This window comes from Capricornis sumatraensis, chromosome 2 (assembly GCF_032405125.1).
Source record: "Capricornis sumatraensis isolate serow.1 chromosome 2, serow.2, whole genome shotgun sequence".
Taxonomy (NCBI): Eukaryota; Metazoa; Chordata; class Mammalia; order Artiodactyla; family Bovidae; genus Capricornis; species Capricornis sumatraensis.
In genome coordinates, this window is record NC_091070.1 from 89,028,079 (window position 1) to 89,149,974 (window position 121,896).

A 121,896-nucleotide genomic window follows, 5' to 3' on the forward strand; every position below is an offset into this window, starting at 1 on the left:
CCACCAGAAGCTTGACTCTAAGCCAGGCCACATGCTCTCTGTGTATTAGAGGCCCCAGTAACCAAGGGCACATGTTTCACTTTCCCCCTTCCTTCTACTCCCTCCCTCAAATTTATCTAGAACCTCTATTTTGAGTGCACTGTGCATTCAAAGAAAAAGATGCAGTTCAGATTTCCAGGAATTGACAGTGTCACGGAAGAAACAGACACATAAATTGACAATTCTAGTCTAAGGGGATATGTGCAGTGCAGAAAGGTGTTCAGACTATGGAAGCATTAGAGGAGGACTGTCTGGCTAGAAGGAGAGCTGTAGAGGTGGGAGGCAACATAAATGATAAAGAAGATAATTGAAGAATGGTGGATACAGATTCATAAAAGCTAAATACAAATTAACCAGATAAATAAATTGGATAAGGAGGAATGGGCACCCCAAGCAGAGTGAAGAACATGAACCTAGGCAGCAGGAAAGAGCACTGCTGCTGCTGCTGCTGCTGTCACTTCAGTCGTGTCCGACTCTGTGTGACCCCATAGATGGAAGCCCACCAGGCTCCCCCGTCCCTGGGATTCTCCAGGCAAGAGTACTGGAGTGGGTTGCCATTTCCTTCTCCAGTGCATGAAAGTGAAAAGTGAAAGTGAAGTCGCTCAGTCGTGTCCGACTCTTGGCGACCCCATGGACTGCAGCCTACCAGGCTCTTCCATCCATGGGATTTTCCAGGTAAGAGTACTGGAGTGAGATGCCATTGCCTTCTCCAGGAAAGACCACAGTGACTGCCAAATTCACCATAATTAGTTCCAAACTGCTGAATCACAAAGTGCAGGGCAAGAGGTGGGAAGATAGACAAAATGGATTGGCAAGGACTGAACTAAGAAAGTCCATTTGTGGGAGGCTAAGTAGCCTAGACTAGTGGTTCTCAGTGTGGTCCATGGTCCTGCAGTATCAACATCACCTGGAAATTTATTAACATGTAAATTCTCAGGTCCTATCCTGGACCTTATTCAGTTCAGTTCATTTTAGTCGCTCAGTTGTGTCTGACTCTTTGTAACCCCATAAATTGCAGCAAGCCAGGCCTCCCTGTCCATCACCATCTCCCGGAGTTCACTCAGACTCATGTCCATTGAGTCGGTGAGGCCATCCAGCCATCTCATCCTCTGTCATCCCCTTCTCCTCCTGCCCCCAATCCCTCCCAGCATCAGGGTATTTTCCAATGAGTCAACTCTTTGCATGAGGTGGCCAAAGTACTGGAGTTTCAGCTTTAGCATCATTCCTTCCAAAGAACACCCAGGGCTGATCTCCTTTAGAATGGACTGGTTGGATCTCCTTGCAGTCCAAGGGACTCTCAAGAGTCTTCTCCAACACCACAGTTCAAAAGCATCAATTCTTCGGTGCTCAGCTTCCTTTACAGTCCAACTCTCGAATCCATACATGACCACTGGAAAAACCATAGCCTTGACTAAAGGGACCTTTTGTTGTTCAATCACTAAGGCATGTCCTACTCTTTGTGACCCCATGGACTGCAGCATGCCAGACTTCTTTGTCTTTCACCATCTCTCAGTTTGCTCAAACTCACATCTACTGAGTTGGTGATGCCATCCACCCATCTCATCCTCTGTTGCCCCCTTCCCCTCCTGCCCTCAATCTTTCCCAGCATCAGGGTCTTTTCCAATGAGTCAGCTCTTCGCATGAGGTGGCCAAAGTATTGGAGCTTCAGCATCAGTCCTTCTAATGAATATTCAGGGTTGATTTCCTTTAGGATTGACTGGTTTGATCTCATTGCTGTCTGAATTAGAAACTCTGGAGGTGGGTCCAGCAACTGATGTTTCTGCAGGTTATTCTGATGTACTCTATAGTTTGAAAAACATTCACTTAGACTTTATCCTATAATAGGAAGGGAACTTTAGAAGAGTGAGATGCACTGATGCATTTTTTAAGTTTATATATATTGGAGTGGCACGAGTGGTAAAGAACCCGCCTGCCAATGCAGGAGATGTAAGAGACATGGCTTCAATCCTGGATCAGGAAAATACTTTGAAGGAGGAAATGGCAACCCAAGTATTCTAGCCTGGAGAATCCCATGGCCAGAGAAGCTTGGTGGGCTACAGTCCATAGTGTCGCAAGGAGTCAGACATGACTAAAGTGACTTAGTACACATACTACTGCTACTACTAAGTCGCTTCAGTCGTGTCCGACTCTGTGCGACCCCATAGACGGCAGCCCACCATGCTCCCCCGTCCCTGGGATTCTCCAGGCAAGAACACTGGAGTGGGTTGCCATTTCCTTCTCCAATGCATGAGAGTGAAAAGTGAAAGTGAAGTCCCTCAGTTGTGTCCGACTCTTAGTGACCCCATGGACTGTAGCCTACCAGGCTCCTGCATCCATGGGATTTTCCAGGCAAGAGTACTGGAGTGGGGTGCCATTGCCTTCTCCACATAGTTGATTTTAAATGTTGTTACTTTCAGTACAGCAAAGTGATTCAGTTATTCACACATATAGCTATTCTTCAAATTCTTTTTCCATTTAGGTTATTATAGAATATTGAGTAGAGTCCCTTGTGCTATACAGTAGGTCCTTGTTGGTTATCTATTTTAAATACAGTAGTGTGATTTTGTTAATCCCAAACTCCTAATTTATCCCTTCCCCCCACCTTTCCCCCTTGGTAACCATAAATTTGTTTTCTAATTCTGTGAGTTTGTTTCTGTTTTGTAAATAAATTCATTTGTATCATTTTTTTGATTCCTCATATAAGCTGTATCATGATATTTGTCTTTTTCTGTTTGACTTAATTTACTTAGTACGACAAATGGCATCATTTAATCCTTTTTATGGCTAAGTAATATTCCAGTGTGTACATCTTCTTTATCTGTTGATGAACATTTAGGTTGCTTGCATGTCTTGGCTATTATAAGAAATGAACTTTGGAGTGTAGGTATCTTTTCAAATCATGGTTTTCTCTGGATCTATGCCCAGGAGTGGGATTGCTGGATCATATGCTAGTTCTATACTTAGTTTTCTAAGCAACCTCCATACTGTTCTCTGTAATAGCTGTACCCGTCTACATGGCCACCAATAGCATAGGTGTGTTCCCTTTTCTCCACACCCTCTCCAGATTTATTGTTTGTAGCCTTTTTATGATGGCCATTCTGATAGGTGTGAGGTGATATCTCAGTGTAGTTTCATTTTGCATTTCTCTAACAACCCATTTTTTGATTGTTTTATATATATATATATATATATATACACACACACTGAAATATTTTATTTATACACTGAACTATTTAGTAAAAAATTTCAGATACCAGATACATAAGCTCTTTGTATATTTTGGAGATTGTTTCCTTGTCAGTCATAATTTTGCATATATTTCCTCCCATTCTGTGCATGTTTATGGTTTCCTTTGCTGTGCAAAAGCTTTTAAGTTTAGGTCCCATTTGTTTATTTTTGTTTTTATTTCATCACTCTAGGAGGTGGATCCAAAAAGACAATGCTGTGATTTGTGTCAGAGAGTATTCTGCCTATGTTTTCCTCTAAGAATTTTATAGCACCTGGACTTACATTTCGATCTTTAATCCATTTGGAGTTTATTTTTGTGCATGGTGTTAAAGAATGTTCTTATTGTATTCTTTTATATGTAGCTGTCCAGGTTTCCCAGCTCCACTTATTGAAGAGACTATCTTTTCTCCATTGTATGTTCTTGCCTCCTCTTTTGCGGATTCATTGACCACAGGTGTGTGGTTTGTTTCTCGGCTTTCTATCCTGTTCCATTGATCAGTGTTTTTATTTTTGTGTGAGTACCATACTGTTGTGATTACACAGATGCATTTTAAGACTCTGCTCAGGTTGCTACTTCCCCACAAAATCCCCACCCCCATCAATAGCAAAACCACCATGATGACCTTCTAGCTCAGAGAAATCTTAAGACTTCATGGTTTGCTGGCCCAGGCAATATTGGATAGCAGGACCCCAGCCCACCCATCAGATGTTTCTGGAAGCCCATTTCCATTACAAGGTGCATCTTCTTCTATTAATCCTACCCAAACAATGTGAGTAAATACAGAGGATTCTGACATCACTTCTAGCTAGTTCTAGTTAAAGATCAAATTCCTTCAGGCCTACCACTGAGTTCTGCAACCACAATGCTGTCAACACGTCAGCCCACCACTTCACAGGCTTTTACTCCTCCTCACACTTTCCACTGATGCTTCAGAACTTGGTGGACATCAGTCCAGCTTTTCCTTCTTTCCTTCCCAAGTTCCTGCACACAATAACTCAGAGAATCCAGCCCTTCCCTGGTCCTGTGGCCACATCTTGATTTAGTCTTTCCACTGATCCTGTAAAAAACAAATCCTTATGTTTCATGATTTTTAGAGATTGTTGCTCTAATGAACAGCCTCTCAAGAAGATGGACTTGCATGTGAAAAGCAAAGTTAATTATATCTTTTGTGTGTGCTAAGTCGCTTCAGTCATATCTGACTCTTTGCAACCCCATGGATTGTAGCCCACTAGGCTCTTCTGTCCATAGTATTCTCCAGGCAAAAATACTAGAGCGGGTTGCCATGCCCTCCTCCAGGGGGTCTTCCTGACCCAGGGATCGAACCCACGTCTCTTAGGTCTCCTGCATTGATAGGCAGGTTCTTTATCACTAGTACCACCTGGGAAGCCAGATGTTTATAAAACTATGGAGCTGGATATAGCAGCGGTATTTTTCACAGAGCTAGAACAAATAATTTCACAATTTGTATGGAAATACAAAAAACCTCGAATAGCCAAAGCAATCTTGAGAAAGAAGAATGGAACTGGAGGAATCAACCTGCCTGACTTCAGGCTCTACTACAAAGCCACAGTCATCAAGACAGTATGGTACTGGCACAAAGACAGAAACATAGATCAATGGAACAAAATAGAAAGCCCAGAGATAAATCCACGCAACTTTGGACACCTTATCTTTGACAAAGGAGGCAAGAATATACAATGGATTACAAATCTCTTTAACAAGTGGTGCTGGGAAAACTGGTCAACCACTTGTAAAAGAATGAAACTAGAACACTTTCTAACACCATACACAAAAATAAACGCAAAATGGATTAAAGATCTAAACGTAAGACCAGAAACTATAAAACTCCTAGAGGAAAACATAGGCAAAACACTCTCCGACATAAATCACAGCAGGATCCTCTATGAACCACCTCCCAGAATACTGGAAATAAAAGCAAAAATAAACAAATGGGATCTAATTAAAAGTCAAAGCTTCTGCACAACAAAGGAAACTATAAGCAAGGTGAAAAGACAGTCTTTGGAATGGGATAAAATAATAGCAAATGAAGCAACTGACAAACAACTAATCTCAAAAATATACAAGCAACTCCTGCAGCTCAATTCCAGAAAAATAAACAACCCAATCAAAAAATGGACCAAAGAACTAAATAGACATTTCTCCAAAGAAGACATACAGATGGCTAACAAACACATGAAAAGATGCTCAACATCACTCATCAGAGAAATGCAAATCAAAACCACAATGAGGTACCATTTCACACCAGTCAGAATGGCTGCGATCCAAAAGTCTACAAGCAATAAATGCTGGAGAGGATGTGGAGAAAATGGAACCCTCTTACACTGTTGGTGGGAATGCAAACTAGTACAGCCACTATGGAGAACAGTGTGGAGATTCCTTAAAAAAATGGAAATAGAACTGCCTTATGACCCAGCAATCCCACTGCTGGGCATAAACACCGAGGAAACCAGAATTGAAAGAGACACGTGTACCCCAATGTTAATTGCAGCACTGTTTATAATAGCCAGGACATGGAAGCAACCTAGATGTCCCACCAGATGAATGGATAAGAAAGCTGTGGTACATATACACAATGGAGTATTACTCAGCAATTAAAAAGAATTCATTTGAATCCATTCTAATGAGGTGGATGAAACTAGAGCTGATTATACAGAGTGAAGCCAGAAAGAAAAACACCAATACAGTATACTAACACATATATATGGAATTTAGAAAGATGGTAACGATAACCCTGTATGCGAGACAGAAAAAGAGACACAGATATACAGAACAGTCTTTTGGACTCTATGGGAGAGGGAGAGGGTGGGATGATTTGGGAGAATGGCATTGAAACATGTATAATATCATATAAGAAATGAATCACCAGTCTAGGTTCGATGCAGGATACAGGATGCTTGGGGCTGGTGCACTGGGATGACCCAGAGGGATGGTACAGGGAGGGAGGTGGAAGGGGGGTTCAGGATGGGGAACACGTGTATACCTGTGGCGGATTCATGTTGCTGTATGGCAAAACCAATACAGTATTGTAAAGTAAAATTAAAAAAAAAAATTATAACTATATACCTCTCACTACAAAAAAAAAAAAAATGAAACTATGGAGCTAGATAGAATATAGCTACTGGGAAAGGATATGTCCTGAAAAATCTTTATCATAAAGATAATATCTTCACAGCCTACAAAAATATACATATGGCACATTTTGGGATATTCCCCTGTCATCAGTCAAAAATTACACTGAAATATTTAGTAAAACATTTCAGATACCAGATACATGTAAACTTTTGAGAAACTGGTTCATCCTAACTTGTAACCATGTAATTTTCAAGCTCTATTTTTAGCAGTGGAATATTTTCTAAGCACATTTACACTGTCTTCCAACATATAAGATAAAAGTGGAACCATTCTGGTTGAAGCTCAGAAAGGAACAGCATGTCTCCTCTCAGCGCTTTACTCGTTCCCTTTGCTGGTCTCTGAGATGCCTCCATAGGCCCCCTGATTCAGAACCATTGATCTAACTTATTCTCAGCAGCCATGAATAGTTCCACTTCATTATTAAGGGTGAGGGTAGCTATATTAGCCAGAATTCTCCAGAGAAATAGGGCCAACAGGATGTGTATGTGTCTGTATTCTAATTCACTCTGTGTGTGTGTGTGTGTGTGTGTGTGTAATGTACAATGCATACAGAGGGAGAAAGAAAGGGGAGAGAGATTTCTTTAAAGGAATTTGCTCATGTGATTGCGAGTGGCAATCACTGAAATTCAGTCCCTGAAATCTGCAGATTAGGCCAGCAGGCTGGAATTTCCAAAGTTTGCAGTCTGGAGTCTGAATGCAGTCTGGAGGAAGGACTTCTTCTTTCTCCAGGGACTTCAGTCTTTGCTTTTAAGGAGTTCAACTGGTTGTCTGAAGCCCATTCACGCGATGGAGAGCAGACTGCTTTAGTCTACTGATTTAAATAATAATACCTTCACAGCAATACCGTCACAGTCTGGTGTTTGACCAAACAACTGGCAGCATAATCTAGCTAATTTGGCAAATACATTAACCATCACCAGAGCTGAAACAGATTGTAGCATCTGATTTTCCTAGATGCTACAGCAGTAAGAAAGAGCTGGGTGACCAGAGATGAAAAACAAACATCTTGAAGTGCAAATATGGCCAAAAATGGTTCTTTGAAATGAATAATGTAAATAGAGGTCTAGCAAGGACTGTATTGGGAAAAGCAGGGAAAAGCAGGCCTAATTTTGATGAATTTGCTCTACAAATTCATATTTGTACAAATTATAGAGTAGAAATTAGTCACTAAAATGCTGCAAAAAACTGAAAACTTTTCATTAAAGATGTACTGACATTTGAGGTTATTACACCAGCAGTCTGGCGTTTCATGTATAACTGTGACCTATTTCTCAGCAACTGGTTCTTGTTACCAAGGATGTTAATGAAGGAAATGAAATTTTTGCCTGCTGAAAACTGAGATCATACTTCTTCCCCAAAGGAGTATTAGTTCTTCAATCTAAAAGAAAATAGTTCAGAAAGGAGAGGCTGAATCATAACCAATATAGATTGTTCATGTATTTAATCACTCAACAAGATTTTGGATCAAAGAAAGCTGTAATCTCTTGCACTTCACAGTTCAGGTCTCAAAATGCAACCCACCCACCACCTCACCCTATCCCCCCCCCTCCCACCCCACCAAACCCATTGCCAACCTGGACTACAGAAAGTATTATGCTGGTAATATAATCTCATCAATTAGCCAGAGCTGTTGGATCAGGGCAGCCATTTTTATATCTACAACCTGGAGGTAATATGGCACAAAATCTCTGGCCCACAGAGAAGATGGTGACTAAATGACAAATCTAATTTTCCCTTTGACAAAGTATTGAATCCTAAAAAGAAAGTCAATTAAAAGCAGCTGGTAAGGGGAGCAAAGACTGAAAATCACGGAGACAAGCCAGAGGATAGGAATACAGAGATGACCAAGGCACAGAACACCATTTCACAATCTAGTAGAGGTGTTTGACAAGTAAAAGAGAAATACAGTACCACATGAGAAACACTGGCATCACAAGGTACACCCAGAGTGTAACATCACGTTACACTATGGGAACACAGAGAAGGGACACTGAGGTGACTAAGGATGGCTTTCTGGAGGGCTCCTTGGGCTTGCACTATTCAGGGGTGACATGGGTCCCCAAAGATAGAACTGGATCTTGAGGAATAGAAATCTTCTAGTTCTCAAATTACGATGTGATCGCCATGGAGCCCAGACATCTGTTGTTGGCTGTCTTTACATGACTTCTGGTTCTGTTGCTCTTACTTGGTCCCCATGAGGCCCTAGATGCCTCTTTTCCTTACTCTTTTCCCCTGTATATTTAAAGTAAGACTCTCTTATTTGAGACAATCAAGAGAGTCAGTATGACTTGTAACCTGAAGACCAAACATGCCACTTTTGGTTAACTTGTATAAAGCTTTGGAAGTTGAGGCCAAAACACCTAAAAGCCAGAGGTTTGGTTCATGATAAATCATAGTGTCCTTAAAATTCAAATTTCTCAAATGCAAAAAAAAAGACATACTTCATTTAATTTTTATTATAAAGCCTGAAAGATTTTACTTACACTATTGTGACTGAAGTATACAGTCAAATCAAGGGTATTTATAGCCTCCTTTCTAATTAGGGATTGGAAACCATAAATTCCAAGAATCAAAATGAATGGCTTAATTTGTTCAAACGATTTTTTAAGTGTTAAAGTCATCCACAGAACACTGAATCAAAATGAAAATTAAACACACACATGCACTTTATGAAAATAAGAATTAGATATATATTTTCAAACCTGTTTTTAATTGACATTTTCTTTGGCTCAACCTCTTCGTTCTAGTTGGATTTCCTTAGTTGTCAGACTGCTAATAGGATATAAAAGAAACAAAACAGACAACTACTGGAAAATGGACAGAAATTTATTCCCATTTATAGATTAATTGGGCCATTAATTACAGTAATTTTACCCACAGTAGTGTTAGTGGCACTATTGGTTGTGCAAAATTATTTGTGAATGGTATCTTACAAGAGATAAAATTACTGAGTTAAAAATTTTAAAAATTCATTCTTTCTAATTTTGAGGGCTCAGTTACCACACAGAGTATAACATACATAATGCAAATATATGCAAATTAGAATTGACTTGAAAAGGCTGAACTTAAAATATCAATAAAGTTTTGCTTTCAGCACAAAATTAGAAATAAAGTAAATCTATTTTTTCATCTTGAAGAGTTATAATTTTAAGTTGGAGGAGGGATGAATAAATTACCAAATGTGTTTATGTCACTGACATATGCCTTGGCCACGTTCACTAGTAAACATTGTTTGTCAGTCCTATGGGAGCAACTGGATATGAAATATGCAAGTTTTGAATTCTGCCAAGTCTTCAGGAACACATTACTCATAAAGTAAAATTGTGCTTTCTCTGCTCTAGTCATACGCCTGTACCATTCATATCAATTAAGTTTCTTTAGTTTCTGACTGGCATCTGAATCCTAAGAGGCACAAAACAAAGTCATGAATTTAAGTTTCAGGCTGTTAAGTTGTGATGGTTAATTTTATGTCCCAACTTGACTAGGCTAACGGGGATGCCCAGATAGCTGGTAAAACATTTTATCTGGATGTGTCTGTAAGAGTGTCTCCAGAAGAGGTTAGCAGCTGAATTGGTGAACTGAGTAAAGCAAGTGGTCCTCCCCAGTGTGGGTGGGCACCATCCAATTTGTTGAGAGTCTGAATAGATTAAAAAAAAAAAAGGTGGAGGAAGAACACTCTCTCTTCCTGAGTGAAGACTTTCATCTTCTCCTGGCCTCATGCATTGGTATTCCTGTTTCTAAGGCTTTTGGACTCAGGTTGAGATTTATCCCATCAGCTCCCCTATTCTTAGACCTTTGCATGTGGACAACTGTCCTGATTCTCCAGCCCATAGATTGCAGATCAAGGGACTTCTGGGCTTCCACAACTGCTTAAACAATTCCTATAGCAAATCTACTCTTCAGTAGATAGATAGATCGATCCTATTGATTCTGTGTCTCTGGAGAATCCTGATACATAAGTGATGCTTAGAAAATCTGAAATGTATAGCTAATTGTATAAAGTCATCTTCTAAGCTTTTAGTTCATTAAATTTTGCCATTTTTACATTATGAAATCCTTTGACAGTCTAAAGAAGGATTATCAATCTATCCCTCAGAAAAACACCTATGTCCATCTGTACACTCCCTTGTGCCTACATGTATCATAGACCTGAAGTAAAGAACCTCGTTTGCTACACAGTAATTATAGAAAGGAGGTCCACAGGAGCAAGTACGCACACTCTACCACAGCCACCGCTGCCACAGCTCAGCAGTTTGTAGCATACCACATTCATGTATATGTTGCATATGGTCCTGAGTTCAAATTACTTCTCAGTATTTTCCCTTCAACCCTCTGAAAGGCCCTGGGATTTCTATTTGTATTCAAGATCAAAGAATTTTAGACCATTAGACTAAAGATGAAACAAGATGCCTGGTGTGACAAATACTTACAAATATTATTTTTGGTAACCATTAGAAAACAGAAATGACAAGCAAAACAAGATAAAACCAGAAACAGAACAAACTACTCAGAGTGCTAAATTTCATATAATAAAAGTAAAGCATGAATGAGCTAATTATGGGGATTTTTTTCTCTTAAAATAGTTTCTTAAATCAGTTTCTATCAGAAACACACAGGCATACACACACACACACACATACACACACACACACACACACAGATACATATACAAGCATACATAGTCAAGCTCTGAAATTGCATAAACATATCCATAGTGTATGAATTTTCATTTAGAATGCAATTCTTCATTTTTTAAGTTACAAAATGGTTTATTTAACTGAAATTTTTTTATTCAACTGCCTACCATATGTATATATGAAATGATTTTCCATTCAGAAAATATAAATAGTGAGTTGAAATTATCATCAAAATAAGAGAAACCTCTATTTTAAAAAAAGACTCTTAAAAACTACGAAAATCATTATTTTCTCTAGTAGGCAAAAAGCTAAAGACCATTCTCAAGGGGAACAACAACCATTCAAAGACCTTGAACTATCAGATTTCCAGTTCTGTTAGTGGGGATGAAAAACAGCCATTTGATGAAGTTAAGATTAGAGCAAGTGTTAACAAAATAAAGTCAGCTACATATTTTTTAAAAATTCTGATACCATTAAGGGAGCAAGGGAATTACTAGAAATAACTCTGAAATTCTTTCCCACCAATACTGAATTTAAATTCTTTTTACAGCATCTGTCTGTTAATAACTATGAGAAGGAAGAGTGAAACAAACAAACAAAAAAAACAAGTTCCTATATGATAAGTATTGCTTTGTTTCTGGTTCCACTATGAACAAATATATATATATTTAATTTTATGTAATTGGGCTTCCCTGGTGGCTCAGTGGTAGAGTCTGCCTGCCAATGCAGGAGACATCGGCTCAATCCCTGATCTGGGAAGATACCACATGCCACGGGGCAACTAAGTCCATGCACCACAACTATTGAGCCTGTGCTCCAGAGCCCGGGAACCACAACTACTGAGCCCGTGAGCTGCAACTTCTGAAGCCCATGTGCCCTAGAGACCCGTGCTTAGCAAGAAGAGGATGCTACCTCTTCTACCACAGGGAGCTGTGCACTGCAGCTAGCGTAGCCCCAGATGGCTGTAACTAGAGAAAAGTCCACACAGCAAAGAAGACCTAGCAGAGACAGAAATAAATACAATTATAAAAATAAATTATAAAAGAATTTTTAATGTTCTCGAAGTTAAATACTGTATCTTAAATGTTTATAATAATTGCATTTGAGGTGATTTCTAGAGACTTAAAAGAACAATCATGAAGTTTATGGGTTTTGCATTTACCTTTAGAAAGGCAAATAATCTGTGTTCTTATAAGAAAATGACTGCTGTGAATTCTTGGGTTCCTGTTCATGATATACAAGATTACTTTGTCTTAGGAAAAACAAATTATGATCAGACGGTTTTTGAAGCAGAGCTCAATCAAATTCCTTTCATGGACTGTGGGAAGTGATTTAGGATGTATCAAAACATTCAGTCTGAAGACATTTTAGGGACTAGTTGTGTCTTTAATGTTTTCCTGAAGCCAAGCTCAGATTTATCTAAGACATAAGAGGCGTGAGAGGCCTAACTTGAGTCTTGGCACATGAAAAGGCCTCTGGAAAAGAAATGGAAAGAAGACATAGCCTCTGAGGAAACCTGGATAACTATGAAATAATGACTGGATGTGACAACCTCTATGCTGGGGCTTCCCTGATAGCTCAGTTGGTAAAGAATCTGCCTGGAATGCAGGAGAGCCTGGTTCAACTTCTGGGTTGGGAAGATCCCCTGGAGAAGGGATAGGCTACCCATTCCAGTATTCTTGGGCTTCCCTTGTGACTCAGCTGGTAAAGAATCTGCCTGCAATGCAGGAGACCTGGGTTCAGTCCCTGGGTTGGGAAGAACTACTGGAGAAAGGAAAGGTTACCCACTCCAGTATTCTGGCCTGGAGAATTCAATGGACTGTATAGTCAATGGGGTCCCAAAGAATCAGACACGACTGAACGACTTTCTCTTTCTTTCTTTCTCTATGAAAGGGGGCTTTATTGGAGGGAATGCAACAATCCAGTGCATAGATTATCAATGATTAAAAATAATAAAATAAACTTCTAGAATTCCTTTATAGCTGTGAAAAAAATACATTTGATGAAATACCTTATAATCACTTGCAAGCAGAAAGTGCTTGCGGGATACGTAAAAGATGGCATTATCTGAAACAAAAATTCTCAACCAACAGGTGATAAGTAGCAACTGAGGAAATTTTCTCAATTTTATTCTCTACAAAATCCATTTTTAAATCTTGCCTCAGGCTGCAATTTTGTCTTCTGAATAATAAAAATTTGGAAAGTCCCAGTGTCAACTCTCCAAGAAGAAATTTCATGGTCACAGCTCTGTGGTTTTCTTTGACGACAAAAACACAGGAAGGCAACGTTACATTCCATCCGCATCACAGAATGGAGTGAAGGTTGCATTTCCTAGGCCTTCTTTTCTTATCCTAGAATCTATTCTCCTTCTCTTGTGGGTTCTTCTTTGTGCTGATATTTATTATAGACAGTGTTTGATAGAAAACTGTAATTCACACGTTCCAATTCCTTCTCCCACACACTCACTATGCATCTTAAGTAATATCCTTTACTTCCTTGAACCATAGTTTCATCATTTTTAATACAAAATTGGAAATACCTACCACTCAGGTGTTCCTTCCTAGTGCTTCACTGTAATTCATCTTCTAAAACATGCAGTATCTTTTCCCCATATAAATACCTAGGAATTACTTCGGTTTGAAGGCAACTATTTTTTCAATTATTCGTTTTCAATTTTCCAACTTATCATGGATTTTTTTCCACTGTGGCTTTTGAAAAGATACAAGGAAACATCTTACTATTTCTTTTGTCTCATGTCCCCATATTTCTTATTTCTTTATTCATAGAAACAAATATCACATGCATACTAACTAACCTGTCTGTCCTCTTCCCCCACCATCCTATAAAATGTTACCAATCTGAAGATTTCCGTCTTCACTGACTGTCACTCCATCTTCACTGTTGAAAATTCTTTGAAGGAAAATTGCTCTAAGATGTATCTTTTTACCATCGATCCACACCCATCTGCATGCATTCCCACAATCCCTGCTGCTTACCTACTTCTTCCACCTGACTTGTGATCTATGGGGAAATCTGTTGACCTACAGTCAGCATTTCTAGCTTGAGTTCTGGTTCCATCCTTCAAGGGCTCTAGAAAAGCCCTCTTAAGCAGGAGTTCCCAACTGGGTTCACTATCAGCATCGTTCAGGCAGCTTTTTAACTGTTAAATCAGAGTCTTGGAGGCTGAGTGGGAAAGTAAACACAGGAGTCTATTTTATGAAAAGCTCCTGTAGGTGATGCAAATGAAGACTTAAGTTTGAGATTTATTTGCCAGAACCTCTCAATTATTTTCCTAGCTTATAAAATGCCAAGTCTTATTTTATGGTGATATTATGAAGGTTAAACAGGCAATATATGGGAAAGAGTGATATAAATTAGAAAACTGAATATAATTATGAGTCAATATTTTGTGGGGTTTAGAGAGGAATAAGTTCATTATTAATCACTTTGGCAGCAAGCATCATACACAGAACATTAGAAAAGATCAGTACTGATGATCTTCTGACATTCTCACAGTATAAAATCTCAGGGTGGACCAGAATACTACTTTAAAAATGCATAAAGAGGGTTTCTTTTTTTAAATTTATTTATGTTTAGTGGGAGGATAATTGATTTACAAAATTGTGTATGATTTCACCATATATCAATATGGATCAGCCATAAGTAAATGTATATCGCCTCCCTCTTGAACCTCCCTTCCCCTTCCCACCCCATTTTACCCCTCTAGGTTGTCACAGAGTGCTGAATTTGAGCTCCCTGTGTCATAGAGCAGATTTCCACTGGCTATCTAATTTTACATTTGGTTATGTAAATGTTTCAGTGTTACTATCTCAATTCATCATACCTTCTCCTCTCAGTGTATCTTCCCCACACCTGCCAGGGCCACAAGCCTCTGCATCTCCACTGCTGCACTACAGACAGGTTCACCAGTACCATCTTTCCAGATTCCATATCTGTGTGTTAATACATGGTATTTGCTTTTCTGACTTACTTAACTCTGTATAGTAGGCTCTAGGTTCATCCACTTTATTAGAACTGAGTCAAATGTGTTCCTTTTTATGGCTGAGTAATGTTCCATTGAGAAAAGGGAACCCCTTTGCACTGTTGGTGGGAATGCAAATTGATACAGCCTCTATGGAGAAGAGCATGAAGATTCTTTAAAAACTAGGAATAAAGTTATCATATGACCCAACAATTGCACTACTGGGCACATACCCTGCAGCTGCTGCTGCTGCTGCTAAGTCACTTCAGTCATGTCCAACTCTGTGTGACCCCATAGACGGCAGCCCAACAGGCTCCCCCGTCCCTGGGATTCTCCAGGCAAGAACACTGGAGTGGGTTGCCATTTCTTTCTCCAATGCGTGAAAATGAAAAATGAAAGTGAAGTCACTCAGTCGTGTCTGACTCTTTCCGACCCCATGGACTGTAGCCTACCAGGCTCCTCCATCCATGGGATTTTCCAGGCAAGAGTATTGGAGTGGGGTGCCATCGCCTTCTCTGATATACCCTGAGGAAACCATAATTGAAAAAGACACATATACCCCATTGTTCATCACAGCACTGTGGTATGTATACACATAAAGGGGTTTTAAAACCAGTAAATGAATGCTTTTACTGCAATTTAAAGTTTAAAAAAAAATCTAAAAATAAAATTCATTCTTTCTGACTTGAAATATATTGATTTCATTGTAAGAATTTGCTTCCCAAAGTCCTGGTCTTCTAAGAAACTAGAGAAATACCGGAACACTTTGAAGCCAAAATAAAGAAAGAAAATTGATGTGCAAATATTGGTCTCTGTTCTCCCCATACTTTCGTCATTTCCTGGAATTGTAATAACTGAGATGCCAAGACAGGTTTACTAACTCACTCTCCATTTTGTGCATTTTTTATTGCAAGGGAGTAAATTGTACTCTAATAGCCTGGAAAAATTACTGTAGGAAATGACTTTGGCCCTAGAGAGTTTCTAATTCATTATAATTTCCAGGATAAAACATTCACCTACAACTTTTAAATCCTCAGAGGGTTTAATCTTCTTAGGCTAATGCAAGCAAACAGACTGGCAGAAAGGAACAACTACTCTAAAATAATTTTAACTATCTTTTCAGGAAGACCATGGGGCTTTGCACTCAACCCATCACTGATGTTTTAACTTTTCCCTTTCATTAAAATATAAATATTTAAAGTTTACTTTTTCACTCTTAGAGGGGAAAATCACCTAATAAGCTTGTGACTTAAATCTACAACCTATGATCCAGAGTTCAAGCTCATTAGTTCAACGTCAATTTGTAGTATCTGGCTCCTGTTCCTCTCTGGCCTCCTAGACTCCGTTTCACCAAATACCCTTCTCTCTGTATGGAACTCCTTCTCCTGTTTCACGCAACAGTTGTATAATGAGCTGGCTTATGCTGAAATGACCTGGTGTGTGCAGCTGAAAAAATACCATGGACATCCTGTCATCACATGCTCTTTCATCTCCTTGGAAATTCCCTTAGCAATCTCTGCTTATACTCAAAATTCAGCTCAAGTATCATCTCCCCTAGAAAGCTGTCTGGCCCTTAGCTTGTTTAGCTGCCCTGGATCTCCTGGGATTCCCTATCATCCTAGGCACCCCTCGGCCCTAGCACTCATAAGGCAACAGGTGAAAATGGTTTCCATATCTCCCACACACACTGGATGCTAAGGTCTTTCAGGTAAAGGACAATGCCTGATTTCATTTTATATCCATAGTATTTGGCTTAGGGTCTGGCACTTATGGGCACCACAGATGGTTGAATGAATGAATAATGTAATCTAAAGATATGTTGCATGAAACTTCAGAATCGTGCCATGTGCAAGTATTGCAATTATGCATATTTTCTAATTTTTTGTGTAGCCAGCTTTTGTTTTTTTAGGTGGGAGGAGGTGAAGTCCACTTCTCTGATAAGCAAGTAGGCAATCCAGTCACCTTGGATGATTCAGAATGTCATTTGAATGCTTCTTACTTGTTAAGCAACTGTAAGCCTGGATCCTCTGGCTACAGAAAAGAGCACATGAAGTCCACTCCCCCTGGGTAGGCAAAATTCAAGAAAGGGTGGGCTTATTTGCATAAGGATACCTTATGCAAATAAGACTTTGAGAGGTCTTCCCAGTGGGCCAGAGTGACCCTCAACCATGCTCAGGAGCAGGGAAGACGGGAAGGAAGAGTCCCCAGAACAAACCTTGAGGGTAGAAAGTTATGATAATTTTTGGCTAAATGCGCGACTGAGCTGATAGAGAACAGCAACTGAGAGCCTGGGTCTCAAGAGACGGCAGCTGTCAGAACTGCCTCAACCCTGACTCAGGGGGCACTGGCACCCTGGGCAAATAGCTATGTACGAACCAAGGGAGCTGGTCATTAGGAGATGTAACAATTGCGGGGGTCCAGGCTGGGAAATAGATGGGGAAACAGTGGAAACAGCGTCAGACTTTATCTTTTTGGGCTCCAAAGTCACTGCAGATGGTGACTGCAGCCATGAAATTAAAAGACGCTTACTCCTTGGAAGGAAAGTTATGACCAACCTAGATAGCATATTCAAAAGCAGAGACATTACTTTGCCAACAAAGGTCCGTCTAGTCAAGGCTATGGTTTTTCCAGTGGTCATGTATGGATGCGAGAGTTGGACTGAAGAAAGCTGAGTGCCGAAGAATTGATGCTTTTGAACTGTGGTGTTGGAGAAGACTCTTGAGAGTCCCTTGGACTGCAAGGAGATCCAACCAGTCTATTCTAAAGATCAGCCCTGGGTGTTCTTTGGAAGGAATGATGCTAAAACTGAAACTCCAGTACTTTGGCCACCTCATGCGAAGAGTTGACTCATTGGAAAAGACTCTGATGCTGGGAGGGATTGGGGGCAGGAGGAAAAGGGGACGACAGAGGATGAGATGGCTGGATGCCATCACCGACTCAATGGACGTGAGTTTGAGGGAACTCCTGGAGATGGTGATGGACAGGGAGGCCTGGCGTGGTGCGATTCATGGGGTTGCAAACAGTCGGACACGACTGAGCGACTGAACTGAACTGAACTGAATTGAGGCCTTTCCTTTGGAGAAGGCGATGGCACCGCACTCCAGTACTCTTGCTTGGCAAATCCCTAGGACATAGGAGCCTGGTAGGCTGCAGTCCACGGGGTCGCGAAGAGTCGGACATGACTGAGCGACTTCATTTTTACTTTTCACTTTCATGCACTGGAGAAGGAAATGGCAACCCACTCCAGTGTTCTTGTCTGGAGAATCCCAGGGATGGGGGAGCCTGGTAGGCTGCTGTCTATGGGGTCACACAGAGTCAGACATGACTGAAGCGACTTAGCAGTAGCAGCAGCAGCAGGCCTTCCCTTGGTATGGAGCTTCTCACTGGAGAGCTTGTGGGTCATCTTCACTGCTATGACTCGGGTGTGTCTTCAGACCAGCACTAACAAGAAGAAAAAAAGCAGCAGACCAGTTATAATCCACCCCCTCATCTCCCACTTTCCCTCCTTGTGCCAGAGACTATGAATTGGTTGCACTATTTTCCATTGCTGTTTCCCAATATAGAGATTGGGAAACCGAATACATGACTTACTTCCCAGCTGTTTTGTAGGTAGGAGTAGCTGTGTGGTCCAGCTCTGGTCCAAGCATGATACACAAACAGAAGTCTCCCAGGACTTCTGATTATGCCTTTGGTTTTCCATATAAAATGGGGAAAGACCTATCTGGTACCACCCTCCCTCCTTTCGTCCTGCCTTAAATACATTGCTGGCCACTTGAGCCTCAGCAAGCACCTTGCAGAGAAGGGGAAACAAACCATTTCAATATGGATAGCAAAGCGAAAAACAGAACCTAGTGCTACCATGGAACTGCTTTATCTGCAGACTTCTCATCAGGTAAAACAAAACCCTACATATTTAAGCTACTGTCAAGTTATCTGTTACGTGCAGTTAAAGCGTTCTTAGTTGATACGACACTCACACCCCCAGTAGTATTCATCAGACACTAGCACAAGCAATACCTAGACATACGGGGGATGCTGCCCTTAACAGGACATCTGGATGTATGCTACTCAGTACAGAATGATGCTCTTAGGCATGGAACTCTGGGATGCCTGGGGAGACATTGTAGGTATAATTATGCTAATTTTTAAAGTTCAGGTTGGAAGAGCAAACTCCAATTCTAAGGCAAATATGGAGTACATTTATGATCAAATGATTCTTCTACAACCTCTATTTCCAGACCTCTGTGTGAACACTAAATATGGATTTAACCAGAGAGTGAAAGAAACATTTTTCTAATGTTATATATGGAAAGGAAAAGTAAATTGAATGAGAAGCCTGTTCTAACATAGGCATCTCAAAGTCTAAAAATGAGAACTGAAATATTTAGGTCAAATATAAACCAAATTATTAGTAGTGGTTAACACTTGGCTCTGTAATTAGAGTCAGAGGGAAGTGAGACAACTATTGTGCTTTTTTAGATTTCTGTATTCTTTGAATTTTTGTTACAAGAATGTATTACTTTGCTAACAGGAAAAAGTTTCTGATAAATAAAACCACCACTAAGAAGGTTTTTATCAAATGCTCTCTATGCATTCTCCCATTTAATCCACAACACTATGTGATGAGCAGTATGTTCAATAAAGAAACTAAGATGTAAAAACTTTAAGTAACTTCACAACACCATACAGCTAGCTATTGAAAGAATAAGGACTTGAAGACTCTTCAGTCCAAATCAGCCCATACTCTAAGTACAGGGCAATACCGCCTCTCCCAGATGTTTTTGGATATGTAGATATTCTTAGCTCTTTTTACCAAGCCTGAATAAGAAACATATTACAACATAGGCATCTCAAAAACTAAAAATAAGAAGTGAAATATTTAGGTCAAATACAAAGCCAATTATTATAATAACAACTGACTCTTTTTAAGGAAACTGTCTTCCAATAACTTCCTCCCCTCTCTCCTTCCCCAGAGTATAATTATCTTTAGAAACAAGAATGATCCTACCTTGTTTTAGTGTCTCATTAGGAATTACTATTCACACTTGTCAAGACCATCTAAAGCTGATGCATACTTAGAGTTCCACTCTGGTAACTTTGGGAAAGGGATTTAAATGCATTGGTTATTCTTAGAATAAGAACTATGTACTCAGGAGGAGTTTCATGGCACCAAGAACTGGTAGCAGGTTATGTTGTTTCTCTAGCCAGGAAATATGTTTAAATGTGCGGAAAATTAGTTTTTCAGAAACAGACTTCGTAACTATTATAAACTATCTACGTAAGAAACAGAAAATTAGGACTGCACCTAAGGTCAGAGGAAATGAGTACTTTATTTGATTAAAAGGCTGACATGAAATTTCACCTACTACTAGTCAGAACGGCTGTCTGGAATATTTCACAAGACTCCAGATTCTGCATCTGTTTTTTTAATAGCTCTTGAGGCCTATAAAAGAACTCGACCCTGGGTTATCCAAACTAAGTCTTGGATGATCTCAGTTAAAAAAAAAAAGGGGGCATATTTAAAAAGACTATGAAATTACAACCTACAACCATAAAGTGTGAGAACATGGAACAACTCTAAGTGGGAGAGATATCTGAATTCTCTTCTTATTCAACAATCCAGCAATAGGCCATTTTAGTATTATTTTTATGTATTATATGTATTGACTTTTCAGTGCAAAAAGAAGTATTGCAGTATTTTTTCAGTGCAAAAAAAAAAAAAAGACAGAAAAGCCTTTATAAGGTATCATGCCACTAAATGAACATGAAAAAAGACTCAGGTTTAACTCCAAGTATTGCCATTAATAAACTGTATGACTCCCAGATTTTCATCTAAAGCTTAGACTTGCATACTCATTCCCTCAACTCTACATAACCTAGTTACCATTTGGTCTTTCTTTCCCCCCTAGATTAACTGCGTTGTGGTCAGAGGGCATGTTCTGTATGATTTTAGTCCTTTAACAATTATTGAGACTTGCTTTATGGCTCAGCACATGTCAGTTTTTTTAAATGTTCCATGTTTGCTCAAAAGGAATGAATATTCTGTGGTCAAGCAAAGTAAGATTAAGTTTATTAAATGATAATTGATAACTTGTGAACGATTAACCTTGTGTCATATAGTTTAAAACTGCTATTCAGTTCAGTTCAGTCACTCAGTTGTGTCTGACTCTTTGTGACCCCAGGGACTGCAGCACACCAGGCTTCCCTGTCCATCACCAACTCCTGAAGCTTGCTCAAACCCATGTCCATTGAGTCGGTGACACCATCCAACTATCTCATCCTCTGTCGTCCCCATCTCCTCCTGTCTTCAATCTTTCCCAGCATCAGGGTCTTTTCCAATGAGTCGGTTCGTCACATTAGGTGGCCAAAGTATTGGAGTTTCAGGTTCACCCTCAGTCTTTCCAATGAAGATTCAAGACTTGTTTCCTTTAGGATTCACTGATTTGATCCCCCTGCCGTCCAAGGGACTCTCGAGAGTCTTCTCCAACACCACAGTTCAAAAGCATCAATTCTTCAGCGTTCAGCTTTCTTTATGGCCCAGCTCTCACATCCATAGATGACTACTGGAAAAACCATAGCTTTGACTAGATGGATCTTTGTTGGCAAAGTAATGTCTCTGCTTTTTAATATGCTGTCTAGGTTGGTCATAGGTTTTCTTCCAAGGAGCAAGTCTTTTAATTTCATGGCTGCAGTCACCATCTGCAGTGATTTTGGAGCCCAAGATAAAAAAGTCTCTCACTGTTTCCATTGTTTCCTCATCCATTTGCCATGAAGTGATGGGACCAGATGCCATGATCTTAGTTTTCTGAATGTTGAGTTTTAAGCCAACTTTTTCACTCTCTTCTTTCACTTTCATCAAGAGGCTCTTTAGTTCTTCTTTGCTTTCTGCCGTAAAGGTGGTGTCATCTGCATATCTGAGGTTATTGATATTTCTCCCGGCAATCTTGACTCCAGCTGTGCTTCATCCAGCCTGGCATTTCACATGATGTACTCTGTATATAAGTTAAATGAGCAGGGTAACAATATACAGCCTTGACATACTCCTTTCCTGATTTGGAACCAGTCTGTTGTTCCATGTCCAGTTCTAACTTGTTTCTTGACCTGCATACAGATTTCTCAGGAGACAGGTCAGGTGGTCTCGTATTCCCCTCTTTTTCAGAATTTTCCAGAGTTTGTTGTGATCCACATAGTCAAAGACTTTGGCATAGTCAGTAAACCTGGTAATCTGGCAAAGGGACTGAGAACCCCCAGGGAATTTGACTTTGGAGGCCAGTGGAAATTGATTACAGAAGTTACACAGGACTGGGGAAACACAGTTTTGGAGGGCACAAACAAAACCTTGTGCACACCAGGACCAAGGAGAAAGAAGCAGTGACCCCACAAGAGACTGATTCAGACTTGCCTGTGAGTGTCCAGGAGTCTCTGGTGGAGGCGTAGGTCGGCAGTGGCCTGCTACAGAGTCGGGGGCACTGATTGCAGCAGTGGGTGCCTGCCATCTTTTGAAGGTCACCACTATCTTCATTACCTCAACCATAGTTTGGTCTCAGGTCAAACAAGAGGGAGAGAACACAGCCCTGCCCATCAATAGAAAATTGGATTAAAGATTTATTGAGCATGGCCCCGCCTATAAGAACAAGACCCAGTTTCCCTCACAGTCAGTCTCTCCTATCTGGAAGTTTCTATAAGCCTCTTATCCTTATTAGTCATTGGGCAGACAGAATGAAAACCATAGTCACAGAAAACTAATCAAACTGATCACATGGACCACAGCTTTGTCTAACTAAATGAAACTGTGAGCCATGCCCTGCAGGGGCAAGATGGATGGGTCACATTGGAGAGTTCTGAAAAAATGTGGTCCACTGGAGAAGGCACTGGCAAACCCCTTCAGTATTCTTGCCTTGAGAACCCCATGAACAGTATGAAAACTCTTATTAGGTGACCACGAATTTACAAGTGTTACAAATTGAACATTTTATTATTATGAAGTGATCTTTTATCTTCAATAATGCTTTTTGCCTTAATGTCTTTCTTATCTGATATTAAGGCTGTCTAATCTGACCAACTTTTTCTTACCTAGAAATCAAATGGCATATCTTTTTCTGTCCTTTTACCTTTCTGTATATTTAACTTGTGTCTTTTATAAACTTTGTGTAGTTGACTTTTTGATCCCACCTGATGCTTTTAATTGAAATATTTGAACTGTTCTCACTTGTTTACTAGCATTTGTTTAAATTGCTCTTATTTTGTGCTATTTATCCCACCTGTTCTATTTTCATTTATTTTCCTTTCTTGCTGTTGTTTTTGTTACCTACATTTTTTCCTTCTCACCGTGTGAAAGTTTTCTATCCTTTTAGGTGATACCCTAAAAATTACAAAATGCATACTTACCGCCTGTCATAAGCTAAGATTAATCAATAACCATCTCCATTTCCCAGGGAACTTAAGAGTACATTCTCTCTATTGACTCCTCTCACTACTTATACATTGTTGTTGTTAATATGTTAATTCCATCATGTTTTCTTTAAAATTTTGCATTTATGGGTGTTTTATGCTCTCATTCAGATTCACCCATGTGTTTACCACTTTGCTCCTTTATATCTTTTGTCTGCTGTGCCCTCCCATCTGGGATCTCTTTCCTTCCACATGAAATAAATATCCAGAATCTCCTTATTTTTCTTGATGGCCACTCAGTTCTGAACTGTGTTTATCTTTTCCTTCTTTCAAAAAAAAATTTCACTGGATATAAATTCTGGGTTAGCAAATATTTTTCTTGCAGCCTTTAGAAAATATCGTGCCACAGCCTTTGATTCAGCTGTTGTCCAGCTTCCAATAGTGTGCATGTAATTGGTCTTTTTCTTTGACGTCTTTTAAGATTCTCTTTGCCTTGATGTTCTGTAGTTTCACTGTGTGTCTAGTGTGGATTTCTTTTTATTTAATCCACTTAGAAATTTATAAACTTCTGAATTTGTGAATTGGTATCTTTCATCATCCTGGAAAATCCTCAGTAATTATCTCCATATTTGGTATCTCTGCCCCCATTCTCCCTCTTCTCCTTGTGGAACACCTATTAATTATTAACAGATGTTAATCTTTCTCTCTCCATCACCCTGGACTTTTAATCTCTTTTCTGTATGTTTCATCTTTTTATCTCTCTGTGGTATATTTTGGGTAACTTTCATCATCTATCTTCTAGATATCACTTTCTTTTCAGCTGTGTCTAATTTAAATTTTTAATCTTAGTTATTGTATTTTTATTTCTAAAAGTTCTCTGTTGGTTCAAGTCCACTCTGGTGACTTTATTGTTGCCTGTTTTCTGCAGATATGTTCAAGCTTGGCTTTTGCTGTTCCAGTAAATCCTTTAACACATTCATCATAGTCAAAAGTCTCTGCCTCACAATTTCCAAAACCTGGGTCATTTCTGAGTTTAGTTGTGTCATTTGTTTCATCTCTTGACTATGAATTTTTTTTTTTAAGTCTTAGAATTTTTGACTGAATGCCACACATCTTGTGGAGAACAGTTGAGAAAGATAAATAATATTTATACATGGCCACTAGTGTGAGGGACTGAGTGAGTCAAGTCAGTGAAAAGGGGCTTGGCTTTTATTATTTTTACCTTTGGTGTAATACAGCCCATGTACCTTCAGGGATGGGCTGAAGTCATCTTGCACTTGGGGTCAGACCTGGGTGCCAGAGGATCTGTTCTTCTTCTCCACCCTCAGCTTTGAGCCAGTCCTGCTTACCTGCGTCACCCCACAGTCTCAAGCTCCCCCAGTGGTGAACTGCACGTCTCCCATAGATAGCAGATCTCCACTTGGTGTGGGTGCAGTATCCTGGGTCGAAGAGGTTTTCTCCCTCTCCCCAGGGGCCAACTCCTTCCCCGGCGGCAGTGGGTCTGTGCCTGGGCCCTGGAGGCAGGAAGGTATGCTCTCTCCAGCAGTGGTTAATGTTTTTTACTCGAAAAAGAGAAAGTCTGAGGAAGTGGTCAGTGTTTCACCTCTGTCACCCAAGAACATCAGATCAACCACTGCCTGAATGCCTGTGTCTTAGAGGGATATCTTCTCACCAGACTCCTGCCCCAGTACTTCTCATAGCACGCAGGAGAAGCTGGTGGAAAGGAGCTCCCAGGAGAATGTGAACTACCGTCATGTCAAAACTCCCACTTCAGTTCAGTTCAGTCGCTCAGTCGTGTCTGACTCTTCACAACCCCATGGACCTCAGCACGCCAGGCCTCCCTGTCTATCACCAACTCCTAGGGCTTGCTCAAACTCATCTCCATTGAGTCAGTGATGCCATCCAACCTTCTCATCCTCTGTTGTCCCCTTCTCCTCCTGCCCTCAATCCTTCCCAGCATCAGGGTCTTTTCCAACGAGTCAGCTTTTCACATCAGGTGGCCAAAGTATTGGAGTTTCAGCCTCAACATCAGTTCTTCCAATAAACACTCAGGACTGATCTCCTTTAGGATGGACTGGCTGATCTCCTTGCAGTCCAAGGGACTCGCAAGAGTCTTCTCCAACACCACAGTTCAAAAGCATCAATTCTTCAACGCTCAGCTCTCTTTATAGTCCAACTCTCACATCCATACATGACTGCTGGAAAAACCATAGCCTTGACTAGAAAGACCTTTGCTGGCAAAGTAATGTCTCTGCTTTTTAATATGTCTCTATGTTGGTCATAACTTTCCTTCCAGGGTGTAAGCGTCTCTTAATTTCATGGCTGCAGTCACAATCTGCAGTAATTCTGGAGCCCCCGAAAATAAAAGTCTGTCACTGTTTCCATTGTTTCCCTATCCATTTGCCATGAAGTGATGGGACGGGATGCCCATGATCTTAGTTTTCTGAATGTTGAGCTTTAAGCCAACTTTTTCACTCTCCTCTTTCACTTTCATCAAGAGGCTCTTTAGTTCTTCTTCACTTTTTGCCATAAGGGTGGTGTCATCTGCATATCTGAGGTTATTCACATTTCTCCCAGCAATCTTGATTCCAGCTTGTGCTTCCTCCAGCCCAGCGTTTCTCATGATGTACTCTGCACATAAGCTAAATAAGCAGGGTGAGAGGATATAGCCTTGAAGTACTCCTTTTCCTATTTGGAACCAGTCTCTTGTTCCATGCCCAGTTCTAACTGTAGCTTCCTGACCTGCATACAGGTTTCTCAAGAGGCAGGTCAGGTGGTCTGGTATTCCCATCTCTTTCAGAATTTTCCATAGTTCATTGTGATCCACACAAAGGCTTTGGCATATAATAAATAAATAGTCTATATATATATAAATATATAGTCTATATATATATAGAGTCAATAAAGCAGAAATTGATGTTTTTCTGGAACTCTCTTGCTTTTTTAATGATCCAGCAGATGTTGGCAATTTGATCTCTGGTTCCTCTACCTTTTCTAAAACCAGGTTGAACATCTGGAAGTTCATGGTTCACGTATTTATTGCTGAAGCCTGGCTTGGAGAATTTGGAGCATTACTTTACTAGTGTGTGAGATGAGTACAATTGTGTGGTAGTTTGAACATTCTTTGGCATTGCCTTTCTTCAGGACTGGAATGAAAACTGGCCTTTTCCAGTCCTGTGGCCACTGCTGAGTTTTCCAATTTGCTGGCATATTGAGTGCAGCACTTTCAGAGCATCATCTTTCAGGATTTGAAATAGCTCAACCGGAATTCCATCACCTCCACTAGCTTTGTTCGTAGTGATGCTTCCTAAGACCCACTTGACTTCACATTCCAGGATGTCTGGCTCTAGGTGAGTGATCATACCTTGACTATCTGCATCATGAAGATCTTTTTTGTACACTTCTTCTGTGTATTCTTGCCACCTCTTCTTAATATCTTCTACTTCTGTTAGGTCCATACCATGTCTGTCCTTTATTGAGCCCATCTTTGCATGATGTTCCCTTGGTATCTCTGATTTTCTTGAAGAGATCTCTAGTCTTTCCCATTCTATTGTTTTCCTCTATTTCTTTGCAAGATCACTGAGGAAGGCTTTCTTATCCCCAAGAAAAAGAAATGCAAAAAAGCAAAATGGCTGTCTGAGGAGGCCTTACAAATAGCTGTGAACAGAAGAGAAGCGGAAAGCAAAGGAGAAAAGGAAAGATATAAGCATCTGAATGCAGAGTTCCAAAGAATAGCAAGGAGAGATAAGCTCCCACTTACTCTAAGCTAATATTCAGTCCATACTTGCTCCTAAATTCTTCAAAAGTTTAGCTTATTTTCATTGGGAGATACTTTTTCATGGGTCTCTCATGTTTGTGCATGATCTATGGAGAGGCACTGACTGCCTCTGTTCTGTCTCAACCACCTTCTCAGCTGGGGTAAAAAGAGATAGTATCTTCCTTTGGAGAGAGACACACTTGATTACTGTCTACTGTAATGAAGATGTCTCCTTCCAGAGCAAAGGACAAGCATGCTTAATACTCATTATAAAATATTTAGGTTCCTGGAGCTGAGAGTACCTCCCTGAAATGCAACCCACTGCATGTATAGGTGTCACCTGGCCCTTTTCTCATTGCCCTGCGGGACTGGGGATCAGGGAACCAGCACAGATACTGACACTGATTGATACTATTAGGTTAAGTAATGAAGTCCCTTGTCTCTGATACAAGAAACTGTGGCAAGCTAACTTATAATTTCCAGGCAGGGACACATCTTAGACCTTTCTAAGTGTCTTTACTGGCAGCCTCCTATTCTCTGCCAAAGGTGAAACAGTTCCTCTATTCTGTACTTTAAGAGGCCTGTCATTCTGGAATTCAGTTCCTTTGGCTGCCTTCTCTGATGTGTAATAGAAAAGTTTTGATTTTTGTTTTCTTATTAAGATGGGAGGAACATTCTCTTGCAGCTTTCGACATCTTAAATGGAAGCACAACTCCCAAGGTATACCTAGTTGATTATTTTCTATTACCAACGATAGACACGTACAGATCTTTGAATATAATGTTCTGCTTATGCATGTTTAGTTAGTTTTTAAAAGAAGCATAAGTTTGGGTAATGAACTCCAGGAAATGTGAAATGAATGAAATATTTCATCATAAGGGCTGGACCAAGGATGTTTCTTCCAGCATAGGTGAGTCAGGAGAGGGTAAAATAATTTGATTCATGAGGAATGAAATGTTACTCAGAAAGTACATATGCACTGACCAACTCTTACAGAGATTCAGGGAGATACATAGGAAAATTCCAACACTTGAAGGTAGAGAGAGAATGTCTGAAACTCTCACATATCAACAGGAGGATGTGACAGAAACACCTGAAAAGGATAAAAGGCTAGGTAGAAGCACAGCAAGTGGTTTTTTGAGGATTCATAGATTTTCTCTTTGCTGCTTTTTTCCCTCTCCACACTCACGATCCCTGTTCTTAGCAAACAGAATCTAGATTTCTTCTGTAAGGCTCACCTCTTCTGTACTGTGGAAATCTGGTTAGGGCTGCCAGTTAGTCTTCCCCTAACCAACATTCCCAGGAGTCCCTGAAACATGAAAGACAGGAAAACAGCTGGAGAGAGAGACAGAAAAATTACTCAGCTGGTTAGTTCCTGCTATACAGATCCCCAAACAGCTTTTGTTTGTATTTTTTCAAAGCATAGCTTAACTCTATGAATTACCAATATTCTTACTTTGCTTAAGTTAATCAAAGCTAAATTTCTGTTGCTTGCAACCAAAGAAATCCAACTGATACAGGGAAGTGGTCCAATAGACAGCATGATAGAGGCCACAGGAAGCTTTTAAAGGTAGCCTGAAATCCAGATACTTTATTTAAAATTATTAAAAACACATACTAATAACTGTCAAAATTTCTGGCTATGGTACAATGACTAATTGATTTCAAGTTTTTATGTGCTTGCAGTTAATGGTTAGGCTGGTGACATTTCACTAATACAAGCTATATTTGGAGTTCACTCTCATATCTCCCACATAAGAAATAAAAAACAAATGAGAATGAACTGAAATAATACAGATTACATGTCATAAGAAAAACATCTACGAAGGGTGCTGGGAGGAACAAATGATCTATGTTACAATGAAATATACAGTTGACCCTTGAATAATGTGGGGTTTAGGGGAGCCAACCCCTGAACAAACAGCTTTTTTACAGTTAGCCCTCCATATCCATGGTTCCACATCTGCAGAGTCAATCAACCACGGATGCGATAGTACTGTAGAAAGTATTCAGTGAAAGAAATCTACATGTAAGTAGAACGGCGCAGTTCAAATCTGGGTTGGTCTAAGGGGCAACTATATATATATGGGAATTATATATATATATTGTATGTAATACATATTATTATATATAAGATAATCATTATATAACATATATAATATATATTATATATATCTTACTCTGCATTCTTTTTATGGTTATTTCATTACTTTTAAAATATAAGGGAATCTAACAGTTTGCCACAGATTAGTTTAACTCAAACTTGGGCTTATTGACATTTGGGCAGGATAATTCTTTGTTTGGGGCGGGAGGAGCTATCCAATGCATTGTAAGATGCTTATCAGCATCCCTGGCTTCTACTTAGCCCCACTATATGCCAGTAATGCCCCTAGTAATGATGATCTAAAATGCCTCTTGACATTACCAAATGTCCCCCTGGGGGCAAAACTCTCCCCTGATTAAGAAACACTGGTTTTATAGAAAGAGACTCAGACTTAGAGAATGAACTTACGGTTGTTAGGGAGTTTAGGATGGACACGTACACACTGCTATATTTAAAATAAATAACCAAGAAAGACCAACTGTACAGCATGGGGAACTCTGCTCAAAACTGTGTGGCAGACTGGATGGGAATCAGTTTGGGGGAGAATGGATACATGAATATGTATGGCTTCACCGGTGTCACCAGCCATACGTGGCAGCTGAGCACTTGAAATGTAGCTACTCTGAAGTGAGATGTGTAGTAAGCGTAAAATATGCACTGGATTTTGAAGACTTGATATAAAAAAAGAATGTAAAATAAGTCACAATTTTTATGTTAACTGAACTATTTTGGGGTGGTATACTTAAATTGGGTGAAATAAAATTAATTTCACCAGCTCGGTTTTATATGACTGTGGCTACAGAAAATTCTAAATTACATATATTGCACATTATATTTCATTGAACAGCCCTGATCTAGAAACTTGAAATGACTCAGTATTACTTTTTAGTGAAATAAATTCTCAAGTCTATCAGATAAGCCAAAAAGACTTTGGGAAGCTTTTCACAGCCCTATAAAATTAGCTCACTTTTGAGTATCATAATTCTTGATTATCATGCCTGAGCGGTTTTTTGGTTTCTTCAAACCAACTACTTCTGCTCGAATGCTTCATCTTCAATGTTCCAATCGATTCCTCTGTGGTGGCAGATTTATCGTCAGGCTGTTCTTTATCACTTTCATGCACGTCAGTTTCTTTTATACACTCGGGAACTTTCTGAGCAAGATGCTCAGATGCTGCCGCATCCATCATACTCAGAAAATCATAGGCAGGCAGAGGAGGCTTCCATTCCTGAGCAGGTAAAACTTCTGCAAGGAAGGTAGGATCAAGGGTTAAAGAGGAGCAGATATAAAATCTCATCACATGAATATACTAGAAAACGTTTTATTTTGAAAAATATATTTATAGGAGTGAAGGCCTTATCAGTTTTCTTTATCTATGGGAAAGCTGCATTTTATTATCATCATTGTCTAAGAAACTTGATACATTTGTCAGTACTAGACATTTTCATTTACAGGCTGTGCTATAAAGATAGGTATTAATAGGCAAAAAACATAAAGGTCCATAATCTCGCTGCCTGTTAACCCATACTGAGGGTTAAAAAATAGCAATATGTGTAATGAGATTACATACAGCCAGGGACAAGTTAAAATGAAGTCTCTTGCTTCCCTCCCTACCCCTGTCTTTATCCCCAAAGTACTGTAACTATCGATCATTCCAGATAAAAATTTTGGACCATATATTTTAATACATGTAAATGTATATATACATTTACATTTAGAACAGTTTTGGACCATATATATATATATATAAAATTTAGCAAAATATTTCTTATATTTTAAAGCACTTTCTGTTTTGGAAGATTGCTATGGAATCAACTGTACTATAAACAGGCAGTGGCTAGAAGCACTTAGGAGGGCTTCATGGCAGTGAGTCTTAACATTATTTTAAAATATTGGTCATTAAAAGAAGAAAAAGGATTTAAGCTGATAACATATATATGGGATAAATAGACTAGCTTTACTCCATTTAGTAAACAGATTTCACACAATTTCAGAGTTTAGATGCCTATTCAAAATACTACTTGAGAAATTACATAAGGAAAGGTGCAAACTAAACATTTAAAAATTAAATTCCAATGAAAGAATCTATATACTTCTGTATGAAAAGAAAGTAAAGCTCATAAAGTAAAAACCCAAGCATCTCTCATTAATCAAATAAAAGCTTAGGACATTCATACAAACTCTAATTTAGGATTAAAACACAAACAAAAACCTGCATCAGTACATATGTATATCTATACTCATTGATATGATTTCTTCACTCAGGCTCAAGTATATGAAATCCGTGGTACATCAGCAAGGTATTACATTTAAGTTACCCTATAATTGATGTTTCAAATTACAGTGTTGCCCAGATAACAGACTCAGATATAGTCGACTGTCAGTGTCAATAGTGACAAACGGGTAAAATAGTTTCTTGAATATAACGAATAGGTAAGAAGAAACATAACTGTCCTGTGCAATATGCAGATGGAGTATCTTTAAGAGAAGTCCAATTTAAAGCACAGCAAAGATTTAGCAATATTTATTTTCATGGTAAGCACTGCAGCCGAGTGGTCTGAGACAATGACAAAATGCCTGAAACTGCACATTCTAATTCTGCTCATTATTTCCTCAGGAACTCTACAAAGATCTTAAATAAAACTGTACTCTCCTCACATATGGGCGAGAAAGACACTTATCAAATTAATATTGATAATAATAATAATGACTAACATTGATTGAGGCTTTACTATATATCAGGAATTATGTATTTAATCCTTACAACCTCATGAGGTAAGTAAAATTATTATCCCAACTTTATATATGAGAAAACCAAGTCCTAGAAAGGTCAGAGAACTTGACCAAAATTAAGGGCAAATGTCAAATAAGAACAGCCAGTGGTCACAATTTCACGGAAATTAAGATGTGCAGCAAGCAAGGTGAGGTGGAGACCAGTGGCACGGTGTTACAGACGGGCTCTCCTAAGGATAGCTGCAACATTCGTGTCTCAGACCTGCCTCCCAGGATGTAGTGAGAGCAGGTCCTGGCAGCACGGAGGATGGGCTGCCAGACAGAAAGCTCCTGCGTGGACCTTGGCTTCTTCCCTGCTGCAGAGGCTGCAGGAATAACTTAAGATCAGGAGCAGTGATACAGAGAAATGATGGAAACCAGAGGCACCACCATCATTGCAATGGAAGAAATACTAGTCTCTCAGGAAACTCAGAAGAATAATTCTGATCCTTGGTAATGGTTTGAGTTGAGAAATCAAAGCCCCTAAGGAGGCCCCTTGTAGGAAAGGATCTCTATACGAAGAATAGTAAATACTGTAGGTTTCACACTTTAAACGTATGTCTCTGCATACTTCATTTTAATTTTTGAAATAACTGTAACATAGAGTAGGGACTATCGGGAGGAAACAAGGGGAAAAAAACCACACAGTAGTCAAGGAGGCTGGGTCAGAAGTTCAGGTTTGTCTCTGAACATCACATGACCTTTTTAAAAGCTACTCAGTGGAGAGGTACTCTGGCCTGACTTACATATCCTATCTGATGTAGGCAGAGTCCATGAGGCCTCTGTGTCACAGCAACTGCAAAATGACAGCACTCAGAAGCTTCTATAAAATAGCAATGCAGACGGAGAATGCAGCTTATCTGAAGAGTTCAAGAGCTGCACCTGAAAGGTCCCCTCTGCTGTGTGGCTAGAATGAAGAGGCCATCAATGAATGATAACAACCACAGAAAGGCTTCTTTCAGATTATGACAAACCAAATAGTCAAATGTAGTTACTTTTTTACATTTGTAAATGCTAAAACTAAGACACCGTCTCAGAAAACTAAGACTTAAAAATACCGTCCAAGAGGACCAAGAATAGCCAAAATAATCTTGCATACAAAGAACAAGGTTGGAGGAATCAAATTTACCAATTTGAAAACCTATTTCTAAGATATTGTATTCAAGACAGTGGGGTAACTGCATAAGACATCTGTACAGTTGATAGAAAAACATGTACATGAATGTTCATAGCAGCATTATTTATAATAGCAAGAAATGGAGACAGTATAAATGTACATCAACTGATGAATGGAAAAACAAAATGGGATATAGCCATCCAATGGAATATTATTCATCCATAAAAAGGAAGGAATCACTGATTCATGCTACAACACTGATGATCCTTAAAAACCTACACTGAGTGAAAGAAGCCAGACACGAAAGGCCACATGTTGTATGACTCCTTTTATATGAAATGTCTAGACTAGACAAATCCAGAAAGACAGAAGATAAATCAGTGGTTAGGGAGTGAAAAGAGGGGAGAATGGAGAGTGACTGTGAATGGCTACAGGGTTTCTTTTGGGGGTGATGAAAATATTTTAAAATTCAGTAGTGGTAATGGTTGTGAACGGTACAACCTTGCGAATGTAACAACGACAACAAAAACAACAACAAAAAACCAAAACATATTGAATTGTACACTTTAAAAGAGTGTACTTTATGGTATGTGAATTGTATTTCAATATCCAAATATCTATAGACTATTTAGACATAAGGGAAGGGAAAGGGAAGGGAAGGGAAAGTCGCTCAGTCGTGTCCGACTCTTTGCGACCCCATGGACTGTAGCCTACCAGGCTTCTCAGTCCATGGGATTTTCCAGGCAAGAGTCCTGGAGTGGGTTGCCATTTCCTTCTCCAGGGGATCTTCCCGACCCAGGGATCGAACCCAGGTCTCCTGCATTGTAGGCAGACACTTTACCCACTGAGCCACCAGGGAAGCATTTAGTTAAAACTGCCTAATTTAACAAAAATGAAATGGATAGACCTCCTGGGAAGAACAAGTATGTTGCAATGATTGACAAATACTTTCAAGAATATGATTAAATATACATAAACATACATAGTGATAGATTCACAAAATGCAAGCTGAGAGACAGCATAACACTGAATTGGAGTTTATATACCAGAATTGTGTGTGTGCATGTACACATATTCACGTGTTCACATACACACATACACAAACTCATTTCAGAACTCAGTCATGAACAGCATCAAAATGTTATTATAAAATAGTTCATTTGGTTTCCAATAACAAAACCTTTATAAGGGCCTTAGGAAACTTCATAACATCACTATTTCCTCAACAGACTGATGACCTAGGTTATTACATGTTAACTAGATTACAGCAACAGGATTATTGCCACAACTGTACATAAACTAACAAACACATCTATGCCACAAGTACAAACCCACAGAGGTTTTAGAAAAATAGCAACTATGGCATGCCATGTCTTGGGCTTCCCTTGTGGCTCAGACGGTAAAGCATCTGCCTGCAATGCAAGAGACCCAGGTTTGATCCCTGGGTTGGGAAGATCCCCTGGAGAAGAGAATGGCAATGCACTCCAGTATTCTTGCCTAGAGAATTCCCTAGACAGAGGAGCCTGGTGGGCTATAGTCCATGGGGTCGCAAAGAGTTGGACACCACTGAACGACTACACTTTCACTTTCATGGCATGTCACAAAACCAGCATTGTGAATTCTGGGCCAAGATCTAAATTCTGGCTCTGGAGTACAACAGAGCCATGCTGAAATCCAAGTTTCCTCATTTACTGGTTAATTATATGACTTTGAACTAGCTCTACAGGTATGTCCTATGACTCCTGTGAGAACACAGGAGATAATACATGTGAAGCATGTAACTTTGTGCACGTTACCTACAGAGCATTCAATAAATGTTTAGCTATTATTAAATTTAATATAACAGCACTCATTTTCTGTGGGTAAGAAAATCTACCATAGAGCAGACTGTATGGACAACGCTGTCAGCATATTAATATTTAGAATATTTACAAACATTATAATTCAACTCATTCTGGCATTCATCAGCTATAATTCAAGTTTAAAAATCCATGAAACAAAATGTAAAATTGTACACATTAAAACAGGAAACTTACTGATAGGACTTTCTAGTCCTGCTTCTAATTTCTTCAGCCACAATAAAAGGTTCTGTTTAGTGACAGCCTGGTCTGAAGGAAATGCAAACACGTGGCCACCTGAATGCAGATTCACCACAACAAGAAGAGGAAGGGGAGGCAGGGTACCAAAATATGCCCTTAAGACTCCTCTTCCCACTGGCGTCTTCTTCCTAGAAAAGAGAGCAACTGAACACGTTAATGAATATTTCTTTCTATAGCAAAATAACAAGAACCTCTTTGTAAGACATTAACCTTTAAATACAGCACCATACCAGGAAGCTTATTTTATGGAAACAAGTCCTAAAAATCAAGAGGTCTATAACTACGTTACTAGTAATCAGAGTCGTAAAACGTTTCTTTTAACATGAGGTATGTACTGTGGATCTCTTAGGAGAAAAAAGGCAGCATGAGAGTTTTAATAAAATAAACAGACATAGTTCACAGGCTCATCAATTTTGTCCTGCTATAATCAATATATATTCCTTTCAAAGTATAGTCAAGTATCTGATCATGTCAGCTCAAAATTAAATGGCCCAGTCACTTCAGTTGCTCAGTGGTGTCCGACTCTTTACGACCCCATGAATTGCAGCACGCCAGGACTCCCTGTCCATCACCAACTCCCGGAGTTCACTCAGACTCACGTCCATCGAGTTGGTGATGCCATACAGCCATCTCATTCTCTGTCGTCCCCTTCTCCTGCCCCCAATCCCTCCCAGCATCAGAGTCTTTGCCAATGAATCAATTCTTGGCATGAGGTGGCCAAAGTACTGGAGCTTCAGCTTTAGCATCAGTCCTTCCAAAGAAATCCCAGGGCTCATCTCCTTCAGAATGGATTGGTTGGATCTCCCTACAGTCCAAGGGACTCTCAAGAGTCTTCTCCAACACCACAGTTCAAAAGCATCAATTCTTCGGCACTCAGTTTTCTTCACAGTCCAACTCTCACATCCATACATGACTACTGGAAAAACCATAGCCTTGACTAGACGGACCTTAGTCAGCAAAGTAATGTCTCTGCTTTTGAATATGCTATCTAGGTTGGTCATAACTTTCCTTCCAAGGAGTAAGCGTCTTTTAATTTCATGGCTGCAGTCGCCATCTGCAGTGATTTTGGGGCCCAAAAAAACAAAGTCTGACACTGTTTCTACTGTTTCCCCATCTATTTCCCATGAAGTGATGGGACTGGATGCCGTGATCTTCATTTTCTGAATGTTGAGCTTTAAGTCAACTTTTTCACTCTCCTCTTTCACTTTCATCAAGAGGCTTTTTAGTTCCTCTTCACTTTCTGCCATAAAGGTGGTGTCATCTGCATATCTGAGGTTATTGATATTTCTCCCAGAAATCTTGATTCCAGCTTGTGCTTCTTCCAGCCCAGCGTTTCTCATGATGTACTCTGCATAGAAGTTAAATAAGCAGGGTGACAATATACAGCCTTGACATACTCCTTTTCCTACTTGGAACCAGTCTGTTGTTCCATGTCCAGTTCTGTTGCTTCCTGACCTGCATACAGGTTTCTCAAGAGTCAGGTCAGGTGGTCTGGTATTCCCATCTCTTTCAGAATTTTCCACAGTCTATTGTGATCCACACAGTCAAAGGCTTTGGCATAGTCAATAAAGCAGAAATTGATGTTTTTCTGGAACTCTCTTGCTTTTTCCATGATCCAGCGGATGTTGGCAATTTGATCTCTGGTTCCTCTGCCTTTTCTAAAACCAGCTTGAACTTCTGGAAGTTCATGCTTCACGTACTGCTGAAGCCTGGCTTGGAGAATTTTGAGCATTACTTTACTAGCATGTGAGATGAGTGCAATTGTGCGGTAGTTTGAGCATTCTTTGGGATTGCCTTTCTTTGGGATTGGAATGAAAACTGACCTTTTCCAGTCCTGTGGCCACTGCTGAGTTTTCCAAATTTGCTGGCATATTGAGTGCAGCACTTTCACAGCATCATCTTTCAGGATTTGAAATAGCTCAACTGGAATTCCATCACCTCCACTAGCTTTGTTCATAGTGATGCTTCCTAAGGTCCACTTGACTTCACATTCCAGTATGTCTGGCTGTACATGAGTGATCACACCATCGTGATTATCTGGGTTGTGAAGATGTTTTTTGTACAGTTCTTCCGTGTATTCTTGCCACCTCTTCTTAATATCTTCTGCTTCTGTTAGGTCCATACCATTTCTGTCCTTTATCAAGCCCATCTTTGCATGAAATGTCCCCTTGGTATCTCTAATTTTCTTGAAGAGAGCTCTAGGCTTTCCCATTCTGTTGTTTTCCTCTATTTCTTTGCATTGTTCGCTGAGGAAGGCTTTCTTATCTCTTCTTGCGATTCTTTGGAACTCTGCACTCAGAGGCTTATATCTTTTCTCCTTTGCTTTTCGCTTCTCTTCTTTTCACAGCTATTTGTAAGGCCTCCCCAGATAGCCATTTTGCTTGTTTGCATTTCTTTTCCATGGGGATGGTCTTGATCCCTGTCTCCTGTACAATGTCACGAACCTCTGTCCATAGCTCATCAGGTACTCTACAAACTATAAATGGCTACAAACTATAAAATAAGAAGATACTTAAAGAGACAGACAGAGAAAAATAAATGCTACACAGAGTAACACTAATAAGTGGAATCCTAAAAAAAAAAAGTCAGACTCAAAAACAGAGTAGAAAAGTTGCCAGGGACTACAGGGTGGGGCAAATAAGGTGAGACTGGTGAACGGAAACAGACTTCTCAGTTGCAAGATGAATAAGATCTAAGGATTAAATGTATAACACAGTGACTATAGTTGATAATACTGTGCTGTATCATTGAAATTTGCTACATGAGCAGATCTTAAATGTTCTCACTCCACCCCATCCCAAAATTTACATTTATAAAACAAATATATGAGGTGATGGATGTGTTAATTAACTAGATGAAAGAGTTTTTTCACAATGCATACATACATATATGTTTAAATTATCTCAATGTACATTTTAAATATCTCACAAATTTGTCAATTATGCGTGAATAAAGCTGAAAAAAAAACTCACAGCAAAAAAAAGAGAATTATTGTAAAAGAGAATTCAATCTAAAACAAGATCATCTCAGACCATCTGAGGCAGTTGAGTTACTAAAATATCATGATGACTTATATATTGGTTTCATAACATTAACTCCAAAGGTAGTTTCATTCCCTAATGAAAACTTAATAGTATTTATTACTTTCTTTACTTTTTACATATTAAAAAATAAAAACTATACCTACAGATTTAACCAACAAGGAGTAACTGAATCCAAGTATTTCTTTTTTGCCAGCCTCAGTATTGTTTTTTCATGCTGAAGATCTATGCCACCATCACTAAATAAGATAAGTAATGGTTTCTGAAGTCGTAAATAAGTGGGAAGATTTTCCACAGTGATCTCTGGCTGTTTAAAAACAAATCAAGAAAAAATGGAAATTATAATACATAAAATAGAAAATAATGTTCAAATCACTCTTGCATGTTAGTTTGTAAAATGTATTTCAAACAAATTTTCATTTAAGTGGAGATTTTACTATATTGATTAACAAGTATGAATCTCAGGAGTGTTTTTTATTTAAACTCATCTTGTTTTAATAATGAATTAGTTATTTTCAAAATAAAACTACTAATAGAATTTGGAAATAAAGGAGCTCCTTGTTTTTAAGCATGTAGCATTTCTAGTAATTTCTTATGTTAAAATCTAGATCAAACTAGTCAACACACATATGACAAGTATTTTTCCTCTAGCATAAAAGTTTTTTAAAAATATATAAGCTAAGCTTTAAAGATATAATCTTTTAACATCTATGATTACTTAAAAATTAATAAATCTTAGTTTGTTTCAAAATTGAGTTTTTAGCATAATTAAAGTAATCCAATAATATGCTAAAACAAATTTTAAAGGCTCTTATTTTGGAGAGGGTAAAAATAAAGAAAAAGTAGTAAGAAATAAATCTTACTCTTCTTATTAAAAGAGAACATTAAAAAAATATATTTGTAGAAGACAATTAGTTTAGGCTGTTATTAACAAGAATTGAAAAGAGTAAGAAATAAAGTTAAAATACTTAGGATTAAAAACAGCAGTGACTTAAGAGTATTAAAGGCTTCTACCATTTTCCATTTTTAGTATCACATCTATTAATTCATCTTCTGGATACACTTGTGAGCTGGATTAAATCTTCCTACATCAGAAAACAAATCCCCAGCTGACAGGTGAGGAAACCAAGGATGCGAAGTTGACTTGCTGAAGTCACACAGCTAAGCAGGAGGAAGAGTTAAATGAAACTAGCACCCAGGGATTTTGTTTACCAGTAAGCCATCTCACTGGGTCACACCAGAAATCCAAATGAACAATTTTTTTTTATCGGAGAAGGCAATGGCACCCCACTCCAGTACTCTTGCCTGGCAAGTCCCATGGACAGAGAAGCCTGGTAGGCTGCAGTCCATGGGGTCGCTAAGAGTCAGACATGACTGAGCGACTTCACTCTCCCTTTTCACTTTCATGCACTGGAGAAGGAAATGGCAACCCACTCTAGTGTTCTTGCCTGGAGAATCCCAGGGACGGGGGGCGCCTGGTGGGCTGCCGTCTCTGGGGTCTCACAGAGTCAGACATGACTGAAGCGACTTAGCAGCAGTAGCACCCAGGGATTTTGTTTACCAGTATGCCATTTCACTGTATCACACTAGAAATCCAAATGAACAATTTTTTTATGGTGCCATCCACCTCCAATTCACCCTCAAACACCAAACTCTGGCACATACTTCTTCCTACTTAGTTCTCAAAGCCACTTTCCTCTGCCAGTTTTCCTTTTTCTTTGAATTCTTTCTCTTCGACCACTCAAAATCCTCTTCTCACACCTTCCTCTTTCATGATTTAAATCTTAGGTCCCCTTTTCTCCAAACTCCCCCATGTTGTCTTATGTTAACTATCGTCATTTCTCTTCTACTTGAGTTATGTGCCCTTCCTAAAACTGACAGATCTTATCAAACCAGCAGAACAGATTTGATGGATATGGTGTGATGGAGCCATCACAGCTCAATTCAAAAATTTATTGAGAATTTTAAGATCTTATGCTGGGTGGGTGCATGCATGTGAGTTCAGTCGCTTGGTTGTGTCCGACTCTTTGTGATCCCATGGACCATAGCCTGTCAGGCTCCTCTGTCCACGGGATTTTCCAGGCAAGAATACTGGAGCAGACTGCCAGGGGAGATCTTCCTGACACAAGGATCAAACCCGTGTCTCCTGCATTGGCAGGCAGATTCTTTACCAGTGTACCACCTGGGAAGCCCCTTATGCTGGGTACTGAATCAAAAAGAAGTAAGATGCTTACTCTGCCCTCAAGGGTTCATAGTTTAGAGGAGGAGACAAGTGTGCAAACTACTGTGATCCAAGAAAAAATTTTAATGTATGACAGTAAGAAGACCCCAGTGGCTCAGTGGCAAAGAATCAGCCTGAAATGCAGGAGACACAGTTTGATCCCTGGGTTGGGAAGTTCCCCTGAAGGAGGGCATGGCAACCCACTCCAGTATTCTTGCCTATATAATCCCAAGGACAGAGGAGCCTGGTGGGCTACAGTCCGTAGGGTTGTAAAGAGTCCAACACGACTGAAGTGACTGAGCATAAATAAGGAAGCCTACTGCCTCTAAATTAAAACTAAAAAACAAGGTAGGGGAGCTCATGGGTGATTTTAGGAAGTGATATTTGACCTGGGCCTTGGATAAGGAAAAAGAGCTTGACAGACTGAAGTGTGTGCTAGAGTGCGGATTCCAGATACAGGGAGCAGAGCGGTGAATGAGAGTGCAGACAGGTGTTAGGCATACAGAGTATCTGGGGAACAGTGATAGTGAAGTGTCCCAGACTCAGGCAGGCCAGAAGCAAATATGGCTGTAAGACCATGTGGGAAAACGACTAGAGAGGTTTTCTAGCCCCCAGGAATACTGAGAAGATTTTGTACCAAACAAGTCACATGGTCAGGCCTGTTTTAGAAGACTGACTAGAGTATGAATTTGTGGAGAGATAGGCCAGTAGTGGCAGGCACTGCTCTCTCTTGTCAGGAAAGAAAGACTAAGAGTTATGCGAGTTTAGTTAAGGTTAGAAACTCAAAAGTTAGGGCTCATCAGCTGGTATAATGACCCATATAAGTTATGGGTATAGATACTAAGTCTCGCAAAGAATGAATGTAGCAAAAGAGGAAAAAATGGTTGAAGATGTAATTCTAGAGTGGCAAGACGGCTGAAGGTATACCTGGAGAGGACGGAACTGCAAAAGCCCAAAGAAGAGAGAATCTTAAAAAGGAATGGCACATTCAAGGGTTTTGATGGCTACTCAAGAGGCTACTCAGAGAAAAAGAAAAGGTCATCAAATGTGGTTACTGGAAGATGACTGTTGGCTATTTGAGTATATGAGACTATAATTATGTGTGTTCCCATATTCTTATTTATAATAAAAGCACAAAAATGAACTCAATGTATTTGAGAAAAGTGCTAAACATATTACCCAACAAATAGTTCTAAGTGTGACAGCCTTAAATATACTATTGCTTAATTGTAATAACTACATAGTTAATTAGCATGTAATTAGCTATGATCTGGGGCTTCCCTGATGAGACTGATGGTAAAGAATCTGCCTTCAATGCAGGAAACCCAGGTTCAATTCCTGGGTTGAGAAGATCCCCGGAGAATGGAATGGTTACCCACTCCAGTGTTCTTGCCGGAGAGTTACAATATTCTTGCCTGAAAAACTACAGAGGAGCCTGGTTGCGGGGGGGCGGGTGGGGCGGGGTTATGAAGAGTCAGACACAACTGAGTGACTACCACTTTCACTTTCAAAGATATTCAAGACACACTGTCAAGTAGACAACTGTATACAGGAGCCTGGAGAGCAGGCCCAAGGTCTGTGCTGGCCATATGAATTTGTGAGCCATTACATAGATGGTATACATGTCATTCTCTGGGCTTCCCAGGTGGCGCTAGTGGTAAAGAACCTGCCTGCCTATCAGGAGACATAAGAGATGCAGGTTCAATTCCTGGGTTGGGAAGATCCCCTGGAGGAGGGCATGGCAACCCAGTCCAGTATTCTTGCCTGCAAAATCCCATGGACAGAGGAACCTGGTGGGCTACATACAATCCATGAGGTCATAAAGAGTTGGACATGACTGAGCAACTAACATTTAACTAACTATAAGCATTATTTACCTGGACTAATTTGTCATCAGGTTCATTAAACTAAAGTTTGATGTTATATAAAAAATGTTTATCATCTGGTCATCCTATGCTCTTTTCTAACCAGAGGGAGTCTTTCTAGTACCTAAGGGCCGGCCAGAAGATAGCTTACTCCTAGCTAGCTACTGTATACAGTAAAGTATGTATACAGTATACAGTATATTGGATACAGTACAGCTGTATACAGCTGTCGACTTAAAAGCTCTAACACAAAGCAGCATTAGGAAATTTAACAACAGCACTCATGGAATTTTTTTAAGTTTCAGTTCAGTTCAGTCACTCAGTCATGTCCGACTCTTTGCAACCACATGAATTGCAGCACGCCAGGCCTCCCTGTCCATCACCAACTCCCGGAGTTCACTCAGACTCACGTCCATCGAGTCGGTGATGCCATCCAGCCATCTCATCCTCGGTCGTCCCCTTCTCCTCCTGCCACCAATCCCTCCCAGCATTAGAGTCTTTGCCAATGAGTCAACTCTTCGCATGAGGTGGCCAAAGTACTGGAGCTTCAGCTTTAGCATCAGTCCTTCCAAAGAAATCCCAGGGTTGATCTCCTTCAGAACGGACTGGTTGGATCTCCTTGCAGTCCAAGGGACTCTCAAGAGTCTTCTCCAACACCACAGTTCAAAAGCATCAATTCTTCAGCACTCAGCCTTCTTCACAGTCCAACTCTCACATCCATACATGACCACAGGAAAAACTATAGCCTTGACTAGACGGACCTTAGTCGGCAAAATAATGTCTCTGCTTTTGAATATACTATCTAGCTCGGTCATAACTTTTCTTCCAAGGAGTAAGCGTCTTTTAATTTCATGGCTGCAGTCACCATCTGCAGTGATTTTGGAGCCCCCCAAAATAAAGTCTGACACTGTTTCTACTGTTTCCCCATCTATTTCCCATGAAGTGATGAGACCGGATGCCATGATATTCATTTTCTGAATGTTGAGCTTTAAGCCAACTTTTTCACTCTCCTCTTTCACTTTCATCAAGAGGCTTTTTAGCTCCTCTTCACTTTCTGCCATAAAGGTGGTGTCATCTGCATATCTGAGGTTATTCATATTTCTCCCGGCAATCTTGATTCCAGTTTGTGTTTCTTCCAGTTCAGTGTTTCTCATGATGTACTCTGCATAGAAGTCAAATAAGCAGGGTGACAATATACAGCCTTGACTGCTCCTTTTCCTATTTGGAACCAGTCTGTTGTTCTATGTCCAGTTCTAACTGTTGCTTCCTGACCTGCATACAGATTTCTCAAAGGCAGGTTAGGTGGTCTGGTATTCCCATCTCTTTCAGAATTTTCCACAGTTTATTGTGATCCACACAGTCAAAGGCTTTGGCATAGTCAATAAAGCAGAAACAGATGCTTTTCTGGAACTCTCTTGCTTTTTCCATGATCCAGCAGATGTTGGCAATTTGATCTCTGGTTCCTCTGTCTTTTCTAAAACCAGCTTGAACATCAGGGAGTTCACGGTTCATGTATTGCTGAAGCCTGGCTTGGAGAATTTTGAACATTACTTTACTAGCATGTGAGATGAGTGCAATTGCGCGGTAGTTGGAGCATTCTTTTGGATTGCCTTTCTTTGGAATTGGAATGAAAACTGACCTTTTCCAGTCTTGTGGCCACTGCTGAGTTTTCCAAATTTGTTGGCATATTGAGTGCAGCACTTTCACAGCATCATCTTTCAGGATTTGAAACAGCTCAACTGGAATTCCATCACCTCCACTAGCTTTGTTCGTAGTGATGCTTTCTAAGGCCCACTTGACTTCACATTCCAGGATGTCTGGCTCTAGATTAGTGATCACATCATCATGATTAACTGGGTCGTGAAGATCTTTTCTGTACAGTTCTTCCATGTATTCTTGCCACTTCTTCTTAATATCTTCTGCTTCTGTTAGGTCCAGGCCATTTCTGTCCTTTATCGAGCCCATCTTTGCATGAAATGTTCCCTTGGTATCTCTAATTTTCTTGAAGAGATCTCTAGTCTTTCCCATTCTGTTCTTTTCCTCTATTTCTTTGCATTGATCGTTGAAGAAGGATTTCTTATCTCTTCTTGCTATTCTCTGGAACTCTGCATTCAGATGCTTATATCTTTCCTTTTCTCCTTTGCTTTTCGCCTCTCTTCTTTTCACAGCTATTTGTAAGGCCTCCCCAGACAGCCATTTTGCTTTTTTGCATTTCTTTTTCTTGGGGATGGCCTTGATCCCTGTCTTCTGTACAATGTCACGAACCTCATTCCATAGTTCATCAGGCACTCTATCTATCAGATCTAGGCCCTTAAATCTATTTCTCACTTCCACTGTATAATCATAAGGGATTTGATTTAGGTCATACCTGAATGGTCTAGCGGTTTTCCCTACTTTCTTCCATTTAAGTCTGAATTTGGTAATAAGGAGTTCATGATCTGAGCCACAGTCAGCTCCTGGTCTTTTCTTTGTTGACTGTATAGAGCTTCTCCATCTTTTGCTGCAGAGAATATAATCAGTCTGACTTCGGTGTTGACCATCTGGTGATGTCCATGTGTAGAGTCTTCTCTTGTGTTGTTGGAAGAGGGTGTTTGCTCTGACCAGTGCATTTTCTGGGCAAAACTCTATTAGTCTTTGCCCTGCTTCATTCCGCATTCCAAGGCCAAATTTGCCTGTTATTCCAGGTGTTTTTTGACTTCCTACTTTTGCATTCCAGTCCCCTATAATGAAAAGGACATCTTTTTTGGGTGTTAGTTCTAAAAGGTCTTGTAGGTCTTCATAAAACCATTCAACTTCAGTTTCTTCAGCATTACTGGTTGGGGCATAGACTTGGATAACTGTGATATTGAATGGTTGCCTTGGAGACGAACAGAGATCATTCTGCCGTTTTTGAGACTGCATCCAAGTACTGCATTTCGGACTCTCTTGTTGACCATGATGGCAACTCCATTTCTTCTGAGGGATTCCTGCCCGCAATAGTAGATATAATGGTCATCTGAGTTAAATTCACCCATTCCAGTTCAGTTTAGTTCGCTGATTCCTAGAATGTCAACGTTCATCCTTGCCATCTCTTGTTTGATCACTTCCAATTTGCCTTGATTCATGGACCTGACATTCCAGGTTCCTATGCAATATTGCTCTTTACAGGATTGGATCTTGCTTCTATCACCAGTCACATCCACAACTGGGTATCGTTTTTGCTTTGGCTCCATCCCTTCATTCTTTCTGGAGTTATTTCTCCACTGATCTCCAAAAGCATATTTTGGGAAAATATATCCCTAAATTTAAGCTTGGTTAAGAAGTTATGATTTATTCTAATTTTCCTCTTTATAAATTTCTATATTATCTGGGAAAAAAAGCTAACATAAAAATTTTAAAAACATTACACTACTGATGTGCTACAGACACAGTCATTTAATAAAGTCATTAAAGACAAAAATGTAACTTTAATAAATAATTTAGAAAACTGCATCCTAAAAATTTTAATGACTTGATTAATTATAAACTGTAACTTTAATTAGGGAAGGGGAGTTAGTGGTACTGAGGCCACAAAATGACTTAAAGAACACATTCTTTAGCCTAAAATGTAATATTGTTTAGATCATCATGACAAAAGACGACAACAAGAGGATATTCATTCAGTATTTATAGTTGATAATACTGCTCCCATGTCACTTTAGAAATGTAGAAAAGCATCAATTTATAATATTCTAGCTGTGTTTAATATTAATGTAAAACAATCAAAATCAAGAAATGCAGGTTACATCTGTTGTGCCTTTAAATCCACTATTATACAAAGCAGGCATCAGAAAAGGACTTTGATAAAACATATTTTTCTCTACAACAGTGTAAGCAATACTAGCTAACATTTGCTGAGTGTTTACCAGGGGCTGCCGTCTATGGGGTCAGAGTCAGACACGACTGAAGCGACTTAGCAGCAGCAGCAAACACCGTACACAGAGCACTGAACACCCATTCTTGTTCAGCCCTTACAATAACCATTTTACGCATGTGGAGAGATGCTTACATACAGCCAGCAAGGAGGCAAGCGAGGACTGGAAGCCTAGCATGCTGCCCTCTGGAATCCAAACTTGCTTCATGCCAAGTTTCAGCCCAGATGGAGTACTTCAACTGGCCATTAGCCACAAGCATCTCAGCAAGAAAAATAATCCAAAGACATGTAAACTTTTGGCAGTGGATTAAAGAAGCTGTATGCATGATGGGTGAATAATAAAACAGAGCAACCCATTGAATCTAGAGCTCATCAAACATCATGCTCTGTGCCAACAAAAGATGGAAAACCATGCATTAAAACACACACAGTTTTAACTGCTCTAGATTTTGTTTCAAACATCCTTATTATATACTCACAAATGTTTCCAGTGATGCATTTGTTATTATTTGAACTATGTCTTGCACATGGACGTTAACTAATGGAATGCTCTCTATTTTGCCTTCTTTGTGTCTGGCAAGCAGCAGGGCTGGAAGAGTTACGGTATATTTACTTGACCTGTGGAGAAACGGAGTATTAAAATTCCCAACTGAAATACAGCAAGTCATCAAAAACATGAACAGTTAGGCAAAGAAGTCACAATGGAGGCAGCAAATGGGAAGCCCTACTAAGAAAAAAGAAAAAAATAATAATTTCCAGGCGAACTTAGCTCTTATGTGAGGCTATCTGAGCAAGTTCAAGAGTCTTGACAACCTAGATTAGAAGAAAACAACAGATACTAATCTAGCCAGATTTTTCTTTTTCTAGACAATTCACTCATCAAGAAAATGTCTAAACAGGACTAGGAACACACTGAATGGTTCTTAACTTTTTGGACTGCTCACCAAACTGCTGAGCAAGGAGATAGGCATTTATGAGAATAGGCCTATATTTGCCAGGCTTCTAGTTACCAGGTGCTTCTAGTTATGTTTTTATTTAATTCTCAGAATGGCGCTATAATCCTCATTTTACAGATGATGAAAGAGTGATAAATAGCAGAGACAGAATTCACACTGAGGTATTCCAGATACAGAGTCTGAGCTCTCTCCATTGAAAGAGAACCTGAACTTGCTTTCTCCTACCACTACTTTTGCTAACTAAACCTAAAAGAAAATCACTGAACAGGAAGAAATGCCTGTGTGAAATTACCAGTGATATGGTAACATTTATATTATGTAAAAACTTAATTCATGCTAAAACAAAGTATAAATCTGAAGACTGAGCTTTCTACTGCCCAGTCTTCAGATTACCTGGAAGGTGCTCTTAGTGGATGAGTCAGTTATAAACAAAACATACTCTGAAAACTACTGGTCTAGAAGACAGTGGGTGATTATCCATGTGTCAGTTGAATAGGTCTCATATTCCCTAAAAGTCTAGAGTTCGGTATTCACTTTTCAGAAGTCACTGATTTCTTGGATAGAACAGGAGCTCAGTCATCAAATGCGTCACCAGTGTTCAGGATGAAAGATTTAATTAAGCTCAGAAATCACAATTGGAAATAATATAGTCAGAGGGTAAGAAACACAAACAACTCCATGTGCATCTGAAGATGAGTCATTAGTGTAGAATGTGATGTGTATTAATAACATCTAAATTTTCAGTTCATTCATTCTGCAACAATTGAAATATTTGATAGTTTACAGGAGCCCCCAATTCTACAAATAAAGCAACTTAAGTGGCTAGAAAAAGCACTGCTTAAGTGTATGTCTGCAATAACAAAAGTAAGTAGAACTATCAGTTCATCACCTAAAACTCTGGGAGAAATATGTAAAAACTCTGATTTTTATGCATACCTTGATGGCAAATCAAAACCCAGACACTTAAGATGTAAAATTCCTCAAAAAACTATAACTACAAAGAATTTAAACTGCAGGTAACAGAATCCAAAGAGGAAAGATTTTATAGGAAGATGAACTGCTATGAATCCAATGTTGCCTCATGGGGGGCTCTAGCCTAAAGAAGAATTTTGAGTATGTAAAAATTCTAAATAGCCAGATAGTGCTTTACAGATTTTCCCAGGATGAAATTAAAAATTTAGCTATGTTGCTGCCCTATTTTCCTTAAAAAAAAAAAAAATCATGGGAAGACAGGTAATACATTATTTTGCAAACTTCCTCCTCCCTAAAATTATAATACACTTACAGTCTCAAAACATCTTCTTGGGAATAAATTCCTGTGGTAACATATCCTTTTAGGTAGCTTCCTGCTTCAGTGAACTCTTCTTTCGCTATAAATATACAAACAAGATAAAAATCTGAAACCTTTAAAGTTATATGTGCTATTCGACTGATGAACAGATTTATAGATGCTGCTGCTTTATTATTAATTATAAATATATTTCAGTGCAGACCTTGTAGCTTCCCTGGTGGTTCAGTGGTAAAGAATCCACCTGCCAAAGCAGAAGAAGTGGGTTCAGTTCTTGGGGAAGGAAGGTTCCCTGGAGAAGGAAATGGCAACCCATGCCAGTAGTCTTGCCTGGAGAAGTCCATGGACAGAGAAGCCTGGCGGGCTACAGTCCATGGGGTCACAAAGAGCTGGACATGACTGAGTGACTAAACAAGTGCAGACCTTACATACCTTGTTGGTTCTAAAATAAACCTGTGTTATCATGACATTTGATTATTATTAAAATGTACGTTAATATAATGCAACATACACAATGTATATAATGTAATGTTCTGAAAATAAATGTACTCTAAATGTACAGTTGACCCTTGAACAACATTGAGTTTGAATTCCCAAGTCCACTTAAACATGAATTTTTTTTCAATAAATAGAGTACCTGTATTTTCATTTTATAGACATTTAAACTAGGTCCTGTGGGGAAAGGTTTATGTTCCCCATAAACTCAGAGATGGAGAGATCAAAATGGGGAGATGGGGAGATCTCAATCAGAGATGACAAATATGGGGAACCAAAAGAAGGAGGGTTTGAGTCCTAATTCTACCCAAACTGAGCTTCCTGCCCTTGGGTAGATCATTTATCAAACCCATTATTTTTAAGGCAGAGACAGCAGCATGGAGATTTTTCACTGCACAGGGGGTCAGCAACCCAAACCCCCTCGTCTTCAAGGGTCAACTGTAATTTATAAGATTTATAGGGTTCTGATCATACAGATTTGTTACATAAATATTTGTTGCCTTTTAATCTACTTCTGCTGCTGCTGCTAAGTCGCTTCAGTCGTGTCCGACTCTGTGCGACCAAATAGACGGCAGCCCACCATGCTCCGCCGTCCCTGGGATTCTCCAAGCAAGAACACTGGAGTGGGTTGCCATTTCCTTCTCGAATGCATGAAAGTGAAAAGTGAAAGTGAAGTCGCTCAGTCATGTCCAACTCTTAGTGACCCCATGGACTGCAGCCCACCAGGCTCCTCGGTCCATGGGATTTTCCAGGGAAGAGTACTGGAGTGGGGTGCCATTGCCTTCTCCATAATCTACTCCTAAGGCAAGGTAAACGGAGACAGCTGTGCTACATGGAGCCTGGAAAGACAAGCAGGTATGTGAAATGATGCACACCTTATACCACAAAACCTAAAAGGACCTATATGCATAGAAAAAGACAGAAGACTGGAAATTCTAGTCCTCTGACTGTCTGTGTTAGGGTTCTACAATTATGAGGGATTTCCATCTTCTTTTTTTATTTCCTGTATGTTTCTGTAAGGTGTTTTTGTTACTTTTGAATTTTGATTAATCTGTGTATTAGCCTTGTCCCATTTGTTATGATATGCATATTCAAAATAAGAACTATTATCTCTGTAGGTTTTGTGAATATCTTTTTATAAATAATAGCATATTCTGGATCTTACAACCCAGAAGCAAGTCTGAATTAAACAGCTATAGACTAATGAGAAAAGAGCAGAGATGAACTTTTGTAAATGATGTATTCTTGACAACTGAAGGTCAGATGATACCTCGGCTGGCTGCATGAAATGTTCACAGCAGTTCAAATAGAGAAACAATGATGGAAGAACTGAATCATAAAGCACCTAGAGGTCTTGGTATGCTGAACCCAGAAGATCTGTCGCTTAGCAGTCAGTACTATATCCGTGATGTGAGCACCAACACTGTTAACACTGGGTAATCACCAGATTGTCTAAAAATGATGCATGCTTTCCACAAGACTGAGAAACACTGCAGTAAAGCCACTTACTAGGGTGGCAAGATCCACCTGGAGGCAGCACTGAGAACTCATTTATAATCATAAATTTAATGAGAAATGAGTAATCCATGAAAACATTTTCTTTAGCCTGTGCTATACCAAACTAGAAAAGATACGTAAGAAAACAAGGCAACTAGAAGGAACTGAGTGCCTACACTCTTGTTTCGAAATTTCTCTAAATTCTGATCAGTAATTGATGCCTGTTACCTAAAGCAGTGACATAATGGAACCTGTTTTAGCGCCTTCTTTTTAAAATAAACAGTGGGGAAAGACGCTAACATTCCATATAATTTGCTCATTCATAAGATTCTAAACTCATGAATATGTTTATTGGAAGGCTCTTGGTGAGTCTGCTGCTAAGTCACTTCAGTCGTGTCCGACTCTGTGTGACCCCATAGATGGCAGCCCACCAGGCTCCCCCGTCCCTGGGATTCTCCAGGCAAGAACACTGGAGTGGGTTGCCATTTCCTTCTCCAATGCATGAAAGTGAAAAGTGAAAGGAAGTCGCTCAGTCGTGTCTGACTCTTCGTGACCCCATGGACCGCAGCCTACCAGGCTCCTCTGTCCACGGGATTTTCCAGGCAAGAGTACTGGAGTGGGGTGCCATCGCCTTCTCTGCTTCATGAGTCTACTTGTTCATAAATCCTAAGAGTTCCTTGGGGAATGGAAGTATTTAAGACTATAGACTTCAGATCTATATCCATTTCCACTAAATCAAAGTGTAAATTCCCCTTTGAATGTTTGAAACCAGGCACATTCTCCTCTTTGGTGAAAACTGCCATGTATGTCAGAATATATGGCAACCCAAAAATAAGGAAATGATCAGTTATCTAAACAAAAAGTTTTTTAACCACTATAAATATACTTGAGATGTAATATTAATAGTGACTTATGGTTGTTTTAACTTTAAGCATATTCAATTGCATAAAATAAATACATTAATTTAGCAATACTGCTTCTTTCCTCTGTTACATTTTATTACATAGTTATATTTATACACACACATATGTAGATTCACCTGTATTTTAGCTCTGTTAACAAGAGGCAAGAACACCCCAGTAACTAAAAGCATTCCTAACCCCTAGATCTCAGCTTTTAGATTCAATGTCTCACTAAAAGAAACTGGATTCCCTGGAGAACTGGCTGATTCTAGGAATGGGGCTAGGAACATTTTGTGGCAAAAGGACATTCAAAAAACAATGGAGACATAGCAAAAGGTCACAGGTACCAGGGATGGGGGGAAAAAAAGTATAATAGAATGAAAGGGATCTTAGGACAACATGAGCAAATTAATGATAGCGACTGATTGTAATCCATTGAATAAAATAAGAACTCAGGTAACCATACTGATAAACAAATGAGTAGTGTGCCAACTAAAAAAGGTAGAAGGAATAATGGAATTGGAAATTGCCCACTTGGCAACTATCACAGTAATACCTCTTTCAGGCAGTGAGTGGATTCTAAAACCGGTATGCAAAAGATGAGAAACAGGACATTTACAGAGTTTTAAATTATATTCCCACAAGGTATTTATTAACTATAAGGGGAAAAGTAGTAACTTTCTAGTGGAGGGGCCTGAAAAATACACCAGCAGATAAAAGAGACATTTCAGCTTTCATGGGACTCACATTAGTCTTCAAACCATTAGAATCTACATGAACAACAATTAGCATCTCATACAAAAACTGCTCAGCAAATGCTGCTAGTTAGCATTTGTGAATATAATCAAAATGAACATAAAAATTTTATGGATTCATAAGAGCCCTTTATTTTATGTTTTCTCAGTAGATGCTGAAAATCCAACAACTACTGCATGACAGTTTTTGCAAACAAAAACAAACAAAAAAGAAGAGGAACTAATAACCTGACTTAAAAGTCTTAGAAGCAACCAACCCAGTAAAAAAAGCATCATATCCAGACTACACCACCTTTATGTATCAACACTTCAGCATCATGCTTTTGAAGTTTGTTGAGAGGTAATCATATGTAAATTTTATCATCATTTGTATAGAAATATGGTCAAGTACAGTGTTTCTGGAGGTCATGCAAGTACCTAAGTGGTAAAGAATCTGCCTGCCAGTGCAGAGATGTGGGTTTGATCCCTGGGTCAGGAAGATCCCCTGGAGAAGGAAATGGCAACCCGCTCCAGTATTCTTGCCTGGGAAATCCCATGGACAGAGGAGGCTGGCAGGCTACGGTTTATGGACTCACAGAAGAGTTGGATACAACTTGGCGACTAAACAACAACACGCTGCTCCTTATGTCGATCTCTAAATAAAATACATATGTATATACACACATATATGAAAAATTCCTCTTAGCATGTACAATCAGAGAAATATTTTCTCTACGGGTGACTCAGCACCCTAACTTGCATTTTGCCATTTATTATATAATGATGATAAGTTGGCAAAAATTTCATCTTTGTTTCTATTTGCTACCAGATTGCTCAGGGTTGAGTTTTATGATCACTGCATTGTTTCTAGGTATTCTACCTAATTATCTCCTACTTTCATTGCTTGACTCTTATCCTTGTTTTAATGATTTTATTGTATTTGTGCTTTTTATTATCTAAAGACTAATTCTGTTCTGAAGGAGGCCCAGTGTAAATAATAAACAAGAACTTCAGGACTCCAGGTACCTGACGTAGGCAGAAAACAAAGTCAATGTGGCTGAAAAAACATGAGAAAGGGAAAAAGGAGTAAAACATAGAGTCATTTACTTTATGATTTTTCATAGAATAGAAATTAAAAAGTTATGCCCTCTGGATTTTGCCTTCCAAGATGGTAAGCCACATGGCACATATTAACAGTCTTATTCTTCTTTCTAGTGAGTTCTTTTTTTTTTTTTAATTTTGAAGACAAAGTAGAAAGAAAAAATACTAGACAGCAATTTTTAGAAAGCAAAATTTAATAAGAATCAATAGTTAATAGTATCAACTATATACAATTGTAATGCTGGACACTGGGGATCTTCTTCCCATACAAACATTCTTAAAATATTTCATTCAGATTTTGAAATTCATCTTAAATAAAAGAAAAATGAAAGAGGAAGTTTGCTACATAAATGGAAACAGCATGAGAATGCCAACTAAATATTGTTACTTGCCATCTGCCTCTATAAGGATGAGGTAACCAACCATTTTAGTTGTGTTCAGTTGAACACACCCTGAAAGGAGTTCGGGGTAGAAATCAGGAATGAGGCACTCTGCACTCTGGGAAAAACTGGTGGAACAAGCCTTCAGATAGATATCTTCAGAAGATTTTAGGGACCCAATTTCTTGTATCTTTTCGTGTCTAGAAAAGCAGCACTAAAATCATTAACAGAGACATCTGCTCCTTGTGACTAGCAGCAATCTTCAGTCAAAACGTGTGCCTGACTGCATGTAATCCTCTTCACCACAATTACACATATACTGCCTCCCCGCTCAGCTCTTCAGAGCAGATCCCCAAAACTATTGGAGAGGTTGGCTCCAGGCTATAATCATTTTGCCCCCAAATAAAACTTAACTCACAACTCTCACATTGTGCTTTTCTTTTTTTCAGTTGACATGATGAAGAAAACACTTTTTGCTACCCATTCAAGAGGTCATCCATCTTCAAAGCCAAGAGAATAACACTCTAAGCAACACCACTGGTTAGAATAAATGCCCTGTGACTCTCTCTTTAAAACTTATTGAAAGACACAGTCCTTTGAAGGACAAAAAAAGTAAAGAGAGGCAGTTTAAGTATAGAGAAGTTGTAATGTTAAAAGAACACCATAGCCAACCATGTAGAGAGAGTTCTAATTGCTCAGCTGTGTCCGACTCTGCAACTCCATGCGACCCGCCAAGCTCCTCTGTCCATGAATTCTCCTGGTAAGAATACTAGAGTGGGTATTCCACTCTCCAGGGAATCTTCCCAACCCTGGGATAGAACCCGGGGCTCCTGCCTTGCAGGCAGATTACCATCTCAGCCATCAGGGAAGCCCACTAGTGGGCTTATGATACTACAGAAAACCAATGATACTATGTAAAACAAACAAATTAAAATTATTAGCATAAGCATTGTATCAAAGCTGAAGGCAAAAGCATTAATTTGAAATGCATCAAAAATAAGATGAATTAGTTTTCTTAGGTTAGTCTCCCAAGGAAATAGAAATAAAAGCAAAAATAAATATGACCTAATGAAGCTTACAAGCTTCTGTATAGAAAAGGAAACCAAAAATAAACCAAAAAAACAACCTATGAACTGGGAAAAAAATATCTACAAAGGATGCAACCAATAAAGGCTTAATGTCCAAAATACACAAACAGCTCAGACAATTCAATAACAAAAAAACAAACAACCCAACTGAAAAAATGGGCAGAAGGTCTAAACAGACATTTCTCCAAAGAAGACATACAGGGGCCAACAGACACATGAAAAGATGCTCATCATCATTAGAGAAATGCAAATCAAAACTACAATGAGGTACCACCTCACACCAGTCAGAATGGCCATCATTAAAAAGTCTAAAAATAATACATGTTGGAAAGGGTGTGAAGAAAAAGGTATTCTGTTATACTGTTGGAGGGAATATAAAATGGTGCAGCCACTATAGGAAAACAGTATATGAAAGTTGCTCAAAAAACCAAAAACAGAGTTGCCATATGATTCTGTAATTCCACTGCTAGGCATAAAACCAGACAAAACTAAAATTTGAAGGGTTATAAGCACCCCTGTGTTCACAGAAGCACTATTCACAACAGCCAAGACACAACTTAAATGTCCATCAACAGATGAACAGATGAAGATGAGGTACATACATATATAACGGAATACTACTCAGCCATGAAAAAGAATGAACTAATGCCATCTGCAGCAGCATGGATGGACCTAGAGATGATCAGACAGTGAAGGAAGTCAGAAAGAGAAAGACAAATACCATATGGTATCACTTATATGTGGAATCTAAAATACAACATAAATGAAATATCTATGAAACAGAAACAGCCTCACAAACCAGAACAGACTAGTGGTTGAGCTGACAAGGAGGGAAGTGTGAGGGAGGGAAGAACTGGGAGTTTGGGATTAACATATACAAACTTTTATATACAGGATGAATAAACAATAAGGTTCTACGGTATAGCACAGGGAACTATTACAGTATCCTATGATAAACCATAGTGGAAAAGAATATAAAAAAATATATGTGTATAACTGAGTCACTCGGAGGTACAGTTGAAATTAATACATTATAAATCAACTATCCTTCAGTAAATTAAAAAAATATGTAACAAATTTTTTTTTACAAAGAAATACCAATGAAGCATAAAACAAGCAACAAAAATTTGAATAAGTTTAGACAATATGTGTAAATGGCTGAAGTTCACTTAGAAGAGTTAATAGGCAAAAAAGATAAATTGTCAAAAAGAAAAAGTGACAACCCAATCATAGTCAACATGCTTTATAAAATAAATAGACTAAGTATCAACAGATAAAGTGAATAAAATAGAAAACATTTTAAAAGATGTGTATATATTAGCTATTCAGAAAAAGACAAACACTACATGATCTGGCTTTCATGGGGTACTAGAGTAGTCAAATTCATAGAAATGGACAGGAAAATGGTGTTTGCCAAGCGCTAGGGAAACAGGGAAAGGGAGTCGCTCTTTAACGTGTAGAGTTTTAGTTTTGTAAGATGAAAAAGTTCTGGAAATCAGAATTTGCACACAATAGAAATACAGCTAACACTAGTTAACTATACACTTATAAATGATTAAGAGGCTAAGTTTCATGTTATCTGTGTCTTATCACTCACAAAGTTTAAAAAAGAATATTCAAAACAAGAAGACAATATAGCATAAGAAAATATTATAAAACAAGAGACAGGTAGCTATTAACTGATCAGAATGATAAGGATTTTCTATAGCTAAAGCAATGGAAGAAATCTCAAAATCAATAAATTTGAAAAAAATTTTAACTATTACATATAAAATTACTAGGCAAAGCTAAAAAGCAAACAACAAGCTGGGGGAAATAATTGGAATATTAATAAAATGACAAAAGCTTAATATCTTTAGTATATAATAATCTCATAGTAATTCCTTAGACAAATGCTAAAACCTTTTTTTTAAAAAAATGAATAACATATATACAGTTTACAGAAGACAAAGTTATTCACCTACTGGGAATCCATAGCTATTAAATAGTCTAAAACCTACACAAAGACTCATAAATAAAAATAGTCTTTACAATACATAGCAAAAAGGAAATAAAAAATTATTTGTTGGTAAACAGTTAAATAAATTATGGTATATTCATCCAATCAAATATTATACAGCCATGATGTTTTTGAAGAATATTAATCACATGGAAAAATGCACCCACTTAATGTTAAAAATAAAAACAGCAGATACTAACCTAAATCCACAGTACTAGCCCAATTACATTAAAATGTATATTAATATTCAACACATAAGTTCACAAAAAAAGAGGGAAGAAATTACATTAAAATTTAACAACTCTAAAGATTTTTATTTTTCTTCAAACTTCTTTGTATTTTCAAAATTCTCTACAATTGAGTTCTCTTTAATTTAAAAAGATATTAATTCTTTAAAAAGAAAACAAGTAAACAAGCCTTCAACTATACATTATGTAATTTAAATGTTCAGTTCCACTTACCTCTTGTCATGGTTGGGCTAAACAGTCCCAGTACTGACATGCTAGAATAGGAGACTAGGTCTTTATATAATTCCCCATTTAAATATTCTTCTGCTTCTTGGACAGACGTAATGTTCACTGGGCATGAAATCCTGTTGCTGGATGAATATTTATAGTCAAAATTAATTTTTAAAAATACTTCTCAGCTTGTTATATATATATACACACTGAATTTAGTATATTTCATAGGATAAACATCTTCATTTTGTCTTTATTTTGTTGTTGATTATTGAGATTGTCTAAAATAAATACAAATACAAAATAAAGACACTACTCTAAATAAACAAACAAAAAAATCAGTCTCATTAAATAAAATTTCTATCTCCCCAAAAGTGCTAAAAAGTAATAGGCTCTTCTCATTAGTGTTCATACTTCCTTAACCTATCCAAGGTGTGTCAAATAAGTAAGGGAATTAGGAGTTGAATAGATCTAAAACTTAAAAAAATCTTAGGAAGCTGAATACTTACAGTTGAATAAATTTTAAGAGGTCTTCAGTTCCCAGCATACCAGTGTAAGATACCGGGTTCTGGCCTTCCTTGTACATCTTTACAACAGGGAATTCAGTAACATTTTGCTTGGTACACACATGAGACCAATCTGCACAGTTTACTCTAGCAAGCAGCATAGTGGATGTGCCTAAATAAAAAGAAAATGCACATTTTTATAAATGTTAATGTAGAAAACTCAGTTGTTGAGAACTGTTAATGTCTTTGTATCCCGTTCTTATTTCAACTTCTTGGCAGCATTACACACTCCCGGTGCACTCTCTTCCCTTGGTTCTTTGCAGCACCTCCTCCCATTGGCTGCAGCCTCTCCCCAGCTGCCTCCTTTTGTTCCATTTTGCAGGCTCTTCCGCCAGTGGAGTCGGGAGTTCCCTCAAGGCTCAATTTAAGTTGCTTTCTCTTCTTGTTCTTCACTCTCTTTTAGACAATCTCAATAATCAACAACAACCTAATAAATCCTAAATTTATAGCTTTGGCCCAGGATCCTCAAAGTTCCAGATCCATGTATCCATACTGCCTTCTCTAGGTCCCTTTGAACAGAAACATCCTCAAACTCAAGACATCTAAAACCAAACATGATTTCTTTCCTCTGAACAGTAGTGAACGTTGCCATCCTGTGCAACTCTGAAAGCAAAGTATCACCTTTCACACCTCTTTGTTCCTAAACTCCGCAGGTTTTACATCATCAATCCGCATGCCTTCCAATTTTACCACCTAAATTTTGAGTACCTCTTATATCTGTCGCTTTCTCTTTACTGCCACCACTCTAGTCATCACTTCTCCTAATTCATCTCCCAGAATTTAACATGTCTCTACACTGAAGCTAGCGATATCTTTTCAAAACTCAAATCTATTTTGATGTCAGCCCACCTCTACCAATTTTACCAGTCAGGTCTTTCCACCCTTCAGATCTCTGCATGTGTGACCATTTCAGAGAAGCCTCCATTGACACCTTGATCTACATCTGATTCTTATACTCCTAAAGGACCATGCTCTTTTCCCTACCTCATCATGGAGTTATGTACTCATTTGTGTTGTTACATGATTTGAGCTTCCTGAGAGCAGGGACTGTGTCTGGTTTCCTCATCACTGATTTTCCAGAATCTAGAGCAGTCCTCATACATGAATACCTTAAATATGTGTGTGAATATACTATCTAGGGCCTCCATGATATTCACCTAGGGCTTCTCTGATAGCTCAGACTTCTCTAATGGCTCAGACAGTAAAGTGTCTGCCTGCAAAGTGGGAGACCTGGGTTCAATCCCTGGATAGGAAAGATCCCCTGGAGAAGGAAATGGCAACCCACTCTAGTACTCTTGCTTGGAAAATCCCATGGACAGAGGAGCCTGGTAGGCTATAGTCCACAGGGTTGCAAGGAGTCAGACACGACTGAGCAACTTCACTTCTCTGATAGCTCAGTTGGTAAAGAATGTGCCTGCAATGCAGGAGACCCCAGTTCGATTCTTGGGTTGGGAAGATCCCCTGGAGAAGGGATAGGCTACCCACTCCAGTATTCTTGGGTTTCTCTTGTGGCTCAGCTGGTAAAGAACCTGCCTGCAATGTGGGAGACCTGGGTTTGATCCCTGGGTTGGGAAGATCCTCTGGAGAAGGGAAAGGCTACCCACTCCAGTATTCTGGCCTGGAGAATTCCACAGACTGTATAGTCCATGGGGTCACAAAGAGTCAGACACGACTGAGCGACTTTCACTTTTCACTTTCACATACCCAACCTGTCTCATCGGTATAATTTCATACATATTTATTTAATCTAAATAATTTCTTTTCAGCCTGAGAAAAATATAGCAGAACCTCAAAGAGAAATTCCTACTTGTTCTATACTAATACAGTTGACCCTTGGAAAGCACTGTGCAGGCCCACTTACGGATCTGTTTCAATAGTAAATGCTACAGTGCCATATGACCCAAGGTTTGATGAATCCATGGATGTGGAAACTTGGATACAGAGCAGACGTGTATGCTGCTGCTGCTAAGTCGCTTCAGTCGTGTCCGACTCTGTGCGACCCCATAGACAGCAGCCCACCAGGCTCCCCCGTCCCTGGGATTCTCCAGGCAAGAACACTGGAGTGGGTTGCCATTTCCTTCTCCAATGCATGAAAGTGAAAAGTGAAAGTGAAGTCACTCAGTTGTGTCCAACTCTTAGCGACCTCATGGACTGCAGCCTACCAGGCTCCTCCGTCCATGGGATTTTCCAGGCAAGAGGACTGGGGTGGGGTGCCATTGCCTTCTCCGGCAAATGTGTACACGGAGGGCCAAACCTGTTATACTTGGATTTTCTCCTGCATGGAAAGTCAACACCTCTAATCCCTGCGTTGTCAAGTCAACTGTATATGCAAAGTTCTCCAGTTCTCCAAAATATATAGTTAGGTGCAGAGATATCAAAAACCAAATAACAAAGTACCATACAACTCAGCTAATGAAAGAAAGGAAGAAAATCTAATAAAAGGAAATTTTAATATAGTATTAGATCAAAGAAGGAATCTTTGTATATCAATTTAATCCTAAATTCTAAATTAGGATGTAACCTACCCATATGACTAAAATTGTGAAACACAATATTTTAATATTTTATCACCAAAAGTTTTAATACTAAAAATCCATCCTTACACTATGATCCTAGATTCTATCTCATAGGGTCTAGTCTGTCTTATAAACCTGCTACCTAAACAATGTCTATTACATATTATGTATCCAATAAAAATTTGTGAAATATACCCTGATTTATTTCTTCATGAACAAATTTTCAGTGTTTACATTAAAGTATGTTAATACCTGAATATTATCTGAGCATACAAAGACAAATCTTTATTCCTTCTAGGCTTAGATCTACTCTATAAAGTTCTCTTCTCCTTTATTTTAGTCATTTAGTCAATAAATATCTAGTGGTGGATGTACTGGTGCTTGCTCAGATGGAGCATCACACTATGTATTGCCACCAAAGGACGGGACATGGTGTCATAATAAATGTAGTTCTCTCCCTTCAATAAGCATCCTCAGTGGGTCTACCACCACTTAAAATGTCCCAGCAGTCCAAGCTGAAAACTTTGATGTTATCTTTAAAACTGAAAAAAAAGAATATTGATATATATTATTAAAAAATGATAAGGCTACTTATACTGAAGTTATCACATTTTAATTTTCTTTGCTGTAAAATGGTTTCAATAATCATGTTTCAAGTGGAGTAGTCTAATGTTCTAAGATTACTGTAGTATTACACTCCACATATTTTCACAACACAGCAATTTCAAGTAAGGATCCTAATTTAAAAGAAAAACAAAAACAGACATTTGCTGCCACCTGGTGACTGAGTATAAAATATTCTTCATCCTCTTGGACTGAGATAAAAAGTGGCTTTTTCCCAAAACAACATGAAAGATTATACAACTAAACACCCAAAGTATTACAATATTGTCCTAGTTTATAAAATTATAGTATAGGCTTTACCATAGACACAAAACATTATTGTTACTTATAGTATGCATTTCTATATGAAGCCCCATGAACTTCCCAAATAATCCACCTATCTGATATCTAATTACTAAAAGAATTGTTATTCATAAAGAACATACTAATTGAAAAAACGAATCAAGTCTTTGGGTTGGTTAATCTGCTTTTTTATTCTACAAACACATACAACTCACAGTCCTTGCATTGAGGGGTCAGGTCTTTATTTGGTCATTAACAGAGAAGAAAGTAAGAGAACCTCCTTTCATTTTCATTTGGTATCTAGCCAAATGGGCTGGGGAGGGGGGATAATTCTAGTATTCAGGGACATTTTCCAACTACTATTTTATTATGGTTTATGTTTTCCTACTTTTTCTTTCTTCTAATCATTTACCAGTAAGGCTGGAAAACTTAAGAGAAGAAATTTAAATCAGTCTGTAGACTGCAACCATAAAGGAGAACTAGAGAGTGACAGGATTTGCTTTAAAAAAAAAATTAGGTATCATATTATCTACAGACTTAATCATCCCTTCACTTGGGGAATGAAATAATCAAACGATGGATCAAATGTAGTTTGGAAATGAATGGAAGAGAAATGGATCAAAAATGGTTTTTTATATCTCTGATGCTTTTATTATTATAGAAAATATTGTATTTCTGGAATCAACTTCTTGAATCCACAAAAGCCCCATATATATATACACACACATATACACACACACACACGCATATACATATATATACACATACATATACATATATATATACACACATACATACACACACACACAAGTTGTATACCAGTACACCTTTTCCACAAAATAAAACAAAATTTATGAAACTCTACTATATTTGCTAATTTATTTACTCAACAATTATTAAACACGAGATATTCTGTAATGTAAGACAATGCACTAAGTCCAATGAACTGAGTATAAGGCATACTTTCTTTCCATAAGGAACTTACTAAATAATAAAAGAGGCTGTAAGCTAATGTCCCAAAAAACTAAATGGTGGATGCATTTCTGGAGTAGCCAAGAAAAAGCCCATTTAGCCATAACAGCTTTTATCAAGAAAAACAGAGTAAGAAGAAATCATATTAAAGATACAAAGCATGATATGGACTGTCTTATTTGAATGATTACAAAATATTATACTTACCTAATCCATTACTCTCTCTCTCACTAACAGTAACAGGCCTCCCTACTCCTCCTTTTGTCTTTGCTGGGACAGTGGCACAGACATTTTGAGTTCATTGCTTGGATTACTGTTTGTCTACCACTGAATCAGGTTTCATAGAATAGTTAAAATAAAAAGATTCTGGCTATTAAGAAATTCCCTACCCATGAAAAGCTAACTGTATAGCTTCAAGAACACTGGGATCTTAGAGCGTTCATTAGACTGTGAGACTATAGTTAATACTTAGTATATGTTTAATAATATTTAACAGTAACTGGCACATAGTAAGCACTCAGTAAATGTTTGCTGAATGACTGAATTCAGCCCAAAAGTTTACTGGATTAAGTATAAAGCTATAAGACAGTTTAATGAAGACAATCAAAGGGAATGCTCCTAACAGTTTTGAAACTCATGGTTCCTTAACTTATTAACCGTGGAGTATTAACTTATACTGAAGTTATCACTTTTTAATTTTCTTTGCTGTAAAATGGTTTTAATACTTAATCTTGTTTCAAGTGGAATAGTCTAATGTTCAGTATTAACTTATTATGTTTGTTGTGGAGACACAAACATAATAATCTGAAATTTTATGTGGTTTTCTACATCTTTAGCATGACACAATTTTATGAACAGCTATAGCTCAGAACCAGGAAAAATGCCTACAGCAGTGTAATACCTTTCAGTTTAACTGCCACATCGATATAGGACTGCAGAAATGCCATGGATACTGCTTGCCCTACATTAAAATAAAAAATTAAATAGATATTACAACATACATATTTCTAAAGCATCCATACTTATATATAACAAACATATAGATTAATGGGGTATCTCAAAATTATTTTATACTAAGAAATATTCTAATATGTAGCACTCAGTATTGTCCACACATTCAAGAGAGTTCCAAATACAACTAATTTTCTACATTCATATGGCAAGGAGTATAGTTGAATGGCTATTGTTTGAAGATAAAAGCAATATAATGCCTATAAACCTACAATAACTGTTAATCTATTAAAATCATTAGCTTGAATAACAACAACTTTCCAAATTAGTAAGCTTAACATCTAGTTTAATCATAATCTTCAATTTATAAGTCAGATACATATAATCAGGGCTTCTCTGGTGGCTCACACGGTAAAGAATCTGCCTGCAATGCAGGAGGCTCAGATCCCCTGGAGAAGGGAACGGCAACCCACTCCAGTATTCTTGCCTGGAGAATCCCGTAGGCAGAAGTGCCTGGCGGGCTACAGTCTATGGGATTGCAAAGAGTCAGATATGACTGAGCGACTAACACTTTGACTAAACTATATATAATCAGTTTTATAACACTAGAAACAGCTCCGAAGTAAGTTGTTTAAAAGTGTGGGACATACGAAAGCTATGTCATTTTACAATGTGTAATAACAGAATGAAAAAGTAAAATCTGCCTACTTTAAATGTCCTAATATGCAGTACAGTAGTCACCTCTAAAGGTTCATAATACTCACAGCCAGCATAGAAAAGCACTATGCTGTCAGAAGCCGTTACTGTCGCATGAAATGTCTCTTCTGTTAATTCCACAGTGAGTTCCAAAGGTAACTGTCTCTTCCTGTCTCTGTAAACAGTTTCTTCTACTTCATCATCTTGAATTTCTGAAATGTTTGAAGAGAAATTAATATAAATATAAAAGTATAATTTAAAACATTTAAGCTCTTCTCCTAGGCAAGCATATGAAAATTTGGCACTTCATAGAAACTCATGAATTCGTACTATCTTAATATTTAAAATGCATGATATTTAGAACTTTCTAGTTGTCTGGCTTCCTATCTTAAATGACTCTCAGATGCTTCCTGACCTAGAAATGATCAAGTTTTAGTTAATTCCAAAAGGAATTGCTTACACTTGTCAAGAAATAATATAATAAATATAAAAATAAAAATAATATACTTGTCAACAAATAACATTTGCTTCTAATCAATATATTAATTTATAACCTAAAAAAGTCCTACCACACATGTTTGACAGTATTTCTTTAGCTTCTACTACACAGCAAACACTGTGATGGACACTAAGGAAAGTGGTAAGCAAAGCAGACACGGTCCTGACCATACAGTTTCTATCTATGGAAAAATCGGTCAATAAACTCATCACTAAATAAATATATAACTATAAATGTGATCAGTTTAAGAAGAAAGGCAAAAGATACAGTGAGAGATTTTAACAGGGAGATTTAAACTGGGCAATCCAAAGTCTACCAGATAATCAAGAAAAGAATGTTTTAGACAAAGAGAACAACATATGCAAAGACTCGGGTACATAAAAGAGATCAGCATCCTCTAGGCACCGAGGGAAGGCACTTTTGACTAAAACGAAATAGACTGAAGGAATGACGTGAGAAAACTCTAGGGTTTCTAGATCATGTGTGTATTAGTCACTCAGTACAGTTTAGTCACTCAGTCGTGTCCGACTCTTTGTGACCCCACGAATTGCAGCATGCCAGGCCTCCCTGTCCATCACCAACTCCCGGAGTTCACTCAGACTTACGTCCATCGAGTCGGTGATGCCATCCAGCCATCTCATCCTCTGTCGTCCCCTTTTCCTCCTGCCACCAATCCCTCTCAACATCAGAGTCTTTGCCAATGAGTCAACGCTTCGCATGAAGTGGCCAAAGTACTGGAGTTTCAGCTTTAGCATCATTCCTTCCAAAGAAATCCCAGGGCTGATCTCCTTCAGAATGCACTGGTTGGATCTCCTTGCAGTCCAAGGGACTCTCAAGAGTCTTCTCCAACACCACAGTTCAAAAGCATCATTCTTCGGCACTCAGCTTTCTTCACAGTCCAACTCTCACATCCATACATGACGACAGGAGAAACCATACCTTGACTAGACGGACCTTTGTTGGCAAAGTAATGTCTCTGCTTTTGAATATACTATCTAGGTTGGTCATAACTTTTCTTCCAAGGAGTAAGCGTCTTTTAATTTCATGGCTGCAGTCACCATCTGCAGTGATTTTGGAGCCCCCCATAATCAGGTCTGACACTGTTTCCACTGTTTCCCCATCTATTTTCCATGAAGTGATAGGACCGAATGCCATGATCTTCGTTTTCTGAATGTTGAGCTTTAAGCCAACTTTTTCACTCTCCTCTTTCACTTTCATCAAGAGGCTCTTTAGTTGCTCTTCACTTTCTGCCATAAGGGTGGTGTCATCTGTGTATCTGAGGTTACTGATCTCTCTCCTGGCCGAATCTTGATTCCAGCTTGTGCTTCCTCCAGCCCAGCATTTCCCATGATGTACTCTGCATAGAAGTTAAATAAGCAGGGTGACAATATACAGCCTTGATGGACTCCTTTTCCTATTTGGAACCAGTCACTCAGTTCAGAGAAGGCAGTGGCACCCCACTCCAGTACTCTTGCCTGGAAAATCCCATGGATGGAGGAGCCTGGTAGGTTGCAGTCCATGGGGTTTCTAAGAGTCAGACATGACTGGCGACTTCACTTTCACTTTCCACTTTCATGCATTGGAGAAGGAAATGGCAACCCACTCCAGTATTCTTGCCTGGAGAATCCCAGGAATGGTGGGGCCTAATGGGCTGCCATCTATGGGGTCGCACAGAGTCGGACACGACTGAAGCGACTTAGCAGCAGCAGCAGTCACTCAGTTGTGTTCAATTCTTTGTGACCCCACGGACTGTATGTAGCCTGCCAGGCTCCTCTGTCTATGGGATTCTCCAGGCAAGAATACAGGAGTGGGTTGCCATTTCCTCCTCCAGGGGATCTTCCCGATCCGGGATTGAACCCGCATCTCTTATGTCTCCTTCTCCTGCATTGGCAAGCAGGTTCTTTACCACTAGTACCACATGGAAAGCCATAAGAGGCCATATAAACCAAGAAATTTTGATTTTATTCTATGTATATTGAGTTATGGGTAGATTCTGAATATGTAAAAATCTTTTCATTAACCACAATATATAGAAATATTGAATCATTATGGTATACAACTAAAACTAATATAATGTTACATATCAATTAAACCTAAAAAAAAAACCTTTTCATTAAGACAGACAGACCCACCCACCCATTCATTCATCTATCCATTAAAATATGTAGTAAACACACATACACACACATATTCTGAATTCACAAATGTCCTGTTGGAAGTTTGTACAGATCATATGGTAACACTGGAGGAACATCTAACTTGATTAGAGACAATTAAAGCTTCCTAGAAGCTGACACTAGCTGAACATTATTAAAAGAAAAATGAAACTTAAGGAGGCAGCAGAGGAATAAGAGTAACATGAACAGCATGTACAAAGCAACAGTGGCATGAAAAAGCATGATGAAACTGGAACTCTGAATGTCGACCAAGCATCTGATAGTAACAATTCTTATCCAAAATCACTGCAGATGGTGACTGCAGCCATGAAATTAAAAGACACTTACTCCTTGGAGGGAAAGTTATGACCAACCTAGATAGCATATTCAAAAGCAGAGACATTACTTTGCCAACAAAGGTCCGTCTAGTCAAGGCTATGGTTTCTCCAGTGGACATGTATGGATGTGAGAGCTGGACTGTGAAGAAAGCTGAGTGCCGAAGAATTGATGCTTTTGAACTATGGTGTTGCAGAAGACTCTTGAGAGTCCCTTGAGGAGATCCAAGCAGTCCACTCTAAAGGAGATCAGTCCTGGGTATTCTTTGGAAGGAATGATGCTAAAGCTGAAACTCCAGTACTTTGGCCACTTCATGCGAAGAGTTGACTCACTGGAAAAGACTCTGATGTTGGGAGGGATTGGGGGCAGGAGAAAAAGGGGACGACAGAGGATGAGATGGCTGGATGGCATCACCGACTCTATGGACGTGGGTGTGGGTGAACTCTGGGAGTTGGTGATGGACAGGGAGGCCTGGCATGCTGCAATTCATGGGGTCACAAAGAGTCAGACACGACTGAGTGACTGAACTGAACTGAACCATTTAGATGTAGTAATAGCATTATGCTAATTTTAAAAGAATCCTTACATGTCTGAAATACAGGGAAATATTTATGGATGAATTTATATGTTTGGAATTAGGTGAAAAATAGTAAGTAAAGGGCTATGATTGTAACAGGATTAGCCACTGACTGATGGTAGTTGGGTGAGGCCAGGAAATGGTTATCTGGAGGTTTGTTCTATTATCCTATTTTATGATACATTTATAATTCTCTGTAATAACATATTAAAAAGTAAGGAAGTGAGAAAGACAATGCATTCAGAAAACTAAGCTATTATTTTCCATATGATTTCCAATACCATAAAAGACTAGATCTAGATTAGTATCACATCAGCAATTTTTAGCTGTGTGACTCTAGTCAATTACATAACTCTAGGAGTTTCAGTGTTCAAAGCTGTGAACCATAAGACTTACACTATTAATTTTAAGATACTTTCAAATATCACATTCTATGATACTAGAAGTTATGCCCTCAATATCTAAATTAATAAAGGCCAATTTTCTCATTTATAGTATTTTTTCACTTTCCTGCCAGTCCACTCTTATTTCCTAATCCATCCTTTCTTCTCTTACCTTGTTGTAACACCTTTCTGCTTTCCCATTCTCTTAATAAGCCACTTTAGTTTTTAAATATATTCACTCCTCAGCGCTACATTTTACCTACTTATCGACAGGTATATATATTCTTTTTAGTCACATAAGTTTTTTTCATACTCTTTTTGTAGAACTGAGTTCATTTAATTCTGACTCATTGTGTGTTCATTTCCTTTGAAGAGCATTTTTCTGTATATTCCACTTTTACATGGTAACAAACTCCTTCCAAGCCTCATCTATCTTTCCTAATTAATGAGAAGGAATGAAAATAAGAGGGCAATTGTGTATTTGGGCACAACATCATTCTATATTATGAGTCAATATGGATTACAAACATAGGAAATTAAGACCAAACACCCCCCACCCCCAAAACATAAGAACTGGGCTGAGAAGCAAAGACAGGAGAGAGAAAAAATGAGAAGGCAGCACCAGAGGGCAAGCTGAAGCCAGAGAGCCATTGAGTAAAATGAGACACGGCAACAAAATTTTGAAAAAGGCAACTTCCACTGAGGACAGGAATCCTGTTAAACTGACACCTGGATGATTCCTGTGACTTTGAAAGTTTGAATATATGAAAGATGATAGGAACAAAGCAAGGAGCACGAGACCAGAACACAGACCTGCCTGAATAATGATGATGCTATGGAGAAGAACTCCGCCTTAAACCATTAGCAGTTCTAACCTCTGTATACCAGAAAACGAGAGCAGTGCTCAAACCATGAAGCTGGCCATATATCAGTTAAAGCTCAGAGGCCTTACTAAATTTATAATACAGATTTTGATCTTCATAATAAACAGATCTCATGAAAAGAATATGCAAATTCCTTCCTTCCTGGGACTCGTAACAACAGGACTACATAAAAAGTATTTACTCAACAGGACTCGTGATAAAAATTCAATAATTTACTAAACAGGATACATTTAGCAAATGCACAAGACATAATCCCTGCCTTAGAAGTTTATAATAGACCAGTACAGAAGGGAGAAAAGCAAATGAGCAATTTCACAATAGGATATGTTATAAAGAAGTATCAGGAATGATAATGGTCATAAATGAAATTTCAAGTCAGAATGCTCCACATGCCATTTGTGGCTTTGTGCAGATCAGTTAACTCTGCCAAAACACAGACTCTTCATCTACAATGAAGGCGACCTCAGCTAACTCAGAGGATAACAATCAAAGTAAATAACGTATGGGAAATAGCCTTGAAAACTACAGAATACTTCAAAACGTAAGCGATAGAACAATAAAAAGAAAAACAGAATTGGCAAAATTCTGTTAAAATTAATGTTAAAATTATTTTGACATTATGTTAAAATTAATTTAACGTTAAAATATTAATGTTAAATGTTTAAATGTTAAAACAACAATTATTTTTAACGTTATTAAAAATAACGTTAAAAATAAGTATAAAAATGTTATCAAAGTTTACTCCTTTTACTGTTAACAAGTGGATTCATTTACAACTACAAATATATAACTATTTTCATCAGAATTTCATACCCTAATAGGAATAACAAAAATAAATATTATATTGTGGCTCCTGGGTCCTTTTTAAACATGGAATAGACCAGTAGCACTGAAAGAACTGATCTGGAGGATAAAGGCACAGGCAGAAAGAGAGAAGCCTGATATATAACAATGAAAGGTATCACACTAAGCAAAATAGAGCATCTTTGTATCTTTTCACTTAATCAACTTGCTAAAATGTGATTCAAAATTAATTTCTTCAGGTCTCTTCATATTCTTGAATGTGAAAGTTAATTCACTGAAATTTCACTGACCTTAAGGATGCTGGGCAGAAATGGGAGGGGAACATGAGCATCAAAAAAACACATTACCTATATTTAGCTCTTCCATGTCTTCATATTTGACCATTTCCTCAATGTTCATGGTACTTTCCAGATGGAATACTATTAAATCAATATGACTTAATGCCAAAAATTCCACTTGCGTGTCCTAGAAATACATTAATTTTAAAAGATATGACTAGAATATAATGAACCACTTTAATATATTTTACTTGTTTGACACTAAAAAGAAATTAAACTTGTGAATTTCAATTTTAATATTTAAAAATAAAAATGGGAAATTAACTCCACAATATTAAAAGTATCTAAACATTATAGAAAGATAGTGCATGCTACTAGAAAAGAAGGCAAAACACGGAACTGAAAGTCTCATTTGCTTCTTGTCACAGTTACATTCTGCTGAAATCTTAAGTATTTTAACAGTAAGTCCTACCTCAATACAAGATACAAATATATGCAATTTTATTGCAAAAAGCACCAAAATTCTTTTGATATTTTACATGACTTAGTGACCAAATCACCACCACCACTCAAAATAATACTTAATCCTAAATAACTCCACTAGAGAGGCCCCTGGAGGCCTAGCAGTTAGGATTGGGGCTTTCACTGCCCTGGCCTGGGTTCAATCCCTGGTTGGGGAATTTAGATCCCACAAGTTGTGTGGCATGGCCAAAAAGAAGGGGGGGGGAAAGTAATTTAATAAAAATAAATAAATAATTCCACTACAAAGTTCAATTGACTGTTTAGCCATAAACATAAAAATAATACCTGGCCCCAGGTATTTTAATACCAAATTATATTCCATTGAAATTATTCCATTAAAATTTCTTACACTAAGGCTCAACCAAAACTTTTTTAAAACATGAAATTTTAGGCCACTAGATTATTTTAGTAATTAACCCTGCTACAATCTCACAATCAAACTTGCACGGATGAGGAGTTGTTTCTTATGGATGAGCAAAGAAAGTGGTTTCTGGGGATGGAATCTACTTCTGTGAAGCAGCTCTAAAGATCGTTGATATGAGAACAAAAGACTGAGAATCTTACAAAAACTTAGTTGATAGAGCAGCAGCAGAGTCTGAGGAGATTGATTCCAATTTTGAAAGAAGTTCTACTGTGGGTAAAATTCTACCAAGCAGCATTGCATACTACAGAGAAATCATTTGTGAAAGGAACAGTCAATCAATGTGGCAAACTTCATTTTTGTCTTATTTTAAGAAATTGCCACAGCTACCTCAACCTTCAGCAACTACTGTCTTGATCACTCAGCAGCCATCAACATCAAGGCAGGGCCCTCCATGAGCAAAAATATTACAACTCACTAGAAGCTCAAATGACGGTTAGCATTTTTTAGCAGTAACTATTTTTTAACTAAAGGTACATACATTAATTTTTTTAGACATAATGCTATTGCACACTTAGACTACAGCATAGTATAAACATAACTTTCATATGTACTGGGAAAACAGCATGAACTTTAATTCTTCTATAAAACCTTTTCCCCAATAACAAAGTAAGTCCTATTTTGGAATCCTTTATCTAATTGTAAAAAAAAAAAAAAATAGCTTCAGTAAGTATTTTTTCGATTACCTGGTCTAAAAGCAAAGTATAATGACCTCATAGTATACATATTTGAACAGTATTACAGTTCTCAAAGTATTTTACTATTTGGTCTTATAAAATATAAGTTAGAAGGAGAGGTTTTATAACTATTTCACAAATGAGAAAACTGAGCTGGAAGAAGTTAATTCAGTTATCTGGGCCCAGAACAAGCAGGAACGGAGTCAAGTCTTCTGACTCTTTAACTCAGTACTCATCAGTCAGTTCAGTTCAGTTGTTCAGTCGTGTCCGACTCTTTGTGACCCCATGGACTGCAGCATGCCAGGCTTCCTTGTCCATCACCAACTCCCAGAGTTTACTCAAACTCATGTCCATCAAGTCAGTGATGCCATCCAACCATCTCATCTTCTGTTGTCCCCTTCTCCTCCTGCCTTCAATCTTTCCCAGCATCAGGGTCTTTTCCAATGAGTCAGTTCTTTGCATCAGGTGGTCAAAGTATTGGAGTTTCAGCTCAGCATCAGCCCTTTCAATGAATATTCAGGACTGATTTCCTTTAGGATTGATCTCCTTGCAGTTCAAGGGACTCAAGAGTCTTCTCCAACACCACAGTTCAAAAGCATCAATTCTTCGGTGCTCAGCCTTCTTCACAGTTCAACTCTCACATCCATACATGACTACTGGAAAAACCATAGCTTTGACCAGATGGACCTCTGTCAGCAAAGTAATGTCTCTGCTTTCTAATATGCTGTCTAGGTTGGTCATGGCTTTTCTTCCAAGGAGCAAGCGTCTTTTAATTTCATGGCTGTAGTCACCATCTGCAGTGATTTTGGAGCCCCCCAATAAAGTCTCTCACTGTTTCCATTGTTTCCCCATCTATTTGCCATGGAGTGATGGGACCAGAGGCCATGATCTTAGTTTTTTGAATGTTGAGTTTTAGGCCAGCTTTTTCACTCTCCTCTTTCACTTTCATCGGGAGGCTCTTTTTTAGTTCCTCTTCACTTTCTGGCATAAGGGTGGTGTCATCTGCTTATCTGAGGTTATTGATATTTCTCCCAGCAATCTTGATATCTGAATCCAGTACTCATACCATAGACTTATGCAAGAGAATTTAAGTTTAAACTATCTGACCATTTGTAAACATATCAACAATTTTTTAGCATATGTTTAAAATATTTAGAAGATATTCTGAAGAGTTCTTAATTAAGAAAAATCTAAGGAAATTTTTAAGAATTTAAGAAATTCAAAAATTTAAGAAATTTACAAAGGAAATACAGGTGATCTCACTAGTCAAAGTTATCAAAGACATGCAAATTAATATGGAAACTTTTTTTGTGTATAGAAATAATTTTTTTTAAAGATTACTACTCAGTACTGGCAAAGATGTATGAAGAACAAGGAATTCTAAATCCTTCTGGTAAAATAATATTTCTGGAAGGAAATTTGACTGCATATTTTAAAAATCTTTAAAATTCCCATTGACATGTACACACTGCTATGTATAAAATAAAATGCCTTCCCATGGAAGAAAAGAAAGAAAAATCACATTCAGGAAAAAAAATATATGAAAATCAATTAACTTCACACATGAAAAGTAAAATAGTAGAATCCAAAGAAAACAAAAACACTAATCTGAAAAGATATATGCACTCCAGTCTTCACAGTAGCATTATTTACAATAGCCAAGATATGGAAGCAACCCAAGAGTCTATGAACAGACAAGTGGGCAAAGATGTGGCATACACACGCGATGAAATATCACTCTGCCATAAAAAAAAGAGTGAAATTTTGTCATTTCCAATAACACAGATGGACCTGGAGGATATTGTGCTCGATGAAATAAGTCAGGCAGAAAAAGACAAATGCTGTACATTACCACTTATATGTGGAATTTAAAACATAAAACAAATTAATGAATATAACAAAGCAGAAACAGACTCACAGATATAGAATACAAACTAATGGTTACCAGTAGAAAGAGGGAATGGGGGAGGGGATTAGGAGGTACAAATTACCATGAATAAAATAAATAAGTCACAAGGATATATTGTACAGCATAAGGAATACAGCCAGTAGTTTATAATAAGTTTAAATGAAGTATAATCTATAAAATTTTTAAATCACAAAAAAGATTAATTAAAGTGGTTAAAGGCCCGAGCTCTGAAAAAGAAAAATCTCTTTTAACAAAATTTACTTCTAGAAATTTAGCAAAGGGAAATAAATCAGTGATGCCCAAAACAGTGTTTAAAGGCAGGCATCACAGCACAATACCAAGTAATGAAATATAACTGTATGTGAAAGGTAGAATGTATATAGCATGAACCTAAATTTCTTTAAAAATATGCATTTGTAGATATACATATCGGAGAAGGCAATGGCACCCCACTCCAGTCCTCTTGCCTGGAAAATCCCATGGACGGAGGAGCCTGGTGGGCTGCAGTCCATGGGGTCACTAAGAGTCAGACACAACTGAGTGACTTCACTTTCACTTTTTACTTTCATGCATTGGAGAAGGAAATGGCAACCCACTCCAGTGTTCTTGCCTGGAGAATCCCAGGGACGGGGGAGCCTGGTGGGCTGCCGTCTCTGGAGTCGCACAGAGTTGGACACGACTGAAGTGACTTAGCAGCAGCAGCAGCAGCAGCAGATATACATATATTTATATAAATATACAAACATACATGGAAAAAGATTAACAAATGAAAATAACACACAACAGTTGAAAATATTAACAACAGTTATCTCTGAATAGTGGCAATTCATAGATTTTTCCTGTAATAAGCATATGTTACTTTAGGACCATGTGTATTAACCTCTTTTAAATAAGCACACGTTGTAGACCAATATAGGAAATGACCAACCTCTTCTGCTCTTCTGACGATAACATTAGTATCCTGAGGAATGTCCACTTCTGAAGAGTCCCTTTATCAAAATGGAAATAAATGTTATATGTTGCCATCCAGGAGGTCAATCTAAAATTGAACTGAAAATTTTATACTAAAAATGTTTATGAAAAAAGATTACAATTTAGTGAGTCTGAGAAATTTTTCATGTAAATACAGACCAGGTTTTCTATACTCTATCTTAATCTACACCTTCATTTAGTAAAGTTTAAAGGTCTAAATATTAATCAAGCTGATAATTAGAGACTTAAACTCAGCAACTGGCTCTTAACTATATTAGAATCTATCAGAGATTTGAATTTATTTACCAGTGAACACATTACCAAGAAAAATATTAAGGTCTTGCTAAATAGAGAATATACCATTCCACGTTTAAAATACCTTAACAAAAGTAGAACTCCAGCTTTTCCCAGAAGACGCCAAGCAACCCATTCTGCAGTTGTTCTATCAGCTTCATAAGTAGCTTGTTGACCAACAATAAAAACCAGTGGTAATCCTAGTTGTAGATGAACAGTTGAAACTTGTCTAGGATCTCCAGCAACTTCAGTCTTCATTTAGAAAAAGAACAAAACGTCTTCACTATGTGATAATAATGTTCCAACATTTGGATTTAAACCCTGCTAATAATAAGTGAAAAAACAAGTCTGTGAAATAAATCCACAATTAACAAAAATGGTCTCATGGTTTTCTAAGTTTCATGCTGCCATGTACCTATATAATTTAAACTAACATGAAACTAACAAATTCTACAAGTAGTTATACAGATATTTACAACCATAAAGAATAAGGATATCATAGAGAAACCAAAAAAAGCAATAAATAAAACTGTGGTGTTGCTGAATAAAGAGAGATTTGAAATGAAAACAAAACACATAACGGATCCTTCCATATAAGAATTTAACATATATAATGACATATTACAGAACAATGAGGAACATCTGAGCTGACAGCAGCTTGAACACACATCTTACTTCACTCCTTTCAGAAATCCCAGGACAACTTCAGCAGTAGGATTTTTCAAAACAGATGAACATACATACATGAAGGGAAAAGAGTAAAGGCAGCAACATCTTAGAAGCTAGAGAACAACAAAATCCTAAGCCATGGGAGGAAAGGATAAGAAACAATTTCACTTTAACTGCAGAATCCTAAAACTGCTCCGGAACTGTCAGTGCCTGGAGCCTCTGGAAGAGGGAAAGGAGTAGAAGGGGAATGATGGCAGGAAGGCTCTAGAGTAAGAAAGAACAGACAAAACCTTTGGAGAAGCAGTTAGATCTCTAGATCGTCTTCCCTAACTCCATGAGCTTAGGCGACTACCCCTGCATCATACCAGAAGAAATCTGGGGGGACTGCAGGAATAGCTGAGTGTGAATACCATGCTCAAAGCAGAGGGACTGAGCAACCAGATGCTGAGACTCATTCTATCCCCTCCCCGCTCAGTTTCTGGTAGCTAGCAGCTAGACTTCTGTATTCCAGCAGAAAACTGGAAGCTCTTTCTCTGGGGATCTTGAACAACCACAAGTTAAAGCCTAAAGCTACTGACACTGTGGCTCACCAAAAAGGTGCCCAGGTCCAACCACCCTATGGAGCTCAAAGTTAACAAGTCTGATCCACAGTCTCAGAATTTCCAGCCAACTTCTTTAGTTTCATATTCTAAATCATGAACAAGGAGCAATAAGCATCTGAGGAAAGCCTCTAACATGAAAGACCAGAACAAACAGAAAGGCAAGTAACATGGAGGAAACAGATTATTCAGGAAGAAGAAAGGTTCAGAAAACCACCACGGATAAGCTCGAAAAGATGAGAAGATACTGAATCCACAAAAAATGAAAATTAAAGTTGAATAAATCTGCCAGAAAGTACGGCAAAAGACAGCTGGAAAATGGAAAAGATAATAAAATTGAGGGACTAGTTCAAGAGACTCAACATTCAAACAGGAGTCCCAGAAAGAGAGAAGGGAGAAAACAGAAGGGAAGAAATCATCACTGAAATAAACAGAAATTTCCCACAACTAAAGGAGCACGAGCTGCCAGATTGAAAGAGCCCACTGAGTAAAACCAGCATGGGGATAAAAGCAGATATGCACAAAGATGCTTTCTTGCAAATTTTCTAATAATAGAAAACCATTTTTCTAATCCTTAAAGTTTCCAGAGAGAAATCTGTATTTAGCTATGGTAGACATAATTCTAAGAGGACTCCCAAAATTTCTGGTGTACTCATTTTGCATAATCCTAATTCCTTGTGGTACTCACAGCATAGTCATTCCCTTGATTAGATTATACCATGTAAGACTGTCACAGCACAATGGAGCAAGATTATCTGCTGGCTTTGAAGGAGAAACTTCCAATTTTTTTTTGAGAGGGCCACATGGCCAGAATCTGAGAACAGACCATAGGAGCTAAGAGCAACACCAGCCATAAGCTAGCGAGAAGGTAGAAACCTCAGTCTCACAATCACACAGAACTGAATTGTCTAGACCTGAATGGGTATAACAGCCTGAAGGAACTGAAAAGCCTGGTTTCTTCTTTGAGTATTTGGAGAACCATAAGCAATTCAATATTAAAAAGTGAAAACAGGAATAGATAAGTAAGGCTGGAGAATTTGCAAAGGACCTGCTGCTAAGTCACTTCAGTCGTGTCCGACTCTGTGTGACCCCATAGACAGTAGCCCACCAGGCTCCCCCATCCCTGGGATTCTCCAGGCAAGAACACTGGAGTGGGTTGCCATTTCCTTCTTCAATGCATGAAAGTGAAAAGTGAAAGTGAAGTCGCTCAGTTGTGTCTGACTCTTTGCGACCCCATGGACTGCAGCCTACCAGGCTCCTCCACCCATGGGATTTCCCAGGCAGGAGTACTGGAGTGGGGTGCCATTGCCTTCTCCGTGCAAAGGACCAGATCATTAAAAACCAAGTATATCCTAAGAAAGTAGGCCTTCATTCTGTAAATAATTGAAGCCATTTAGGAACTGCAAAAATTACCAGAACAAGATTATATATGTGTGTTTAAAATATATTACTATGCAAGCAACAGGGAGTATGAACTTAAAGCGAGGGAAATATAGGAATATAGACCAGATCAATTCCTATTACTAAAGTAGTACACAAGAGAGAGGAAGATAATAAAATTGAGGGACTAGTTCAGGAGACTCAACATTCAAACCGGGATTGTTTGAACCTGGATTAAAGCACTGGCTGTTAGAATGAAGAATTCGAGAAGATATTTCAGATCTAAAATCAGATGCAGAGAGATGCAGGAATTGAGAATGATGTTCTAGGCTTCTGCCATGAGTGACTGGACAGTAAATCAACCAAGATAATGGAGCAAGAACAGATGGTAAAAGACAATGTCAGACACGTAGAGCTTAGGAGAAAGACATCTAATTAGTAGTTAAATATATGGGACTGCTGCTAAGTCGCTTCAGTCGTGTCCGACTCTGTGCGACCTCAGAGATGGCAGCCCACTGGGCTCCCCCATCCCTGGGATTCTCTAGGCAAGAATACTGGAGTGGGTTGCCATTTCCTTCTCCAATGCATGAAAGTGAAAAGTCAAAGTGAAGTCGCTCAGTCGTGTCCGACTCTTAGCGACCCCATGGACTGCAGCCTACCAGGCTCCTCCGTCCATGGGATTTTCTAGGCAAGAGTACTAGAGTGGGGTGGCATTGCTGTCTCCAAAATATACAGTACAGGAACTTCAAAGAAAAATCTGACCTGAAAATTCAGATTTAAAAATCAAGAGTAGTTAATGCCATAGAAACAGACTGAGGGTGTGTTCTGAGCCCCTATCATTGTGTATGTAGGAAAGCACCCCAAAACCTAATGGCTTAAAATAAAAGAATCATTTCTGTTGTCTGTATGTCTACAAACTCATCTCTGGCCCACGTTACATTTGTGGAGCATTTTGACTGGAGGGTGAAGGTTCCATTTTAAAAATGGCTCATTTACTAGTTAGCAAGCTATTGTTGACTAGTATGAGCTCAGTCAGAGCTGTGGGCTGCTGCTGCTGCTGCTGCTGCTCCTAAGTCGCATCAGTCATGTCTGACTCTGTGCAACCCCACAGATGGCAGCCCACCAGGCTCTCCCGTCCCTGGGATTCTCCAGGCAAGAACACTGGAGTGGGTTGCCATTTCCTTTTCCAATGCATGAAAGTGAAAAGTGAAAATGAAGTCCATCAGTCGTGTCTGACTCTTAGAGACCCCATGGACCCTAGCCTACCAGGCTCCTCCGTCCATGGGGTCTTCCAGGCAAGAGTACTGGAGTGGGGTGCCATCACCTTCTCCAGAGCTGTGGGCTAGGGGCCTCAATTTCTTTTCACATGACTTCTCCTCAGGCTTAATTTCACAGCAAAGTTGCCGGGTTTCGAGAATGAGCCTATCATGATAATAAGATGCAGCTGTGCTATGTATCTACAACAATCAAATGTCCAGGAACCCTATCTGCTTAACACACAAACACAGAGATTCTCCAACCTGCATCTATTTTCATATGTTTAGAAGTGAAACAATGCACGTAACTGCAATGATCATGCATTCAAAGTTTATCAAAAAGACTGAATCCCAGCTTCCATTTTTATTAATGTTTATAGATAATGTTGACTGGTGAGTAGACAAAATCCTGAGAATTCTTAATATCTCAACATTGGCAGAAAAGGAAATGAGGATGGAGAGAAATAATGAAGAACTGTATAATGAACTCATGAGGGCTTTGTGGGGAAGTGGAAGATCAAACCAAAATCAGAGGATCTTCTCCCAAAGGACATAAGATAAATATTTCCCTCTCCCATGTGAACAGAAAGGAAAAAGACTCATATACTGTTTTGTTTTTTCTTAGTTGCTTGAAGTCAAAATCCAACCAAATAAAAACTGACCAAAATAAAGAACTCAAGAATGAAGCCAGTAGAACTGGGACTGATGAGCTCTGAATCTATTTAAATAGGAAAGCAGGGTTTTTTTCTTTTAAATGGAAATTATGATTATAGAACACAATATAAATACTATAACCTTTACAATGTAAAATAACACAAAACAAAAATCTGGAGGGCAAAGAGGAACTGAGATGGAAATATTCTCATCTTTTACACCAAGGAGCAAATCAATATTATCCAAAATGAAAATATGCAGTTTTCTTAAAATAATAACTTTCACTTCTCAGTGTTTTTCATAATCATTTCAACACTTAAGACAGTATTTCCTAAACAGCCCTCTAATGATGAAACAATTTCTCAAAAGTTCCATAATTCCTCTAGTTCCTTATCAGTTTCTTTTTCTTCTAGTAAATTCAAATAAGATTAAATATAATGCTTTTTACTATAAAGTAGCTCATGCAATATATGTCCATGGATCCATTCATCCCTCTATCTATATGTATCTATATGAACGCAGAGATGACTGGTTGAATCTAACAGTTCATTTCTGAATGATGGGAATTGGTGGATTTAAAATTTTTCATTCTTTATACTTTGCCGCACTGTTTGAATTATTTATAGCACATATGCACAATTTTTATGTAAAAAGGATATGATGAGTGAGAAAGCCTACTGAAGGTTTTACATATGCTCAGGACAACCCTTTAAACATCCAGAGAGAAGTCAGTTGATCACCTACTGAGTCTAAGATTCTTCCAGTCTGACACTAAGGAAAATGAGACACCAAAAATTCTATAATGCAAATATTTATAAACTTTTAAAACAGGAATCAAAACATTCACAAAAGAGGTCTTTTCTTAGCCTATGATGTAATCTTTGTGATCTTAGAATGGTCACAGTTCATTATAACTACTACAGAATAGTTCCACAGTTCATTATAACTACCATTATAATTACACAATGCTATATTGGGTTGTTCAAAACAACACTTCGAGGCATTAAAATATCATTTTATGAGTACACAGTTTATCCTCTAACCTACCTGTAACAAGGTACTACTCCTAAATCTGCCTAAATGAAATAAATATGTTCAAGGGGAAAAGATATAGCTCATCTAAGTTAAATGCATATCTATGAATCAAAACAATAAATTTTACATACAAATTATCTAACATATTTAAATAAGACACATACCAGCAGAGGTGCTTCCATTGTCTTAATAAATCGATGAATGTTCAGTGTAGTCAGTGACTCTTTCATTAGTATTCTCCTACATGGCTGGGTCAAGTCCAAGACTGGTTTACAGTAAAAAAAGTAGAGATGTGGATATTCTATATCCTCAGGGCTGCAAATTAAAAATGAGGGACAGACCAACTTGAAGTTCAATGTGTGATTCTTCTACTATGCAGAAAGACATACTAAATCTCTTTGCCCTAAGCCTCGTGCTTTTGAATTACGGTTTTGGTAAAAGCCTAAAACAGCATAACAAAATTAAGTGGACCAAAGCAAAAAAGGAGAATAAAAGGAATTTTTGAGATGTATAAGCAATTTTTTTTCCTGAACTGTTTCATATGGTAACTTTTAAATTAGGTTAGAGACAGGTCTACACAATTATTTTTAAATAATAGACTGTCACCTTGAGGACAATGAGATTACCTTAAAATATAGTTGCTTTTCTACAACTATGCTAAATAAAGCTTTGTAACACAAATCTTCTAGGTTTAATTTAAACCCAAATCTGTTTTGAATAAACTTCAGCCAAAACATGCCTTAAGATAGACACCATGTGACACTTTGTGAGAGTTAGTGAGTTTGTATCTGAAATATTAGAAAACCCAGCAAATGTGGCTTATAATTTGAGTTTTGGCATTCCCTTCAAAATGAAAATTCAAAGATAAACTTATAGTAAGTAAGGTTTGCCAAAATTAAAATAACATTTTATAAATCTTCATATGGCATTAGTACAGTCTGGCAAAATACTGCAAATATTTATTTTTACAATGTTATTTTAATCATTGACACATGCTTCAACTGAGCACCAAGATTCACTACTTTTCATTACAAAGCAATATCTAATAGATTCAATGATTAAAGAAACGATCACTCAAAGATTACTTAATGCCGACTATGTTAGGCCCTGTGCTAAATATAAAAGACTAAGATGAATAAGATATTTCACATCCTTGAGGGACATGGGCTAAAGGACATATATGTAGTAAAAAAAAAACCCAAAAACCAAAAAACAAAAACATGGTTCATAAGGACTATAATATACAGGGTGCTATGAGAAACAAAGAAACATTTCATTCTGCTGAAGTCAGGGAAGAGGAGGAAGGAAGGGGAAAGGAAGATCATCATAGAGATTAAAACAGTAAGAGAATGACTTCTCCAAGAAGATAAGACTAAGGAGTATTTCAGACAACAGGAGCAATACAGCCAAGGCCCCAGTCAAAGTACATAACTTTTTTGAGGGAAACCATAAACAGTCACGTATTACTGAATGGGAAGTGTTGAGAGCAAGATGACCCAGCTAGGTTGGACCACATACCATAATTTATGAAATAATAAAATTATGTTAGAAAATTATCTAATCAGAGATCAGCTGGTTGTAGGTAACAGAAACCAAAAAAGTCGGGGTAGGGGGAACTTACTAGTTTAGAAGGGTATCTCACAGAATACAAGAAAAATTCAATTAAGTGGATCAGAGAACAAATGTACAGATCTGAACAGCAAGAGTTCAGGGTCCTTCATTTTGCCATGAACACTTTTTAGCTCCCCACTCTTTCTGCCTTACTTCTACACAGGAAAAACATTCAGTAAGCAAGACAGTTAAAAGTGTTGTATAATCCAGTTTCTCCCATGTGCAATTCCAAGTTCCTGGAAGAAGACATCTCATTTGCTCAGGTAAGCCCATGGACTGGTTGACTCTAGGTCAGGTGGCACCTCTGACTTAACAGACTGTGATAACTATGAAGTAGGGGTAACACCCTTCTTGGCCTATACACAGATACTTTAAGAAGGGAATATGGGGAGGTAGCAGAAAGTACTGCAAGGAGATCCAACCAGTCCATTCTGAAGGAGATCAACCCTGGGATTTCTTTGGAGGGAATGATGCTGAAGCTGAAACTCCAGTACTTTGGCCACCTCATGCGAAGAGTTGACTCATTGGAAAAGACTCTGATGCTGGGAGGGATTGGGGGCAGTAGGAGAAGGGGATGACCGAGGATGAGATGGCTGGATGGCATCATGGACTCGATGGACATGAGTCTGAGTCAACTCCGGGAGATGGTGATGAACAGGGAGGCCTGGCGTGCTGCGATTCATGGGGTCACAAAGAGTCGGACACGACTGAGCAACTGAACTGAACTGAGCAGAAAGTGCATGTGTCTCTACAGCATGCTACCTCTTTTACTACCCATCATATATACCCTTTTCTTTTCTTATCATTAAAAAAAAAATTGTTATTGGAGTTTTGTTGATTTACAATGTTGTGTTAGTTTCAGGTGTACAGCAAAGTGAATCAGTTAGACATAAACATATATCCTCTTCTTTTCCCACGTAGGTCATTACAGAGCATATACCCTTCTTAACCATTTCAAACATACTCAGGTCCAACGTAACTATTACTATACAAGATTATCCAAAGTTATCACCCTGCAAGAAGAACAGTACCTAGAACACAGACGGCATTCAATAGATAATTGTTGAATGAGAGAATGAACAAAGGAAAGAAAAAATTTAAAAAACAGATGGAAGAAAATTAATATTGTGAAGTAATTAACCTCCAATTAAAATAAATAAATTTATATTTAAAAAAAAGAAAAAATACATTCATCTCTCCTCCATTAAGTGGCGGGGCTTCCCTGGTGGCTCAGACGGTAAAGAATCCGCCTGCAATGCAAGAGACCTAGGTTCGATCACTGGTTGGGAAGATTCCTGGAGAAAGCAATGGTAACCTACTCCAGTATTCTTGCCTGGGAAAAACCACGGGCAGAGGAGCCGGCAGGCTACAGTCCATGGGGTCACAAAGATTTGGAAATGACTTAGCAACTAACACTTCTCCTCCATTAGGTGACAACTCAAAGCCATTGCAAACTACTTCACCTAGAAGTGATATCATGTGCTTAGTTGCTCAGCCATGTCCGACTCTGTGAACCCATGGACTGTAGCCCACCAAGCTCCTCTGTTCATGAGGATTCTTCAGGCAAGAATACTGGAGTGGGTTGCCATGCTCTCCTCCAGAGGATTTTCCCAACCCAGGAATCAAACCAAGGTCTCCCGCATTGCAGGCAAATTCTTTACCATCTGAGCCACTGACTACATATTCTGAATCCACAGTCCTTCCATACCACATTGGGGGCAAGTATGATTCCTCACCACTTTGTTAGCCATGAATAAACCTCTCCAATGTGCCATATACTAACAAATTTATGAAAAACAGAATAACTGTATGTTTTTAATTCTCATTTTAAAAATGGAGACAAGCAAAAATCTTTCCAGAATATTACCATGTTTAGTCATTGATCATTGTATAGTCTGGTCTTGCTGAACAGATTTGTAAGACAAATGAGAGGATCCATACCTTGCCAGTAAATATCCAACCCTCCCTTACCGACTGAGCTACAAGGGAAGCCCCCATATTTGAAGCAAGTCACTGTTATTAGCAATTATTCATTAGCAGAAAAATAAAGATGGTAACAGAAGAGAAAGTACAAACAATCCTCAGAGAAACTGTGGGGCTACCCCAGAATCACCATGGGACTGAGAACAGGTGGGTTCCCCCATCCCAAGATGGGAATTTAGCAGTCTACACTGGCAGTAGCAAAGTAGCTGTCTAAACTACTGCTCATTGTATCTTGAGATGCAGTGACTACATATCACAGAGCTTCATGATACTATCAGCATGTTTCTCAAATTGTTAAGAATATTAATTCTTATACAAATAGTAAACATGCATCAAAGTTTTCTTTAACTCAATGAGGGAACTAGCAGAATGACAGTTCAATAAGAAGGAAAAAGGAATGTTGGTTGATATTGTACAGAGCAATAAATTTTCTTTGCAAGTACTTCATTCTTTGCCTATGCACTCCCAACAACCCCCCCCATCATTTCACTTTATCCGTTTTCTATGCACTAACAACCAAATTTACCAAACTGTAAAATATCTGGGATTTAATTGTGTGCGGTTGAACAAATAGTCACTATTTTCTGAGCGATAAAGAGGACTCATTAAAACTCTTGCATGGTTTTAAAAGAGTCACACAATCACCCTTTTGCCTTGCTTTGGCTTAATTTTCCTGAATAATATTTTGAAGCCAAACTTAAAAGTCTTTCAAATGCACTGGTGTTCCTATGTCTCTTGTGTCCCTATATACTAAATGGAAGAAAAACTTTATCCCTGGGTTGTCCAGCCAACAAGAGTCCAAAGAAGGTCTCCACCTACCACTATAAGCTAGAAACTAGACAAGAAAATTAAACATTTAGAAAACATCTGTTCAAAATTGTACTCAAATATATTTAAGATTTTTCTGGTATAGTAACGGATGGAACCCTCAAAGAATCTCTAGAGCTTAGTCATAAAACCTGTTATTTGATCCCCTATCTGATTACTGGGGTAGATATATTTCTAAAATACACATGACCACTCAAGGGATCATATCTGTGGCTTATCCATATTGCCTTGGTTCACCTTAGTTTAACATCACTTTTGTATCTTTAAGCTCATTTTAGTACAGCCCTTGTGGCTCAGCTGGTAAAGAAACCGCCTGCAATGTGGGAGACCTGGGTTCAATCCCTGGGTTGGGAAGATCCCCTGGAGAAGGGAAAGGCTACCCACTTCAGTATTCTGGCCTGGAGAAGTCCATGGACTGTATAGTCCGTGGGGTCGCAAAGCGTTGGACACAATTGAGAAACTTTCACTTTCACATGATAGTAATGAAGAGGATTTCAGGTTTCATTTATATATTCACATCTGCTTACAATTCCTGTCAGATTAGTCCATGCTGTGAGAGTATGACAGAAAGGCTGAAAAAAGTAATGTGAAATAAGTGAAACTTAAAATAGTTTACTTATGTTTCTTATACATACCCAATACTTTGCAGAAGGGCAATTTCCGTGGTTAAGACAAATTGGTATGTGGTCCCATACACAAAAGCGGCTTCCATGACAGCTCTGTGCTCTAAAAAAGAGAGGCGAGGTGAGAGGGAGGAGAGGTTAGTTTGTGTGATTCTATTTTGAATACTTTCCTACACCCTTTTATGCTCTACTATGTTTAAAGAAAAATCCTTTGTAGGGATCCCAGTTGGGAAAATGCAGGCAGTTAAAGAAGTTATAAAAAGTCTGTTCTAGTCAAGTCAAGGTAAGAGCAGAACTAAGAGGGAGTTAAAAATGAGTTATACTTGAAGATATATGACAAACCTGTGATAGTTTTTTCCCAGTAGCAGGGAAGAGAATATGAATTCGCCACACAACTTTCATATGTTATATTTCATGTATGAATATGTCTGTATGCTATTTATGGCTAATTTTTAAAATCAAACTTATTCTTATCTAAAAAGAGACAATTCTATAAGGTATATTTTTTAAATGAACAGTTCCTCTACCCTTGACCCCATTTCCAATTTCCAAGGGACAACTACTTCCAACTTTCTCACTCTTTCTTTAGGTATTTACCTCCAAATCCCTAAATGACACTTTTACACTCTTTATTTCCTGATTATTAGTGTGTGCTAGTATTGTCTATTGACTTCCCACTATGAAAGATGATAAACAGCTCTCTTTTCTGAAACCTCATTCCACAAATGTACACAATTCTATCCCCTCAATTTGCCCAATATAGTCCTAGTTTTTATTAGACCAACAGTCAGTTTTCATATTGTTCAGTTCAGTTTAGTTGCTCAGTCGTGTCCGACTCTTTGTGACTCCATGGACTGCAGTACACCAGGCTTCCCTGTCCATCACCAACTCTTGGAGCTTGCTCAAACTCATGTCCATTGAGTCGGTGATGCCACTGAACCATGTCATCCTCTGTCGTCCCCGTCTCCTCCCGCTTTCAATCTTTCCCAGCAGCAGGGTCTTTTCCAATGAGTTAGTTCTTCACATCAAGTGGCCAAAGTATCAGAGTTTCAGCTTCAGCGTCAGTCCTTTCAATGAATATTCAGGACTGATTTCCTTTAGGATTGACTGGTTTGATCTCCTCGCAGTCCAAGGGACTCACAAGAGTCTTCTCCAACACCACAGTTCAAAAATATCAATTCTTTGGCACTCAGCTTTCTTTATAGTCCAACTCACATCCATACATGACTACTGGAAAAAAACTATAGCTTTGACTAGATGGACCTTTGTTGGCAAAGTAATGTCTCTGCGTTCTAATATGCTATCTAGGTTGGTAATAGCTTTTCTTCCAAGGAGCAAGCATCTTTTAATTTTATGGCTGCAGTCACCATCTGCAGTGATTTTGGAGCCCCCAAAAATAAAGGCTTTCACTGTTTCCTCATCTATTTGCCATGAAGTGGTGGGACCAGATGCCATGATCTTCATTGTTCAAATGTTGAGTTTTAAGCCAGCTTTTTCACTCTCCTCTTTCACTTTCAATAAGAGGCCCTTTAGTTCTTCCTCGCTTTCGGCCATAAGGGTGGTATCATCTGTGTTATCTGAGGTTATTGATATTTCTCCTGGCAATCTTAATTCTAGCTTGGGCTTCATCCAGCCTGGCATTTTGCATTTTACATATAAGTTAAATAAGCAGGGTGACAATAAACAACCTTGACGTACTCCTTTCCCAATTTGGAACCAGTCTGTTGTTCCACGTCCAGTTCTAACTGTTGCTTCTTTACCTGCATACAGATTTCTCAGGAGGCAGGTCAGGTGGTCTGGTATTCCCATCTCTCGAAGAATTTTCCAGTTTGTTGTGATCTACACAGTGAAAGGCTTTGGCGTAATAAACAAAGCTGAAGTAGATGTTTTTCTGGTATTCTCCTGCTTTTTCGATGATCCAACAGATATTGGCAATTGGATCTCTGGTTCCTCTGCCTTTTCTAAATCCAGCTTGAACATCTGGAAGTTCATGGTTTCATATTGTTGGGACTCAGTAAATACAATTTCCTTTCGAGAATTTTTTCACTACAGTTATAACTATCTTTTTTAAAATTTTTATTTAGATTCCTTGCTAATTTATTCCTAAATTCTTCTGCAACAAAGGCCCCCAATACTTCAAAGGTATCTGTTTTACTATCTATTCCCTCTCTTTGCAGACATTTCTGCAGAGTCTTCTGATTTGCTCAGATGTGGACTCTGCTACTCAACCTGCCCCAACCTTCATCCTAGGAACTCACTTCCATTATTGTCCTGGGGATTCTCTGATTCTCACTCTTGTGTTGGGGCCTTGGCCTGTTCCCCTCATCTTCTGGACTAATTTGTTCCCTTGCTCCCATTCTCTGGCTCCTTTCTGGGAGAGGATATATGGAATAAACATTTTTTGCAACCTTACCCTTCTCAAAGTGGCTTTATTCTACTTTCTTACTAACTGTAGTTGTCTGCATATTGAATTCGAGGTTCAAGTCATTCCCCCTAAGAGTATTAAAAGCATTCCTCCATTTTCACTGGCTCCCAAATCCAAAGTCACCCTGATTCTTGATCCTTATACCGCATACTTTTTTCTTTCTGGAAAATTTTAGAACAGTGTTCCCAATATTCTGAAAATTCAAAATGAGATCCTCTGGCATGGCTCTACATTTAAACACTGCTGGGATTCAGTGAACCCTTGCAATTTGGAGGCTCAAATCCCTCAGTTCTGGGAAGTTTTCTTAAAGCATTCCTTTGACAACTTCTTCCTTTCCATATCTTATTTTCCCTTTTTTTTTCCTCACTGCCGTTTCCAGGTAGTTATCTCCCCCTCCCTGACCTAACCTTCTATCACTTGAATCACATTTCATCAGATTATTACACTCAGCACTCTGCCTTGTTGGAGTCATCTACTACCCCAGCCAGGGTTAATCCCCCTCATCTCACGAAAAATTTAGCTTCTGTCACACTGTCACGCTCTCCGATTTTCCTATCCCCATAGATGATCCTTGCAAAATCCTAGCCTTTCAGTCCTTGGTCTTGTCTGGAAATGCCAGTGATTTCTCTTCAGCCCTACCTTAACCATTCATGGCCACTGTCCTACTTCACGCTTGTAATCACCAATCTGCAAATCCTCCAAATTTTCAATGTCTAGCACTCCCCGCCAAAAATAAACACATACACACAGCCTTCCATCTCTGGGTCACTTGTCTAGTACATAACTTTAACCTTCCCGCATTTACAGTCTTACCATTTTCACGGTCCTTCACCTACCTCAGGTCCTCTCATCCCTCCTAGTCCAGCTTAAATTCCATGGTCAGTCTTTATAACCACTCACCCGCCTGTCTAGCCAAAACACAATCCAAGTGAAATCAAACAATCTGCCTATTCTGCACTTACACCCATGAAAGCAAATACGACTGGGGGAAGAAAGCAAGAGCCTGCTAGCGTAACCGTGCCCACGGTCTAATGACTGGCATCAACTATCACTGCTGCCTAACAGCCATTCTTTGTTTTCAGGCCTTCTAAAACAACTAGTTCATCTCTTCTTTCCTCACACTATCTGATCACTTATTTCTATTTCATTAAGAAAATGAATCAATTAAGTAAAACAGAAAAAGTTCCCAGCACCGTATGTATCTGCCCCCTTAACTAAATGGACACCAATATTCTGTCTTCTCTCCTAATACCATAGGCGAATTTTCCATGCTCCCAGCAAAGAGCCACCCCTTCCCCCATTCACTAGATTCCATCTACCCTAGTCTACTCAAAGATGTTGTTCCAATAATTGTTCCTTCCTTTTTCTCCATAATGTATTTTCCTTTTTCTACAAGATCTTTCATGTCAACATACAAATACGCTTCTTAAAAAATTCATCACTCAACCCCACATACTCCTCCAGCCACTGCCTCCTATCCTCCTTCCCTTAATAGCAAAATCTTATATGAGACTCTATAGTCACAGCCTCCAGTTGCTCTCTGCCTATTCTCTTACACCCTAGTCAGGCACTGATCCCTACCACTCTACAAAAATCATGTGTATCACGGGCATGGGTAACTTCATATTGCTAAGCATAATGGCCAACTGGTAGTTCTTATCCTAATCAATCTTTCAGCATCCTTTGATACAACTGCTACTATCTCTTCACTAAAACCCTATCTTCACTTAATTACCCACACGTCATTCCTTCTACCTCCTCCACTGACCCGTGAATGATGAAGTATCTAATGAGTTCAGTCTCTTTTCCATCTAGCCTCACTCCCTTCGTGGTCTCCTCTGGTCTCACAACTTTATGTCATAAATGTATATCCCTAGTCTGTATTCCACCATCAAATGCAGACTAGTAATATCCAACTACAACTACCTTGTTGATATCTCTACTTGCCTGTCTAATGGGGATTTCACAAGTATGGTGTCCAAAAGTCGATTGCAGAGCTTTCTTCTCCAAACTATTTCTAGTCTGCCCCACCTTAGTTATTAGCAATTTCACCATTCAGGGAGGGAACTCGGGCCAAAATCCTAGAGCCATCCTTGTCTCTGCTATTTCTCTCAATCTATAATTCAATATGTCAGAAAATTCAGTACCTCTTACAATCCAAACTACTGCTAAAATTCGAATGTATTTCCATTGCATTGCTGCTGATACCCTGGTCCAAGCCACCCACCACCATCTCCTGCCTGCATTATTGTGCTAACTTCCTGATTTTCTCCCTTACTCTACTATTGCTCCTTCTACTCTATTCCAGACCCAGAAGTCAGACTGGTCCTGTTAAAATATAAATCATGGATTTCTGGCTCCACTATGGCAGTGTGAGTCCCTGTATAGTCATCCCTCTTACTGACTTTAATTACAGACTATGGACAAAATACACTAACCTGAGGGGCCCTGAAAAGCAAACAATTAATAGGCTGATTGTGGGGTATTATTTTACATGTACACTAAGTTTAAACTATATAGCCATCAAGCTTTATATCTGTAAAAACAGAATTTTCCAATAAATAGTTTTATTTCATAGAGCATATACAATTTTAAATGTTTTTAACAACATTTTACATTAACTTGTCTATAACCATTAACAAATAAAAATCATGAAAGCATAATTATTATTTGTTCATAAAACATTTACAAATTTCTTTATGACAAAATTACCTATTAAGGCTAAGGTGATGTCAAAATTTTTTAAAAGTCAAGAAAAATATGCCATAAACAGCAAACACCAAAATAAAAATGGAAGCTAAGTCAGTCAACATTTACCAAATACTATAAACTACTGAATACTAAATCAGGTACCATGAGCACTGTTAGGAAATAAAAACAGTAACAGCAGACACAGAGCACCTACTATATGCCAGGAACCTTTTTATTTTTTCAAATTCACTTGGTCCTCACAATAACACTAAGAGGTTGGCACAATTATTTTCACCATCTTAGTGACCAGGAAACAGGTTAAATAAATCAGTTGTCCAAGGTCATGTGCTTGCTTCGGCAGCTCAGATACTAAAATTAGACTGATACAGAGAAGATTAGCATGGTCCCTGCACAAGGATGACACACAAATTCGTGAAGCATTCTGTATTTTGGGGGCTTCCCAGGTGGTGCTAATGGTAAGGAACCCACCTGCCAGTGCAAGAGACATGGAAGACGTGGGTTTGATCCCTGGGTTGGGAAGATCCCCTGAAGGAGAAAATGGCAACCCACTCCAATATTCTTGCCTGGAGAATTCCATGGACAGAGGAGCCTGGCAGGCTACAGTCCAAGGGGTCACAAAGAGTTGGACAGGATTGAAGCAACTGAGCATGCCAAGGTCATACTGTAAGTAGGTGGTGGAACAGGGAGTCTAACCTAGGTGTCTGGCTCCAGAGTTCTTGTTCAATCACTATACTATGCTGCCTACTTGAAGAAAGAAAATGTAATGGTAAAAGATCCTTTAAATTTATTTTAAAATATTAAGATGGTAGTTAAAATACATTGTGTTAAGTCCTTCAACATAGACGCACAGCAAAGATTAAAGCAAAAGTTGATGAATACCTGGTGTTCCAATGGCTCTGACATATGAGAATGCAATGTTTCTTTTCCCTTTTAGAGCATTTTCTATGTTCTGAAGGTCTTCCAGGGTGGTAATATATTTTACTTCATTAAAAAGAAGAGCACTGAAACAAACAGATATTACTGGTAGAAACATCTGATAGGCACTTAGTTATTTAATACATATTTTGAGTAAGTTAAAGAACCTAATCAAAAAAGAAATTTAATCTTCTAAACAAACTCTCAGTAGTAAGAACCTAAGAATTTCAATACTGAATTAAAATCACTCTCTAAATCATTCTTCTGTCACTGAGAACATCAACCAGGGACAGTTATGAGAAATAACTGCTTATCCTCTATCACAACAACCTCAATATAAACTATATTTACTAACATTCTCTTCTGGCCAAATAATCCCTTACAAACCTCTCAGCCATAGACACATTTGAGCCCTTCACATGTCTAAACGAAAGCCTTCTTTCCATTGCTTATAAGGCCCTGCATGGCCTGGATCTTGCCTACTTCTCCAACATCATTTTGTTCCACCATTCCTCATGTCTACCCTATTTTAGGCAACACCTCAGGGTCTTTGCACACACCGTTCTCTTTGCAGAAAGCTATTTCCTCTGCTCCTTCTCATATATACTGTCTCAGCTTAAAAATCATTGACTTAGAGAAGCCTCTCCTGTATAAGTAGGCCTGCATCATTTTCCTCTTAAATTTCATAATATTTGATCCTTTGTAGTTCTTATCACAATTTATAATTATTCATATATATTTTTTACTTGTTTATCCCTGCCTCTCTCATTAAACCGTTACCTTCTTGAGGCAGGGACTTTGTCTATTTTGTCAGTATATCCATAATAACTTAGAATAGAACCTGGTACATTTAATGTATAGATCAGAATAACTGATCACATTAGTTCATTGAAAAGAATCTGCTTTTAAAAATTCTACTTCTATATAAATTCTCTGTAACTAACAACAAATTCCACTTAATCTCTACATGCATATCTCTATCTGTATGTGTATTTTTGTTAAGCTAGACTTTACGAATTTTGAAAGTTGTTCCAAGTCCACATACTTAAATAAGCAAAAATGTTAGTCACTCAGTCGTATCCAACTCTTTGTGACCCCATGGACTACAGCCTGCCAGGTTCCTGTGTCCATGGAATTCTCCAGGCAAGAATATTGGAATGGGTAGCCACTCCCTTCTTCAGGGGAGCTTCCCGATGAGGGATTGAATCTCATTGCAGGTGGATTCTTTACTGTCTGAGCTACCAAGGAAGCCCAAGGTTCATTCCAATAAATTAGCCAATCAGTTTCCTCTTATTGAAAAACATAGCACTTTCCATTAATATAGCAATTCTCAAATTTTCTGGTCTCAGAATCTCTTTATACCCTTAAAAATTACTGAGCTCTTCAATGGGTTTGCATTTATGTAGGTTTCATCTATCAATAGCTGCCAAAACAGAAATTAAAACAGCAATTTAAAATGTTAATTCTTTAAAAAATAAAAATAAACACCATTGCACCTTAACACTTTTTATTAAAAATAAAAATTTCAAAATGAAAGAAAAGTCTAATAAAAAGAGTGACATCACTTTACACTTTTGTAAATCTCTATAACATTGAACTAAATAGAAGACAGGTAGATTCTCATATTTGCTTCTTTGTTACTCTGTTGTGACACCACAGACACATCATGCGGTCTTTACAAAGTGCATTCATGAAAAAATGAAAGTGAAAAAGGCAAATATCTCAATATTATTATAAAAATATCATAACTTCAGGGGCACCCTGAAATGGCTGCCCTAAGTTACACTGCTTAAATATTTACCTACACATTACAGATTTCTTCCACTTTTTAAAAGAAACGTGAAACTTAAATTTCTGTAATTCCCAGGGCTCTTGTTTTATTTTTAAAAGAAATATTTACTGAGCAGTACTATTTCCTAGATATTTTCACATGTTTTCATTTAAATCTTCAGGTGGCACTAATGGTAAAGAACCCACCTGCCAATGCAGAAGATGTAAGAAATGCAGGTTCAGTCCCTGGGTGGGGAAGATCCCCTGGAGGAGGGCATGACAACCCACTCTAATATTCTTGCTTGGAAAATCCCATAGCCAGAGGAGCCTGGCAGGCTATGGTCCACAGGGTCACAAAGGGTCAGACACGACTGAAGCGAATTAGCACATTTAAATCCTCAGTGATATTCTTGGGAAATTTCTTGATACACACACACACACACACACACACACACACACAGAGTGATATTCTTGGGAAATTTCTTGATACACACACACACACACAGAGTGATATTCTTGGGAAATTTCTTGATACACACACACACACACACACACAGAGTGATATTCTTGGGAAATTTCTTGATACACACACACACACACAGAGTGATATTCTTGGGAAATTTCTTGATACACACACACACACAGAGTGATATTCTTGGGAAATTTCTTGATACACACACACACACACACACACACACACACACACAGGAACACATATACAGACACACAAAGGAAAGAATCTCAGGGGTTAAGTAACATGCTCCAAGACATACCAGTAGTCACTGGTAGAGATTTTCAAACCCAGGTCACAAAGAGTCAGACATGAATGAGTGACTGAGCAAGCGAGTGATCCACGAGGTAATAATAACCAAAACTAATGACATTCATAATCTCATGATCTCTGGGGTTATTCCCAATGGCTTCCTAACTTTAATATATTTTTAAATGTTAATTTCCAGAATATAGGGACACTTAGGGATCTCTAGGATCCATTCCACGAGCCGGTGCTCTTTTATTCCAGTTCCAAGGAGGAGAAATGGGTTAAAGGAAAAATCTGTCTTAGGATTTTCCTGCTCCAAAGATGCGATAAAACACCATGAGCCTGCTCTGACCTGGGGGCTCTTCCTGCCCTAGAAAGGCCTTCCTTTCCCTTGGCATACTCTTCCTGAGACTCTCCTAATACAACCACTAGGCACATAAAATATATGGTCAGGAATTCAGTGGGTGTCAGAAAAAAAAGGAGGGGGGAACTCAGGAATCTACTCTACCCTGCTTTTAGAGCAGCAGGTTGCTCAGCCTTTTTTTCAGAAAAAAAAAAAAAAAAAACACACCACCCACTTTTTATTATGTTCTGTTACTATTCAAATTCTAAAAAATCCAATAAAAAGGAACTGTTACCTTCTATTTTGCCTTACCAAAACCCCTAGGGGAAAATGACAAAGAGAGAGGAGGGAAAAAGGGCAACAGCATGGGGAGACAGACAGACAAGTTACTTTATCTAAATTAATTATAGTTGGCCAGTGGGCTCTGCATTCACAGATTCAACCAACTATGAATGGAAAGTATTCCAAAAAAATAATTCCAGAAAGTTCTAAAAAGCAAAACCTGAATCTGCCATATAATGACACCTGTTTACACAGCATTCACACTGTATTAGGCTAAGTAATCTAGAGATGATTTAAAGTTTACAGGAAGGTGTGCATAGGTTATATGCTAATATGTAAGGGACTTGAGTATCTGAGGATGCTGGTATAGGGGAGAAGGGGTCAGAAAGGGAGGGGGTTTAGGGGGTGCTGAAACCAGTCCCCCTCAAATACTGAGGGATGACTGTATATTATGCAAGGCAGAGCCATGTATAAAATGAAATATCCCAAATACTTCAGAAAGCATTTTCTAAATAATACAATTAAAAAAACAAACTGAAGCCAGTGAAACGTGAATTGAGAAAACAAGTAATAAAGTTCAAAAACATCAGAAAGGGACCAGCCTGGTTCAGGAGTTTGAGAGGTAGATATTTCCAGTAGGATCTTTCTCCAAAGCATATACATTCTCCTACTAGCTTACCACTTGAAAAATTCTTATCATCAGAAATAATCTTATAGGCTTATAACATAAGATTTCTGTTCCTCCAAAATTTTGAACAACCAAAACGTGAAGCTTCCCAATTCCTTCTTCCACCAACCCGGTATTTTCTGAACACATAACACGTGTCACGCACAATGCCACGCTCTAGAAGAAGGACTGTGTCTAAGAGGGCACACTCTGAGGATACAACCATTACTACCAAAATAGGATGCTTGTGGTGATAGAGGTGGATGTGTTTATAGTATTAGTTGCTACCAAATTAACAAAGAGCTGTGAGGAATTCAAACCTAAGGTAGGTAATTACTTTACTACAGCTTCTCCCAGTATATCACTATCAAACAGGAAACCAGATGACAATACTGGGTAGGAACAAATCTGACAGAGATAAAGGATTTAACAATAGCTCAAAACCTATCAGGAAGGGACCAGCCTGGGCACAGCTCAGGAGTTTTAGAGGAAGACACCTCCAGTAGGATCTTTCCCCAGAGGCTCTATAGCAATATCACCTAAAGCCGCGCTACCCAGGCTCTGCAGTAATGTGTTAAAAATAAATGTTAGCAGAAATTATGATAGTTGAAAATAATTCCCATAATATTTGTAGTTCATATTATTGTCAGGAGTATATTAACCTTAAAAGGAAAGAAACTTTCCATTTGACCAAATATTGCCACAAGAATATCAATTAGCACACCTTAATAAAGAGTTAATGAGATTTAAGTGTTTCTTTACAGCCCTAGACAATCTTTCCTTTTTGGATTATTTGATGATTTCTAGACGTCAACAATGACTAGTGGGGGAAATGGCCTTTATTAGCATTTAGACTCTTTACTATCTGAGCCACCAGGGAAGCCCACCTTTGAGATTACAGTGCCTCAGTCTCCTATATCTGTATCTGACTTGCCTCAGGAGTGTTACATAAGGTTTCCTCAATCAACAAATAAAGATTAATTGATACTTAGTGAAGTAAGACTAAATATTATCTTTTTCTAAATATTCCCTTTCTTAATGCCATCTTAAAGCTGGGAAGTGACATTTTCCTTACAGTTTCCAAACTTTTTGGCTATATATATTTCAGAAAATAGAGCTAAAATTTTTAGACTCTAAATCTATAATCTTACCTCTATTTTAAATTTTATTTATTTTGCACATTTTAACACTTTTGTAGGACTCAAAAAGTATCTGAAAAGTTGGAGAGTGAAAAGTCTACCTCCAATTCTTTCTCCCCATCCTAGCTTTCCCATTCCGTTTCCATAAATCAATCATCAGTTTCTTGTGAAACTATGAAATATTTATACTAAATGCATACAAGAACTGAAGAGTCTCTTGATGAAAGTGAAAGAAGAGAGTGAAAAAGCTGGCTTAAAATTCAACATTCAAAAAATGAAGATCATGGCATCTGGTCCCACTACTTCATGGCAAATAGATGGGGAAACAATGAGAGACTTTATTTTCTTGGGCTCCAAAATCACTGCAGATGGTGACTGCAGCCATGAAATCAAAAGACACTGGCTCCTTGGAAGAAAAGCTATGACCAACTTAGACAGCATATTAAAAAGCAGAGACATTACCTTGCCAACAAAGGTCCATCTAGTCAAAGCTATGGTTTTTCCAGTAGTCATGTATGGATGTGAGAGATGGACTATAAAGAAAGTTGAGTTCCAAAGAATTGATGTTTATGAACTGTAATGCCGAAGACTCTTGCGAGTCCCTTGGACTGCAAGGAGATCCAACCAGTCAATTCTAAAGGAAATCAGTCCTGAATATTCTTTGGAAGGACTGATGCTGAAGATGAAACTCCAATACTATGGCCACCTGATACAAAGAACTGACTCAGTGGAAAAGACCCTAATGCTGGGAAAGACTGAAGGCAGGAGGAGAAGGGGACAACAGAGGATGAGACGGCTAGATGGCATCACTGACTCAATGGGTATGAGTTTGAGCAAGTTCCGGAAGTGGGTGATGGACAGGGAAGCCTGGCACACTGTAGTCCATGGGGTCTCAAAGAGTTAGACACAACTGAGCAACTGAACTGAACTGAAATGAATACATGCAATAAATATATATTATATATGCCTTTGTTAGATGACTATTTCTCCTAGATGTCTCAATGTTCCTGTGCAGTCCAGCTCTCCTGAATATGAAAACTGAGAGGACACAAAGATGGAAAATGTCTCCTCTTAATCTTGTCTTCTTTTCTCTGAAGCCATCTGCTTCCATTAAAAGGTAATAAAATCTTTCTTATCTTCCCTGGAGCTACACTCTTATATTTAGGGACAGAAACCTTTATCTCCCACCCCAGAGAATTTAGTTAAATTCCAGAGAAAAAGATAAGCACTCTATCTCTAGAAGGAAAAAGTAGATATGCCAGCTCCTATATAAACTAAGAGATTCATAATTTAAGCTCTTCTCCAAACCTTGCTGTAAATACAGATGTTAAGAATACAGCTTTCACCTTGCAGCTCCATGGAGAACTGGATAAAGCAATCCAGTACTATTACTCTGACTGCTGTTATTGCTGTGTGTGATTGCCAATTCCAAGACTTGGCATTTCCACAGGTATATATGTAAGGACAGTAACATCGTAGACCCTTCACTTCCTTTCTTATACACACAGAATTCTGTTATACTCTAAACACTTGGTTTATTGCATTAATATATCCTGAAAAATCAATGTGTGAAAAATCTTAATAGACCATTAAGTCAACATACTTTTAATCACTGATGTTTTAGGAATATTTTAAGTGTCCCACCCAAAAAAAAAAAAAATCACAATTTAATTGGCCATTATGGTTCAAAAATATGCAGTTATATAACTATTTATTGTAGGATTACCCTAGTTTACTGGAGAAGGCAATGGCACCCCACTCCAGTATTCTTGCCTGGAAAATCCCATGGATGGAGGAGCCTGGTAGGTTGCAGTCCATGAGGTCGCTAAGAGTCGGACCCGACTGAGCGACTTCCCTTTCACTTTCGTGCACTGGAGAAGGAAACGGCAACCCACTCCAGTGTTCTTGCCTGGAGAATCCCAGGGACAAGGGAGCCTGGTAGGCTACTGTCTATTGGGTCATACAGAGTTGGGCACGACTGAAGTGACATAGCAGCAGCAGTAGCAGCATGGTTCAAAAATATGCAGTTCTATAACTATTTATTGTGGGATTACCCTAGTTTACTGGAGAAGGCAATGGCACCCCACTTCAGTACTCTTGCCTGGAAAATCCCATGGATGGAGGAGCCTGGTAGGTTGCAGTCCATGGGGCCGCTAAGAGTCGGACACGACTGAGCGACTTCACTTTCACTTTTCACTTTCATGCATTGGAGAAGGAAATGGCAACCCACTCCAGTATTCTTGCCTGGAGAATCCCAGGGATGGGGGAGCCTGGTGGGCTGCCGTCTCTGGGGTCGCACAGAGTCGGACACGACTGAAGCGACTTAGCAGCAGCAACCCTAGTTTACACTTGTTATTCTAAGATTTTACTAACTCAATTCTTCCTCTATTTTCTGAGACTAAGAAATTGTCTAAGACCTTAATCTTTTCTGTTTCAAGTATAAATAACTGTAGATTACTAATCACATACAAATTTATCCGTATGTGTGTATTAGAAGATAATGGAAGAAAAGAACCCATTTACAATAGGAATAGAAGACATAAAATGCCTAGTAATAAATTTTACTGTCCAAACATCTACAAAGAAAAAATTAAAACACTACTAGAGGATAAAAAACTTGAATAAATGGAAAGACATCTGGTTATGGGATGGGAAGATTCATTCAAAGATGCCAAGTATCCCTAAAATAACTTATAAATTTAATGCCAGTAGGATTTAGTCAGGGAGAAGAAGAAATTGGACAACCCAATTTTAAATGTCACATGTAAATAGAATAAAAATGTAATTCTAGAAAAAGAAATATGAAGGGACCTGGATCTTTCGCATGTGCTGTGTTGTGCTGTGCTTAGTCGCTCAGTCGTGTCCAGGATCTTTCAGGCAGTATATTATAAAGCCTCAGTAATTAAGGTAACAGTAAAAAAAAAAAAAAAAAAAAAAACCACAAGACAGATTAATGAAACAGAAAGTCCAAAGTAGGCCCAAATATATATGAGCATTTAGTATAAAAAACGGCATCTTTTTAGATTAATCTCAGTTCTGTTGGGATAACTATTTAACCACCTGATTACTATATAGCTAAATTCATTCCTCATACCATTCACCAAGTTAAATTCCAAACAAAGCAAAGATTTAAATGTAAAAATGAACCACTAAGACATTAAGAGGAGAAATACACCCATATAAATAGAATCTGATCTTTGACAAAGGAGCAAAAGCAATTTAGTGGAGAAAGGCTAGACTTTTCAAAAAAAGGTGCTAAAGCAACTGGACATCCACATGCCAGTAAGTGCACCTAGACACTGACTATACACCTTTCACAAAAAATAACAAGAGACCTAAATGTAAGACATAGAAGAAAATCTTGGTGACCTTGGATTTGGCAATGAATTTTTAGATACAACCTAAAGCATGATCCATGAAAAAAAAATTGTAGTGTTGGATTTCACTATTATTAAAAATTTCTGCTCTACAAAAGACACTATTAAGAGAATGAAGAACAAGCCACAGACTGGGAGAAAACATTTACAAAACATATATATCTGATAAAGGGTTTGTATCCAAAACATATAAAAGAACTCTTAAACTCAACAATGAGAAAAAAAAAGCATTTACAATATGAGCAAAAGATCTGAGCAGATACCCCACCAAAGAAAATATACAGATGTCAAATAAGCATATTAAAAGATACTCAATATCATATGTCCTTAGGAAATTGCAAATTAAAAGGAAATACCACTACACACCCAATAGAATAGCTACAGTTAAAAAGAGAAAGAAGAAAATTAGCAATACCAAATGTTGGTGGGGATGTGTAGCAACAGAAACTCATTCAACGTAGGTGGTAATGCAAAATGATACAGTTTGGAGACGGTTTGGCAGGTTTTTACAAACCGAATCAGTCTTAAAATATGATTGAGAAATCACACCCCAAAGATTTAACCCAAATGAGCTGAAAAACCACATCAATAGAGAAAACCTACACATGAGCTTTATAGCAACTTTAATGATAACTGCCAAAACTTGGAAGCAAGCAAGATGTCCTTCAACAGGTGAAGAGATAAACAGTGATATATCCATACAATGGAATATTACTCAGCAATAAAAAAAGAAATGAGCTACCAAGCCATGAAAAGACATGCAGGAATCTTAAAACATACTGCTAATTATATGCAGCAGCCAATTTGAAAAGGGTACATGCTGTATGATTCTGAAACCGAGCCCCCTCTAAAATCAAGTCCCCCTGACAACTTTATGATTAACTTCTATATCCAAAACTGTATTCCGTTCTTGCCCCCTCTGACCTCAACCCTGTGCTAACTGAACAGTAATCAACAGAGTCAGATGACTAAAGTTGCTGCTCTCTATAACATTGTTAACATACTAAAATTGCTGTCATGGATAACTTATCATTAAGGTACAGACTCAGGTTTTTTCTCCAGGGCAGGATGAGCTATCAGACCTCCCCGACTCCCCGCCCTTCCGGGGTCATGGTCCACCCAACCAGATGTTAGTAAACTGTAGGTATCCTGACTTCTGAAACTACAACTAAGAAATGTCACAGAAATGTCACTAGACAATGAATAACCCCAGTTTCTCTGTTCTTCTCCCCCAGCTCCTAACTCAGAGACCAAATTGGAGTGGACCTGAGGTTTGTCTCTCACTCACTTGCTCAGCAGCCTGCAATAAATCCTTACTTTGCTGCAGTCACTGTCAGAGCTTGGCTTTCTGTGAAAATCTGACACATGAGCCCTTTTTCTGGGTTACAGTTCTATCTACATGACCCTCAAAAAGGCAAAACTATACAGTAAAAAGATCAGAGGTTGGGGAGTGGCAGAGAAAGATAACTAAGAGGAGTGCAGGGGATTTTTAGGGCTGTGAAACTTATCCTTTGATAAATAATGATGGATACATGTCATTATACATTTGTATACACACAACTACACAACAAAGAGTGAATCCTAATAAAAAGTACGCACTTTGGTTAATAATAATGTGTCAATATCAATTCATCAACTGTAACAAAGGTAACACACCAATGTAATATGGTAACAGAGGACACTGAGTACAGAGAAGAAATGAAGAATTCTCTGTATTGTCTGTTCATTTTCTGTAATCCCAAAACTGCTCTAAAAACTAATCTGCTAAGTTTTTAAGTGAATTCCTTTGTAACAAAAGCAAAAGGGAGACCTTGGTACAACTTAAAATCCAGAAGTCAAAAGAGAAAAGATAAATTTGACCTGATAATATATTTTTTTAAAAATAGGGAAATTCAAAAGATAAATGAATGACAAACAGGAAAATGTACAGTTTCTATCTCCTATATATACAGAAAGTACTTTGAAATTAATAAGAATTAAAGTTCAAAATGTGATAGAAAAATGGGCAAAAAGTTCAGCAACAAGTTCAGTTTCATTTCTATGAACGGTATGCAACTGAAAAGAGTACAAGAGAGGAACTGCTTGCCAGGAACTGGATATTTCAAACTGATGCTCTTAGCACAAAGAAGTAGAATGATGGCTTAAGAGGCATTCTCTTTCCTTGTGGAGGAAAAAAAAAGTACAGCTCTGATACGGCATTCTATTTATTCAGCACCGTTCTTCAAGATTCTAAATATCATTACTGAAAATTTTTGTAAAGTACTGTATTCCACAAGTCATTTTTCTTATACTTTAAACAAAAATGAGGACATTGCCTCTTTGGCATTCTACTTTCCTGATATTTCTTTTTTTCTGCCCAGTTTCTTCTTCCTCTATATGTTTGTACTGTCCTTGAATGCTCCCTAGATGACCTACATGTTGACAACACTCCTCAGGAATGCAAATTTCTACAACTGCCTACTTGAGACTCAGATAAGATGAGCATCTGACTTATTAAACTAGACTCATTTTTTCCTGTAACCTTGCCCTTCTTCCTTTGCCTATCTCAGATGGTGATCAGATCAGATTTGGGGTAGAGTGAGGAGGGAAGGAAGGAAAAGAAGAGATCAGGGACTATTCAAATTAATCGCTACCAAATTCAGTTAATTTCACCTCTCAGAGGGCTTTTCTGAGAAGGCAATGGCAACCGACTCTAGTCCTCTTGCCTGGAAAATCCCATGGACGGAGGAGCCTGGTAGGCTACAGTCCATGGGGTCACAAAGAGTCAGACACGACTGAGCAACTTCACCTTCACTTTTCACTTTCCTGCACTGGAGAAGGAAATGGCACCCCACTCCAGTGTTCTTGCCTGGAGAATCCCAGGGACAGGGGAGCCTGGTGGGCTGCCGTCTATGGGGTCACACAGAGTCAGACATGACTGAAGCGACTTAGCAGCAGCAGCAGCAGCAGCAGAGGGTTTTCCTGGTGGCCTGGTGGTTAAGAATTTGCCTTGCAATGCAGGGGACGCGGATTTGATCCCTGACTGGGGAACTAAGAGTCCCATAGGCTGTGGGGCAACTAAGCTCATGGCCTCAATTACTGAGCCTGCACACTCTGGAGACTCTGTTCCACAACTAGAAAGTCTGTGCACCCCAACAAAAGATCCCACAGGACACAACAAAGACCCTTTGGCTGCAACTAAGACCCAACACAACCAAACAAATAAGTATTTCTTAAAAATTTCACCTCCTCACCATTAAAAAGAAACCTCCTCTTTGCTATCTTTATTTCCCTAGATTCTACAATGGCTACACAATGGTGTCTACATGTATGTGGATCCCATGGACTTGTCTCTCACCCACCAGAAAGAGCTCTTAAGTGCTAATCTGATCACATCTCTTACTGCCTACAACCTTCTGCTGAACAATCAGGTCAATTAGGACAAAGAGTAAGTCACAACCAAGCCTTTATTTACTCACTGGGACAGTTCAGTTCAGTTCAGTCGCTCAGTCGTGTCCGACTCTCTGCGACCCCATGAATTGCAGCACGCCAGGCCTCCTCATCCATCACCAACTCCCAGAGTTCACTCAGACTCACGTCCATTGAGTCCGTGATGCCATCCCAGCCATCTCATTCTCTGTCATCCCCTTCTCCGCCTGCCCCCAATCCCTCCCAGCATCAGAGTCTTTTCCAATGAGTCAACTCTTCGCATGAGGTGGCCAAAGTACTGGACTTTCAGCTTTAGCATCATTCCTTCCAGAGAAATCCCACGGCTGATCTCCTTCAGAATGCACTGGTTGGATCTCCTGGTAGTCCAAGAGACTCTCAAGAGTTTTCTCCAACACCACAGTTCAAACACATCAATTCTTCAGCGCTCAGCCTTCTTCACAGTCCAACTCTCACATCCATACATGACCACTGGAAAAACCATAGCCTTGACTAGACGGACCTTAGTCAGCAAAGTAATGTCTCTGCTTTTGAATATGCTATCTAGGTTGGTCATAACTTTTCTTCCAAGGAGTAAGCATCTTTTAATTTCATGGCCGCAATCACCATCTGCAGTGATTTTGGAGCCCAGAGAAGACTCTACACATGGACATCACCAGATGGTCAACACCGAAATCAGATAGATTATATTCTTTACAGCCAAAGATGGAGAAGCTCTATATAGTGAGCAAAAACAAGACCAGGAGCTGACTGTGGCTCAGATCACGAACTCCTTATTGCGAAATTCAGACTTAAATTGAAGAAAGTAGGGAAAACCGCTAGATCATTTAGGTATGACCTAAATCAAATCCCTGATGATTATACAGTGGAAGTGAGAAATAGATTTAAGGGCCTAGATCTGATAGAGTGCCTGATGAACTATGGAATGAGGTTTGTGACATTGTACAGGAGACAGCGATCAAGACCATGCCCATGGAAAAGAAATGCAAAAAAGCAAAATGGCTGTCTGGGGACGCCTTACAAATAGCTGCGAAAAGAAGAGAAGTAAAAAGCAAAGGAGAAAAAGAAAGATATAAGCATCTGAATGCAGAGTTCCAAAGAATAGCAAGAAGAGGTAAGAAAGCCTTCCTCAGCGATCAATGCAAAGAAATAGAGGAAAACAACAGAATGGGAAAGACTAGAGATCTCTTCAAGAAAATTAGAGATACCAAGGGAACATTTCATGCAAAGATGGGCTCGATAAAGGACAGAAATGGTATGGACCTAATAGAGGCAGAAGATATTAAGAAGAGGTGGCAAGAATACACGGAAGAACTGTACAAAAAAGATCTTCATGACCCAGATAATCACGATGGTGTGATCACTCATGTAGAGCCAGACATCCTGGAATGTGAAGTCAAGTGGGCCTTAGAAAGCATCACTACGAACAAAGCTAGTGGAGGTGATGGAATTCCAGTAGAGCTATTTCAAATCCTGAAAGATGATGCTGTGAAAGTGCTGCACTCAATATGCCAACAAATCTGGAAAACTCAGCAGTGGCCACAGGACTGCAAAAGGTCCGTTTTCATTCCAATCCCAAAGAAAGGCAATGCCAAAGAATGCTCAAACTACTGAACAATTGCACTCATCTCACACGCTAGTGAAGTAATGCTCAAAATTCTCCAAGCCAGGCTTCAACAATATGTGAACCGTGAACTTCCTGATGTTCAAGCTGGTTTTAGAAAAGGCAGAGGAACCAGAGATCAAATTGCCAACATCTGCTGGATCATGGAAAAAGCAAGAGAGTTCCAGAAAAACATCTCTTTCTGCTTTACTGACTATGCCAAAGCCTTTGACTGTGTGGATCACAAGAAACTGTGGACAATTCTGAGAGAGATGGGAATACCAGACCACCTGACCTGCCTCTTGAGAAATCTGTATGCAGGTCAGGAAGCAACAGTTGAAACTGGACATGGAACAACAGACTGGTTCCAAATACGAAAAAGAGTACGACAAGGCTGTATATTGTCACCCTGCTTATTTAACTTCTATGCAGAGTACATCATGAGAAACACTGGACTGGAAGAAACACAAGCTGGAATCAAGATTGCCGGGAGAAATATCAATAACCTCGGATATACAGATGACACCACCCTTATGGCAGAAAGTGAAGAGGAACTGAAAAGGAGAGTGAAAAAGTTGGCTTAAAGCTCAACATTCAGAAAACGAAGATCATGGCATCCGGTCCCATCACTGGGACAGTGCTAGAGGCAAAAGGGGAGGAGAGACACTAACTCCACAAGCTCCATTCCCTTCCCAAACCACAGAACAGCTCCAGGCCAAAGCCACTGGGCACAGGAGTCATCTCATTCAAGGAGCCCCAAAGAGCTGGCTCCTATCTCTGATGTGAGTGGGCACCTTTCCTCTATGAGGCCTGCTGGACAAAGCCTGCAGCTGCCTGTGTGGTTGGGCCTGGAAGATCCCACAAGGACTGTGGCCCAGAGTTGGCCTCCTCAACCCTTCACTGGCTACCCCAAAGCCTCAATTCCTTCTCATGGTAAACAAAGGTCCCCTCTGCTGACCCCATGCTAACTTCTCTGCTCTCACCTCCTGCTTTACATACATTTGAAACACAGTAAAACTACCCTCTCTAAACTATCTTGACCTCCCTGCCTGGGCTCATAGTTCCCTCTGCTTCTTCCACCTTTCATTTCTTCACTGAGCAAACCCCTGTTTATCCTTTAAGACCCACCCCAAATGCTTCCTTCAGGAAGGCTTCTTACCAAATATCTACCCTCATTTTAGACCCAAGGAAATATTCTCTACCCTGTTGACGTTTAAGCCCTTATGAAGCTCTGTTTCACTTACTATATAGTATTTTCTTTTTATATATCTGTCTTTGCAACAAAATGCTAAATTCTTAGAGGACAGAACTGTATCTTATTCTGTTTTGCATCTCCAATGCCTTACAAGTATCTGGTACATAGCAGGACCCTGGGAATACTCTATTCGTGGTACTGAAAGTGAAAGTGAAGTCACTCAGTCGTGTCCAACTCTTTGGGACCCCACGGACTGTAGCCTACCAGGCTCCTCTGTCCATGGGATTCTCCAGGCAAGAGTACTGGAGTGGGTTACCATTTCCTTCTCCAGGGCATCTTCCCGACCCAGGGATCGAACCTGGGTCTCCAGCATTGGAGGCAGACACTTTAACCTCTGAGCCACCAGGGAAGCCATTTGTGGTATTAGTGTCCTATAAATCAGCTTTTGTACAGCAAAGGAACAGGACACCACAGCAAGATTGAATGACATAAGCCCCACAGGCTACCCAGTTCAGGTAACAGGGTCTCCAGCTCGGGCAGCCTCTCCACCTCTACTCCCCAATAGTTTCAAAACCACCTTTGTCATGGAGCTAGCGTGAACCTGCTGCTCCAGAATTTGCTGTCAAACTTGTCAAAGACAAGCTTAGTATCCCCTCCCCCATCCCTTAAAGAACCTTTCTCTGATTCTTTACCCTTATTTCTGGGTCAAAGATAGTCATTGGGTGTCCACTGTAAAAAGAGCATAAATGAGTAACCTTCTTGAGAACTAATACATCTATGACTTGAATTTTTTGCTAAGCTTTTTATCACCCCCACTATCAAGATAGCCATCCCTTCTTTATCCTGGGACAGCCCAGGAGCTCTTTGGAATTCCTTCTTCAAAAGACCATCTCTTATCACTTACAACTAGCTGTTTAGGCCACAGGCCTCAGGGTTCACAGTTAGCAGAGATTTCTAAAGACTATTCACTAATATTAGTACTGGAACATGTGATAACCGCACCTTTTCACCTTTGAATTTGAGAATGTCCTGTAACTTAACTTTCACCCAGGGCTTCCCTCATGGGTCAGCGGGTAAAGAATCTGCTTGCAGTGCAGGAGACACAGGAGATGTGAATTTGATTCCTGGGTTGGGAAGATCCCCTGAAGAAGGCAATGGCAACCCACTCCAGTATTCTTGCCTGGAAAATCCCATGGACAGCAGAGTTTGGTGGGCTACAGTCCATAGGGTCACAAAAAGTCAGACATGACTGAGTGACTAACACGAAATTTCACCCAAAGTCTCATTTTTGTGAGAATCAGGTAGAAGAGAAGGAAGATGGGAGCCACGCAGAAAACAAGATACTCAATGTCAGAAAAGGTCTCAGCAGCAAAAGAACCACAGTAAATGTCAAATTGAAAAAGTCCATGCAAAGTCATGACCTGAAAAGTCGTAGCTGTTAGATCTGTCACCAAAGATATTACTGCTTCATTTGAGGAGGAATGGACTCCAGGTGAGTCTGAATCCCAGGCCTAATGATTCCATGCTAGGAGAGTTAAATTAGATTCACTCACTCAATAAACATTCAATATGTGCTGAGGATATCTGAAATGTTTCTGTACTTGCTGAGCAGGCACAGAGCTACAAACTCCAGGAAAAAATCAGGCAGGGGTGAAAAGGAGACTAGACACTTCAAAAACCCTAGTAGGAATAGCAAAGATGAGCTTCTGACCTGGTAAAATCCTCACTCCACAGACAGAATCAAAGGCAAGAGCAATAGTATGACCCAGGTGGCCAGGTTATACCATTTCCTACTTTTATGCAGAATATTTCCATGTTTCTATATGCTTTGCCATTCAAGAAATTATAAATACCCTACATGGGAAAACAGGCTTCCCTTGTGGCTCAGCTGGTAAAGAATCTGCCTGCAATGTGGGAGTCCTGGGCTTGATCCCCAGTTGGGAAGATCCCCTGGAGAAGGGAAAGGCTACTGACTCCAGTATCCTTGCCTGGAGAATTCCATGGACTATTTAGTCCATGGGGTCGCAAAGAGTCAGACAAGACTGAGCAACTTTCACTTCACTACGTGGGAAAACAGACAAGCAATATGTATAAAACTGATGCTTACAAATATAATGTTAAGGCCCTAAAGTATTACAATGGATTGCAATTGTCTAAAATGAAATCAATAGATAAATAACAAATGAGTAAGTGAACAAGTGCCCCCTGAACTTACAAGAGAACATGAGCAACGATAGCATCCACGTCAAACAAGGTATCCGTTGGGAATTCTCTCAGTGGTATGTTGCCCCTGTAAAGCATTACAGAAAGATTTCCTTAGCATGCAATTCACTTGTGGCTCTAACACACGGACTGGAAGTTCTTTGATGTTAGAACCTGTGTCTTATCCACTATCCAATGCACCTACCAGAGCACTGGTCATAACACACACTCAAATACTTACTATACACACCTCATAGACAGGCTCCCTTTGAAAAGCTTAGGCTCTGTGGTTGGCAAAAAGACTGGGAAAAAACCTGAGTCCCAACAAGGCTTCCTCCCAGCCTCCCTGTCTCACAGCATACACAGTGTCCCCAAATGGGCTGGGAAGGAGACAAGCAGAAGAGACAGAGAAGGGTCCTTAGCAGCAGGTCCTGGAGGAGAAAGGACCTGTCCCTACTTCCTAGGCCAAATCCCAAGAGTTTGCTGACTCAGATTAGCAGACCCCAGTATGGAGAAATCTATAACCTGGAAATCTGTAGACCCCTCAAAAATAAAGTAGGAAGGCATTTATTTCACACCTAACCTGACATATCTACATAGCACATTACATATCCTAAGTGCTTGCTTACCAGGCATTTGCAGTCAAAGCTTACATAAGATTCTCATATAATATCCAAAACACCCCTGACAGTTAAGTATCATTCTCCTCAATCTATAGATTAGGAAGCCAACGTGGAGGTAACAAATTTATTACTTAGACTTTTTTGCTAAGCTTCATATGATCCCCACTACACAGAGCTTCCTTCTGGCTTCGTGACATTTTGTATACTTGAATATTTTAGAGGTATAGCTTTATATTTATCCATCCCAGTGGAAAAAAAAACTAGTTTACCTGAATAAATATGCTTTCATCAAATCCTTTTCACTTCCACAGTATTTCGATGTTTCTTCTGTAACACAATTAACCTTTAAAAGATTATATTTAACGCTTAAGAGTGTAGAGCAAATGGCAGTTTCTTGGTTAGGGAAACAGAAAGGAAGGTTAAATAGCGCAGTGTATCTCCAGATCACATTTCTTATTTTACTTTTTTTCTGGTTTATATGCTGTAACTGCTCATTTATTCAACCGCTTGAGGGAACCCAGAGAAAGAAACCCAGAGAAAAGTTTCTATACCAAAGAGTTATATTTAATCATACACAATTCAATTCAATCTTATGAAGGAAGTGGGAGGCAATGACTTACAAAAGGAAGGAAACAATAAAGGCAAGACAAAAAAATCATGGGCAAAAGCCAGGAAACAGAGAAGTGAATGGTAAGTTGGAACCACAGAAGCATCTCAGTAGCTGGAACACATGTATGACAGATACTGCTGGTTCCCCACCACAAATCCATCTCACTCTTTTTGCTTCACTAACAGAATGTCACTAATAGCAAGTGCCCCCATTGAAAGACTTTTCCAGACTCCCCCAAAAGCTAAAGATAGCTACATAATGTCAGGAGAAGTCACAGGTTTGGCATTCCTAGGGGTGTCTTTGGAGAAGGCAATGGCACCCCCACTCCAGTACTCTTGCCTGGAAAATCCATGGATGGAGGAGCCTGGTAGGCTGCAGTCCATGGGGTCGCTAAGAGTTGGACATGACTGAGCAACTTCACTTTCACTTTTCTCTTTCATGCACTGGAGAAGGAAATGGCAACCCACCCCAGTATTCTTGCCTGGAGAATTCCACAGAGGAGCCTGGCAGGCTACAGCCCATGGGGTTGCAAGAGTTGGATACGACTTAGCGACTAAACCACCACCACCACAGGTCAAGAAGGGCTTCCCTGGTGACTCAGAGCATAAAGAATTCACCTGCAATCTGGGAGACTAGGTTGGATCCCTGGGTCAGGAAGATCCCCTAGAGGAGGCATGGCAACCCACTCCAGTATTCATGTCTGGAGAATCCCATGGACAGAGGAGCCTGGCGGGCTACAGTCCATAGGGTTGCAAGGAGTGGGACACCACTGAGTGACTAACACTTTCACTTTCACAGGTCAAGGATGATGGGGTCCTGAAGTAAAGCAGAAAAGGACAGAAGAGATTCAAGAGACTTTTCACAAATACAGAAAGTAAAACTAAGAAGACTGAGCATATAATATGCACCATGGGACACAGAGGGGAAGGAAAGAGAGAGAATGAAGAGGCTGTCAGACAGGGCAAGTGTGTTGCCTGCAACATAACTTACCAAAACTAAGGCTGGAGGAACAGTTAGTATTTTGTTTCGGATTCTGTTAAATTTGCATTTTTTTTTACTGGGTTCTTTGGTTGTTTTTGATTTTGTTTTCAGGTTAACTTTAATGGAGTTTGAGGAAGCACAGTGACAAGTGGAAAAGCTACATTTGTTTTATTTTTCAAACAGCTACTAAAAGAGAACTGATACCCAGAAAAGATATGAGGAATAGAGAACCAGAATTAAAAGTCAGAGTATAGTCATATCCAAAAGCCATGAACTTTACTGTAATTAAAAACAAATTTTTTTAAGTCAGAGCATAGGGGATGGTTGATGTTATGATAACAGACTTGTGCCTTCATTCACTCAAAACACATTTGAACACCTATCATATGTTAGTCACTATTCTCTTCATTGGGAGCACAGTTAGGTTCCAAATTAAAATCTTTCTCTTTAGAACTCATATTCTAAAAGCAGAGATAGACCATTTAAAAACTAAATAATATGTAATGTTAAGTACTATGAAGGAAAAAAAAAACTTACTATGGGGATATGACCTAAAGAAGGCTTACCTTCATCAAAGAAGGATTCTCTGAGGATGTAACATGCGAACAAAGAAGTGAAGTAATGGAGTGATGGATGCAAATATATAAATATGTGGAAGAGATGAGGGAGAAATACCCGCAAAGGCCTTATGGAAATACACATCTAGCAGGTTCAAGTAACAAAAAGACAACTAGCAAGTGTCAGGAATAAACTGAGGAAGGGGGAGGAACAGAAAGTGAGATAAAAGGAAGTCAGTATCCAAAGAGGAGTTTCGATTTTAACACAGCTGTAATGGGAAGACTTTCTGAGATCTGATACTTTTGCTTACATGTGGAGAAGGGTTTGGTGAGACAAAAGTGAAAGGAGAAAGGCCAAATAGGCAGCTGTTGTGGTTTCCCAGAGGAGAAGTGAGGATGTTTGGACAAGATACTGGAAATGAAGATACCGGAAGTGGTCAAATTTGCATGGTTTTGATAGTAGAACCTGAGTGAAAATGAAGGTTGCTCGGTCGTGTCCGACTCTTTGCAACCCTATGACTGTACAGTCCATGGAATTCTCCCGGTCAGAATACTGGAGTGGGCAGCCTTTCCCTTCTCCAGAGGATCTTCCCAACCCAGGGATTGAACCCAGGTCTCTCGTATTGCAGGCAGATTCTTTACCAGCTGAGCCACAGGGGAAGCCTAAGGATATGGGAGTGGATATCCTATCCCTTGTCCAGAGGATCTTCCTGAACCAGGAATTGAACCGGGGTCTCCTTCATTGGAGGCGGATTCTTTACCAGTTGAGCTTCCAGGGAAGTAGAACCTGAAGAACTTATTAATGGATTGGTTATGATAGAAAAAAGATGACCTAAAGGTTTTTTGCGTTTAAATCTACATTGATAAAGTAATATAGTCACACCAGCTTTCTTTTGGTTATTATTTGCATGATATAGTTTTTGTCCTTTATTTACTTTGAGAGTTTCTAAAGCCTTGAAGATGCATTTCTAAATATCTTACAATTGGGTTTGGTTATTGTTCCCAGCCTGACAATCGTTTTCTTAACTGGAACATTTAGTCCATTTATAATTTAGTGTTTTCTTCATCTACATCTGCCTAAAGAAATCTTAACTTTTGAAGACAATCTCAAAATGCTACTTTTTGTGACGTCTTTCCCAATACCATAATATGACGTCCACTTCGATAATCATGTAAGACTTCTTTCTTTTAAACCTCTACAGCATTTTATTTGTACCTCTTGTAGTGACCAAGTTCTGCCAGTTATTAAAATGGTCTGCAGGAATTCTCTGGCAGTACAGTGGTTAGGACTCCAAGCTTTCACTGCCAAGGGCCCAGATTCAATCCTTGGTCAGGGAGCTATGATTCCCAAAGGTGTGCAGTGTAACCAGAAAAAAAAAAAAAAAAAAGTCTGTGAATGTGTTTTAGATATCTACTCTCCAAAGAAAAAGATCTCAGTCATTTTCCTATCTTGAGAAATGGAATATTTCCTGCCGTATCAGTAAACAAAGGATGTCACGGTCATCAGTGATAGCAGCCACCACCGAAGGTGGGCCCTGAGAAAACTCAGGATGTGAAAATATAGGATACTGGCACCAGATAGCTGAGGTACATATCAAAGGAATGATTTCAGTGAGCTCAGACTCTTGCATATTCCCATACACAGAAAAGCGCTAAATTCCTTGAGATATCTGACTTTCCTTTAATTAACAGCAATCAATTTTGACATTCAAACTACCTGCCCTTTTTGACAAAACTCCTACAAAATCTGGTTGTCCCTGTCAACTCCTCAGAGCTCTTCTCTCAGGGTTACTTGAGATGCTGGCTCCTGGGTTTTAAGTCCTAAAAAGTCCCTCCTAAGAAAACATAACTCTCAACTTTTAGGTTGTGAATATTTTTTAAGTCTACAATCCAATAAGAGACTAAATAATAGTAAGCTCGTTTCAATCTCATAAACAATACTGAGTATCTACTATGTACCAGGGACTGAGCTATGTACTCGAGGTCTAGGTCTATCTCTTTCACCACAGTTTCCTTTCCACACAACTTAAAGTCCTCAACTATAAAAGCTTTATGAACTGTTAGTTCATAAAGGTGATCTTTAGGCATAAACCTTCATATTCTACTCCAGTTAGCAGACAGAGTTACTAGTCATTAGTTTACTGACTGCTAGATAAACAGTATGATTATCCCTTTGGAGTGTCATACCCAGTATTTTGTTTCTAAATCTCAATTTTTGTTCAAAGCTTGAGTGCCATTACCATTCTAGAGAATAAACTGGTTCACAGTTAATCGAGACCCTGAGACCTCTATACAAAGAAAACTGACATTTAAAAAAAAGGAAAAAAGATTTTTTTTTTTTAAGGTATATACATGCATGCTTTGTCGCTTAGTTGTGTCCAATTCTTTGTGATCTTTGGACTATAGCCCATTGGGCTCCTCTGTCCACAGGATTTTTCAGGCAAGAATACTGCAGTGGGTTGCCATTTCCTTCTCCAAGGAATATAACTCTGATATAATAAGAAATATATATTTGGTCTCTACCCCTCGTTCCTGACACAGAGCTCCTGGTGGTGGTTATGGTGGTTCAGTTGCTAAGTCATGTCTGACGCTTGCAACCCCAGAGACTGTATCCCACCAGGCTCCTCTGTCCATGGGATTTCCAGGCAAAAATACTGGTGTGGACTGCTGTTTCCTCCTACAGGGGATGTTCTTGACCCAGGGATCAAACCCAGGTCTCCTGCATTGCAGCGGTCTCCCACATTGTAGGCATATTCTTTACTGACTGAGCCTCTAGGGAAGCACCTAAAACCCTGTAATTTCCTGAATGATGGAGTGGTAGGAGTATCTTTTGTTCTAATATTTGGTCCTTTAACCCCAAATATAAGAGTTTCTAAAACCCCTGGAATCTCTGGTAGTGATAAGAGTGTCTGTCTGTATGCAAATGAAATGACTGGCAGTTGGGGCCCCTAGATAGCTTCAGGAAGGGTGCTGGTTGCCAGCAAAAGGCAAGGTTAGAGAGTGGTAACTTTCAGCCCCACTTCCCAGCTCCTGCACTTGAGACTCTTCCAGATCTTCCCCATGTATTTCTTCCTGGCCATTCCTGAGATTTCCTTTATAAGAAGCCAGTAACAGTTAAGGAAAGTCTTTCCCTGAGTTCTGTAAGTCACTGTAGCCAATTATGGACCCTGAGGATGGGGTTGTGAGAACCCCCATCTGTAGCCAAGTTCTACAGAAGTCGTAGGAAACCTGGGGATTTTTCACTCCCTGTGACTGGCATCTGAAGTGAGAGCAATCTCACAGGACTGTACCCTTCCCCTGAGGGGTCTGTGCTAACGCTGGGTTGTTGGTGTCAGACCTGCTTGGTGTGGAAAACAGACACATTTGGTGTCAGAAGTGTTCTGTGGTGAGAGTGAAGAGTTTCCCTTTAAAAGTCACAGTCAGTTAACTTTTCTGTGTTTCCTGCCCTGGGAACGCAAGCTGCAGGGATCAAGAGAGACAGTAGCCATCTCTCAAAGGAGGAAGGTTAATGAACTAGAAAAGAATAAACGTACACAGAAAGTCAGGGAGACACTGATCTGACGGAATTTAATAATCATTGGGTAATTAATCATTCCACTTTCTGAGGTACAAATCCTAAGTTTAAACTAAATGAAAGGCTCATGAAGCTGTTTAAACCATGAAGCACCTGGAAATTTTCCATAATACTCCATAGCAAGTTTGAACACTTTTTGAGAAATTAAATATGTAATTTCAAATTAGGTTGTCTTAACATTTTTCTAAAAATAAATATGACAACCACAACAGAAGCAATTATAAAGATAGAATATGAAAGAAAAAACAAAAACACACACTTCAATTACTTCAATTTTGATACCTCAGTTTGTGCTAATACAAATGTTTTAATAGTTATGAATATCTATTATGGTATATTTCTTAGGCAAAATAAAAAGAGCCTATATACAAGACTGAAAAAATGACACTATCGCTCCAATAGAATGCTTTACAAAATAAAGCTCTAAGAATTTTAAATAGCTTTTCCCTCTGCATTTGTACTAATTTATACAATAATTTGGAACCATCTATACTTCTGCTTATTCTTATGAAAAAAAAGATAGAAAAAATATTTTTCCAGTTTGAAAAAAATGTGAAACAACATATTATTTTTAGATACTCACTCTTAGGTCACACAGCTGTAAAATGTTTGTCACTAATAATTTATTAACTTAAATATGTTTTTACCTTTGCTACTGAAATTCCATAGTCCTGGAGAGGTTTAGCAGCCTCATTCAGTTCTTCAAGAAACATAGAAATTCTTGGAGACTCTAAAATAAGAAATGTTTTATGAATGTTTTATGACTTGCCCCTTAGGAAAAATGAATTTTTAAAATTAAAGCCAAAAGCTGCAAACTGCAAAAGAAATATATTAGTTTGCTCAATTATATGCAACAACAAATAAGTAACTAAATAAACCCAATTACATAGTTTTGTACCCTATTTCCTATTGCCTCATTATTCTTATTTCTAATATTTTTATCATGAAATATTTTCATTTTGTGACCTTAAAAGCTTTCTAAACATAAACTGGACAAATAAACGTTTAATTTAAATGGAACAGTTGTCATTATTTTTCCAAGTTTAATACTATACACAACACACATGTACAAAAATTTCAAAATGATTTTAACATACCATTTTCAAACCCTAAGTATAATAAAGTGTTAGTCACTCAGTCGTGCCTGACTCTTTGTGACCCTATGGACTGTAGCCCACCAGGCTCCTCTGTCCATGGAATTCTCTAGGTAAGAATACTGGCGTGGGTTGCCAAGAGATCTTCCCAACCCAGGGTTTGAACCCAGGTCTCCTGCATTGGAGGCAAACTCTTTACCTTCTAAGCCACCAGAGAAGCCCTATAATGGAGCCAACAAATATGTGAATTCACTTACTACTTCCAAGAATAGTATTTTTTAAGGCACAAGTAATTTTAATAGAACCGTGACAATGATCAGTTATGTTCAATAGCTGTATTAATTAATTCAGTATAATTAACAGTATGGTTAAAGCAGAGTATTAAACTTAAGCATCAGTATTACTATATTTAAAGTTTTAAAACACTTTAAAAATATTTACATGCTAAAAATATCAAAATGTTTACTTTTAGAAATGACGATGAAATGATATTACTCATAGCTAATTCTCACCTAGTATTTGCTATGGATTAGGGACATGAACTAAGTCACTTAATTGTCACAACAAATTTATAAAGCACACACAACTTCCTCATTATGGATGACAAAAAAGACACACAGAGAGATTAAGTGACTTGACCCAGGTCACACAACAGGTGAAGAAGCAAAGTCAGGATTCAAACCTAGGTAGGCATATCACACTAGCAGCTTTAAAGCACATTTTATTAATCCTGACAATAAGTTCTCTCTGAGCATAATGATTAACCACCAATAGAAACATCACAAAAATCATATTAAAATATAAAAAATACTTACCAGCTTGACAAAAATAAACTAAGGTGGCTTTTCCTGGTTGCAATGTACTGAAGAATGTCTGAGGACTCAGCTCTGGAGAGTCTACTGCTGATGTATAAAAAATGCACATCATGACAAAAGAGATGCCAGCTCTAAACACACTGAACCTGGAAGACGTCATCAGCTGTGGCTGTATACAGACAGGAGAATCTATTTTTTTCACTATTTTTTTCTGTTGCCCAGGACAATATCTGGTAAGCGTAGGTATTCGGCAAAGTTGTGCCCCAGGAATTTGTTAAATGAATGAATGAAGTAAAATCTGTAAAAAGAATAATACAAGAAATTCGTCTCAGGTTTGATTTTGCTAATACTTTACTATTTCCTCCTAGTACAAATATGAGAGGGGATGATACATAATGACATTGATTTGATAATATTATTAACTTTTGATATAAAAGATATCAAAGATACCTGGAAAACATAATACTAAATATATTATCTTTAATAGCTATTTACTGGTGTGTGTGTGTGCTCAGTTGTGTCTGACTCTTTGTGAACCTTTGAACTGTACAGTCCACTAGGCTCCTCTATTCATGGGATTTTTCAGGCAAGAATACTGGAGTGGGGTGCCATTTCCTCCTCCAGGGGATCTTCCCAACTTCAGGGATCAAATCTGAGCCTCCTGCATCTCCTGCATTGCAGGTGGATTTTTACCACTGAACCATCAGGGAAGCCCCACTTACTGGTGTGTGTTAAGCCGTCATTTCTAAGGATTCTAAAATTAATTCTCAAACATTACTCAATCCATTTGTTTTAAACAGGGCATTTAATCATTCTCTACCTAGAATGGATTTACAATTAATACTCAAATAGCAATTAAAACCACTGACATGAAAATGAGATCCAAAATATATGTCTACATTCTTTTTACTTTAAATCCTCTAGAATAGAGGTCCACAATCTCTGGGATCTAATGCCTGATGATCTGAGGTGGAGCTGATATAATAATTATAGAAATAAAGTGCATAATAAATGTAATACATTTGAATCATCTTGAAACCACCCTTCTTGCCCCCCACCCCCATACATGGAAAACTTGTTTTCCACGAAACTGGTCCCTGGCACCAAAAAGGTTGGGGTCACCTACCCTAGAGGATATCTACTGAAACTATTTAAGAACATTCCTTCCAAATATACATTTAGTAACTTTTGATGGATTTAAACAGTTTAGAAAAGCAAGGAGGTCCTTCAACTCATCTTTTAATTCAGTTCTATCTTCTGAACACAGATTTAGTCTATATATCATCTTCTTATTTTCTTTCATGCTATACTTACTCCCATGCTGTTCTCTGTGTCCACTGTCAGTTCTCTTTTCTTATACTTTTGCTACTTTCAAATTTCTTTTGAACAATTTCTTCTTTTGGGAAGCTTTTCTACTGCTGATATATTTTATCTTCATTTAAAAGAACATAGTTTGGGGAAATTAGTTTTTATATTAAACATCATACTTTTAGAAAGTAAAGATACACCAACAGGTATAGGTGAGAATTTTAATTTTAATTTCAAAAGATTCCTTATCTTTTAAGCAAAAGATCACTATGTCAAAACAGGAGACAGGAAAAAAAAAGTAGCAAGAATTACTCATAAGGATAGGAGTAGAACTTTTCAGTAAAGAATGAAGAGATTAAAGAATGAAAAATTTAGGGGAAAAAATCATACTAAATTAGACATTTATCATTTCAGTGGTCATGAAGACCATTTACTCTTCAATTTAACATTTCAGGGGTAATGAAAAACAATTTAGTTCTCAATTTACAATAAAGCTGATAAACTAAAACCCCATATACCTTGCTTTTTCAACACTATAAGCACATAAGGTTGTCTCACGCAACAGTTTAACAGCTACTGTGCAACGTGCCTGGCTCTTTTTTCTTCTGTCACAGTCACTGAAAACACTCAGATGGTGGCTGTTTGTCAGCATAGGTCCCAGATGGGGTGCAGCCCAGAGAACCCCCAGGTGGTATGCAATGAATATATGACAGAGGAAGAAATAACATAGGTTTGTTGTCTTAAACCACTGAGATTGGTGTGGCAGGATGGGGTGGATTACCGCAGCATAATCTAGTTTATCTTCACCAGTATATAAATCACAAGTGAGGTGCTGCCTTAACAAGAACCCCACTCATAGATAGGCTCAGGGGCCAAGCAGCAGGAAACTGTTCTGAGACTACTCATGGAAACTCTTTCTCTTTGAGGAAACACAGAGACATGACCTCAACAAATGATTCGTGTTAAGGAATAACAAAACATTTGATATAACTGTTGCTACAATAATTTGGAAGTGAGAAGTACCTAATGAATTTATGAGCATGTAGTTAGGTTTATGTGGCTAAAGAACTTATTTCTGGCCCTAAGAGAAGAGGCTGGAAGACAGAAGATGAGTAGTATGTGATAGTTGCTGTTGATTACGTTTAACGAGGAAATGAAAGGTACTCAAAGAAGCACCACCATCTAAAAGTCTAGCTGTTCAAAACTTAAAACAATTCCTAAGTCCCCACCTTTGCAGGGTCAGGAAACACACTGACAAAACTGCTCAGCCACAGAAAGAAAGCCATATTCTCCAAAGTCCAACTTCAGATGTGGCCAAAGATGATAAAAATCAAAGGATCTCTTGCAAGCCAAAGCCAAGGACCATAAAGAACTATGCTCTAGGGCATGTGCTAGAATATTAACTGTCACTGGTCTACAGGAGAAGACAATGGCACCCCACTCCAGTACTCTTGCCTGGAGAATCCCATGGACAGAGGAGCCTAGTAGGCTGCAGTCCATGGGGTCGCTAAGAGTCAGACACGACTGAGCGACTTCACTTTCACTTTTCACTTTCATGCATTGGAGAAGGAAATGGTAACCCACTCCAGCGTTCTTGCCTGGAGAATCCCAGGGATGGGGGAGCCTGGTGGGCTGCCGTCTATGGGGTCGCACAGAGTCGGACACGACTGAAGCAACTTAGTGGCAGCAGCAGCAGCAGCACTGGTCTACAATAATGAGAAAAACACAGAAATTGACTATAAATGTTTAGCAGCTTTTATAGCAATTTCACAAAGTAAATCTGTGGGCTAGTCAAACGTTAGCTAGTCATTTGATATGCTTTTTTATTTCATTTTTCTTATACTTTGAGCCCTAGCAACATCTGTCCAGCAAGGTTCCAAAAACGCTACAGTTCAGTGTCTGGTTTATGTCTTCCATTCTTCTCCTCTTCAAATATTATTAATAAGAACACGTATTGTAGTTATATGTCCCTACAACTACTCTATGAATTCAACAGTGTAAGGGAAACAGATAACTTATGAAGTCCAGAGATCATGGCTACTAAGCATTACTCAGAGATCCTAGACTTTGAGCATGACACAGTGACTGAATGGGAGTTAGGGGTTATCTCCACAGGGAAGAGCCAAGGATGAAGTACATACAGGAAGAAGAATATAGTTGTTCTTTAGTCACTAAGTCATGCCTGACTCTTTGGGACCCCACAGACTGTAGCCTGCCAGGCTCCTCTATCCATGGGACTTCCTAGGAAAGAAGACTGGAGTAGGTTGCCATTTCCTTCTCCAGGGAATCTTCCTGACCCAGGGATTGAACCCACATCTCCTGTATTGGCAGGCGGATTCTTTGAAGTACATATAGGAAGGAGAATGTCTACTCACAGAAATGGTAGAGTGTCCAAACGTTTCTAGGTCTCTACATGTGTTAAACTTCTACTTCCCCACTTCCTCGAGTTACATATGGCCATGACTTGATTTGGCCAATGAGATGTGCAAACTATCATATGTAACTTCCAAAAGCTTTTAAAAGTCAGTGTGTATGTGTCATGATATACTTTGTCTCTGTCACAATGATTGAAAACACTCAAACTGTTAAACCAAGTCTCAGGAAGAGGGCAACATGGGACAAGGCTCCCAGCCTACTAGTGTTAAACATCTTGCTTTAAACTTTCAAAGATTTAGGGTTGTTATTACACTGTAACCCAACCTAGCCCTATTTGTTTTAGTAACAGCTAAGAAGAGAGTGACTTGAACATAAAAACATATCCTAGATCTTAAAGGAATATATTTCAAAGAATTCACAAGAAGTTGACCCAATTTCAAGTTAGGAAGATTTTAAAAGGGAAGATGACTCTAAAATGCAACTGACTGTTACCACAACCAGTGCCAATATGAAAATAAAATGAACTCATGTGCAAATATTTGCCAATACTACACACAGACACCTCCCCACTAAGTGCAGACTCTTAGCCTCTAGATCTGGAAAGAGCCCTCAGTTCTTCAATATGATGCTCTTGGCTGAATAATCAGTTAGTATGTAAGATGTAACTTCTGCCTCATCCCTAAACTCTAAACAAGTATGCATGCACAGGTCATTTAAAAGTTGGGAAAAAGTATGTGACATTTAACCAAGGACAAATACAAGGGGGTGACAAACACTGTAAGAAAGGATGCATGAAGTTTAAGTACAAAAAGGGCTAAAGCTTGTAAATAAAATGTTAATGGCAACAGAAGTCTGTTTTGCTCAGCACCAGAATTCTGAGAAAGGAGAAGGAAGTACCTCAGGAGCAAAAAACACTGATCCTCCTGCTAGTGAGAGGTGTAGACAGGATTTGCCCTTCTGTGCAGATGGAGCAGCTGATGGCCCTTTTCAGTTGAAGCAATCTCATCTGGGAACTGGGTCCCATATATAACACTTGGCAAACAGTTCTCCTTTCAAAGACCACTGTGCTAATCTCCTCTCCCGAAACAACAATATTCAACCATTGTACATCAGGGACACATTTCAAATTTTAGGTTTTCCAGGCACAAGCTTTTCTAGAAGACCCTTGGTTAGTTTCTTCTGTAAAGGCCTAAATTCCCCTTATCACTAAACATAAAACTAACAGTTTCCCCTTTTGAGAAAGAGGAAATCAGCAACTCTAAACATTAAACAAAGATCTGCAGGCATCATTCTCTGGGAAAAGCCACACTTCATATTCTGCAACAAATGGGGCATATAATACTTGCAAAGTTCCTGTAAGAACATCCTGTCAAAAATTAGCTTACTTACAGTTTAACACCGCTATTGGAGAACAGAACCTGTTCACTGAACCAGCCTCCAATAAAATGCTGAATAGATCTCATAAATGATAAATCTCACAGTTTATCATTAATGACCCAAAGGAGGCAATAAAAGGATCAACACATCTCCACTTAAAGAGCTTCCCCGAGGGAGTGAGGCAAATCTTCTATCTACACCTCCCCATATACATGGCCCCAAAAAGGAAGGAGAAAAAGGTGACTATCCTGATTTCCTATGACTCTGAAATTAAAAAAAAAAAAAAACCTCACAAGCAAAGATGTGAAACGAGTATGTGTGTGTGTGTGCTCAGTTGTGTCCAACTCTTTGCAACCCCATGGACTGCAGCCTGCCAGGCTGCTCTATCCAAGGAATTCTCCAGGCAAGAATACTGGAGTGGGTTGCCATTCCCTTCTCCAGGGGATCTTCCTGACTCAGGGATCGAACCTGTGTCTCCTGTTTCTATAGCATTGGCAGGCGGACTCTCTACCACTGAGCCCCCTGGAAAGCCCATGTGTGGTTTACTCTCACTTTGAGTAGAGAATTTCGGGAAAAAAGAAAAACCCCTTCATGGAGAAAATCTATTCATG

At 38.8% G+C, this 121,896-nt stretch overlaps 1 protein-coding gene and 1 non-coding gene across 2 annotated transcripts; one reads left to right on the plus strand and one right to left on the minus strand.

Moving 5' to 3' along the window:
- Positions 1–30,268: 30,268 nt before the first annotated feature.
- TXNDC16 (thioredoxin domain containing 16) lies at positions 30,269–116,384 on the minus strand. The gene is made up of 19 exons (XM_068966264.1): positions 116,225–116,384; positions 114,963–115,045; positions 108,863–108,936; positions 107,984–108,058; positions 91,171–91,292; positions 85,167–85,257; positions 80,274–80,424; positions 74,602–74,768; positions 74,179–74,239; positions 69,791–69,908; positions 63,873–64,016; positions 63,059–63,118; positions 57,707–57,875; positions 57,201–57,337; positions 48,541–48,625; positions 46,779–46,917; positions 38,468–38,628; positions 35,218–35,408; positions 30,269–30,537 (listed from the first exon to the last, which is right to left on the minus strand). Exons 1-19 carry the CDS (start codon positions 116,382–116,384, stop codon positions 30,269–30,271), a joined length of 2,457 nt encoding a protein of 818 aa, XP_068822365.1.
- Positions 90,616–90,722, plus strand: LOC138074663 (U6 spliceosomal RNA). Its single transcript, XR_011144492.1, has one exon. It is a non-coding gene; the product is annotated as a U6 spliceosomal RNA (small nuclear RNA).
- Positions 116,385–121,896: the final 5,512 nt, after the last annotated feature.

Coding starts and splice junctions, on each gene's coding strand:
- TXNDC16 (XM_068966264.1), bottom strand. CDS start 116,384: ATGACGTCTTCCAGGTTCAGTGTGTTTAGAGCTGGCATCTCTTTTGTC. Junction 91,293..107,983: donor ATCGTTGCTCATGTTCTCTT/GTAAGTTCAGGG, acceptor TGTTTGTTTCAG/TGCTCTTCTTTTTAATGAAG. Junction 48,626..57,200: donor TAGCCCAACCATGACAAGAG/GTAAGTGGAACT, acceptor GTATATTTATAG/CGAAAGAAGAGTTCACTGAA.